The 103,840-nt window shown below is 45.6% G+C and overlaps 1 protein-coding gene across 3 annotated transcripts; it reads left to right on the top strand.

The window, feature by feature from the left end:
* The first annotated feature begins 14,571 nt into the window (after positions 1-14,571).
* BCAP31 (B cell receptor associated protein 31) lies at positions 14,572-101,273 on the top strand. 3 transcript variants are annotated; one of them, XM_073590925.1, is made up of 8 exons: positions 14,572-14,708; positions 21,845-21,956; positions 23,015-23,115; positions 36,967-37,111; positions 58,724-58,859; positions 65,962-66,082; positions 83,872-83,972; positions 100,196-101,273. In XM_073590925.1, exons 2-8 carry the CDS (start codon positions 21,865-21,867, stop codon positions 100,232-100,234), a joined length of 735 nt encoding a protein of 244 aa, XP_073447026.1. In that variant the 5' UTR covers positions 14,572-14,708; positions 21,845-21,864; the 3' UTR covers positions 100,235-101,273. The 3 variants fall into 3 exon arrangements, with proteins under 3 accessions (XP_073447026.1, XP_073447025.1, XP_073447023.1); XM_073590924.1 differs by lacking the exon at positions 14,572-14,708 and adding an exon at positions 15,414-15,556; XM_073590922.1 differs by lacking the exon at positions 14,572-14,708 and adding an exon at positions 15,504-15,628.
* Positions 101,274-103,840: the final 2,567 nt, after the last annotated feature.

The raw sequence follows: 103,840 nt of genomic DNA, 5'->3' as shown, positions 1-103,840 counted from the left end.
CCCCATCGGACCTCAGTGAGCTCACTGATACCAGCGAGGTCCTGTAATAGGAGCCGCTGGTGTAACAAGCCCGTTCATGACATTTCTTCCTCTATCCCCATGTGAGTGATGTTATTGAGAAGTGGAAGGAACCGCAGAAACTCAGCCACAAAGTGGAGACCCCGTATTGTTACAGAGTGGGGGGTCCGAGTGCTGAGGAGCAGAGGACAGAAAAGTCACCAATGCTCTGCTGACTCCATAACTGCAGAGTCCAGACCTCCTCTGGTATAACAGCAGCATAAAAACTGCACCCTCGCCAGGAGCTTCATGGCCGAGCAGCTGCATGCAGCCTTACATCACCAAGCACAATGCCGAGCATCGGATGGAGTGGTGTAAAGCCGCCACCACTGGACTCTGGAGGAGACGTGTTCTGTGCAATGTTGGATCACACTTCTATATCTGGCCTCAGGAGTTTAAAAAAAAAACCCTGATGGAGAAAAATAAAAGTGCATGTGACTATTTTGCAGTGGATCCTGATTGAACAGTGCCTAGTTTGCGGCATATTCCATCAAAAGGCTGGAAAAAAAAACTGAATAAACTCTTCCAAAGCATCTTCAGAAAAAGGAAAAACTCAGTCACATTTCCTGAAGCAGTTTTCCCATCAGTGGAAAAAAACAAAAAAAAACCCTCAAACTCAGTAACTTAGTGTTCTCCTTTAAGTATAATTTCCATAAAATGTGCCCTAGTGTCATCCCTTTAATTTCTGGTGCTTGTGTTTCCACGCCATACGACTTGTCTAGTTACATAAACCCATAACTCATCAGCCAGAACACAACATCATTTCTGAGGCTTTTTTAATCAATTTTACATTGCAAACATCTGCTCAGGGCTTGGACCGTAATCCCCCAGTGCCCACTGTCTGCTCCCAGCGTCCTTCTTAAGGATGGCAAGTTAAGTCATACAAATTGCCCATTACCTCTGTGAAATGATGCCAGCTTTACGGATACTGCCGCCTGGAAGGCATTCAACAGCAGGGATGCTGTACCGGTCTTATAAATTATACACAGCAGTTCTATGCCATGTGGTGACGCCAGATGCGATCGAAAGAGCCATCGTTATCATTAGTAAACGGCGTTCCTTTTCAGTGTGATCCAAAATTAAAAGCGCAGCTCCATGTCTATCTGCTCTCATTAAGTTGAGCAAAAGAACCAAAAACAGAGTAGCCATAAACCAACGATGAACAATAAAAAAACTAATTATTGAAACATTATGTATTAAAACATTTTTAAAATCATTACCATTTGATATAAACAATGAGTTTATTCAGGAGGAATGAAAAATGGAGGGCTTACATTAAAATCCTATATGTAATGCCGCACACAATGTGCAAAGTACCAAAATACCCAGTCTCTGTATACAAATACACTGTAAAATCAGCCAAATAGTCACATACATAAATAGAGGCAAGAGAAAGTTGGTTAGGTGAGGTATTGCTCACCCATAGTTTTGGAGGAATCAGTGAGGCCCACCAGCGCTGCCCCGACGCGCGTTTCGTGTGTTGCTTTCTCAAGGGCAGACCTCCATTTTTCATTCCTCCTAAAAATACTCATTGTTTGTATCAAATGGTAATGATTTAAAAAGTTTTTAATACATAATATTTCAAGAAATCTTTTTTTTTTAACTGTTCACCGATGTAGTTTATGGCTACTTTTTTGGGTTCTATTGCTTTGGTCTTGATAGTTTGGAGTACTCCACCACTCTATTGCTTCTATCATTGCTTATGATATACCAAAGTGGGACACTATACTCTAGTCCTATTCCTTAAGCTATGATTAAGAGCTGTTTGAATTTTGTTTTGTTGATCTCATTAAGTTGAGTATGAACAGCAATAACCGCATCTAAACCTTTCCGGTATTTCATTAGTGTGCCACATCGGAATTTTAGATGATTACTTCCTACAAAACAGTGTCACCTCTTATGTTGGTGGTTTTCTCCCATGAACTTCTCGTTTCAGATTCTTCCACAACAATTCTATAGGATTAGGGTCTTGGCCATTCCAAAACGTTATCTGTATTCCCTTTTTTTTAACTATACTTTTGTAGAACAACTTGTGTGTGTTTGGGACTTTGTCTTGCTGCATGAACCATGTTCTCTCAAGATTCAGCTCATGTACAGATGTTCTGACATTTTTCTTTAGAATTTGCTGATTAAAATTCAGCATACCATTGCCTTTCGTGGGCGTGGACTTATAAACATTACCATTAGCTAATGTTAGACAGGCCTTTAGTTGATTAGATGTTACCTTGGGTTCCTTTGTGACCTTGTGGACTATTATACATCTTGCTCTTCGAGGGATCTTTCGTGGTCGATCACTCTTGGGGAGGGTAATAACAGTCTTGAATTTCGTCTATTTTTTTTGCAACCAATATGACTGTGGATTGGTGGAATCCACATTCTTTACAAATTGCTTTGTAACCTTTTCCAGCCTGATGAGCTCAAATAAAACTCTTCTTCTGAGATCCTCAGAAACCTTCTTTGTTTGTGCCATGATACAGTTAGGCACTGTAGGTGCACATGGACTGTATGGGCACATGGGCCATGGGCTTCAGTTCATCAGGCAGTTGATGCACGCGGGAACCAGGTAATAGAGGTCCTGGAGACCACAGACAGGTCATGGTGCACATACACCTAAGAGTCTTAATACCAGAACACAGGTGTGTGGCCTTGGTGGGCCTTTTATAGGCCGGGGTGGATGATCACATGGGAGAATGCCAGGCTACTTGCAAAGTCTGATGTGGAGCACAAGAAAGTTAAGTGGACCAGGGTTAAGGGAGCAGAGCCAGGATCTTGGTGAGGTGTGTAACAGATACACGTCCACAGGATTGTGTTGTAAAGATCAGACTTTGATAGATCTCTGTTTTTGAAATAAAACCGGTTACCCACTCACACCTGATTGTGATCCCATTGACTGAAAGCAAGATTATAATTTCACCTTCAAATTATCTGCTAAACCTAAAGATTAACATATTTTGGCCTCTCACAAACATGATTTTAGATAAATTTCTTCTTTTTTTCTTTTAAAAGCTTACTATTTTTTATTAATTTGCTTGACTTATTTCTTTGTTTATTTTTAGGAATATGGACATTTTTAAAAGGTTCACAAACTTTCAAGCTTGGTATGGTCTTAAGTAAGCGACAGGACCTAAACCTGTCCCAGTGGTACTCTTGATGGTAGAGCGGTCTCCAACCTTATTATGTTAAACCCAAATCTGTCTCGCCCCTCACCATATGAGGCATGGGACAGAAATGTAAGGGAAACCAGATTCAAAGACAGACAGGAATACCAGAAAACCGCTATCATACAAAAACACTCACCAAAAATAGGGAGGAGGATAAGGACCGGGATAAATAAACAAACTAAATAGGCATAAGGACAAGGAGATAAACACTCACTAAACTGCTGCAACAAAACACTCCAGCAACTACTTCCAACTCCAAAGCTACACAGCTCAACACTTCCAGGAAGAAGATTCTTTCAATGGCAAGGAAGAAACTCCCAGAGCTAATATATGTAGGGAGAGGAAATTATATCAGCAGCTGCAGTCGATATCAATAACCTGTATGTTCCCAGCCAGCATGGAAAGAGTCCTTAACCCTTTCAGCACTGAGAGAAAGGAAATCCATTTAAAATAGGACACGAATCACACCATCTTTAAAGATGATCTGTAATTCATTTCCCATTTTGACATCTTGGCACAGTCTCTGCACACATAGCAGCCCATATTTGGGGATTGATAGTACCCAGGCTGAAAATTAAAGTATTGCACCCAACAAACCATACAATAGACACATTCTGCACCTGCAGATTCACTTTACAAATCCTTTTTTTTTTTTTTAAATGTCTTAGTTGGTGACGCACTGTGACCCGGCATAGGGGATGCAGAACATAAGGCCAATTCCCATTTTTTTCTATAGCCATCACGATCTCTACTCTGCTCACAGGTACTTGTACTTATTGCACCCCCTACTGGCCATTTGCAGCATAACATGCAGGAAAAAATTCTACATACAATAAAATACATCCGAGACGAAAGTTTATGGGAAAGCCATTAGATATGTTTTCTCACTAATTACATTGCTATAATATTCATTTCTGATCAGTCAGGCTCTAACCTGCTTTTACCTGACAGCACTGCTACTGAACATTTGCTCTTACAGATACATAAACCCTTTAACCCTTTTGCTTCCCTACACACCTTGCACCCCTGGACGCCAGGACAATTTATTCATGTGTATAAATGAAACCTAAATCTGAAAATAATAAAATATTAAAAATCAATATTAAACCTTCCATATATTTTTATTTTCTACATGGAGACATCTGGCACACTTGCAGCGCTTTATTCATCCAAGTTACTTTATACAATTTTGCATTAAAGTGATTTTTTATTTATTTAAAAAAAATGTATTTTTTGTTAAAAGTGTGACTGTAGTCACTTCTCACAGCCAAGCCATGAGTCAGAGTGGTCAAGAAGTCCAAGGTCAGAAGCCAGAAGCGTACGTCATAAACAGAAGGAAGAGACAAAAGCGTAGTCAGGTAACGTTCCGAGGTCAGAGTACCAGGAGGATAACGGATCAGAGCTGAAGGGGTTAAACAGGCGCATAGAACAAAGTCAAAGGTCGGGCAACAGACCAAGCATATAGAACCCAAGGTGCAGGGAGCACAAAGCGCAAACCTCACAAGATGAATGTACGTCTGGGAGAAGCTGCTCAGTTAAGTAAGCATGGCATTTACCCGGGATAGTGAACACCTGCGACATCCGACACCTCCCAGTCACCAATTGGCTAGTCGAGCCGTCAATAAACACACTGACAGCTCAGCACGCCCCTGAACCATATTGGATGGCCATGCTGTCAATCAAAGTACTGACAGCTTCAGCACGCCCCTGTATCGGCTTGGACGCCTGAGCTGTGCATCAAAGTACCGACAGCTTGAGCACGACCCTATACCAGATTGGACCACCGGGCTGTCAGTAACTGCATCCCAGACACCCTGAGGGGTGGAACCGTGACAGTACCCCCTCTTCTAGGGGGGCCACCGGACCCCCAGGCTTCCCAGGAAATTTTAGATGGATGGCCCTAACTAACCGATTGGCCTTCACATCTCAAGCAGGGATCCAGGATCTCTCCTCTGGTCCGTATCCCCTCCAGTGGATGAGGTACTGGAGGGAATTATGGACCCTCCGAGAAGCCACAACCCTCTGAAACTCATACTCCAGGCCACCGTCTACTGAAATCGGAGGAGGCGGTGATGAGGCAGACAATGCAGAAGGGTTATACTCCTTTAATAGGAATTTATGGAATACGATAGGGATGCAAAGGGATGGATGAAGCTTTAACCTAAATGCCACAGGATTGACCACCTCTAGGATCTCATATGGACCAATAAACTTTGGACCCAACTTCGCCGTCGGCACTTTAAGTTTAATGTTCCTAGACGACAACCAAACTTTACCCCTAATCTTAAAAGTCGGACCCATTGTCTTCTATCGGCCTTTTCGTTTTTGGTTAATCTGGGCAGTCCCAATATTCTTTTGAACCTCCCTCCAGACATCCCCAAGTCTCTGCACGATGACCTCCACCCCAGGGCATTCACAACTAAACCTAGTAAATTCGCCAAAATGGGCATGAAAACCATAATAATGGAAGAATGGTGAGGTTCCGATAGATTGATTTACTCGACTTTTAAAAGCAAACTCAGCAAGGGGTAAAAACGAAGAACAATCCTCCTGTTGCGCCACCTCAAAGCACCTTAAAATCTGTTCCAAAAATAGATTTGTCCTCGCAGTCTGACCATTGGTTTCAGGGTGATAAGCAGATGAAAATGACAAGTCAATCCCTAGTTTATTGCAAAAAGCTCTCCGAAGTGTAGAGACAAATTATACTCCCCTGTCAGACACAATGTTCAGAGGGATCCCATATAGCCTTACAATACACCATGTGCAGAATTATTAGGCAAGTTGTATTTGAGAGGATTCTTTTTATTGAACAACAACTATGTTCTCAATCAACCCAAAAGACTCATAGATATCAAAGCTTAATATTTTTGGAAGTTGGAGTGGGTTTTTTTTAGTTTTGGCTATCTTAGGAGGCTATCTGTTTGTGCAGGTAACTATTAATGTGCAGAATTATTAGGCAACTTAATAAAAACCAAATATATGCCCATCTCACTTGTTTATTTTCACCAGGTAAACCAACAGAGCAACACAAAATTTAGAAATAAAAATTTCTGACATTCAAAAACAAAACAAAAAAAATCTGTGAGAAATATAGCCTCCTTTCTTTACGATGACACTCAAAAGTCTTCCATCCATAGATTCTGTCAGTTGCTTGATCTGTTTACGGTCAACATTGCGTGCCGCAGCCACCACAGCCTCCCAGACACTGTTCCCAGAGGTGTAATGTTTTCACTCCCTGTAGATCTCACATTTTATGAGGGACCACAAGTTCTCTATGGGGTTCAGATCAGGTGAACAAGGGGGCCATGTCATTATTTTTTTTTTCTTTTAGACCTTTACTGGGCAGCCACGCTGTGGAGTATTTGGATGCATGTGATGGAGCATTGACCTGCATGAAAATCATGTTTTTCTTGAACGATATCGACTTCTTCCTGTACCACTGCTTGAAGAAGATGTCTTCCAGAAACTGCCAGTAGGTCTGGGAATTGAGCTTCACTCCATCCTCAACCCGAAAAGGTCCCACAAGTTCATCTTTGATGATACCAGCCCATACCAGTACCCCACATCCACCTTGCTGGCATCTGAGTCAGAGTGGAGCTCTCTGCCCTTTACTGATCCAGCCTTGGGCCCATCTATCTGGCCAATCAAGAGTCGCTCTCATTTCATCACTCCATAAAACCTTACAAAAATCAGTCTTAAGAAATTTCTTGGCCCAGTCTTGATGTTTTATCTTATGTTTCTTGTTGAAAGGTGGTCGTTTTTCAGCCTTCCTTAGCTTGGCCATGTCCCTGAGTATGGCACACCTTGAGCTTTTTGATACTCCAGTAACGTTGCAGCTCTGAAATATGGCAAAACTGGTGGCAAATGGAATCTTGGCTGCTTCACGCTTGATTTTCCTCATTTCATAGGCCGTTATTTTGCGCCTTTTTTATCAACACGCTTCTTGCGACCTTGATTGTTCGGTGATCACGCTTCAAAAGTTTGGCAATTTCAAGACTGCTGCATCCCTCTGCAAGACATCTCACAATTTTTGACTTTTCAGAGTCCGTCAAATCTCTCTTCTGACCCATTTTGCCAAAGGAAAGGAAGTTGCCTAATAATTAAGCACATCTTATATAGGGTGTTGATGTCATTAGACCACACCCCTCCTCATTACAGAGATGCAAATCACCTGATTTACATAAATGGCAGTTGGCTTTCAAGCCCATACAGCTTGGAGTAGGACAACATGTATAAAAAGGATGATGTGATCAAAATACTCATTTGCCTAATAATTCTGCACCCACTGTATGAGAAATAAACAACCTGGAGAGTGTCTCGGCATTAGCTAATCCTGACAAAGGAATAAAATGAGCTTGCTTGCTGAATTGATTAACTATCACCCAAATAGCAGTCTTCCCATCAGACAGAGGCAAATCAGTATTGAAATCCATGGACAAATGAGTCCATGGTCTTTCTAGAATAGGCAATGGAGCCAATTCCCCAGCCGGCTGGCTATGACTGACTTTGGTGGTGCGCAGACTTCACAAGCAGATACAAAATCCTTAATATCCTTATGCATGGATGGCCACCAAAAAGTCTAGCGATGGCCTTCCTTGTGGCAGTAACCCCAGGATGATCACTTAAAACAGAATCATGAAATTCCTGTAACACCTGCAATCTTAGGTACACAGGCACAAATAATTTGGACCCTGGTGAATTAGAAGGAGTCAATGACTGGGCTTTACGAATCTCCTCTTCCAGCTCCGAGGTTACCATAGACACCACAATACCCTGAGGAATAATGGAGGATGGAGATTCTGGAGGAGAAATGGAATCTAGACTACGAGATAAAGCATCAGCTTTCCTTAGAGAAGAAAGTGGATAGGCACATTCGGTCCCATGCAAAATAATCCTTTATTATGGCATCAAGTTACCATCAGCAGGCAGATAAAACCAAGGAGCATGTAAAGACGACGATCGTTTCACGCTTACATTGCGCTTCAACAGGTCAGATGACCTGTTGAAGCGCAATGTAAGCGCGAAACAAATCATCGTCTATACTTGCTCCATGGTTTTATCTGCCTGCTGTTGGTAACTTGATGCCATAATAAAGGATTATTTTGCATGGGACAGAATGTGCCTATCCACTTTTCTCTCTATGGATATACAGACTATTTTCCTTGGAAGTGGCACCCGTGTTCCCTGATGTGTGTGCAGCTTCATTCACCCGAGGTCATACAGCTGTGCCTTTGTCCTGCTTTTTCTCTTCTATGGTATGTGATTTGAAAGCATCAGCTTTCACATTTTTAGACCCTCGCCTGAATGTAACAGAAAAATTAAATCGAGAGAAAAACAAGGACCATCTGGCCTGTCTAGGTGTTAACCTTTTAGCCTATTCAATGCAAGCAAAATTCTTGTGATCCGTGATCACCGTAACTGGATGAACCGCCCCCCTCCAAAAAATGCCTCCATTCCTCAAAGTAACTCTCGATTACCCACATCATAATTTTTCTCCGCCGGTGAAAATTTTTTAGAAAGAAAAGCACATGGACGCAGGTTAGTCAGAGTTTTGGGCCCCTGCGATAAGACTACTCCCACTCCGATCTCCGAAGCATCCACCTCCACAATGAATGGTTCTTGGAGATCAGGTTGAATCATAATGAGTGCGGACATAAAACACTTTTAATCTTTCAAAAGCCTTGATAGCACCCGGCGACCAAACCTTGAGATTCGCCCCCTTACGTGTAAGGTCAGTAAGTGCTTTAGCAGTTTCTGAAAACCCCTTGATAAATTTTCTATAATAGTTGGTGAATCCCAGAAAACGCTGCAAAGCCTTAAGATCACGAGGTTGAACCCAAACAATTATGGCCTGCACCTTCCCAGGGTCCATCTTAAACCCTTCTGCTGACAAGATAAACCCCAAGAAAGAGATTTCTGACAGAAAAAAAACACATTTCTCTAATTTAACTAACCGAGTTCTCCCTCAGTCTCTGTAACACCACACGGACATGTTCCTGGTGAGTGTCCAAGTCTGGCGAGAAAATTAGAATGTCATCAAGGTATATGACAACAAATCTTCCAGTGCAATCAGAGAAAATATAATTCATAAAATTTTGAAACACAGCAGGTGCATTAGATAATCCAAAAGGAATGACAAGGTTTTCAAACAGACTCTCAGATGTTATAAACGCCGTTTTCCACTCATCACCCTTCCGGATGCATATCAAATTGTAAGCTCCTCTAAGATCAAGTTTAGAAAACACCCTGGCCCCCAGAATCTGATTATATAGGTCCGGGATGAGTGGAAGTGGTTAGGTATTTTTAACCATGATCTTGTTTAGTTCTCGGAAATCAAGGCAAGGATGGAGACCCCCATCTTTCTTTTTAACAAAGAAAATTCCCGCAGCTACAGGGGAGGAGGAAGTACGGATATGACCCTTCCGTAAGCTCTCGTTAACATATTCTTTCATGGCGGCCCGTCAGGCCCCAACAAATTGTAAAGGCGAGATTTTGGCAATTTGGCGCTAGGAATGAGGTCAATAAACACTCTGGCAGCTCAGCATGCCCCTGAACCAGAATGGATGGCCATTCTGTCAATCAAAGTACTGACAGCTTCAGCACGCCCCTCTACCAGATTGGACTGCCGAGCTGTCAGTAACTACATCCCAGACACTCTGAGGGGTGGAACCGTGACAGTGACCTAACAAAAAATTTGATACACCTCACCTCCTTAAAAAGACAGGTCAGATTTTGCACTTATTTTGTTCTTGATGTACCCCTGATTATTTATTTTTCCACTTTTTTAAAAAAAAATCCGTCATATGATCTTGCAGAGATCTTGCACCCAGAAGCAAGTTCACAGAACAGTTATACACACGGTGGGGATTCAGTTCCTGGCACCCCTTTTCTCATCCACAAAATCAGACAGAAACGAAGGTATGGTTTTAGTGGAAACACTAGAAACGATGGAACCGATTATATTTGGAGAAATCACTCCGTTTGACTATTTCTGTGTCTGACAGTCAATAACCGGATTATGCAGCTAGTCAGCAAAGGCCTAACGCAATAGGAGTAGAGAGACCTTCCAAGATACAACAAGAAAGGTGCTCCCTGTGAAAAGCCCCTATGTGCTAGTTCACATTATGCAATACTTGCCTAAAATTTCCCTGACTGAGAGGTGCAGAGTCAATCGCAAATATTGGGAAGGACTTTGCCAGCATACTACAGGAAAGACCAAAGTCCTGTCTGAACCAAGCATCCACCATATTGGCTCCTGCCCCACTATCCAAGAGGATAGATATTCTGTCAGTTTTCATACCAATAACCACTTTGGAGGATATGAAAAACTGAGATACCCATGCAGAGGAGATATATACACCCAGGTTGTTATCCTCCACACATCCTGGGGTTAGAAGTTTTTCTCCGGCTTTTTGTCCTTTGGTAAAGAAGTACAAACCCATTGAAATTACCCTTTTATTTATTTTATTTATTATGCTTTGCTTATATAGCGCTATCTTATTCCGCAGCGCATTACATACATTATCATCACTGTCCCCATTGGTGCTCATTTAAATTCCCTATCAGTATGTTTTTGGAGTGTGACAGGAACCAGAAGAAACACGGGGAGATCTTACAAACTGTTAATCCCTGATCTGTCCATTCCCCCACCCCATGAGGCCTGGGAGGGAAATACAATGGGTATGGAAAGTATTCAGACCCCTTTAAATTTTTCTCTCTCTGTTTCATTGCAACCATTTGCTAAATTAAAAAAAAGTCCATTTTTTTCTGATTAATGTACACTCTGCACCCCATCTTGACTGAAAAAAAAGAAATGTAGAAATTTTTGTAAATTTATTAAAAAAGAAAAACTGAAATATCACATGGTCATAAGTATTCAGACCCTTTGCACCCCTTTAAGCTAGTACAGTCATGAGTCATTCCCACGCCGTCTACCTGACTACTCACATTTCCCGGTGGGGATAATGTATTCAGTAATAAAATACATGTCCAGTAAACTACACAGCCACTGTGCTACCGTAATTATATATGTCACTGACATCTTTATATCTATTCTATGTGTATATGCTGTATCTATTCTATTTTGTTGGGTCACGCTGTGATTTTTCTGTGGGCAGATGAATTGCCGACTTTTCAAAGGACATGGGACTTCACTTGCATGGTCCGAGTGCCGTGCAATTTTTTTCTCTCACCCATTGACTTGCATTGGCAAGTCTCGTCGGAGATACGAGGGCAATCACATCATGCTATGATTTTTTTTTCTTAGTCCGATTTCAGCTGAGAAAAAAAAAAATCACAGATGAGCAGGGACTCATAGGTTAACATTGGTCAGACTGCAGTCCGATTTTTTTTTTTTTTTTATCGTATTTCACTCGTTCATTTTCCTCTCAGATGAATATGAGCCCTTTGTAGCTTCACTGTTTGATATCTGGCGTCTGTAAGGCCGTGTTCACACGCTGCTGAAATACTGTGTGTTTTATGTTTTCTGCAAGTGTCTGCACCAAAGTACACAATAATAATGTTCTCTAATTATTGTTGCATTTTTTTAGGCCTTTCCACCTTATTTGATGTGTTTCTGGTGCAGATGTGAAGCTGTTTTTTATATGCTTTTTATAGTACAGAAAAGCTTTGATTCTTAATGAAGTATCTGCAGTTTTTTTACATGTGTTATTTTTATGCTCCAAATAGAAGATGACAAAAAAAGCACCGAAACCGCACAGTTCAGCCACTTCTTTATACACACAGGGGGCGCAGTTTCCATGTAATCACATCAACTTTGCTTGGACACTTAAACACAGCAGACTTGCTGTGCAAAAAAAAAAAGCAGCAAGAAAAAATGCAAAATTTACGTTACACGTGAACACAGTCTAAATGTCCGAGCAATGTGGATGCGATCCCATGAAATCCCCGCTCTCTGTGGTCTGAAAACGCTGCTGAACTGTGCTGTTTTGGTGCATTTTTTCTCTATCAGGGTATGTGCACACGTTGTGGATTGCTGCGCGGATTTTTCAGCGCGGAATCTGCATATTTTTGCAGAATCCGCAGGTCAAAATCCGTGCGTTTTTCCTGCGGATTTATTGTGGATTTTACCTGCGTTTTTACACCTGCGGATTCCTATAATGGAATGGGTGTAAAAACTTTTACTATTGAGGCAGCCTATGCAGCATCAGTAGTAAAAAAATAAAATGTTAAAAATAATAAATAAAAAATCTTGTTATTCTCACCTTCCGGCGTCCCCCGCAGCGTCACCAGGCCTCAGTGATGCTCCCGGCAAGTCCCGTTCCCCAGCGATGCCTTGCGACAATGACCCCAGATGACGTAGCATCACGCGAGACCACTACGGCATCTCTGGTCATTGTCATCCTCTCCTCCAGACCCTGGGTACCATCCAAACATCCGTTTTTTGATGTCAGTTGCAATCCGTTAAAATGGTGGAAAACGGATCCGTTTCACACCAACGTGTGCCACCGGACCGTTGTTTTGACGGATCCGGTGACGGCACTCCGTCCCATCTGCCCCGGAGACCGAAAAATTTTGGCGGATCAGTCAAAAAACGGGTGTGACGGACGACCGTCAGTCAAGATGCGCCACTAATGTAAGTCTATGGGGGAAAAAACGGATCCGCCCCTTTTTAGGAAATTGGCGGATTTTGACTGACGCCAAAAAACGGATGTGTGAAACAGGCCATAGCCACATGCGGAAAGTAAGCGCAACAATGCATTCCTATGTGTGCGGAATCCCCGCGATTCTGCAAAAACAATGAGCATGCTGCGTATTTTTTCGCGATGCTATTCCGCCGCGGAAAAATACGCAGCATTAGCACAGCATGTGCGGAAAGCCATTGAACTCAATGGGTTGTTTATTTTATGTGTTTTCACAGCTAAAAAAAAAACGCGGCAAATACGCATAAAATCCGCGGGTGGGAGCATAGCCTAAATCACTACGAAATCTGCAGCGGATCCGCAGCAAATCCGCAACATGTGCACATACCCTAAACCTTCTGAGAAAATAGCATGTTACATTTTTAAGTGTTTTTTTTAGATTATTATTGTGTCGTGTGGTGCTGACACCTGCAGAAAAAAAGCAGGAGAAAAAACACACAGCATTTACACTACGTGTGAACACGGCCTCAGTATTATATTTTTATTACATTGTTTATGGGTTTAACAGAGAAATAGAGGGTTGTGGGTTTCAGACCTGGAGGAGGCTTTCACCTGCAAAAATATACTTTTATAATTGCTTAGAATAAGAATATTAGCTTTATAGGACAAAAATCTGACTTTTTTCAGCCCACAATACAGGTACAAAGGAATACACTGCTGTATCCAATGTACTTGTATTTTCTGCTTCTGGGTTCACTGTCTGCTATAGATTACAAAAATCTCCTACATGTATCATTATGAGCTGCAGCTCATTGGTAAAGCTGCTGCGTGTGAACAAAAAATCGAGAGTTTGCGTCCTGGGAGACTCAATGGGAGGTGGCACTGGTGGGGTACTCGGCCCTGGAAGCAGCTCTGATCCCAGCGAGTCAGTGGGAAGTTGAGACTCTTTATATTGTGCGCCATGTTGGGTATTTGCTGGGACTGTTCTATATGTTAGGCCAGTGTCTCCGGTACGTGTAGTGACAGTTTTCTCACGTACCGGAGACACTGACACACGTAGACACATTCTCATGAATGTGTCTATGCAGATGTCAGTGTGTTTTCACGGACCGGGTGTCCATGTGCAAAACACGCTGACATGTCCGTTTTTGTGCAACAGCACGGATCACACGGACCCATACAAGTCAATGGGTCTGTGTAAACACGTACCGCACACGGATGCTGTCCATGTGCAATCCATGTGCGTTTTTAAAAGTCAAAGGGTTAACATTGAAAATAATTTTTCAAAAACACGGATACGGACAGCACACGGATAGCACACGGATGGCATAAACATGCACACGGACACGGATAGCTCCGGTACCGGAATTATCTGGACGTGTGAAACTACCCTTATTGTGTGTTGATGGTTCAGTAAATTATTGCCACACTGTGTTACTCTCATCCTGTGTCGTGGGAGTGGTATTCTGGCCAAGGGGAGAGCGAGCGGGCGTTCGGTGGGATGAGACCTGGTCCATGAAGTCTTACTAAAGACAGCCGTGCCTGTGGAATAGAGCACTCACTGACCCTGTGTCTCCACAATTATCATAATGGTAAAGAGTGCGCTCAGCAGGGGCTGCATGTCCTAAACCTGCTTTTATGGCCTACAGAGACTCCGGACTTGTCTCCCATCAAGCACATCTGGGATATCATTGGTTGGTGATTACACAGGAGCTGCCAGCAGCGGATCTTGATGATTTACCAGAGTGCATTCAGCGGCAGAACCTTCCATAGACGTCCACTGAAAATCTTTCCACTTTTCCACCACTTACAGATCAGTAACATTTCTATCCATCCCGTGATCTCTACAACTCTAAGGCCGGGGTCACACTAACCAACGCAAAATACGGTCAGTATTTTACATGCGTAATACGGATGAATGTCCCCTAAACAGTGCTCCGTATGTCATCTGTATGGCGAGATTTTCTTGCAGGCTTGCAAACTGGACATATAATGGAGCTCTATGACAGGTTTTATAACACAAACCAAAGAATAGATATAGACACATAGAATGCATATATATATATGTATTCTATGTGTCTATATCTATTCTTTCTTTATTAAACCTGTCAGTGTGATTTTACTGTATCGCGCACTGAATTGCCGGCTTTGCTAAAAGACACCGGGTGCGTATTTCTCGCAAGTCACATGTGTGGTCCGTGTGTAATCCGTATTTTTTGCGCACCCATAGACTTGCATTGGCGTACTACGGGCGTAGTACGCTGACAATCGCAGCATGCTGCGAGTGGCACGGAGCGTAGGATACTGAGGAGAAATATACGGCTGGTGCGAGGGACCCCATAGAGAATCATTGGTCCGTGTCTAATGCGTGCTTTTAGCGCCTCTCACTCGCCCGTATTCCTCGCCAGTGTGACCCCGGCCTAAGACGTGTCCTAGCTTCTTTTGTGTGGGTGGAATATAAATAACTAAAACACTGTGGTTAACAATCCTGTAATCGGTCACAGGTCATAGTCTATAATCAGATAACCATGGGCCTGAGAGTGATAATACACTGCAGACTCTGCAGCCATCACTGCTGCTCTACTACTAACACTGAATGCAGTGCTACAAAGAGAACAATAAAGTTTGTTGTGATTAAAAAAAAACAAAAAACCGTCTATACATTCCAAGCCTCGTTGTGAGACTGCTGCGCTGGACTGCAAACCGGAAACAGGAAGTGCTGGTGTCACGCGTCAGGTGAGGAGATTACAAGTAGTTGCTTCTGTGACAGAGAGAAGCAGTGACTGCGGAGCGTGCAGCTTTGTCACGGTGAGCGTGGGGTGGCGTGTTATATTCCCGGGCGGGAGTGTTGGGGAACGAGTTAACCCTGTATTAACCAGTGTGATATAATATCATGTATGTATGCATGGCAGGGCAGCCATGGTGTAAAGGGGGAGGTTCTGCATTTATGTATTTGATAGTTTATCTTGCCTAATACCTCTTAAAGGGGAAGTCCTTCAGACTCCTTGATACAGTATTATAGTGAATGGCCACGACAACTGCAGCGCCTTTATGGGGCATAGGGGGTGTTTGAATGTGGATCCCCTCTATGGTGTCATGTTCCCTAACAGAACATTCTGAAAGGGGTATTTTCAACATAGGAGACTATATATTACACACACACAAACACCACACCCTCACCATATCTCCTGTGGATATACCTTAAATGTCTAGGGACCACTTACATGTAAGTTGGCCGATACTAGACATACCATTGGTGCACTGGAACTAGAGCGAGTACAGAGGAGGGCAACAAAATTAATAAAGGGGATGGGGGAACTACAATACCCAGAGAGATTAGCAAAATTAGGATTATTTAGTCTATAATAATAATACATTTTATTTTTATAGCGCCGACATATTCCGCAGCACTTTACATTTCAGAGGGGATTTGTACAGACAATAGACATTACATCATAACAATAATCACATACAGTAGATTATAACAAATACCAAGAGGAAAGAGGGCCCTGCTCGCAAGCTTACAATTTATGAGGAAAGAGGTAGACACGAAAGGTGGGTGGTAACAGTTGCCCTGATTGTATGGACCAGCCATAATGTTAAGTGTGTAACAGTACAGACACAGAGGGCTAATGGATGCATAAAGCATGTGGGAACATGATGCGGGAAATCAGGTTATGGTAAAACTTTTGGCTGTGCCACACAGGGATAGATTAGGTTAATGTGTTGAGGCGATAGGCCAGTCTGAATAAATGCGTTTTCAGGGCACGCTTAAAATTGTGGGGATTGGGGACTAATCGTATTGACCTGGGAAGTGCAATAGTCTAGAAAAAAGAAGACTGTGGGGCGATCTAATAACCATGTATAATAAAGGGGACAATACAAATATCTCTCCGAGGATCTGTTTATACCAAGGAAGGTGACAGTCACAAGGGGGCATTCTCTGCGTCTGGAGGAGAGAAGGTTTTTCCACCAACATAGAAGAGGATTCTTTACTGTTAGGGCAGTGAGAATGTGGAATTCCTTGCCTGAGGAGGTGGTGATGGCGAACTCAGTCGAGGGGTTCAAGAGAGGCCTGGATGTCTTCCTGGGCGTAACAATATTGTATATTGCAGTGATTAGGTTCTTTAGAAGGACATAGATCTGGGAATATAGGCTGAACTGGATGGACAAATGTCTTTTTTTTTTTTTTTTTTTTGGCCTTGCTAACTGTTACTATGTACAAGCAGTGCTGCAGTTCAAGGGGCTACTACCACCTTCAAAGCAGCAGGCTGCTTCTGTCACAGGCGCATTGTCATAAACTATTAGACTGCAATGGGCCCGTATACTGTGCTGCCTTCTTCTGCCTCGATAAACCGATAATGTCAATGGACAGTTTTGTTCTCTGGGAGATAAAACGCTGCAAGAGGTTTTTTTGGTGACAAGTATTCTATTCTATTCTTTCCTTGTTAAAAACAAATGATGGTATGTTGATGGGGAATCTGTGATAAGTGGGCATCTTCTCGATTAAAGAAGGTTTAATCATCACAGATGCACATTCTTTGCTGTAAGAGCAGTGAGGCTGTGCCCATGGCGTGGGGTGCCTTCCTCTGGATCACCATGTTAGGCTATAGATTGAACCTGATAGGACTTCAGTCTACCTTTAACCTGAATAGGACTCTATAAGCACAGGATGATTGTTCAAACTATGATCCAATACGGGGAAAAAGGGGATGGAGAGCCAGCTCACCACATCGTTGCATCATCAATCCTGCTGAGAAACACGCACGGAGAAGCCGGGGATCCGGCTGTGTGTGAAGAACCAGAAAGGAAATCCAGCTTGGTAGCAGGTTCACAAATATAAAATCCAGAATTTATTGTAGAAAATATAAAAACACAGTGAAAGGTGATTCCAACCAATGTGAATGAAAACCAATGCATTTCAGCTCATACGAGCCTTATTCATGGTTGTCGCAATATGTAAATGATTGGTCCCGCCATGAAGCAGTGAGCGCCTGTGGTTGGTTTGAACAGTCATTCTGTGCTGACAGTCCCTTTTAAAATATATGAAACTGGGAACAATAGCTGTCAGCTCGAATGTTTGGGCCCAACTGCTACTAGGTGTGTCTGGCAACAGATTGAAAGGGTTTTCTCCCAGGATAAGAAAGACATTGCTGCTCTCTTCTAGAAACAATGCCACCTCTGAATGGCCATGTGCAGTGTCCATTATTGCCACCCAGCCTCATTGAAGTGAATACAACACAGCTACAATACTGAACACAACTCGTGTGGCAGGGCTGGTGCGGTCTGTACAAAGGCAGCTTTGATTTTTAAATCCTAATCCTGGACAATCCTTTAAAAATGTGAATAAATCCTTTTAAAGGTTCATTGGGGGGGGGGAAAGATCATCATAAGGACTGGATGTTGAAACCCCAGACAGTCAGCTGATCTCATTGGAGGAAGTTTCGTTCCTTTACACTTTCGAATAGTATTACATGGAAGCTATTGAGATTGATGGATGACCACAATGTTCTGAGCCTGTCAGAATTGTTGCTGTATCTTATAGGGGGTGGAGTGTTTTAGTGAGGGAGCCCCCTCTCTGATGTCTGGGTGTCTTAATAGGACTTATAGACAACAGACATCCTTATAGGACGTGAGAATTAGTTATTGCTAATACTGGACCTTTACCTGATGTTTGTGAAAGTGATGGGCATTTTATATCAGTAATCACACAGAACATGGAGCCCATCAATCATCACTGAGAGGGGAGGAAGGGGCATTCTCCGTCAATGTATCAGACACAAACTTTTGGGATAATTCATTTTTTTTCTTAAGTTTTCTGGTTACAAAAAGTTGCAATGTATTGCACAAACCATTTACCGTATTTGCCAACCCCGCGTATCTTTTTTTTTTTTTTTTAATCTTTTTATGTCGGGGCTTGTCAGGGTGTCAGACTGATAGATTCGCGTAACTTGGTGTTAAGTATAGCAGAACTTTTCCTCCAGCCCATTGGTAAAATTAATTATTTGTGGTGGCTTGCAAACCCTTCTGCCCCCTCCTGTTATCAGAAGCCTGGTGACTAGATTCTTCCATGGGCGATATCCCCACAAGAGGGGGGCAGGGCGGCATCCTTACATCTGTTTAATAGTCCATGTCGCACAGTATTATCAGTACTGGGTCCTGTGATCTGTTCAAGCTTGTTATGCAACTTGCTTGGGCTGCACCCTTATTTATTTATTTATTTTTTTTTTTTTAACCACAACGGTTTCTGGTATGTCCGCCAGTCGTGGCAGATAACTAGTTTATGGGTTGCAGGTGCTGAGACCCCCATAACATGTTTCCATTTTACCTTGCTTTAAGGGAAGACCTGGGCACGGGGACCACCTGCCAAGCACCAGGGTCTGCTCTTTTGGATTTAAAAATAAAATCTATCACAGCCATAGCGTCATTTGGGCAGCGGTTGGGGCATGCTAGTGAGCCGCAGTTTGGAAATCGTTGCGGTGACAAATATTGATGTGAAATTCCTTCCCTGGGTTCTCAGTCTGATCTGTAACCCCTGTTAAGGTACTGTCACACTTGGCGATGTACCAGCGATCCCGACCAGCGACATGACGCGGTCAGGATCGCTGGTGCATCGCTAAGTGGTCGCTAGTGAGCTGCCACACAGGCAGATCTCACCAGCGACATCGCTGGGGACGGGGGTCGCTACTTACCTGTCACACTAGGCGATCCTGCGTCCTCCCGCCCGACTCCACGCTCGTCTCTCCACAGGAAGCGCCGCAGGAAGCTGACGATGAGAAACGGTCCTAAACGTTCTCGCGCGATCAGCGATAACCAGCGGGGGAGCGGGTCGTAGGTAAGTATCAGACATAGCGATGTCGCTAGCAATATCGCTATAACGTCACAAGTTATAGCGATATTGCTAGCGATATCGCTTAGTGTGACAGTACCTTTACACTGTGACTAGATTGCATGAGGTTTTTAGTCATTTTGACTGCTTCAATCTTCCTCTCATTAATGATTTGTTAGTGATTGGTGCTGCTATCTGTCAGACATCTGCGAGCCGCACTTCAGACTTTGTCAAAGCATGAGCTGATATTTTGCTTTCCAAGATCTGGCCACCTTTCTTGTGTGCAACTCTTCTAAACATCTATGTGAAGCTTATATATATATTAGTAAATTTCTGCATTGTGATGTTCCTCTGTTATTACTCCTGGAAATTTATTCTGTCAACTGGGAAGCTGCCATTGTCAATCACAGAAACATTGTCCCATCCGGGCTGACGTGTGACGAAGTACAATGGTAATACCTAAGGAACGACAACACAGAGAGAAAAGGCGCTGCAGTACTCTTATCATGGGGAATGCAAATATTTAGTAATAATTACATGCTATGAGAACGGCGCTGGCATTGTGCCAGCCTTGGATGGGATGTAGCACCTTTGCCAGCAGTGCTGCAATGCCTTGTGACAGCAATGCAATCCATCACACCATCAAGTCTGTATAAAGCTCAGATATTTCTACATCCTCTGTTTTTTCTCAGTGTTTTGTCATATCATTCAGACAGGCAGTGAACTTCTTCCTTTTTTTTTTTTTTTTTTTTTTCCCCTTCTTGTCAAACGGTGCCACCAATTGTGCACAGGTTGAGTTTGGTTATTTTATTTTTTAGCATTTGTTTTTCGTTCAGCAGCCTTGTAGTGTGATGCACACGATCCTGAAGTGGCAGCGCTTTGGATGCAACGAATATATGCTGCATCCAAAGCGCTGCCGTCTATTGAACGCAGGTTAATCTGCTTGTGATCACTGAACCGTGTGGATTCACTGCATCCAATACGTTTTATAGGTGACATCTCTCTTATGGAAACTAGCATCTCCACAAAAGAAATTGACATGTTGCAGTCTAAAGAGACGCACCGCATGTCCATCTCCGCAGGTAAGCCAGATGAGTCTGTGGAGGCATAGTGGGCATGGGATTTCTTAAAATCCCATCCACTATGCTATAACATTTGGACGCTCTAAAAATACGCAGTGTCTAACCCGCGGCTTTTACTGATTTTGTGCACATACCCTAAGAATTATAAGCCGGCAACATGATTTTAATTACAACAGGTTCCTACCTACACATAAATAGAGGCTTTACTGAGAGAGGTATACACTTTTAAACAGGAATTCAGATATCAGCCTAAGGGCTCATACTAACATGCGAGAAACTCAGACGAGTCTCTCACGTTAATACCCAGCACTGCCGCCGGCACTTGGATGGAAGCATTCAGCTGCATGTATTTCTTTGCAGCTGAATGTGCCGCTGCATGTATTGCTATGCGGCTGCACGCTCCGATCTGAGTGCCGGGTATTAACATGCGAGACTCATCAGAGTTTCTTGCATGTGTGATCCCAGCTTAAGAGAAGTATTCACATTGATAGGGACCCATCAGTTTTTGAGACCACCTTGACGTTGGTTGATGGGCAGGCATGACATGGCCAAATTATGTGCAAAGCGTCTTATTTATTTTTTTTCTAATCTTCAGAAGCCGTATAGCTATTCATATTTCATATATTTTCATATATTTCACCTTGACATGATTTAGCACGATAGAGTGCAACTTTTTTTTGTATTTTTTTGTATATTGTATATGGAGGTAGCTGCTCCTAAGTTTGCACCTATTCACACTAGCTTGGAAGTGCCAGTGAGTCTTTTGTTTATAATTATTTACACAAGAGGTTTGGCTACCTGTGATTTGTGAAGCTCTATATAAGAGGATAGCTTCAAATTCACCACTAGGTGGCTAGCAATGAAACAATACTAAAAATCTGAAGATGTCTATCAATATGCGTTGTGCTGCTTTTTCTCTCCCTCCCCATGTGGGGCGCTGCGCCCTCGGCCTTGTGCGGGGCACCCTATTCAGGCAGCATGTCAGTTGACCAGAGATCTCATTTGCAAAACAAATGCCGCTCATCTGTTTTTCCTGTTTTGTATGTGGCGGCAGTAAAGAGGGTAATATCCTCAGGTGTACTTTGAAGTGACTTTCTGAACTTTTCTTCTTAGGTGATTGCAGTGGGTGAGCCATGAGTCTCCAGTGGACGGCGGTGGCCGGCTTCCTATATGCCGAGGTGTTTTTGGTCTTGCTGCTTTGCATTCCTTTTATTTCACCCACAAGGTAACTATAACTTCTAACTAATCACCTTATTATTAAAATGTCTCTCTCCCTTTTTTTTTTTTTTTTTTTCCCCTTTCTTTCTTTGTCTTTCTCATACCTCCTTTTTTCAGCTTTGAGCAAATTGATTCCCCTGACTCAATTTAGCAGCCAGCTCGGTTTTGGATCAGAGTCCTCTGAATTGTCTCCTACCTTGCTCTTCTTTTGATTAACATTCCTGGCGTGATGTCATGTGCGTCATACTGCAATGATGACCTCACACCAGGGCGGGGATGCCATCAGGTGAAAGGTGGCTCTCAAAACTGCTGTACGATGGCCACAGGATACTGACCTAAACACTAGACCAGGTCCTGCAATTAAATTTGCACCATCTTTACTACTTTTTGTCTATATTCACATGTTGCATTTTTTATGCAAATTTTAGGCTGTGTTTTACAGTACCAGCAAAACTGTGAGACTTCAGAAATTTCATGCTTGCACTTTTTTTTTTTTTTTTTTTTTTTTTTTTTTTTTTCCTGATCGATTTGGAAAACTGCTGCAGTTTTTGGAAACTGCAACATGTCGCGTCTTTCAATGTTTTTGCAGCGTTTTTTTTCTCTCCCATAGAAAGTAATGGGTAAGTGCAAAAACGCAGCAAAAAACGGTGTCAGGTTTTGCTGCGTTTTTGGTGCAAAACCTTAAGGAAGGTGCGTCAGGATTTTTTGGGAGTAACTAAACTGTATCAGCATGCACAAGAGAACAAAAATGCTGCAAACCTGCAGCTAAAAACTGGCAAGAGAGCAGGTTTTGCATATGTTAAAAAAAAACAACAAACAAACAGAAAAAAAACCTGCAGCGTGTGAACGTAGCCTTAAAGATCATCAGACTCTTCTTCTGAAATATGCTGTGCTTCTTTCATTACCCTGTCCTATATTGTCCAATCTGTGATCTCTCCTTTCTCTGCTCACATCTTCTGTTTCTGATGCTGGCCCCAATCAGTCTAGTATACAGGTGATCATGGTGGGTCTAGAAGCTGGATATACCACTACAATATTACACATGGCAACTTTACTTTTTTATAGATGGCAGAAAATCTTCAAATCTCGCCTGGTGCAGCTGGCAGTAACTTATGGGAATACTTTCTTTGTGGTCCTGATAGTGATACTTTTGCTTCTACTGTTAGGTAAGTGTTATATTGCTGCTAAAATTATTACACTATTTTAAAGGGTTATTCCGGGCCGCGTTATCACCTATCCCACCAATCATTAGGACCCCGGTCCTCGTTCTTCTCTGGCTAAGTGACCTTGTTCAGACTAAGGGTACCGTTGCACCTAGCGATGCACCAGCGATCCCGACTAGCGATATGACGCGGTCAGGATCGCTGGTGCATCGCTAGGTGGTCGCTAGTGAGCTGCCACACAGGCAGATCTCACCAGCAACATCGCTGGGGACGGGGATCGCTACTTACCTGTCAGACGCAGCGATCCTGCGTCCTCCCGCCCGGCTCCATGCGTCGCTCGTCGTCTCAGCAGGAAGCGGCCGCCGAGGAATGATCCAGGAGCTTCTCGCGCGATCAGCGATAACCAGCGGGGGAGACGGTCGGAGGTAAGTATCAGACACAGCGATATCGCTAGCAATATCGCTATAACGTCACAAAATCGGTGACTTTACAGCGATATTGCTAGCGATATCGCAGTGTGTAACGGGGACTTAAGTTGAATGGAGCAGAAGGACTCAGGACCTTATGCAAAGTCTGTGATGCTGAAGATATGTAGAAAACCAAGAGCTGCACTCAATTATCTTCATCCTTACCAGAAACTTACACAGATCGTCTGAGCGCATGCATGATCTTCAGCTCCATACTACTTCTAGGGGGAACCAGAAGAAGATTGGGGGAGACCACAGGAGCTGACAGCAATCTGACAGTTTCCTGCAATCCAGTTGATGCTTGGACCAGAATAACCCCTCAGAGTTCATCTTTTAGAGGGGACACATGTCCATGTAAGTCGTCATAATTGGGCACGGGCAGCATAAGTTCTTTGTGACCCTTTTTGCTGCAGCCAATATTTTTCTTTCCTTACACCCTGACAGCACTGCTGAAAGGCACAGCGGCAATTAAGGTGTTAATCAGCAGCCATCAGGGTTAGCTTGGTTGCTGCTGCTAGAGGCAGATGCTCGCTGTATAAGGGTATGTTCCCATGGTCAGGAAATGGCTCAGTATTTGCTTAGAATTTGATGCAGGTGAAATCTGCATCTGAGGTCACTGACAGGTCATCTGTGTTTCTGATGCGTTTTTTCTGCATGCGTTTTTGATGCGTTGTTTTTTTCATTGCATGCGTTCTTTTTTGTCACTTGAAATAAAGCTAATTGAAAGTTGGCTTAAGTGGGAAGGAAAAAAAAGTGATTTCTTGTTTGCAGATATATTGGGGTATGTTTCCATGGTCAGTAAACGTGGCAGGTTGGGAGCTGCATACATCTGTAATGTCCAATCTGCAGCATCCAGCTGTTACAGCATAGTGGATGGGATTTCAAGAAATCCCATGCCCACTATGCGTGCACCGATGCCCGCGGCTCACCCGCAGAGATGGACATGCGGTGCGTCTTTCCAGACGCAGCATGTCAATATATGTAGCTGCATAAATTACCCATACACAATCATTAAATGCGGTAAAACCGCATTATCTTCCTAGTCACATGTGTATTAAGTGCGGGAATGCAGCTTACTACACATGTATACTAATTTAAATAATGTTGAATCTTGTGACTCAGTGGCAAGTACACGACACAAGGTGGAGGAAAGCAAAGAGAGGTCCCTTCCTTTTTAATTTAAAAAAAAAAAAAAAAAAAATGGCTTGGGGTCCCCATATATTTGTTAACCAGCCGGAGTAAAGCAGACTACTGGGACTGATACTTCAGACTGGTAAGGATGCAATATCCCTGAATCTTACCAGCCTGATGATACCAGGCCGCAGCATTCTGCTTTCCTTGGATCGTTAGCAAAAATATTGGAATCCCCTCCAAAAAGAAATAGCGTGGGGGCCCCCTAACTTTGTTAAAAAGCAGACAGCTGCGGCCTGGTATTCTTAGACTGGTGAGGCCCATGGATTTTGGCCCTCACCAGCCTCAAAATAGCAGCCCACAGCCACCCCACAATTGGCACATCGAAAGATGCGCCAATTGTGGCACTTTACCCGGCTCTTCCCACTTGCCCTGTAGCGGTGGCAAGTGGGGTTTATATTTGTGGGGTTGATGTCACCTTTGTATTGTCCGGTGACATCAAGCACACAGCTTAGTATTGGAGAGACGTCTATAATAAGACACCTATCCATTACTAATCTTATAGTTACATGGTAAATAAAGACAGTGCCAGAATAAAGTCTTTTAATTGAAATAATCACACAGACTCCTTTAATAGATCTTGATTAAACCATACTTACTGCATCGCCTATTCCACCGATGCCCTCGTTCTGCTGTAAGAGAAATTAAAAGAAGCAACATTATTCCATACCTGTCCACCGAGAAGATATACATACTGTCCCACACGAGTCCAGCTCTGCTACATCTGGATGCCTTTGGCTGAAAAGTGGCTTTATGCCACCACTCAGCCTGACATCCAGACACAGCAGAGCTCAAAGATGATGACTGGAGATGTCCCCGGTAGTCACATGCACTCCAGTTCTCCGTGAGAACTTGGCTAGTGACCGGAGATAACCCCATCCCCGGCGGTCACGTGCACTTCAGTTCTCGTGATCAGCTCGGCTCATTGCGAGAGCTGCAGTGTACACGAACTTCCGGCTGAAATGAGGTACAACATTATGTAAATTAGTAAGTGCTTGGTAAGCTCAGTTCCCGCACTTAATACGCATGTGAGTAAGAAGATAATGTGGTTTTACCGCATCTAATGATAGTGAATGAGTAATTTATGCAGCGGAGACGGAGTGTCTCCACCACATAAATTGACATGCTGTGGTCTGGAAAGACGCGCCGCATGTGCATCTCCGCAGGAAAGCCGGAGGCGTATCAGGACCCATAGTGGAGATGGGATTTCATGAAATCCCATCAACTATGCTGTAACATCTGGCCGCTGCGGGTTTGACGCTGTGGATGTACACAGCGTCCAACTCGCAGTGTTTACGGACCATGGGAACATAATCTAACGCTGCCGGCACCTGCCCGGTATGGTGTGGGTTTATCTCTTGAGCCCACTCCATACACTTGCAGCCTTTACATGACAAAATAGTACATCCTGTAGCACAGGTGTGGGCAGTTTTCCCGAGGGGATACATGAGTGATTGTTGTGGAGGCTAAAATAATAGGCTGAAGTTAATTCTGTTCAATATTAACATATTATAATTATCTATTTTAATATTGTATGACTTAGCATACTTAATTCTGCTCAATATTGACATCCCCTCCTCCACCACTGACTGTTCCTGCATCCACATGATGTGGTGACAGTGAGCAGCAGTGGGCACAGTGTGGCCCATGGACCACTGTTTCAGCCCTTTGGCTTTTTCAGGCTGCAATTTGCCCAGGTCTGATTTAGCGGGAAGAAATGAAAAGTAGGTTTGCCTTTAACGGCCTATAATATGCAAATTGCCTCTTCAGAGAGGAAGAGGACTTGAACTCTATAGCGCCACCTGTTGGTGGTAGCGATTCTAAAGTCACAATCAACCCTTTAACGAGTCTTGTAATATGACTTAGGATAAAAGCCAATTCAGGATCTCAATTTGCAGACACGGTGTTTCAGGCTACTGGCCCTCATCAGTGCAAAGTATGACAACTGATTTGGCTAGGTGAGAGGCTCGACTGAGGTCTAAGGGTTAAGGTTTCTCCTTGTGGAGCGTGACATACCAGCTCTGGCTTGTCAAGCTTATGGCTTATTCGCCGTGCTCCTCTGGGAAAACAATATGCAACGGCCGTCATTAGAGCTGTACATCAGCTCAGTTTATAGGATTGTCTCTATATAAGCTGCCCTGCTGAAATTGTTCCCACGTGCTACATGATATTATTTATGTGCTCTACCTATGAATAAAGTAGAAACAGGGTTTCAGGATGTAAAATTAAATATATGCCATACTGTATACGAAGAATTATGGTGAATGAGGATCCTGCTCTGAGGGTGGGGGGGGGGGGGGCTCTTAAAGTCTACAAGGGAAGGAAACCAAAGTGAGGATAGAAGTGGTTATTGTGGGTGGGTTTTAGGTTGTTTTGAAAGCTGCAAAAATATCGAAGTCAGACTTGTTGGGGTGGCGAGTTCCAGAATGTGTGGGAAGCACGGGAGAAGACTCGGCATTGGTTGTGCGATCAGCATATAAGGAGGTCCTGTACATTAGGTTTGGGATGGTATATGGAGATAATGGTAGAGGTGTATTGGGGGGGGGGAGGGGTTCAGGTTATAGGCAGACTTGTATGTTGTAATGAGAGAAGAGGTGTATGAGTGTCTATTACCCTATAATAACAGGACAAATATCCTCCCACATGCAGCGGTCATTTCTGACATGCTACTTACTGTCTATATAATAACCAGACATCAGTCAGGGATGGATGATGGGGGATGTTAGTCTCTCTAGCACTAGTAGTAATGAGAATAATCAGGGTGTGTTCAGATATGGTATTACTAATACTCATGTGTCTTGCTGCCACTTTTTATCTGTCCTCCATATTCTAATATAGTTTTGTATATTTCTATATCATTTGTGTCAATTGTTGTTTGTTGGAGTTCTTCCTTCCCCCTCTATATTATTTATTGTAACAATTGGCTCTGATTATATGTCCATCTCGGTACATCTGAACAATTTTTTGCTCATATTGAGTTAATAATAATAATGATACTGATTATTATTATATTGAGTTAGAATCCTAATTCATGTTATTTATGTCCTTCATATTTCAATACACTGTTATTTAGATGTCTGTCATATTTTGCTATGTGTTCAGATATGGCAGATTTGCAGTGCAGGCTTCACTCATCAGACCATACCATAGAGACGTGGTGCAGTGTTTTGATCGCATGGAACTTTGCCTAAGCACTCTTTCACATTTCCTGATGTTTCCAGTACCAGAAAAACCAGTCCAGGAGATACATGTACATGTGTGTAATACTTGTGGCAGCCATGTGTCGCATCAGTACCACAAGCACTGGTACTGTTAGCACTGTTCCCTGTTGCTGAAGACATCTCGCGTCATTCTCCCCTTCTTGCGCTCCGATCAGCACTAGCAGGAGACTATGTTGAGAGTTGTATTCAGCTGATAACGGCGAGAGCTATGGCCGGCTGATGGGACTACTACTCCAGTCTGCCTCAACCTGCTGCAGTTAGCAGGCGGCGGCTGATGTGAGTATTCGTCAGTCACTGCCTGCGCTATAAAATTAAAAAAAAAAACCCAGCTTGGGGTTCCCCTGTATTTTCGATAACCAGCCAGGCAATACTGACAACTGTGGGCTGCAACCCTCAGCTATCTGCTTCAGCAAGGCTGCTTATCAAGAATAGAGGGGTCCCCACAGTCTGTGTTGTGTGTTTTTTTTTTTTTTTTTTTTTGAATAAAAAAAAAAAAAAAGCTGGGTTCCCCACACTTTTTCACAACCAGCCAAGCTAAAGCTGACAGCTGGGGGCTTGTATTCTCAGGCTGATAAGGGACCGTGGGTATTGGGACCCCAACAGCCTAAAAATAGCAACCGCCCAGAAAAAGCACATTTAGAAGACGCCTATCCATTACTAATCCTATACTTACATGGTAAGTAAAGAAACATACTATTCAATGTTTATTTAAAAATAGTAAACACAGGTGAGTATAACTCCTAATTCCACTGAATCTCTTGTAAGAAAACAACAATATCCCTCACCTGTCCGATGTTCTGTCCCACATCATAATCCATGTTTGGGGATAAACAGTTTTCAACCTGGACGGTGACAAGATGCAACTGTCTAGGTTGAACATCACTGAGGAATGAGCTGCTGCGAGCGCAGCATCAGTGACCAGCGGTGACATCATCAAGGTTTCTGCCGATCACTGAGGCTGCGTTCCTCGCCAGGCTGAACTGTGGTGACCTCAGCACCATGATAAAAAGTCAGTGTTCACTGCAGATCACCATAATCTGCGGTGAACTCAATGAGCTGAACTTTAACTAAATATGGAAAAGTGTTTTGGTTTTTTTATTTCAAATGACTTTTATTCTGGCTGTGTCTTTATTTACAATATACAGCTATAGGATTAGTAATGGATAGAAATAATTCAGAAAAAAGTATGCAGCACTCACCATGGCAGCTTGAATGAAAAGTCCTTTATTTTATGACTTTCATCTTAGATGGTAAGGTGCGGGGAGAAAGGAGAGAAGACGATGGTTGTTTTGCGTTACCACGCTTCAATGGGTCCAGTTGTCTTAGGGTGGTTTCACATTTGCGTTTAAGGCCGCAGCGTCGGCCTGCGCACGCCACCAATAAAAGCCCCGCCCCCTGCCGTGCCTCCACCAGTAGCTCCGCCTACGGACGCATGACTCTGCATGCGTCCCCTATCTTTAGCACTGGGGACGTAGGCCGTGCGCAGATATGCGTTTGGCGGAGCATGCGTCCTTTTGACGCTGCGCCGAGCGCACCAAATTGCAACCTGTTGCGTTTGGCACTGGTCGGCGCAGCGTCAAAAGGACGCATGCGCCGCCAAACGCATACCTGCGCGTGGCCTGCGTCCCCAGTGCTAAAGATGGGGAACGCATGCAGCGTCATGCACTTGTAGGCGGTGCTACTGGCGGAGGCACGGCAGGGGACGAGGCTTAGCGGCGGCCGTGCGCAGGCCGACGCTGTGGCCTTAAACGCAAATGTGAAACCACCCTTATCGATGCTTCTCCATTACTAATCCGTGGTCTTGATGTTGCCCGAAAATACAAAGGTGACATCAACCCCCCCCAAATATGAACCTCAATTGCGACCGCTATGGGGCAAGTCGGAAAAGCCGAGCAAAGTTCCGGATTTGGTGCATCGAATAGATGCTCCTTTTCTGTGCGGCTGCAGGCTGCTATTTTTAGTCTACGAGGGTCAATATTTATGGACCCTTACTAGCCTGGGAATACCAGCTCCCAGCTGTCTGCCTTTGCAAGGCTGTTGTTTTTTTTTTTTTTTGTATTTAAATTAAAAAAAAAAAAAAAAAAAAGGGACCCCTCTATTCTTGATAATCAGCCCTTAGCTGTCATTTTTGCCTGGCGGGTTATCAAAAATTTAGGGGAACCCACACCAATTTTTTTATTTACAGCGCAGGTGGCTGATGAATACTGCCATCAGCTGGCACCTGCTCTCGCAGTTATCGGTTGAATATAACTCTCACCATTGTCCCCTTGTTGCGCTGATCGCCAGCAGAGCAGAGGAGAAAGATGAGAGCAGTCTTTGGCACCTGGGGCCGGTGAACAGCGCAAACAGTACTGCTGCTTCCCAGGCTCCAGTAAGTGACCCATGGGTGTAATCTGTGTGTGGGACGTTTCTCGTTCACCTTATTGGGGGACACAGAGACCATGGGTGTATGCTGCTGCCACTAGGAGGCTGACACTATGCACAAAAAAAGGTTAGCCCCTCCTCCGCCGTATACACCCCACCGACCGGCAGGAAGTTCCTCAGTTTAGCTTAGTGTCAGTAGGAGGTGGACACGGGTCTTTGATTAGACCGATATCTACCTCGATGTGCGTCGTTTCTTTTCAGGTTTTTCCGGAGGGATACAGTGTGAATAGTCACATCTGTAGTCCCACAAAGAGACTATGAGTACGGCGTGTACTGCCACCCCGTATCCTCATAAGTCTACAGCAGGACTAAGACCCCTAACATGGATGTGGCGTTCCAGATGGTCCTCGCTCCCCGTCTCCCACCCACTCGCCTACCAGAGCCGGTCGGTCGGTTGAGGCGCAGGATACTCTCCTTGAAACAGTACGCTGGATGAAACGGATCAGGAGGGTAAGTATGAGACCTGAGTCCCATTCTCCCCTGCGGGTTCCACGCCAGGCCACTCCATGGATTCTTCGGCAGCGGTCGCTGTGACAGTGCTGCGACGCCTCCGCGTCGCCTCCTGGCGGCCGCTGCAGCTATTTAGGCCCTGGCTGGTTATCGGACAGCTCTTCCCCCCCCCCTCTGCCGGGTCCTAGCTGTCCTCAGTAGCAGCCACCGCGGCGGTTCTGCGACGCCTCCGCGCCGCCCTGTGCTGACAGGCGGCCGCCTCTTCTAATCCAGGCCCCGGCTTCATCTGGGGCCTTGTCCGGCGTCGCGGCCACTCCCCCCTTCTCCATTCTCGGGCGGGCTTCCCTCCCGCCCGCTCTAAGCCCGCCCACGGCCTTCTCCCCTCAGGTTGAGCGTCCCGGAGGCGGCGCCGTCCCTCCCACCCTACCATCTTAGCGGGCGGCACCATTTTTATCATCGGCGCCTAGCCCCGCCTACCTCCCTCCTCTGCATCTGCAGGAAAGCGCGCGCTTCCTGCTCGGCTCCTCTCTGGCTGCCGCCATTTTCGCAGCCTGTCAGCCGGACGCTGTTCCCTCAGCCGTGCCCCTGCAAGCCGGACGAACCGTGCATCTCCATTTATTGGAAGCTGCGATAGGACACCGGACCGTGAGTAGCTCTGCATACTGCAGACTGACACCCTCCTCTGCCTCCTGTCCCCCAACCTTCCGGCAAGGCTTCAGTGACTGTCCGTCAGTATGTCTAATTCTAAGTCTGACCGCGCTCGTCCCCCTGCCTCCTCTGGCACCTTAGTCAAGTACTTTGCGTGCTCTTCTTGCAATCGCAAGCTTCCCTCAGGTCAGTCCACTCCCCTCTGCCTGGACTGTAGCAATCCAATCCAGCCCGGCGCCGCTCAGGAGCCATCCATAGCCCCAGTGGTGAGTGAGCCCCCCATGCCGGGCTGGGCCTCCTCTCTATCACAGTCAGTGGCAGACCTCACCAAGGTGTCTCAGTCCCTAGTAGCCGTTCTGGACAAGTTGCCCTTGGGAGCTTCGGCGGGACCCAGCACGTCTCAGGACGTCCCATCTGAGCCAGCCAGCGGCGGTCGCAAGAGGCCCAGGCAGGACCTCCAGGCGGAGTCCTCCCCTCGTCCTACCTCACCCCATAGTCCCCAGCAGTCTCCCTCTCGGGCCTCCTCTCCCGAGTCAGGCGAAGCGCTTTCGGAATCGGAAGGGGTCTTAGAGCTGGATTCGGACCAGGATGCGAACATGAAGGTTACGGTGCAAAACCTCATTGCTGCGATTCACCATACCTTTGACATCGCTGACGCCCCTGCGAAATCCTCAGATCAGGAGGTTTCGTTCAGACGGGCGGAAACACCATCCAGGGTGTTTCCCTTCCATTCTGAGTTTGGAAAGATTTTTACAAAGGAGAGAGAAGATCCGACCAGACGCTTTCAAAGAGGAAAGCGTCTCGGCGTACTGTACCCGTTTGCTAAAGAGCTCACGGACAACTGGGCCGCTTCTCCCTCGGTGGACCCTCCCGTGTCCAGACTTTCTAATAATACGGTCCTTCCGCTGTCAGGTGTGGCATCTCTAAAAGATTCTAATGATAGGATCATAGAATCTCTAGCAAAATCTGCCTTCGAAGCGGCATCAGCAGCGGTATGTCCAGTCTTTGCTTCTTCTTGGGCAGCAAAGGCCATATCCACTTGGGCAGACGACCTTCGGCAGGGCATTCTGGATAAGGCACGACCAGAGCATTTGGCCGATCTCGCCAATCAGATTTCCCATGCGGGGGATTATCTGCTTTCTGCCTCCCTGGATGCCGCATCTTGCGCAGTTCAGGCGTCAAGTAACATCGTGGCAATCCGACGTACAATTTGGCTCAAGGCCTGGCAGGCGGACTTGTCCTCTAAAAAGTCTCTGACCAATCTGCCTTTTTAGGGAGTGCGTCTCTTCGGATCACAATTGGATCAGATTATTAAGGACGCTACCGGAGGTACGAGTTCTCTTCTCCCCTCCAAGCCTCGCAGACCTCCTCCAAGGCGTCAGTTTCGTCCCTTTCGGACTTTCCGCCGTTTCAATACGGAGGAAAACCCTTCCAACCAGCAAAGGCCACAGGCACGTCAGGAAAGAAAGAAGGTTTCCTTCAGGCCCACTCCGTCCTGGCGGTCCCACTCTTCCCAGGGAAGACCGTCCAGATCTAGATCTGGACGGTCTACATCCGCATGACTACCATCGGTCTCCCGTGGGTCCCTTCCAATTGGGAGGTCGACTTCTTTTCTTCAGCGACGTCTGGCTCGCCTCAGTAGAGGACGCTTGGGTCAGAGAGGTTGTATCAACAGGATACAAAATAGAGTTCATTTCTCTTCCACGGGATCGCTTCTTCCAATCCCGTCCGCCGAGGGATCCGGCCTTGGTCCCGGGGTTCTGTTCGGCCATCGCCTCTCTTCTCAGTTCCGGGGTGATTGTGCCCGTTCCCGAATCGGAACGCTTCACAGGGTTTTATTCAAACCTGTTTGTGGTGCCGAAGAAGGACGGGGCAGTTCGGCCCATTTTGGATCTCAAGTTACTCAACAAGAGAGTTCGCCTTCGCCACTTCCGGATGGAGTCTGTACGCTCGGTAATTGCTTCCATGGAGGAGCAGGAATTCATGGGTTCCATAGACATCCAAGATGCCTATCTACAAGTGCCCATATTTCCCGGACATCAGAAGTTCCTGCGGTTTGCGATTCACCACGAACATTACCAGTTCGTCGCGCTTCCTTTCGGGCTCGCCACCGCTCCCAGAGTCTTCACGAAGATTATGGCGGCGTTGATGGCCTTGTTGAGGATCAGAGGTCTCGTTCTTTTTCCGTACCTCGACGATATCCTGATCAAGGCTCCCTCCTTTCAACAGGCCCGCCTAAGTGTGGCGATCGTTCTAGACACCCTGTCCAGTTTTGGGTGGATCGTCAACCGGAAAAAGTCCTGTCTGGTCCCTACTCAACGCCTTGTGTTTCTGGGCCTTCTGTTCGACACTCGTCGGTCAAGGGTATTTCTCCCACAAGACAAGATTCTTTCCCTGCAGCAGGGCGTGCGATCATTACAGATCACACGATTTCCATCCCTCAGGACAGCCATGAGGGTCCTGGGGAAGATGGTGGCGGCGATAGAGGCAGTTCCCTTTGCCCAATTTCACGCCAGGCCACTCCAGCAGGCCATTTTGTCCAGGTGGAACAGGTCGGCTCTGTCTCTGGATCGTCCGGTTCGCCTTTCATGCCGGATCAAGCGGTCTCTCAACTGGTGGTTGACGTCTCCCCTCATTCTCTTGGGGCGGTCTTTTCTTCCCGTTCACTGGCAGATTGTCACTACGGACGCCAGCCTCATCGGCTGGGGTGCAGTGTTCCGCAATCACACTGTTCAGGGTCGATGGTCGACTCAGGAATCAGCTCTGCAGATCAATGTCCTAGAGATACGAGCGATCCATCTAGCTCTCGTCCACTGGGAAAGGCGCCTCAAGGGCCTGCCTGTCAGGATTCAGACAGACAATGCCACAGCGGTGGCGTATATCAACCGCCAAGGGGGGACACGGAGTGTCTCAGCTCTGGCGGAAGTGTCCAGAATTCTTCAATGGGCAGAGACCTTTGTTCCAACGATTTCCGCGGTTCACATTCCCGGCGTGGACAACTGGGCCGCCGATTTCCTCAGCCGCGAGGGTCTCGCGGCAGGGGAATGGTCCCTACATCCGGAGGTGTTTCATCTGCTCTGCCGTCGGTGGGGAACTCCGGATGTAGACCTCATGGCATCTCGCCTCAACAGGAAAGTCCCACAATTCGTGTCCAGGTCTCTGGACCCTCTGGCAGTGGGCGCCGACGCTCTGGCCGTCACTTGGTCACAGTTCGAGCTCCCCTACCTGTTCCCTCCTCTGCCTCTTCTTCCCCAAGTTGTTGAAGAAAATCAAAGCAGAGGGGATTCCAGTCATCCTCATCGCCCCGAATTGGCCCAGAAGGTCTTGGTTCGCGGACATTGTCAACCTTCTCGCGGACGCCCCCTGGAAGCTTCCAGACAGGGCAGATCTGCTGTCTCAAGGCCCGATTTGCCACCCCAATTCTCGGTCGCTCAATTTAATTGCGTGGCTGTTGAGACCGAGGTTTTGAGACGGGCAGGATTCTCTGATCGGGTGATTCATACCATGATCCGCGCCAGAAAGCCTTCTTCGAAGATCTATTACCGTACTTGGAAAGCCTATTTCTCCTGCTGTGAGACCAATGACATCGCGCCCTTGGTTTTTTCGCTCCCTTCTATTCTGGCGTTTCTGCAGGCAGGGCTGGATGCGGGGCTTGCTCTCAGTTCCTTGAAGGGTCAAGTTTCGGCACTGTCCATTTTATTTCAGAAAACGCTGGCCTCCCGGCCCCAGGTCAAAACCTTCCTCCAGGGTGTGGCTCACACGGTTCCTCCGTACCGAGCGCCCGTGGATCCTTGGGATCTTAATTTGGTTCTTCAGGTTCTGCAGGGTCCTCCTTTTGAACCTCTCAGGGACGTTTCCCTTTCCCTCCTTTCTTGGAAAGTGGCCTTTCTGGTGGCCATTACCTCCATCCGGCGCGTGTCGGAATTAGCAGCACTTTCTTGCCGCTCTCCCTTTTTGGTCCTTCATCAGGACAAGGTAGTTCTGCGGCCTCCGCCCTCTTTTCTTCCGAAGGTGGTATCTTCGTTTCACCTCAATGAGGACATTGTTCTGCCATCCTTCTGCCCGAGCCCAGCTCACCCTCGGGAGCGGTCCTTGAACAAGCTGGACCTAGTCAGGGCATTGAGAGTCTATCTAGCCCGGACGACTTCCTTGCGGAAGTCAGACTCTGTTCATCATTCCTGATGGGGCGAGGAAAGGTCACCCAGCCTCAAAGGCCACTATTGCGCGCTGGATCAGATCTGCAATTTTGGAGGCATACTGGGTCAAGCATCGAGTGGCCCCTCCAGGGGTCAGAGCGCACTCTACCCGGGCGGTTGGTGCCTCCTGGGCGGTGCGCCACAGAGCTTCCGCGCTGCAGCTTTGCAAGGCTGCAACTTGGTCATCGGTTCACACCTTTGTGAAATTCTACAGGGTCCACACCTATGCTTCGGCGGACGCCAGCCTAGGTAGAAGGATTCTGCAGGCTGCGGTGGCGAGTCCACTGGCCTGATGGAAGTTTGTTTCCCACCCCAGGGACTGCTTTGGGACGTCCCATGGTCTCTGTGTCCCCCAATAAGGCGAACGAGAAAACAGGATTTTTTGGGTTGCTTACCGTAAAATCTGTTTCTCGGAGCCTTCATTGGGGGACACAGCACCCTCCCATGTTCTACAACTCCTGTTCTTATGTTTGTCGGTTTGTTACAGTTGAGTTGTTTGTTCTGTTCTCAATCTATTCTGTTACTTCTACTGCTTTCTGACTAACTGAGGAACTTCCTGCCGGTCAGTGGGGTGTATACGGCGGAGGAGGGGCTAACCTTTTTTTGTGCATAGTGTCAGCCTCCTAGTGGCAGCAGCATACACCCATGGTCTCTGTGTCCCCCAATGAAGGCTCCGAGAAACAGATTTTACGGTAAGCAACCCCAAAAATCCTGTTTTTGCTGCTCGTGCTGCAGTTAAACAGACACAAGGTCCGTGGAAACACCCTGACATGTGCACAGGCCCATTCACTTGAATGGGTCTACACGTGTGTCGGGGTCTCCGGTACACGTGAAAACACTGACGTGTGAAAGAGGTCTAAGTATTATTTGATCCCTCTTCAGCCTAAGCTGACAAGTCACAGATAGCAGCTCTCCTCTCCCTGCACTTCCTGCTGCCGGAGCCATGCACGTGCTGGATGTCAGTTTTTTTTCTTGTGGTGTACAATGTTAATTTTTTCAAATGCAAGCCGCTTGAAAAACACGTCATGTGCAGATCTCACACTTCACAACGCACGGTGTGATATCCACGGTGGAGCAGCAGTTTTTTTTTGTTTTTTTTTCCCCCCCACACAGAATCCTTAGTGCGAATTTCTCTGTGGCTGTATATAATGGTGCCTATTAGAGGGATGTGTGAGGGCCTGTATCATAATACTGGAAACACAATGATGTGTAATGTCCATTTATATTTACTGCAGAGTCTTTTTTTTCTCCTACCAGATGCTTTCCGGGAGATCCAGAAGTATGGAGTTGGGGAGCAGGTGGACCTAAAGAACAACCCAATCGCCGTGGAACATATTCACATGAAACTATTCAGAGCACAGCGTAACCTTTACATTGCTGGCTTCTCCCTCCTCCTGTCATTGTGAGTAAAAAAGTCGCCATTGTGCTTACTGCACTGCATCAGAGGGTTCGAGATCACTTCTATATCATCCAGAGGTTCTGATGTCTGATTATTACACTACAATGGCGGAGCTGTAAGGTTATGTCCTCCATCTCCTCATCGGTGCAGTAACAGAGCTCCTTTCCAGGGTACATTGCTTTATGCTTGGTATTTCTAATATGACCACAGGGTGGCAGCATCCACTTGCCTAGAATGTGTGAGCCCTAGTTCTCAGAAATTCTGGAACAAAGTGACAGACGCCATTGTGTTATAAGTATTATTTATATAGCACCATTGATTCCATGGTGCTATACATGAGAAGGGGTTACATACAAGTTACAGATATCACTTACAGTAAACAAACTAACAACGACAGACTGATATAGAGGGGAGAGAGGACCCTGCCCTTTTGGGCTTACATTATATAGGATGGTGGGGAAGGAGACAGTAGGTTGGGGGGTTGCAGCAGTTCCGGTGTTGGTTGAGGTGATATCTCCAGTAGTGGTGAGGAGGCAGCAGGGTCATTGCAGGCTGTAGGCTTTCTTGAAGAGATGGGTTTTCAGGTTCCATCTGAAGGATCCGAGTGAGGTTGATCGCAGGACGTGTTGGGGCAAAGAATTCCAGAGGATGGGAGATATTCGGGAGAAGTCTTGGAGGCGGTTGGGTATGGAGCGAATAAGTGTGGAGGAGAGGAGGTCTTGGGAGGATCGGCGATTATGTGAGGGAAGGTATCGGGAGATTAGTTCAGAGACATATGGGGGAGACAGGTTATAGATGGCCTTGTAGGTCAGTATTAGTAATTTGAACTGGATATACTGAGGGAATGGGAGCCAATAAAGAGATTTGTGGAGGGGTAGCGAGGAGAGAGCTGAATTAGTTGGGCAGCAGAGTTAAGGATGGACTGGAGAGGTGTTATACCATGTGCTGCGCTCGGCTTTCATGGGAGGGAAACTGTAATGTGGCTGTTATGGCAAACACTGGGTGAACATACAAACTCCTTGCAGATGCTGTCCTTGGTGGGATTTGAACCCAGGACTACTAGTGCTGCAAAGAAATAGTGCTAACCACTGAGACACTGTGCTGCCCTTAGTGAAATGATAGTGATATCATAAGGGGAAAGACGGAAATTATTTAAAATACAGAAATAAGCCATACTTACCCCTTGAGTCTTGCAGTGATGACATCTAGTATGTGAATCCTGTGATCGTCTTCAGCTGTGATGTTTGCATGTACCCCATGTTACCACCGGGGTCTGTGATTGGCTGTAGCTGGCAGATGAATAAAAGACGTTATCATGTCTGTTACCTACAGGGACCATCAGAAGAGCTGGGAATTTAAGGGTTAACCACCACGTCACAGCCCATTTTTGTTTTTGCTCTCCTTCTTCCCAGAGCCATAACTTTTTTTTTTTTTTCCTGGCAGTGTGGCATGTGAGCATTTGTTTTTTGCGGGACAAGTTGTACTTTTGAATGACAACATTGGTTTTACCATATAATGTACTGGAAGATGGGGGGGGGGGGGGGGGAAATTCCAAGTGCGGTGAAATTGCAAAAAAAAGTGCAATTCTACCTTTTTGTTTTTTACCATGTTCACTAAATGCTAAAACTGACCTACCATTATGATTCTCCAGGTCATTATGAGTTCATAAATACCACACATGTTAAGTTATTTTTTTTTTTTATTTAACCCCTCTCTGCCATATGACGTACTACACAGTCCATGTGACCCGGCACAATTTAACCATGGGCTGTATAGTACGTCATGGCTATCGGCCACGCATAAGGGTGGTGTGCAGCCGGGTGTCGGCTGATTCTCACAAACCGCTCCCGGCACTTTAACCCCCGAATTGCTGTGAACGAAAACAATCGCCGCATTCTGGGAGCATGCAGAGGGCTAACAGACCCTCTCCTTGTGGATTGGAGACCCTGCGGCGTGACGTGGGGTCCCGTTGGCTGCCATAGTAACCCGATGTCGTAATGACGACATCCAGGTTACCAGAGCTAAGAAACTTCCAGTCATGCGCAGTGCATGTCAGTAAGTCTCAGGTCAGTGTGCAGTAAGTGCAGCGCTGACAGCTTCTATAGCATGCAGATGCTGCTTCATCTACATGCCATAGAAGCGATCAGCCTGCAAAAAATGATTATCCCATAGTGGGACAAAGTTTAAAAGTTAGATTAAAGTAAGAAATTTTTTTTTTTTTATCAACAATTGTAAATATATTTTTTAAAAAAAAATCAATATTCTATCACTAAATATTTGAAAATAAATCTAAACAATAAAAGTACACATATTTGGTATTGCTGTGTCTGTAATGACCCGCCCTATAAACCTGTCCCACTAGTTAACCCCTTTAGTGAACACCATAAAAACAAACCAGGCAAAAAACAATGCTTTATCATACCGCCGAACAAAACGGATATAAATAAATGTTACCGCTGAAAACGTCATCTTGTCCTGCAAAAAACAAACCACCATATAGCTCCAACACCGGAAAAATAAAGTTATAGCTCTCAGAATAAAGTGGTGCAAAAATTAATTTTTATTATATAAACTAGCTTTTATTGTATAAAAGCACCAAAACACAAAAATTATATAAATGTGGTATCGAATGACCCGAAGAATAAAACTGCCTTATCAATTTTACCACACTCGGAATGGTATAACACCACACACACACACCTTGTTTTTGTTCATTCTGCCTCCCAAAAATCAGAATAAAAAGCGATCAAATAATGTCACGTGCCCAAAAATGGTTTCAATAAAAACATGAACTCGTCCCACAAAAAAGACCTCACATGATCCTGTGGGCCAAAATATGGAAAAATTATAGCTCTCAAAATGTGGTGATGCAAAAACGATTTTTTGCAATAAAAAAAACATCTTTTAGCGTGTGACAGCTGCCAAAGAGAAAAACCTGCTATAAGGCCTTTCACACGTCCTGATATTTCCGGTACCCGAGATGTCAATGTCCGTGTGTGTAATACTTTTGGCACGCGTGTGCCGCATCAGTACCACAAGGATGGGCGCCAGGAAAAAAGCATTGCAGTAAGCACTTTTCCCCAGCGCCGGGTCCTGAACACCGCTCTCATCATTCTCCTCTGCTCTGCCGGCGATCGGCACAAGCAGGGGAGAATGATGATCATCACCCGGTGCTGGGGAACAGCGCTTACTGTAACGCTTCTTCCCCAGCGCCGATGCGTATTACATCGATGACATACATGTGTTGTGCGTATGCACGTGTGCTGGATGTTTTGTGGCCCGTGCTGACATTAAAAAACGGACATGTCAGTGTGTTTTGCCCACGGACACATTGTCTGTGGAAACGCTGACGTGCACAGACCCATTCGCTTGAATATGCAAATAGCGCTCCGTTCCTCCCCAAGTCTCTCCGCATGGCTGCCCAATGGTATAAAATTTTGTGACACACCCATGGTGTCAATATGATCACTACACCCCTAGATGAATTCATTGAGGTGAAGGTCGTAAAATGGGGTCACTTATAAGGGGGTTCTACTGTTTTGGCACCTCATGGGCTCTCCCAGTGTCATGCCACATGCAAACCATAACAGTAAAATCTGGCACTCCTTACCTTCTGAGCTCTTATGTCACGTGGGGCTTAGGACAACTAAGGCAGAAATACCCGGGGCCCCTGTGGTGTCCCTTTCACTAGGGGAAACCCTGTCTGACCCTCAACCCAGGGTTTTTGCTGAAGGTGCAAATGCCTGAGCCTCCACCCTTTCCTTATCTCCTGCTCAGCCCTGCACTTAACCCTCCACCCTCCACCCAGTGAGGAGACACACCACTAAAGCTCCCACACAAATAAGACAGACAGGGAGAACTTAAACTGCACTGCGCCGCACACACAGGAATATACAGTAATGTGAACAGGGCACAACTAAACACAAATATGGGAAGGAGAAAGGATAACGACGGATCATACGACACCAGATACGAATCTCTCTCTCTGCAACACCTCCACTCCAGACCGGAACCACTTGGTATGAAAACACAAGCTATAATCGGCGACGCCCATATGCCAGTATGACTATTTAAAGACCGTGGGCGTGACTAACCTTCCAACCTGGTCTCCATCAGGATTAACCCCCGAGAGCCTGAAGATCAAGCCGGCGCCACTGAGGCTATAGTGGCTGGAGGTGGAACTACCTCTGCCTGCCGGACGCTGTGGTGTGAACAGCGTCCGACATGACAGTACCCCGTCTTCTACGAGGGACCCCAGGGCCCTCAAGACTCATAGGACCCGGCTTGTCCGGATGACGACGGTGAAAAGAACTGACCAGCCGATCCGCATGTATGTCTGAGGCTGGAACCCAAGACCTCTCCTCCGGACCATACCCCCGCCAGTGCACCAAATACTGAAGAGTACGGCGTACTACTCGAGAGTCCACTACCTTGGCGACCTCGAACTCTAAATCGCCATCCACCATGACTGGAGGTGGCATCGGCGTCGTGTCCACTAAGCCTACCACCTTTTTCAATAAAGCCCTGTCAAAAACGTTATGTATTTTGTACACCGCAGGAAGTTCCAACTGATAAGCCACTGGGTTAATGATGGCAGAAATCCTAAAAGGCCCAATAAACCTTGGACCCAGTTTTAAAGATGGAATTTTGAGTTTTATGTTCTTCGTAGCTAACCACACCCATTCACCCACACACAGGTCCGGACCTGGCACGCGTCTACTGTCAGCCACCCGTTTGTACCTGGCACTCATGCTCAACAAACGCTGTTTCACCCGCCTCCAGACTGATGACAATTGGGCTCCTAGCTGATCCTCCTCCGGGACACCCCCGGAGTCACCCTGACGTAAGGTACAAAACTGAGGATGTTGACCGTACACACAAAAGAATGGAGACTCTCCTGATGCCTCTTGGCGGTGATTATTTAACGCGAATTCGGCCAGAGGAAGGAAAGTAGACCACTCCTCCTGGTTGTCGGACACAAAACATCGTAAATACTGTTCTAGATTTTGGTTCATGCGCTCAGTTTGTCCATTAGACTGTGGATGAAACGCCGATGAATGTGACAACTTGATCCCCAACCTTGAGCAAAAAGCTTTCCAAAACCTCGCCACAAATTGCGTACCCCTATCAGATACTATGTCAGACGGTACTCCGTGGAGTCTGACCACCTCCTTCACAAATACCTGAGCCAACGTCTTAGCATTGGGCAAAGAAGACAACGCCACAAAATGCGCCACAAATTGCGCCAAAATGCGCCAAGTCAGTGATAAAATCCATGGAGATTTCTGTCCATGGCCTATTGGGTATCCCCAGAGGCTGTAGCGTGCCAGCAGGACGGGTTCGGGGTGACTTAGCCCTAGCGCACGTGATGCAAGCTGCCACGTACGAGACCACGTCCTGCCGGATTTTGGGCCACCAGAAACGACGTGATATCAGCTCTAAGGTGCCCTTCACCCCTGGATGACCAGCCAGTACCGAATCGTGGTGTTCCTTCAACACCTTAAGCCGAAGATGCAGGGGTACAAATGACTTGTTGGCGGGAAGTCCTGGTGGTACCTCCTCTTGGGCCTCGGCAATCTCCGCCTCTACCTCCGTCGTGAGAGCCGAGACCACTACCCCTTTCTGGAGGATGGGTACCGGCTCTTCCCGAGGTTCTCCCCCCGGAAAACACCTAGACAAAGCATCCGCCTTGGTGTTTTTAGCCCCGGGACAGTACGTCACAAGAAAATTGAAACGAGTAAAAAACAATGCCCAGCGAGCCTGCCTAGGAGACAGACGCTTGGCCGACTCCAGATAGAGCAGATTCTTATGGTCGGTGATAACTGTGACCTGGTGAGCCGCCCCCTCCAAGAAGTGTCGCCATTCCTCAAAAGCCAGTTTGATGGCCAACAACTCCCTGTTGCCGATATCATAATTCCGTTCGGCCGGCGACAGCTTCTTGGAGAAGTAGGCGCATGGATGCATCTCGCTCAAGGACGAGCCTTGAGACAGTACTGCCCCCACTCCCACCTCCGATGCATCAACCTCTACCACAAAAGGTTTAGACACGTCTGGTTACACCAGAATGGGGGCTGAAGCAAAACTATTCTTCAGACGCTCAAATGCACGTATAGCCGCCTCAGGCCAGTTCGCCAGATCGGCACCCTTTTTTGTCATGTCCGTGAGCGGTTTGGCGACAGTCGAAAAGTGTTTTATAAATTTCCTATAATAATTCGCAAACCCAAGGAACCGCTGGAGTGCTTTCAGACTCTCCGGCCTCTCCCATTGCAGCACCGCTTGCACATTAGCGGTGTCCATTTTAAAACCGGCTGCGGACACAATATATCCCAAAAAGGGCAACTCCTGGACAAAAAATAAACATTTTTCCAGCTTAGCATAGAGCTGGTTCTCCCGGAGCAACTGTAACACCTGCCTAACATGCTCCAAATGAGTGTCCCGATCGCTAGAATAAATGAGGATATCATCCAGGTATACAATCACAAATCTCCCCAGGACATGAGCAAATACATCATTAATAAAATGTTGGAAAACGGCAGGCGCGGTGGTCAACCCAAACGGCATAACCAGACTCTCAAAATGACCCTCAGGAGTGTTAAACGCCGTCTTCCACACATCCCCCTGACGGACCCTTATGAGGTTATACGCCCCCCCTGAGGTCCAGCTCTGAAAACCATTTCGCCCCCGCTACCTGGTTGAACAAATCCGGGATCAACGGCATTGGGTAGGGATCACGGATAGTAATCTGGTTTAACTCTCGGAAATCCAGACACGGGCGTAACCCCCCATCTTTCTTCTTAATGAAGAAAAACCCCGCGGCTACAGGCGAGGACGAAGGCCGGATGTGTCCTTTGCTCAGACTCTCCGCGATGTAGTCTTTCAGAGCTTGCCTCTCAGGACCAGAAATATTAAACATCCTGGCCTTAGGTAATTTGGCCCCGGGTTTTAACCTAATCGCACAGTCATAGGCTCTATGTGGAGGCAGTTCTGTGCAACCCTTCTCAGAGAAAACATCCGCGAAATCCTTCAAAGCCTCCGGCAGGCTGGGCGTCACGGCGGACACACATGTGGCCAAGCAATTGTCTTGGCAGAAACCACTCCATTGTACTATGTCCTGAGTTTTCCAATCAATTACTGGGTTGTGCCTGGACAGCCATGGAAAACCCAGGACCATTTGAGCTGGGAGATTACGGAGGACCCTACATGTAACCGACTCAATGTAGGACCCCAATGTGGAGTTTCACCTCTGCCACAAACTCAGTAATCTCCCCTTGAGGGAGGGGAACAGCATTAATGGTCACCACCTGTATGGGGTGAGGAAGTTTTTCGATCTTAAACCCGGCGGTGTGTGCAAACTCCTCATCTATGAGATTGGTAGCGGAACCGCTATCCACAAACACTGATATAGGTAGCTCTCTGCCGGCGATAATAACCTTGGCAGGGAGCATACATTGAGATACCATCATGGAGGATATGCATACGCTCAGTTGGGTCTCCTCCATACCCTCTGAGCTTAACAGTTTTCCGCCGATGTGACCCTCTTAGGTAGTACCGGGCAAACGTTAACATAATGACCTCTTTTACCACAGTAGAAACATGCTCCGGGCTTCCGGAATCCCGGAGCGCGAGGCTGAACCTGTGCCACGCCAGCAATCTGCATAGGTTCAGGGGACTCATCTACTTCAACCACACCTGCACCTCTGTTTTCCCACAGAGGTAGCGTCTCCTGTGCCCCCTGACGAAAACGGCGATCAATACGTATCACCAAACTCATGGCAGACTCCAATGATGCCGGAGTCTCATACATCAGGAGGGCTTGTTTCACCCTCCCTGATACCCCATGAATAAACTGGCTCCGCAGTGCTGGGTCATTCCACTGTGTGTCTACAGCCCAGCGGCGAAATTCCGAACAATAGTCCTCTGCCAAGCGCTCCCCCTGGCGGAGGGCGCGGATTTTAGATTCCGCTAGAGCCAGTCGGTCAGGGTCATCGTAAATGAGCCCGAGGGCAGAAAAAACATTATCGACCGAATGAAATGTAGCAGAGTCAGCTGGTAAGGAAAATGCCCATGCTTGGGGGTCACCACTTAGTAATGACAACACCAGCCCTACTCGCTGGGCCTCATTACCTGAGGAGATTGGCCGCATGTGGAAGTATAATTTGCAGGCCTCCCGAAATACGACAAATTTGCTGCGATCGCCTGAAAATCGTTCTGGCAGCGGAAACTTCGGCTCTCCACCGATACCTGCAGATGCCGTTTGCACCTTTGCTACTACCAGGCCCTGCTGCTGAACTGTCCCTTTCAACTCGGAGACCTGTAAGGACAGCGCCGCCAACTGGCGGGTTATGGAATCCTTGGGATCCATGGACTCCTGAAAAAATGTGGGCCGATTATAATGTCACGCGGGGCTTAGGACAACTAAGGCAGAAATACCCGGGGCCCCTGTGGTGTCCCTTTCACTAGGGGAAACCCTGTCTGACCCTCAACCCAGGGTTTTTGCTGAAGGTGCAAATGCCTGAGCCTCCACCCTTTCCTTATCTCCTGCTCAGCCCTGCACTTAACCCTCCACCCTCCACCCAGTGAGGAGACACACCACCAAAGCTCCCACACAAATAAGACAGACAGGGAGAACTTAAACTGCACTGCGCCGCACACACACAGGAATATACAGTAATGTGAACAGGGCACAACTAAACACAAATATGGGAAGGAGAAAGGATAACAACGGATCATACGACACCAGATACGAATCTCTCTCTCTGCAACACCTCCACTCCAGACCGGAACCACTTGGTATGAAAACACAAGCTATAATCGGCGACGCCCATATGCCAGTATGACTATTTAAAGACCGTGGGCGTGACTAACCTTCCAACCTGGTCTCCATCAGGATTAACCCCCGAGAGCCTGAAGATCAAGCCGGCGCCACTGAGGCTATAGTGGCTGGAGGTGGAACTACCTCTGCCTGCCGGACGCTGTGGTGTGAACAGCGTCCGACATGACATCTGCCATGTGCCCAAACAGTGGTTTTACCCCCACATATGGAATATTAGCGTACTCAGGACAAATTGCACAATAACTCTTGTGGTCCAAATTTTTTCCGTTACCCTTGGGGGAAAAAAAATTGGGGGCGAAAAGATCATTTTTGTGGCCAAAAATTATTTTTTATTTTTACGACTCTACGTTATAAACTTCTGTGAAGCACTTTGGGTTTCAAAGTGCTTACCAGACAGCCAGATAAGTTCCTTAGGGGGTCTAGTTTCCAAAATGGTGTCACTTGTGGGAGGTTTCCACTGTTGAGGTACATCATGGGCTCTCCAAATGCGACATGGCGTCTGATCTCAATTCCAGCCAATTTTGCATTAAAAAAATCAAACGACGCTCCTTCCCTTCCGAGCTCTGCCGTGTGCCCAAAGGCTATGTACACGTTGCGGATTCCGCTGCGGGTTTTTCCGTGCGGAAAGCAGGTAAAGTGACCTGCGGTTTTCCTGCGTTTTGGTCTGCGGTTTTGCCCTGCGGTCTCACACCTCTACTATGTTAAAGGTGTGAAACCGCTGCAGAAACCGCCCAAACAGTTGACATGCTGCGGTTTGTAAACCGCAGCAAAACCCGCAGCGTGAGCACAGGGTTTTTGAAAACCCATAGGCTTTCATTGTACAGTACCATGTCAGCAGAACTGCTGCGTTTCCGCAGGGCCAAAACCGCTGCGGAAACCCAGCAGAATCCGCAACGTGTGCACATAGCCTAACAGTGGTTTACGTCCACATATGGAGTATCAGTGTCCTCAGGACAAATTGTACAACAACTTTTGGTGTCCAATTTCTCCTGTTACCCTTGGTAAAATAAAAAAAAATGGATGTGAAGTAAATTTTTGGTGAAAAAAAGTTGTTTTTTTTTTTTTTTTTTTTTTTTTCTTCATTCCAAAAATTCCTGTGACGCACCTGAAGGGTTAATAAACTTCTTGAATGTGGTTTTGAGCACCTTCAGGGGTGCAGTTTTTAGAATGGTGTCACTTTTTGAGTATTTTCTATCATCTAGACCTCTCAAAGTGACTGCAAATGTAATGTGGTCCCCCAAAAAAAAAGTAGTATTGTAAAAATGAGAAATCGCTGTTTAAGTTTTAACCTTCATAACAAAAAAAAAAGTTTGGGTTCCAAAATTGTGTTGATGTAAAGTAAACATGTGGGAAATGTTGCTTATGTATTTTAGGTGACATATCTCTGTGGTTTAAGGGCATGAAAAGTCAAAGTTGGAAAATTTCCTTTTTTTTCTCAAATAAATGCAAAACCACTATCGTGAAGTACATTATGTTACGAGAAAACAATATCAGAATCACCGGGATCCATGGAAGCGTTCCAGAGTTATTGCGTCATAAAGGGACAGTGGTCAGAATTGTAAAAAATTGACCCGGTCATGAACGTGCAAACCACCCTTGGGGGTAAAGGGGTTAAGTGGTGAAGACAATCCGAAGTTTGTTTGTAATAAAAAAAAAAAAAAAAATTTGCATCATTTTCTGATACCCATAGCGTCTCCATTTTTCGTGATCTCTGGTTGGGTGATGGCTTATTTCTTATGTGTCAAGCTGACGTTTTTAAGGATGCCATTTTGTGGTAGATACGATGTTTTGATCACTCATTATTGCATTCTAATGCAATGTTGTACCGACTAAAAAAAAAAAAAACACGTAATTCTGGCGTTTTGACTTTTTTTTTTTTTTTTTTTTCTCCCACATCACGTTGTTTACCTATCGTATTAATTCTCTTTGTATATTGATTAAACAGGCGATTCTAAACGTGGCGATATGAAATATGTGCGTTTATTTTCTCCTGCAGACCCCGAGTTGTCATGCCAACCCATCAGCAACCTACAGTCTTGTGACATGTGTGGGTTTTGTGACGTGCTCCTTTTTTTTTTTTTTTTTTTTTTATTTATAAAAGCTAGTGCAAGCAACCCAGTAACTGATACATCAGTGGAATCTGGGTTTACTTTATGTTGCTCTCAGATTAGGTGGCAAAACCCCCTGGTGATGGATTCCCTGTTAAATATAGTGCCAATCTCATTCTTTTTTTTAGAAACCTAAAGTCTACACTGATTGAGAGGTGACCGCATGACGTCATGTCCAAGCGCTGGTGACATAATTATATCAGCACATTGTCCATGGCCTCTCGCAGTGGGCAGGGCTCCTCACTCTCTGCATGTGGCTCATAGCCATCCAGGAGAGTGGGTTGCTGCATTTGCACATGGCCCTAATGGGTGTCCAGCAAGGCAATCATTGGGTACATGAGTTCTACAAAAGGGGCCATACTACCTGAGCGTTGGTGCCTCCTTGTGTGGTGTTTTTTTTTTTTTTTTTTTAATTCGTTTATTAAACCATAAGCAGGGTACACAATATACATACATGTACATGGTATATAAAATGTGCAGAATATACACATTCCATTATGACCTAAAATGCAGAACATACTTATGCTTACCAATTATAGTACAGAATATAGCAATGTCAATTAAAGCACACTGGTCTTTGTTATTGCTCAAAACGTAATACCTATCTAACTTCTAAACTAAACCTATATCTACAAGAACTACTATTTCGCAGCCTAGTTCCACACGTTTAACCATCTGTTATGTGACACCTCCAATCTACAAGGTAAGGTGAGAGGAGTTCCATCTCTCCCAAATCTTCTCGAATTTACCCGGGCATCCTCTATTTTGTTTACAGCGTGCATTCAATTGGGACGATAGAGTTCACTAAATTGATCCAGAACCCAAGAGAGGGGGATAAACCTCCCATCCACCGCAGTGCCAGTACCTTTCCGTGCCATAAACGGCGTCTCCCGTAAGAAAATCCCAGTATATTGATCCCATGTCTCCTCATCCCATACTCCAAATACACACACCAGCGGCTCAAGGGGAACGGGGACTTGCACCAGGGATGTTAATAATGAAGTCACCTCCCTCCAATATTGTGTAATAATGGGACACTGCCAGATCATGTGAATGAAATCTGCTTCCAAAGAATGGCATCTCAAACATTCCGATGATTGGTATCGGCCCATCTTAGGCTATGTGCACACGCTGCGGATTCACCTGCAGGTTTTTCTGCGCGGATCCACAGGTAAAACCGCAGGTAAAGTGACCTGTGGTTTTCCTGCAGATTAGCCTGCGGTTTTGCCCTGCGGTTTCACACCTCTACTATGTTAAAGGGGGAGGGGAAGACTAGATTGCATTGTCTACACCTACTGATCTCATATGTGACTGAAAGGCTGACCTTATCTGTAAATAACGAAAGAACTGGGATCTCGGAACATTGCATTTAACCTGTAGTTGTTCAAAGGATATCAGAGATCCATGATCATGTAAATCACTTATCGTATACAGTCATATGTTAAAGTTTGGGCACCCCTATTAATGTTAACCTTTTTTCTTTATATCAATTTTGTTTTTTGCAACAGCTATTTCAGTTTCATATATCTAATAACTGATGGACTCAGTTATATTTCTGGATTCAAATGAGGTTTATTGTACTAACAGAAAATGTGCAATCTGCATTTAAACAAAATTTGACCGGTGCAAAAGTATGGGCACCCTTATCAATTTCTTGATTTGAACACTCCTAAACTACTTTTTGCTGACTTCCTGAAGCACTAAATTGGTTTTGTAACCTCATTGAGCTTTGAACTTCATAGCCAGGTGTATCAAATCATGAGAAAAGGTATTTAAGGTGGCCACTTGCAAGTAGTTCTCCTATTTGATTCTCCTATGAAGAGTGGCATCATGGGCTCCTCAAAACAACTCTCAAATGATCTGAAAACAAAGATTATTCAACATAGCTTTTCAGGGGAAGGATACAAAAAGTTCTCAGAGATTTAACCTGTCTGTTTCCACTGTGAGGAACATAGTAAGGAAATGGAAGAACACAGGTACAGTTCTTGTTAAGCCCAGAAGTGGCAGGCCAAGAAAAATATCAGAAAGGCAGAGAAGAAGAATGGTGAGAACAGTCAAGGACAATCCAGAGACCACCTCCAAAGACCTGCAGCATCTTGCTGCAGATGATGTCACTGTGCATCGGTCAACAATACAGCGCACTTTGCACAAGGAGAAGCTGTATGGGAGAGTGATGTGAAAGAAGCCGTTTCTGCAAGCACGCCACAAACAGTCGCCTGAGGTATGCAAAAGCACATTTGGACAAGCCAGTTACATTTTTGGAAGAAGGTCCTGTGGACTATTGAAACAAAGATTGAGTTGTTTGGTCATACAAAAAGGTGTTATGCATGGAGGCTAAAAAACACAGCATTCCAAGAAAAACACTTGCTTCCCACAGTAAAATTTGGTGGAGGTTCCATCATGCTTTGGGGCTGTGTGGCCAATGCCGGCACCGGGAATCTTGTTAAAGTTGAGGGTCGCATGGATTCAACTCAGTATCAGCAGATTCTTGACAATAATGTGCAAGAATCAGTGACGAAGTTGAAGTTACGCAGGGGATGGATATTTCAGCAAGGCAATGATCCAAAAACACCGCTCCAAATCTACTCAGGCATTCATGCAGAGGAACAATTACAATGTTCTGGAATGGCTATCCCAGTCCCCACACCTGAATATCATTGAACATCTGTGGGATGATTTGAAGCGGGCTGTCCATGCTCGGCGACCATCAAACTTAACTGAACTGGAATTGTTTTGTAAACAGGAATGGTCACAAATACCTTCATCCAGGATCCAGGAACTCATTAATAGCTACAGGAAGAGACTAGAGGCTGTTATTTTTGCAAAAGGAGGATCTACGAAATATTAATGTCACTTTTATGTTGAGGTGCCCATACTTTTGCACCGGTCAAATTTTGTTTAAATGCAGATTGCACATTTTCTGTTTAGTTATTTTTCTGAATTCAAATGAGGTTTATTGTACTGAGTCCATCAGTTATTAGATATAAGAAACTGAAATAGCTGTTGCAAAAACCAAAATTGTTATAAAGAAAAAAGGTTAACATTAATAGGGGTGCCCAAACTTTAACATATGACTGTAAATATTGTATTGACTCCAGAGTTCGGTAGATGGGTGTTCAAGCAATGCCGGAAAATAGCCATTATTCCACAGGGGCATCTCAGCTATAATATCTCTAATTTCAATCACCTTTTTAATCTGTTTCCATACTGTTCGTGCCAGGCGAAGTAGGGGCAGCAAACGAGGGACATTTAGGCCATGTGCACACGATGCAGAATTCCAGTGGATCCGCAGCGGATTTTACCGCGCATATCCGCATTGTGATGTACAGTAGCATGTTAATCAGTAGAAAAAAAACCTCTGTGCGGACGCTGCGGATTTTTTCGCGCGGTTTTCTTGTGGTTTAAAATATGCAGCATGTCACTTCTTTTGTGCGGTTTTCTCCAAATCCGCAGGGGAAAACCGCACGAAAAAATACAGGTCATTTCACCTGCGGATTTCTTCAATTCTGCGCGGAAAAATCAGCAGGGCAAAAAAGTACGTGTGCACTTAGCCTCATTTTCTCCAACTCCAAAAAACCCAGCGGACAATCAGCCCGTGCAGCATGAAGCAAGTGATGTTCAGAATTAGGAAGGTGACCCCCGGGCATCCATTCATTTATATCTCTGGCCTGCCCAGCCAGATAATACAGAAAAAAATCCGGGAACGCTGCCCCCCTGCTCTTAGGCCTCTGCAGAGTGGTCAGCCTGAGCATGGGTCTGGTCTTCCCCCATATAAAAGATGTAATTTGGGAATTTAGGTTTGCAAAAAAGGACCTGGGCACCACCACAGCACTATGTTGAAGAGAATAACTGAGCTTAGGGAGTAGTATCATTTTAATTAAGTTAATACGTCCGGCCACTGACAGCGGGAGTTTACTCCAAATTGTAAACTTGACTTTGACCATCTCCAGTAGTGGGTGTATGTTAAGTTGCAAATCAAGTGTACTGCCCTGAGAAATATGGACACCTAGATACTTAAAACTGGATACAATGGGCAGTGAGGAGAGAGACTCAAGTTGTGGCATGGGGCAAGGGAGAGGCATCAGAGCAGATTTCTCCCAGTTTATATACAAACCAGAATATTTACTGAATTTATTTATAGTGGTCATCACTCTTGCCAGTGTTTCTTCCGCTCTGTCCATAAGTATCACCATGTCATCAGCATATAGTCCTATGGTATCTATCCTATCTGCGATTTCTATGCCCACAATATTAGGGGAGGATCTTATGCGTATTGCCAGAGCCTCGATCGCAAGAGCAAAAAGGGCCGGGGACAGGGGACACCCCTGATGCGTTCCCCTGTGTAGTGAAAAGGGTTCAGATATGGAACTTTTTACAATGAACCAGCCTCTGGGCTTCATATATAGTATACTAATATATTTTAAAAATCTATCGCTGAAGCCATATTTCTGTAAGCAGGCGTGGAGGAAGGGCCATTCAAGAGAGTCAAAAGCCTTGGCTGCATCCAACGAAGCCAATGCCCATTTATTGTCTGGCACCAGGGAGCTATATTGGACCACCGACTGAACTCTTCTAATAATAGAAGTGCTCTTGCCTGGCATAAAGCCTGTTTGGTCAGGGTGTATAAGTTCTAATATAATTGAATTCAATCTGGTAGCCAAGATCTTTGTAAAGATCTTATAGTCCACGTTCACTAATGATATGGGCCGATAAGATCCGCAATCTAACGGGTCCTTCCCCTCCTTTCTAAGCACTATTATATTAGCTTCGTAAAAGGTGTGCGGCATATGTTTGGATTTGGTGTCAATGTGCTGGGTGTATAACTATTGGGCAGTCAACCATTCTACCCTATTACCACTAGTCTGATCAGATATGTAAGCAGCCTCCGCATCTTTCAAACGTTACTCCACCTCATCATCCTCTTTTGAGGTCACTCCCTTAATATAAGAAAATTGTAGGTGACAAACATCCCCTGAGATATGCCTTAAGGGTATCCCAAAATAAATTAATATTCCGGGGTTCAGGGTGGGATGAGATGAAGCAATGTAATTGACCGATCGTTCTTTTTGGGTGATTTCACCAGTTTCAACCAAAAAGGGTTCAATTTCCATATTATCCTGTTTAACGGTCTGTATTTAAGTATAAGAATAACCAGTCTATGATCTGAAATCCCCCTGCTGCCATGCTCAATACTATCCACCCACATTGCCAGACTGCTGGATCCAAAGATATAATCTATGCGAGACAAGGAACGCTTAGTGGATGAATGATAAGTATATTCTCTCCTCTCGGGGTGACGCATTCTCCATAGATCCAGCTACTCACTACCTTCTATAAATTGTGAGAATTGGGATGCAGCCGGCGGCAGGGCCCCACTCTGCATACCATCGCCCAGTCTTAATTTGTCCAGACGGTTATTCATGACCAAGTTAGTCACCCATGCAAATGACATCTGCATCTGGATAATTCAGGGCAAAACTCAATGCCTTTTGAAGAATTGACATATTGGCAGGAGGGGGGTTATATATACACAGAATAACATATTTCCTAGAGTTGATCAGTGCATATACAAACACAAAACGCCCCTCAGGATCTTTCTGGACCTCCCTGGCTTCCCACCTAACATCCCTATGTATTAGTAATGAAACCCCTCTTGAATAACTGGTATGAAATGTGTGAATAGACCATTGTACCCACGGCTTTTGAACACGCCAAACTGTATCTCTGGTCAGGTGCGTCTCAACCAAACCTACAATGTGTGGATGATGTTGCCTAATTTGTGAGAACACCTTAATTTTCTTCCGGGGGGGTCTTTATACCTGTCACATTCAAGGTCATACATATTAATTCAGACCCCATTCTCACCCATTTGGAACTAACGCATGTTAGTGTTCAAACACGATTTAGAGATATCACACAGATAATAAAACTGCAATCCTAACAGTATAGGAGCAGAGTCCCACACTCCCAGCAAAAACTAAACATGGGGATACCATCACTGAGCTCATTGTCCGGTATTGTTGGTAACTGGATACCTGCCAAGAAGGTTCCAATTAGATCTTAATAGAAGGATACGGGTTAACAGCAAGTACATTAGGAATCCTTTGCAGGGGATCCCTTATGGGACCGCAGCCACTCAGTCGCCTCCGCTGGATCCGTGAAAAACAGAGGAGCCCCTGTGGACAACCTGACGTCGGGCCGGATAGATCATCGAATACATGATGTTTCTCTCTCTGAGCCTCTTCTTGATTTTGATGAATTGTGCCTGCTGTTTCTGGAGTTCCATGGAGAAATCCGGAAAAATCGAGATCACAGCATTGTCGAACCTGATGGGACTTTTTAGCCGTGCGAAACGCAGGATGGTGTCTCTCTCCTACAATTAAGGATATGTGCCAGGAAGGGTCTGGGTGGGGCTCCCGGTGGAAGGGGTTTTGTAGGAACCCTGTGAGCTCTCTCGACGGCAAATACTGGAGAGAATTCATCTCCCAAAGAGGTTTTGAGCCAGCCCTCCAAAAATTGCTCAGGGTGCCGACCTTCCGAGCGTTCCGGTAGACCGATGATACGGATATTGTTCCGGCGCATTCTGTTCTCCAGATCATCCGCCTTCTGCCTCCAGGCGTTCAGACCCTGCCACCATGGTTAATTTGGCTTCCATAGGCGTAATGGTGTCTTCCACCTGGGACTTTCTTGTCTCCACTTCAGTAATGCGTCCTCTCATGGCTTGCAAATCTTGCCGAAGTCGCACCACCTCAGTGTAAACATCTATTTTTCCTGTCAGGAATGTTCTGGTCAGGAAATGGCCTGCATCAGTTGTTCAGATACCTGTTTAAGAGTCAGTTCTTCTTGCTCACTCTCTTCTTCACCCCCAGGGGAACGGTTTTTGCGCTAAGCTTGTGGAGGATTATTTCTAAGAGACCGTACACTTCCAGACTGGTCTGGTCTGACAAACTTTTAGCTCAGTGTTTCTCAACTCCAGTCCTCAAGACCCACCAACAGGTCATGTTTTCAGGATTTCCTTAGTATTGCACAGGTGATGGAATTAATGCTTGAGCAGGTGTTGAAATCACCTGTGCAATGCTAAGGATATCCTGAAAATTTGCCCTGCTGGTGGGTCTTGAGGACTGGAGTTGAGAAACACTGTTTTAGCTTTTCTGCCGCTGCTGATCCTTTAGACCGATTCATGGTCATTATCAATGTGACGCAGCAGGATTACCAGAGGTGTATATACTCCGAAGAATTTCCCCTCCAGTTATAAAGTACAGCAGGGCTGATGTTAAATAATTATGACCCAGGAGCAGCTCCCACGCAGGGGGGTGTCACACAGATTAATAGGCACAGTATCTGGTGCTGTATTGATGAAGCCTCCTGTGACCAGGGAAGGGGAGAAGCAGGCAGCCCCTGCAATGACAGCAGTGGTAAGGGAAGTAGAAGTCCCCACAGTAGTGGCGCCAACCAGCAAGTGGGTCTATTAGTGAGAAGGAACGAGGGGCCCAATTTTCCTGGGAACTCACCTCATATCCCCTAACTTTTCCGGATATAGGCCACTGCCGGGCAATGCTACAGCGGTGAAGGCTGGACGCCACAGCTCTCACTGATAGAGCGCGCGTCTAAGATGGCCGCTGCCCCATGCAGGTCCCTCCGGCCACCAGCACTCCGGAGTCACTCTGTCCTCCTGCGGGGGTCCCGGTGTCCAGGGGGGGGGGGGGTCCCAAATGTCGCCAAATATGCCACAGTAAGAAGATCTGGTGCAGGATATGCAGGAGCTCCCTCAGCGTGCGTCCTCTCTCCTCGGCTACATAGCCATGCCCCCTTGGTGCCTCCTTGTTGATGCTCAAAAGGTACAACTTCAGTTTTCAATCAGCAAATAAATATGGAGAACAGAAAAAAAAAACTCTATCGAAACTGTCAGTAAGCAGGCTAAGGCTAGTTTCACACTAGCGTTTTGAGGCATAGCGCACGCTTACCATGAAGCTCCGCCCCATGCCACGCCTCCTCCGGTCAGCTCCACCTGTGGGCGCATGACGCTGCATGCGACCTGCGTACCCTATCTTTAGCATTGGGTATGCAGGCCGTGCGCCAGTATGCTTTTGCCGGCGCATGTCCTTCTGACGGTGCGCCGACCTGCGCCAAACGCATTGTGTTGCATTTTGGTGCACCCGGCGTACAGTCAAGATGACGTCCGGGAGAAGTAGTGGAGGAACGACACAACACTTAGTTCTAGGAAAAGATGCTCTTATCATTCTGGATATTAAATAATACAGATGTGCCAGTACTGGTGACAGAGGTCTCTGAAGATGTATGGCCGTCCTGGAGGGGCATTTATTCATTCTCTTATGTTGCCGTTCTGTTACTTTTAGTGGTTGTAGTTGTAAGTCTGGTTTTGAACTTGTCAGTGGTTTAGTGTTGCGTAGTGGGGGCCATGTCTGGGGTCCCTGCTAGGGCACATACGCAGTGAAATGAGATGTTTTCCCCTCACACAGAGCACTTCTTGTTTTTTGGTAACAGATTTTGCTTTATCCGATCTGAGTACATCCAGTCACTCCCTTGGGGAATTTCTATATTTTTTCCTCCTGGCATGCGTAACACCGTTGTGTGTGTGCTGGCGCCATAACATGTTATGTTCTGTAGTTTACTAGTAATGTTCCTGTGCAGGACGGGGATGTTTTTCCCCCTACTACAACCTGGTAAATAAACAGAGGTACATGCCACTCACTCCTCGCCTGCAGGCGTCCTCTATGGGCTCCGTCCACTTTTTTTTTTTTTTTTTTTTTTTGACTTCTTCTCTGTTCTTGGCTGTGATTAGTGTTTTTCAGGAACTCCGTCCAAATCAGCGAAACAATTTTTTTTCTTTTTTTACAAAGTTGTGCGACATGTTTTCTCACTCGCACTGACGCTGAGCGTAGGGCAACACCAGTGCACGCTGGACTGAATGCCCCCTTTCCTTCGGGCGCGCCGGCGCCCCTCATCTATATGAAAAAGCAGCCACAATCCTTATTGGTGTCAGTGGGAACAGCATGCTAATTTTGAAATGGCTGCAGTATTTTTGAAAAACGCTTTGTGAAAACTGCAGCATGTAGCCATTGTGGATTAGAATCTTTTAAATAGGACTATTCTGTGTGGAGACCCATACCAGAAGTCCAACATTCGGTCTCGCATTTCTGCCATGGGTTCCACTGCAAAGTTTTGGTTTTTTTTCCTCCATCATGTGATCATCGCATTAGAATGGGACGTGCTTGCTGTCAGGATGTCCCCTCTGCAAACCCACTGCCCAACATGGAGTGTCTTCTCTCCAATGTCACCCTGGGCAGAATGGCATGCCTGCACTACTCCTTTTTTTTTGTTTGCTGATTTACACAAGTGATTTAGAGCCACCATGTATAGTATGTTGGGTATTGAGGGGTCTTAAGCTATCAGACTGTATGTGAAGAAAAGAGAAATCTATTCCAGTGATGATCCATTACATCCCGCAGCGTTGGAGATGAGAGAACGGAGGACGCCCCCGTCTTGTCGTGTATAGATATTGTATTCGGTCTGTCCTGCATTGTGGAGACCAGATTTTGCTTTACTAGTGCTGGTGCTTGCGCCTGTTTTTTAGTGGTAGGTACAATATAAATAAGAAAATAGCCAGCAGAAGGGACAATTAAGCTCTTTGTCTTGGTTACTTGCTCACCATTATATTGCAAACCCAAAAAAAAAAAAAAAAAAAAATCAGAGCGAAGTGCTCAGTCTTTTCAAGGACTAATAGCCCCGTTAAACATATCGATGTCCCAGCGATCCCACCAACGATCCGACATGGATGAGATCGCTGGGACATCATTAGGCTGATTGCTGGTGAGCTGTCACATAGACAGCCCCTCCAGCGATCAGGACCAGCGATGTGTGCTGGCCAGCGGGAGACCCACGATCAAAAAACTGCCCAGGACGATGGAGCGCAATCGGCGATAGCCCGCAGGGGGGCCGGTCGCTGATGCCTGTAACACACAGCGATCTCTCTGGCGAGATCGCTGTGTGTGACTGGACCCTTATGTAAGTTCAAGTCCTGAGGAGGTGGCAATCCTCAATTAAAGGGTTATTCTGTTATCCTCATAAATGGGTATTGTCGGATAGGGCTTATAAATATGAGCACTTTTTGCAATTTACTTATTAAAACTTTCAACCTTTCTTTTTATTTTGCTTACAGCTTTGATGCCATGGAGACCGACCACCGCTGCTAGTTCTGTAGAACATGTGCCTCCCAGCTCTTTTTCTATTGATCTTGTCAGCACTGTGTTAAAGCTGTAGAGCTCTGTTGCCTTCTAATTCTCGGCCAGCTTTAGTGAAGCACATGTAAGCTATTCATCAGCGGTGGTCGGTCTCATAGGCAACAACTTCTAAACAAGTGTTAATATCTCAAGAACAGCTGCAAATTTTAATAAGCCATGAATTGCAAAAAGTGCATGCATAAACAAACACTATGAACACGTTACCTGTGCATCATTCTCAGTCAACCCTGGACCCCCCCCATTGTCCTCCTGATGGGCTTCCTTGCTATCACAAACTGTGCTGGGCATAAGTGTTTAAACTTCTTAATGTTGGGGCTCCAGTAAGATGTCATTCTGAGCTCGCATCTTTTTTGTAAATGAAAAGATCACAGGTGCATAAGTGCAGTGCTTACTGTAATTTTGCTCCCCACAGTCTGCTGAGGCGTCTGGTCACGCTGATATCCAAACAAGCTACACTCCTTGCATCTAACGAGGCGTTCAAAAAACAAGCCGAGAGTGCAAGTGACGCTGCTAAGAAGTACATGGAGGAGAACGACAAGCTCAAGAAGGTATTACATTGTCCTGTACATGGGGTAGAGGAAAGGATGTTATAGGGGTGCAGCGTCCTGCTTACACCTAGTCCAGCGCTGCTTCACGTCCAATCTGTATCTAAGGCTGACGTTCCTAACGTTGCTTTTTCTTTATAGCACTCTGAGTGTGCCATTGATAGGACCCCCTGTGCAGTTTGCTTTAAGTAAACACAAACTTCCTCAATCACCCTCCCCAGGTCCCGTAGTGAATCTCTGCCGTTGCTCGTGGTGTCTGTTGTCTTCAGCGCTGACGTCACTTTGTTTACAGCACTGTCAATCGGCAAGATGCTTAGTTCACTGTCTGCTGTGCTGTCAAGCTGTAGAGAACAAGAGCTACCCGGAGCAGTAGCAGAGACTCTACGCTTTATTCACCTTCCACATGTTCAGCACCGTTTTGTTTTTAAAACAATTGTAGCCAGGATACGAGTGGTTTCTGAAACTTTTGTAAAACCCCTTTAAAACAGCAAGCTACATTTATATGGTAACATACTTTAGCTTCTTCATGGACGTCCTGGGCATTGGACAATTACCGATAATACATTGATCAGTTATCCTAAACTCTCCCCATACACATTAGAGTAATATTGGCCCAAATTGCAATTTCGGTAAAAACTGCAATTATCAAATATTTTTAGAGGCCTCCCAGCTCTCCCCTCTTAAGGCCATGTGCCCGGTGTGGCAAATTTCTTTATCTCTTCATTGGGGGCCACAGATTACCATGGGTGTATGCTGCTGCTAGGAGGCTGACACTATGCAAAACAAAAAACTTAGCTCCTCCCTGGCAGTATACACCCACCGACGGGCACCAAGTACCTCAGTTTGTGCTTAGTGTCTGTAGGAGGCGGACCGGGATCTCCCAGATCCGCTTTTAACTATTTCTTTTTTGGGCTTTAGTTATGTGTGTATTAATCTTTTCCGTTTATTTTTCAGATTCAGCATCGGGAAACAGGGTGTAAGTTCACCCTGCTTTCCCATGTGAGGCAGCTGAGCGAGCAATGTGGTAGTGCCCACATCGCAACTCTCAGGACCGCAGGCAGGACCTTTTCCCTGTCGCCCTTGGGTGCTATGGGCTGATGACGGTGGCCGGTCCTAGTCGATTCCCCTCCTCACCCCTCTCCCGGGACAGGGTTGAGAGGAAGACGGCGGTCACCAGCGGTGACGTTTCTCCTTCCAGCAAGAAATTGGCGCCGTCTTCTACACTATGGGGACATGGTGCGAGTACAGAGGATTTTTCTCTCCCAGCGGCATGCCCTTTATTCGTGGGTCCCTGCAGTCATCCTCTTCAGGGACATCAGGTAAGCTGTCTGAATGTCCCCTCCAGCCCCACAGTCAAATGGACCTATGCTGACCCATGCAGCGTTCCACAGGCATCTGTAGCAGTTCAGCCCCCGATTTGAATCTCCCATGGCATTTATCAGGACTGGCTCCTATAATAACCAGTTTGAATTTCCCGCCCCTTTTTTCCTTGGGCGCGCGTCTCGCCTTCCATCGCTCATCTCCGGGAGGGGGGGTTCAGCAGTGTTTTTTTTTTTTTTTTTCTGTGGGCAGCAGTTACCTTGTTCTTTCACATGTCTGCGGCCTCGCGGGTGCTGGGTGCGTCGTCCGACACTAGTCTCAGGGGGAGACGCACTTTCACTTTCATTTTGTAAGCTCCTTCCTCCCTCTCTGTGCGCGCTTTATTCGTGCCTTTTTTTTTTTTTTTAAGCCCATCACAGGGCTGGTTTCTCTTCGGCGCCGTCAGTCTCTCCCTTTAGCCGCGCCCCCCCCTCGGTCTTCATCCACTCACGCGGTGCGGCTGTTAAGCTCCGCCCACTGCTAGCGTTTTTCCTGTCATTTCTGGGAGATCACTCTCTCCCTTCACCGGATCTCTTCTTGGGGGACACAAGGTGTTTGCTCCGCATCTGAACCTCGGTAGGCTCGGCACTGCTATAGTTTGACGCTACACTTAGCTCCCCACGGCAGTTCCCTATCAGGTTAGAGCTACTGCCGCATAGACATATGCCCAACCCTGCAAGAGCCCTCTGTTCCAGACCCACCGCTATTCACTACGCCTGTGCGCGCTGTAAAAAGAAGTGGGTATCGGGTCAGTCGTCTCCTTTCTGCCCGTCCTGCAGCCCTTTCACCATGTCTGCCCCCCAGGAGCACTCCGAGTCCTGAAATGAGAGCACGCCACCCCCTGAGTGGGCCGTTGCAATGTCTCAGTCGGTCTCTGATTTGACTAAAGTTTCTCAGTCTCTGGTCCAGGTCTTAGAACGGTTACCTCAGCTATCTACGGCCACCTGTGCGCCGACCGCCCCTCGCGGTGAGTCGCCTGCACCTGACCGCGACCTTCAGACGGACAGGCCGGGTAGAGGTTCTAGGAAGCGGGCGCTGTCTGGCTCTTCTTCCAGCTCGCAAGGTCCTTCCGCTTAACCCAGGCTACGCTCCTCGTCTCCCTCATCAGCATACGACCATAGGTCAGACGACGACTCCCAGTCTGGATTTGACTGAGGCGGACAACATGGCTAGAACACGGGACATGGTGGATAGTCTCATATCGGCTATCTTCCAAACCCTCAAAATAAAGGAGGATAAGGCACCCCCTCAGGAATGCTCTGTTTCTTTTAAGTGAGTGAGGCCTCCCTCTCGTACCTTTCCTAATCACAAGCAGTTCGACACTTCATTAGCCAATCACTGGGAACACCCTGAGAAACGTTTTTTTCAGGCCGCAAGTACTTAGATGTCCTATATCCCTTTGATGCAGATCTAGTCACAAAATGGACCAAAGCGCCTGAGGTAGATCCTCCAGTTTCCCGTCTTTCCTCTAAGACGGTTCTATCCCTCCCGGACGGAGCTTCGCTTAAAGATCCGACAGACAGGCAAATAGAATCTCTGGCTAAGTCAATTTTTGAGGCATCCGGCGCCTCCCTCTGTCCTATTTTCGCTTCCGCTTGGGTGGCGAAGGTCATTTCAGCTTGGCCAAAAATTCTCCGCAAAGGCATCTTAGCGGCAGCACCTCAGGACGAGCTGGCAGATTTGGCAGACCAAATTAATCATGCGGGTAAATACCTTTTGGACGCGGCCGGGTGCGTAGCAAGAGCTAACAGCAACATAGTAGCCATACGCCGCATCCTTTGGCTGAAGTCGTGGAGTGCGGACACCACCTCTAAAAAGTCGCTCACCAACCTGGCTTTTCACGGCTCTAGGCTCTTTGGCGCCAAGCTGGATCAGATAATTTCGGATGCCACTGGCGGTAAAAGTACCTCCCTTCCTCAGTCCCGGCCTACAAGGTTTTTCAACAGAAAGGCCGCTCGGCCGTTTTAAGTCCTTTCGCCCCTTCGCTTCTACAGAAGGTTCATCCCAGCAGGACTGGCCCTCCGCTGCCAGAGACCGGAGGAAGCCATCATATAAACCCGCTCCCCACTGGAGGTCAAGAGGTCAGCCCTCCAGGCCTTCAGGCTCCCGGTCCAGCAGATTTTCCTCTAAGTGACGGGTCACCCCCACCTGGAAATTATTCCAGGGTGGGAGGCAGACTTTCCTCTTTCAAGCACGCGTGGCTGTCTGTTGACGACGCTTGGGTCAGTGAAATCATCACTTCCGGATACAAGATCGAATTTTCTCCCCCCAAACAGTCGCTTCTTTATGTCTCGACACCCCCACCCCCCAAGACAGCGGTCCCAGATTCCAGGGTTCCTTCAGGCCGTCTCCTCCCTTCTTTCCGCCGGGGTTATCGTTCCTGTTCCTTCAAACGAACGGTTTTCAGGGTTCTACTCAAATCTCTTCGTAGTCCCGAAAAAAGACAGCTCTCTTCATCCAATCTTGGACCTCAAGTTGCTCAACCGCCACGTGAGGGTCCTCCACTTCAAGATGGAGTCCCTGCGCTCGATAATGGCCTCAATGGAACCCAGAGAGTTCCTCTGCTCTGTGGACATACAGGATGCCTACCTCCACATCCCTATTTGTCTGCAACATCAGAGATATCTCCGCTTTGCGATTCAGGGAAATCCCTATCAGTTCACGGCCCTTCCCTTCGGCCTGGCCTCCTCTAACCGTGTCTTTACGAAGGTGATGGCAACAGTCATGGCCATCCTTCGATCCAGGGGGATTCTCATCATCCCTTATCTGGACGATCTCCTGATCAAGGGCTCGTCCTGCCAAGACTGTCTTCAAAGTCTTCAGATAACCCTGGATGCTCTCGGCTGCTTCGGATGGATAGTCGACAAAGAGAAGTCCATCCTGCACCCTTCCCAGTGTCTGACCTTTTTGGGCATGGAATTCGACACTGATCTAGCCCGGGTGTTTCTACCGAAAGACAAATTTTCAGCCCTTTGCAGGGGATCCGATCCCTAAAACACTCGAGGACAATTCCCCTTCGGTCCTGCATGAGGGTCCTGGGGAAGATGATAGATTCCATGGAAGCAGTGCCTTTCGCACAATTTCATACTCGCTCTCTCCAGCTATTCCTCCTTTCAGTCTGGGACAAGACTTCGTTTTCTCTGGACCGTCCCATTCTTCTTCCGCTCAGAGTAAGACAATTGCTGACTTGGTGGACACTGCCGGCGTCAGTTCTCCAGGGAAGGTCCTTTCTTCTGCCTCAGTGGCATGTCATCACCACGACTGTTGCCAGTCTCCTAGGATGGGGGGTGGTTTTCCATCGGAAAACGGCCCAAGGGCGCTGGAGTGTCCAGGAGACTCTGCTTCCCATCAACCTTCTGGAAATCGAAGCAATCTTCCTTGCTCTACTTCGTTGGCAGTCTCTCCTTGTAGGCAAACCAGTCCGCATTCAATCAGACAACGCCACGGCTGTGGCGTACATAAACCATCAGGGCGGTACTCACAGCAGGCAGGTAATGTCAGGTGGCAAAGCTACTGCGTTGGGCAGAGTATCACGTTCCGGCGATCTCCGCCGTTCACATTCCAGGGGTGGAAAATTGGGCCGCCGATTTCCTGAGTCGCCAGGGTCTAGCGTCAGGCGAATGGTCACTTCACCACACAGTCTTCAATCAGATATGCCAGCGTTGGGGCATCCCGGACGTCGATCTCATGGCATCTCGGATGAACAACAAGGTCCCTCTCTTTGTAGCCAGGTCCAGGGATCCTCTAGCCGTCAGTTGCAACGCCCTGGTAATTCCGTGGTCCCACTTCCAACTGCCTTACCTGTTTCCTCCCCTTGCCCTGATCCCAAGGGTGGTCAAGAAGATAGAAGGCATCCCAGTAATTCTGGTGGCTCCAGACTGGCCAAGATTACCTTCGTACGCGGAGTTGGTGAACATGCTCGCGGACGTCCCCTGGAGGCTCCCAGACCGCCCAGATCTTCTCTCGCAAAGCCCCCTTTACCACCAGAATTCTCAGTCTGAGTTTAACGGCATGGCCGTTGAGGCCGCGGTTCTGAGAGAATCGGGGTTTTCCAGCCGGGTCATTCAGACCATGATCAGAGCTAGGAAGCCAGCCTCCTCCCGCATTTACCATAGGTACTGGAAGGCTTTTTTTCCGTTGGTGCAATGATAACAATGTTTTTCCATTGTCGTTCTCCATTCCATCCATACTTGGCTTCTTCCAGTCCGGTTTGGATGCGGGCCTGTCCCTCAGTACCCTCAAAGGCCAGGTATCTGCTCTGGTGATCCTCTTCCAGAAGGATCTGGCATCCTTACCGCAGGTGAAGACGTTTCTCCAAGGAGTCGCCCATGTGGCTCCTCATCATTCTCCGATAGATCCGTGGGATCTCAACCTCGTTCTTGGCGCTCTCCAGGAGGCGCCGTTCGAACCTATCCAGGACATTCCTCTGTCCCTTCTCTCATGGAAGGTGGCTTTCCTAATTGCCATTACATCCATCAGGAGAGTTTCTGAGCTGGCGGCTTTATCCTGTCGTTCCCCGTACCTAATCCACCACCAGGATAAGGTCATGCTCAGGCCAGTTCCCGCCTTCCTTCCAAAAGTGGTATCCCCGTTTCACACTAACGAGGATATCGTCCTTCCCTCGTTTTGTCCTGCGCCTGCTCATCCTCTGGAATGGTCGCTCCACAAACTGGATGTAGTGAGAGCCTTGCGTGTCTACCTTGCCAGGACCGCTTTTCGCCAATCTGATTCCCTGCTTGTCATCTCTGAAGGTCGCCGGAAAGGGCTTCCGGGATCCAAATCCACTGTCGCTCGCTGGATTCGTTCTACCATTCTGGAAGCCTACCGACTTCAGGAAAAACGGCCCCCTCCGGGAGTGAGAGCCCACTCCACCCGGGCTTTAGGGGCTTCTTGGGCTGTGCGACACCAGGCTTCGGCCTTACAACTTTGCAGGGCCGCGACCTGGTCATCTTTGCACACCTTTGCGAGGTTCTACAGGGTTCATACCCAGCCCTCGTCTGATGCAACGTTTTTGGTAGGAAGGTTCTGCAGGAGGCGGTAGCACATCGACCGACCTAAGCCCTTCCTTCCTTCCTTCGTTCCTTTATTGCTGTTCCCACCCTCGGGACTGGCTTTGGAACATCCCATGGTAATCTGTGTCCCCCAATGAAGCGATAAAGAAAGAGGGATTTTGGGTTCTTACCGTAAAATCTTTCTTGGAGCCTTCATTGGGGGACACAGCACCCTCCCTGTTGTACCGTGTTGGGTTTTTGAGTTCCTTGTTGGGTTGGTACATATGTTCAGAGTTTTTTGGTTGCTTCTCCTACTGCTTTCTCACCAACTGAGGTACTTGGTGCCTGTTGGTGGGTGTATACTGCCAGGGAGGAGCTAAGTTTTTTGTTTTGCATAGTGTCAGCCTCCTAGTAGGAGCAGCAGCATACACCCATGGTAATCTGTGTCCCCCAATGAAGGCTCCAAGAAAGATTTTACGGTAAGAACCCAAAATCACTTTTTTTCATGAGACACAGTATAAAAGATAGCTCTACCATACAGTCTCACCAGGTTTTGTCCTGATGAAGAGGTCCTGCGTGACCTCGAAAAGCGTTTGACTTTTAAACCTGTCTAAATAAATGTTTTAATTTTACCGATATTTGGATATCAGCAGCGCATGAGTGATATCTCCGTCTTCTCTCAATTTTCATCTGAGCACTTGGGGCCAGTTCTCTGGTGTTCCCAATAATATTTTCACCTCTGAATCTTTCTCCAGCAACTGAAAGCCTCTGGGGTTGAGGTGGCCGATGTCCCCGAAAGTAACGCCGAGGAGGAGAACAAGAAGCTGAAGACTGAAGTGAAGAAATTCAAAGAGGAGCTGGAGTCAACCAAGAAGTGTAAGTAGTGTCCCAGCCCTGCTGAGCAGCAATGTATCATCTATTAATTCCTAGTTAGTGATGATCCAATAGTGAACTACCGTATTTTTCCGACCATAAGACGCCCTTTTTCCCAAAAAATTTTTTGGGGAAAGTTGGGGGTGCGTCTTATGGTCATAATATACTAACCTCCCTGGTGCGGGTGATGCGGTGCTGTGGTGGCTGTGCTCCTGTGCAGGGGTAGCGGCTCTCTGTGCTCCGTGGTGGGCTCCGCTGGCATTTCCTCGAAGCCCGGAGGCCCCTGCACATCCATTGCTGGCTGCCGCCTTGTTGTGGTGGCCTCCGGGAACATGGCCGCCGGTCCAGGGACGGCGCATGCGCAAGTTCAGATATTGTCCCGAGATCTCGTTGCCGAGATTTGAATCTCGTCTCCTGAGATCTGAACCTGCGCATGCGCCGTCCCTGAACTGGCGTCCATGTTCCCGGAGGCCACCGCAACATGGCGGCAGCCAGCAACGGATGTGCGGGGGCCTCCGGGCTTTGAGGAAATGCCGGCGGAGCCGCCACCCTCACCCCACAGAGCCCAGCTGCCCCGGCCTGGCTGCCCCGAATGACCCCTGTGACCACTCCTGCGTCTGAATTGCCCCCAAAAAACGCATGCGCACGCAATGCATTTTTTTTTTTTTTTTTTTTTTTTTTTTTTTTTTTTTTTACAGCAAAACACCCATTAAAGTCTATGGGTGCGCATTGTAATGTGCACGTATGCGCAAAAAACGCATGCGTTTTTTTGTTTTTTAAAACAAAAACCTGCAAAAAAAAGCACACAAACGCATGATGCGTTTTTTTTCATGCGTTTGTGTGCGCAAAAAACGCACAGCAAAAAAAACGCAAGTGTGAAAGTAGCCTAATGTCCTTGTATTCGTAACGAATCCAAAGCAAGTCAATGGGAAAGTAGAATATTTTTCTGCTGAACCCAACAAACAGGTCTGGGGACATGGGGGGAAAAAAGCGGAAATGGATGGGAAAGTGCTGAAACTAAACAGTAACAGCATAGAGAAATGCCTGCATGTCTTTCTGGCTCTCATATGGAATCTAGGTATAATGTTGTGAGACTATTGCGCCGGTTTTACGGATTTTTAAAGACCTACCAAATCATTTGCATTTTTCATTTAAAAAAAAAAAAAGAAAAGAAACATTTTTCCTTCTTAATTACATGTATATAACACAAAATAAAAAAACAAAACTGTGCTTCTCCTTTAGCGCCCTTTTTTTTTTTTTTTTTTTTTTTTTTTTCTTTTTAGCAGGGAGCGTTTTTGCTTTATTTTCTCCTTTAACATTTGTAAGGGCTCTCAGTCCTACATTTTGGAGGTCCCTCCCTCATACCAAATGGTTAGCAAGATAGTGGAATACATATTCCCCATCGCTTTACAGTGCCATTTCAAACATGCCAATTTAAATTTAGGGCTTTGACCGCCACCACCATCACCTTGTCCTCCGCCATGTCATTATGTGGCCCTTGCTGACACTTTGCAGAGTGCCAGCAGGTGCCGTGAAACCGGAGTTTCGTAATGGCCCTCCGGTGGTCCTGTATTATACACTTGGGAGAGCTCTCACTCCTACATCTGGGAGGTCCCTGCCCATTTGAATTTTGGGCTTTGCCCGCCGCCACCACCATGTCCACCGCCATGTCATTATGCAACCCTCGCTTCACAATTTCAGAGGGCCAGCATGTGCCGTGAAACCTGAGTTTTGTGAGCGCCATAGTTCCTTTTTGCCACCCGATCCCAATGGAGCCACTGTCATAGCGAGTGAAGCTGCTGTAAAGTGAATATAATACAGGACAGAGACTGGCCAATACCCCACCACCAATTATTATTATTTTTTTTTTTTGTAAGGACCCAAGTTTAAAAAATCCAAGGGAAGCTTGTTTAATAAAGAGACAAGTCTTATTTAGGAGCCTGGAAAAGTCAGCAATGGTCTTTGTCCTGCATCGGACAATGTAAATTGCTAACGAATGTATTCCCGATATAGCAAACAATTCGTGAACAGACATATGCTGACAAGGGACAACTGAACGCTGAACTGGGACAACGAACTGGACATGGTTGCTGACTGTTGTCTGTGCAACAGCAGGTTGTGGGCAGGAGGCCTCAGAGCCTCCTTTGTCGACAGCAGAGTGGGAATGACGTAACACAGGGGAAGGGCGAGTGGTTTCAACGACTGACACAGATTTTGTACCCAGGTGTTCTGCCCACCTACTGGGGTGCTGCGTATATGAGCAATAAATGATGTATGCTAACAGAGGTTTTAAGTCAAAATTCTCTTTATAAAGGGTTGTGTGGGTAAGATTTTTGAACTAGCAACATGTATATAGAGCCTGTTTGATTACTCATTATTATTTTTTGTAAGGCTGAAACCTGAAGAATTGTGTGGAACATGTTATTGCATTCATGTACCAAAATGTCTAAGTGCAGACCCAAAAATCAACATCAGTTTTCTAGATACACGCTTAAAGAGACGGTGAGAAGGGCCAAACAATACAAACAAAAATGAGTAGAAATTTGACCTTTGCACGATCTCTATATATTCTCAATGTACAAAGGTTTCCAAAAATTAACCCAAGAGGGTCTGTATCATACATGCTGAAAGATACTGTGATGGGGTCATCACAATGCACTTTGCAGTAATTACAAGAGGTATATAAAGTCATAATTTTCTATTGGGTTAATAGCGTATCTTTATCAGTTGCGCGACTGGCGCAGAGCCTGCGGAGATACGCAAACGTGACTATTTACCTCTAAATTTTCGTGAGTATGATGTTGCGATGTATAAGAAAAAATATTAAAAAAAGGCTGTGCTGCAAATAAGGTAACTGGATCTTGTTCTAGCTTCCTGTCAACATGTGGTCAGCATGGTACACTACCGACAAAGCCAGACAAGTTGGAGGATGTTGTGGGTTGGATGACAAGCAGCACCATGAAATCGTCCACATGGCCCAGTCTCAGTACTCAAGAGGCTGGGACTCTGAATCCTCAACCTGGTCCTCCATCCTCCGACCATCAAGAGTACCAGGAGACATATAACCCCAACGCTGGCCACTCTGAGGAACTGTTTACGTTCCATTGTAATTTGTCAGGCCTCTCAATTTGCACCATTAAAGAGGGTCATGACGAGGTGGAGTGCAGTGATGCCCAAACATTTGAGCACCCATTGCCAGGAGAAAGCTACGTTGGGAAAAGTCAAGTCATTAGAGTTGAGCGACTTTTGGTTTTTTAGGGTCGAGTTTCGTTTCGTGAAACCCAACTTTTCCAAAAGTCGGGTAGAGCAAGATCGGCCGATTACACTGGTCAACAGCATTTTTGGTGCCAAAGATATTTCATCGAATTTAGGGTATTTTTGGGGTGCTGATTCTGAATATGTCATCAGTTTTGCCAGATTGGCTCAAGTTTTTGAGATTTTTGGTATCTTATTTATAGCACTTGTTGGTAAATGCGACGCATCATCTCATTAATTTCTTTGGATTAGTACTTGAACTGAGCAGTTCTCAATATAGTTTTGTGTTAATTAGTGTTCTAAAAGTTTGTTCATAGCTTGATTTTTGCACTAACTTTATGTTGTTGTCTGTTTTCCAGTGAAAAGCATGAACTCATCATGAAGAAGTTGTCTTAACGATCCAGACTCATTCTGTTACATTTGTGGTGAATATACACTGCCAAAACATAGAAGAAACATAACACACTTCGTAAAAAAAGTGTATTTTGCCTATTTTGGGGTTATGCTTGGGGACCAAGACAAGTTTTGGGCACCACACATAGTGTGCAAAGCATGTATCGAATTATTACGAAAATGGAGCAAAGGACAAAGAAAAAGCTTCAAATTTGGTGTTCCAATGGTGTGGAGAGAGCCAAAAAATCATCATGATGACTGTTATTTCTGTGCAGTGCAAGTGCAAGGATTCAATAAGCATAAGAAACGAAAATGGGAGTAACATGGAATCTGCAAGAAGGCCTGTCCCTCATTGTGAAGATGTGCCTGTACCTGTGTTTACCATAAATAACAGTCATCATGATGATTTTTTGGCTCTCTCCACACCATTGGAACACCAAATTTGAAGCTTTTTCTTTGTCCTTTGCTCCATTTTCGTAATAATTCGATACATGCTTTGCACACTATGTGTGGTGCCCAAAACTTGTCTTGGTCCCCAAGCATAACCCCAAAATAGGCAAAATACACTTTTTTTACGAAGTGTGTTATGTTTCTTCTATGTTTTGGCAGTGTATATTCACCACAAATGTAACAGAATGAGTCTGGATCGTTAAGACAACTTCTTCATGATGAGTTCATGCTTTTCACTGGAAAACAGACAACAACATAAAGTTAGTGCAAAAATCAAGCTATGAACAAACTTTTAGAACACTAATTAACACAAAACTATATTGAGAACTGCTCAGTTCAAGTACTAATCCAAAGAAATTAATGAGATGATGCGTCGCATTTACCAACAAGTGCTATAAATAAGATACCAAAAATCTCAAAAACTTGAGCCAATCTGGCAAAACTGATGACATATTCAGAATCAGCACCCCAAAAATACCCCAAATTCATTAAAATATTTTGGACACCAGAAAAAAAATTTTTTTTCGTTGACCTGTGTTATAGGGAAAAGTCGTGGTCGTCACGAAACCCAATGTAAGTCAATGGGGAATAAAAGTCGGCAGTGAGAGGAGGACAGGAAACACACCTACAGTGCCCATTTGAATGCCAAAAGCATCAATTCTTCTTACTTAAGCTTGTCAACCTTAATTAACTTCATAATACAAGTTACGCACTGAAAAATGGGGGTTATTTGGCTACAAACTGTGGGGGGGTAGGGCTGGCTTCAGGTTTTCATGTGCTCTGGGCGAAAGAGCGCCCCTTTTAACACATACCACAACTCATCATGCTCCGAGACGGCAGAGAAATAGCGGTATAGTACAATGAAAAATACATCACTTTTTACATCTATTTCTCCATTCTTCCTCTTTGTCACCGTGTAAGATGGAACTGTATATGGGAAGGGTAACCTGCGTTTCATCAGGGTCAGATTCAGGCCGTGTAGCGTGCGAGGGGAATGTAGTGGTCTGGGTCAATGTACCAGCAGATTCATCGAGCAGTGGCTGGGCATCAGTGCACTTGTGTCGCCCCCAGGAGTACGGTCGCCACAGTGGCATTACCTTCCTCCTAGGGAGTGTGATGTCATACTTGGGAGCAACGAAGGATCTCTAGCAGGTTAACTGATTGGGCGGCGTTATTCCCACGAGTCATGACCCTCCAAACAGCGTTCATGAAGGCAAAGTGTTTGTTTTACGTGGGCAGTATGGTTGCAAAGCTGAACCTTAAAGGAATGTCCAGAAGGGCACCACCAGGAGTGGAGCCTACGGTTAAATTCGACTCCACCTGGGAAACCTCAACCATGCCAGCTACAGAACAGATGCACACATTGCAAGCTTAATTCCGTTAACGAACGAGACTCCGTCATGCCCCGCAGTCCGAGTCCGGCTTACTAGAGGGACACGTGAGGCTCTGGCACATGAGATTGGCCAATAACTGGTGTGTCATGCCCTTACATGTCCGTGGCTGCATGTGTGCTACACTGAAAAGGCCAGCGTTTGTTGCTTACAGGTGCAGATAACCCGCTGAACAACATTAGTGATGGGGATCACTGATTACAATTATTACCCGCGAACGATGATTTCCCAGTAAGTGCAGGTCAACCGCAGTTCTGGAATTAGGCCTAACCGTCATTCCTGAAAAAATGAAAAACTTACGTGTGCAAACCACAGGTGCTGTAGCTTGCTTAACAGCTCGCCAGCCGTTCTCACGCCCAGTATGGATTACACGTGATTGCACAAAGGTGAGAAAGGGTACCGTATCCCCGGATAACATGTATGGATAGCGTACACATTCAAAATATATGTCTATACATCAGGAGGCAAGCTCAGACGGTGTTAGGCCCAGTATGGCTTGCACGTGATTGCACAAAGGTGAGAAAGGGTACCGTATCCCCGGATAACATGTATGGATAGCGTACACATTCAAAATGTGTCTATACATCAGGAGGCAGGCTCAGACGGTGTCAGGCACAGTATGGATTTGACGGCCCAGACTACACAGCGGAGGAGCAGGGAGAGGTAAAGATTGCAAATGCTGGGGCCCCGCCCAAGCAAGGGGGGCCCACTCGTGGGCGTCGGTGCTGGCACTGGGCCCCTCATAGTACGGCGGTGTGCCTGACGGCGGGTGTGCACCACCACCGTCAGGGACACTTGATTGCACTATGAGGGACCCTGTGCCAGTGCCCGCACCCAAGAGTCGGCCTACCCACCTGTCCAGGGCAATGGCACTCGCACGGTGTCGTGCGCTAGATGGTGACCCCGGCCATGGGGGGGGGGGGGGGGGGCAGCACAGTTAGGGAGTTTTAGAAAGTGGCATATGTTGATGTTGGACATTCAGCTGATGCAAAAGGCGAAATAGGTCAAGTCCCAGGAAGAGGTGGACCAAAGCAAGCCATTTTTCTGTCACCCTATGTGTCATCAGGGGAAGGTGGGATAAAATCCTTGGAAACCCATGCATGGTTCATTTTAATGAAGGTTAGATCATCCACATTTTGGGTTGACGGACGGGTCCTTTTTTCTGTCAGGATTGATCCAGCTGCACTGAAGACTCTTTCCGATAGCACACTTGCAGCTGGGCAAGCGAGCTCCTGTAAGGCATATTGTGCCAATTCAGGCCAGGTGTCCAGTTTAGCGGCCCAATAGTCAAAGGGGAATGACCTGTGTGGGAGAACATCGATATGGGAGGAAAAGTAGTTTGTAACCATAGTTGACAACTGCTGTCTCTTGTCACTTTCCATCGATGCAGTATTACCAGTTGCGTGAGCGGTACTTGAAAAAATCAGTCCACAACATTGTCATGAAACCCCTGTCTCCAACGCCACTTCTGCTGTGTACACCATGAACACCTCTGCCAAGCTGCCCCCGGCCCGTACGGCTCGTGTGAGAACCATCACCGCTGCTGTGTGCTGGGAATGCCTCAAGCAACCGATTTACCAGAGTTGCTTGTTTATTAGCCAATATTAGGTCAAGGTTCTCCTGTGGCATGATGTTTTGTAATTTGCCTTTATAGCGTGGATCCAGGATGCTGGCCAACCAGTAGTCATCGTTCATCATTTTGGCAATGCGGGGGTCCCTTTTTAGGATCTGCAAGGCATAATCTGACATGTGGGCCAATGTTCCCGGTGTCAATGATGCACTGCGAGTGCTGGTTGGAGGAGCACTTTCTGGCAAATCCACATCCCTCCAGTCACGCACAAACCCTGTACCAGACCTTGCCACGCCAACATTTTCACTTGCCCCACGAGATGCATCATCCCCATCATCCTCCTCCTCCTCCTCCTCTTCTTCCTCCACCTCGTCCAGGAGAGGTCCCTGAGCAGACAATGGCTGAATGTCATCAAGGATTCCCTCCTCCTCTTCCTCCTCATCAACATTGGCTGCAGACGCCTGCTCCTTAAGGTGCGTCAAAGTTTGCATGAGCAGACGCATAAGTGGGATGCTCATGCTTAGGATGGCGTCGTCTGCGCTTACCAGCCGTGTGCATTCCTCAAAACACTGAAGGACTTTACAGAGGTCTTTCAGCTTCGACCACTGCACACCTGTCAACTCCATGTCTGCTCTCAAAGTGCCTGGCCGTGTATTCTCCCACAAATGCATTATGGCCTGCCTCTGCTCGCACAGCCGCTCCATCATGTGCAGGGTGGAGTTCCACCTTGTTGCAATGTCGATAATGAGGCGGTGGTTGGGAAGGTGGAGCAATCGCTGCAGCTTCTGCCTACGAACGGAGTGTACAGGCGACCGGCGGATGTGCGCGCACAGTCTTCGCACCTTCTGGAGCAGGGCTGTTAACTCCGGATAATTTTTGAGGAAGCACTGCACCACCACGTTCAAGGTGTGAGCCAAGCAAGGTATGTGGCTGAGTTTTGAAAGGGCTATGGCTGCCACAAAATTACGGCCGTTATCACTAACTACCTTGCCTGCCTCAAGATGTACACTGCCCAGCCATGACTCAGTTTGTCACTTCAAGTACTCGGCCAGCACCTCGGCGGTGTGTCTGTCGCCCAAACACATCATCTGCAACACAGCCTGCTGACTCTTTCCACTAGCTGCTCGATAGGGGGACACCTCGTGTGCAACAGCGGCAGCTGCAGATGGAGTGCTCGTACGACTGCGCTCTGTGGACGAGCTTTCGCTTCTGGAGGAGGAGGGTCGAACGCCTACAGCCAACTGTTTCCTATACCGTGGGCTAGGCAGCACTGTCCCACCACCGCTGTCCCCTGTGGACCCTGCATCCACCACATTAACCCAGTGCGCAGTGATGGACGCGTAACGGCCCTGGCCATGCCGACTGGACCATGCATCAGTTGTGAGGTGCACCTTTCCACTCACTGACTGCTTGAGTGCATGGACAATGCGGTCTTTTACATGATGGTGGAGGGCTGGGATGGCTTTGCGAGAGAAGTGGCGACTGGGTAGGTCATAGCAGGGTACTGCATAGGCCATGAGTTCGCGGAAAGCTGCGCTTTCCACCAACCGATAGGGCATCATCTCAAACGAGATTAGTTTGGCAATGTGGGCGTTCAAACCCAGTGTACACGGATGAGAGACTGAGTACTTTCTTGACCTACTCATAGTGTCTGGGAGGGTGAGCTGGACTTGAGCTGCATATGGTGGAAGTAGCGGTGGACAGGGCGGACTGAGAGAGGGTTGATGATGGTGATGGAGTTGGTGTTCTTTCTGATGGCCTATATTCAGTATTTCGTTGATATAACAGTGGGATTCCCTGACTGCTGTGGCCTTGCAACGACACCTCAACATTTGCTGCTGTGCTAACCGGTGGGCTTACAGTGGGGGAAACAATGTAGCGTTGCTGACTACCTTCTTTGTGATCAGTTGCACATGTGGCATTTGAGGTTTGGTGTTGTGTCCACGCTTGCAAGTGCATGGTGGTTAAATGTCTAAGCATGCAACTGGTATTCAAATTTTTCAGATTTTTCTCTCGGCTAAAGGTCTTTGCGCACTTCTTACAGATAACCTTGGCCTGATCATGAGGATTTTGTTCAAAAAAGTGCCACACTGCACTCTTCCTACTTTGGCAGACATTTTGCGGCCTAGCACGCTGTGATCTTTTGACCCTCTGGACAAGCTGTCCAGCAACTCTTTTGATTTTTGGAACCTGTCTTTGGAGTGCTCCGGGCCTGCCAGATAATAGCTGTTGCGATGTCGATGTCTGCTGTGGATGCTCCTCATCTGAGCTATTGGAAGCAGAACCCTCTTCCCCCAATGGATGCCAATCTGGGTCAACAATTGGGTCATCCATCACCTCCTCTTCAATGTCATGTGCACCTTCCTCTGTGTCACCGTGTATGGTGGTATAGTGTGCGGGAAGGGGCACCGGAGTCTCATCAGGGTCAGAATCTGCCTCTGTACACTGCGAGGACAATGTAGTTCTCTGAGTGAATGTACCAGCAGAATCATCTATCAGCGGCTGTGCATCAGTGCACTCCATGTCAGATTCATCTTGGCCTGGGTAATTCACCATTTCACTTGATAATCCAGGCATGGTATGTGAAAACGGCTCCATGGAGTAATCAGTAGTATGGCCTGCGTCATCCTTCAATCTTGGTTGGGGTGAAGGACACAAGGAAAGGTGTGGTTCATGAACATGAGCCTCCAATGACGACTCAGTGCTTTTACTTTTTACAACTGAAGAAGAGGAGGCGATAGAGCTGGAGGCTGAGTCAGCAATGTAAGACAAAACTTTTTCCTGATGCTCTGGCTTTAAAAGCTGTTTGCCAACTCCTATAAAACTAAGCCTTCGAAGCCTTATGGAGCCAGACGATGACGCAGGCTCAACACCTGCATTCGGTCCTATTTTGCTCTTGCCACTACCATCAGATCCACCACCAACACCATCATTACCAGCTGCCAACCCCCGCCCAATTCCACGGCCTCTTCCACCAGCCTTCCTCATTTTTTGTAGAAATGTAGACAAAATCCAACAAACTATATAGTAATGTAAAACAAGGTACAAGGTGTCTATAGGACAGGGGAGATTTTGAATTTCTGCACACACTTGTGGACACTGGACACTTATGCATTGTGTGAGGCCCACTGAATATCAGAGCGCTATGTCACAGGCAGAAATTGGCTAGTGTATCACAAACTACAAGGTGTATGTAGAATTGGGCAGAATAGGAATCTCCCTAGAGTGTAGGTCTGTAAGAACGGAACAAGTCCTCCACTTATCCTTCCACAGTGACACACAGCTTCACTGTGGCCGTGATAACAGCCGTTACACGGTACTGAGAGGAGCGTGCACGTACACGGCTGTCCGGTGTACGTGAAATTGTCAAGCTCCGTGTTTTTTAAGTATACGGACTGACACGCTGTCTCTCTATAGTTTTGAATGTGAGCAAACAGCAAATATATTTAACTGTTTGAAAGCTAGACAAAACTAGTAGGTGCAGGTCTGTAAGAACGGAACATGTCCTCGACTTATTCTCAGAGTGACACACAGATGGCTTCACTGTGGCTGTGATAACAGCCGTTACACGGTACTGTGTGAGGAGCGTACACCGCTGTATGGTGTGAAAAAATGCACGCTCAGTACCTCAGCAGGACAAAAAAAAAAAATTGGGATTGCTTTTAAAAAAGCAATTTGCAGAGCAGTGGGTAAACAGCAATGCAGCTGTCAGGAAGCCTTAGAAGGCAGCCTAACAACCAACACCACTGATCCACCACAATATAGCCTCCCCTTGCACAAATCGCAACTCAGCAGGAGGATCAAATTGATGAATTGGAAGACGGCATGGTTGATGATGAGGCCACTGATCCAACGTGGCATGCCTAGCGAGCACAGCAGTGCAGAGAGGGATAGATCCGTAGCAAGAAAATAGTCAAGAAGAAATAATGGTTGGACCAAAGAGAACTGTCAACTGTCCCACAAAGCCCACCGCTCAACTAGATAACAGGCCAAGGGGTACGTTGTTCCGATGTATGGCAGTTTTTTCTTTAAGTCCTTCAGACAAAACTGTAATTTTCAGCATCTTCCAAACCAAGCTAAGAGGCAAGAACACTGCCAACCTGAGCACCACCAGCATGCAAAAGCACATGGCAGCCAAACACTTCAGTAGGTGGGTGGAACACCTGGGTAGGAATTCTTTATCTGATGGTGAAACCACTGCCACTTCCCCTGTGTTACGACCTTCCCAATCTGCTGTCTATGAAGCAGGCGCTGATGCCTCCTGCCCACAACCTGCAGTTGCACAGACACAACAGTCAGCAACCACGTCCAGTTCGTTGTCCCAGCGCAACGTTCACTTGTCCCTGGCCCAGAGGTTTAACAGAAAGCAGGTATATCCACCCACAGGCCCAAATGCTAAACGCCCACATTGCCAGATTGGTAGCCCTGGAAATGTTGCCGTTTCGACTTGTGGGAACTGTCTTTCCGTGACACCTTGGCTGTGGCAGCCCCACGGTACTCGATTCCCATCCGACCCCTTTTTTTTTTTTTTTTTTTTTTTTTTTTTTTTTTTTTTTTTTTTCCTGGTGTGCCGTCAAAGAGTTACATAAACATGTGTTGCACAATATCAGATGTGCTCTGACCAACGCAGTCACAGGGAAGGTCTACTTTACCACAGACTTGTGGAAAGGAACGCTACACTTCCTTTATGACACACTGGCTGAACCTGGTGTAGTCTGGGACATCATACATCTTACCCACACCAAGAATAGCGGTCCCAACTTCCATCAGGGTTTGTCTCCTCGTATTGCAACAAACGGGGCCATCTTCATGAGACACATCAGCAAGGGCAATCTGTGAGAAGTTGACCAAGATGAAGGACAACTTAAGTGACCATACCAGCATCCTTCCTGATTCTTCAGTGCCCTTTAACTGTTGCTTGCCTAAGGCCTGTTTCACATTTCCGTTTGTTTCCATCAGTCAAAATCCGCCGTTTTGCAAAAAAAAAAAAACGGATCCACCATTTTTCTTGGTGGATCTGTTTTTTTGTTTTTTTTTTAAGGGAAGTTGTCTTAACATCCATCCTTAACTATCCAAACCCATTTGTGGTCATGAAATCACCTCCTGCTTCTGCAACAAGTACTTAGTGGTCATGTTGGTATAGCCCACGTGGCTAATGTTTTGTACTTTGTGCAAACTTGGCACATTGTGCCGTGGTGAAACTTGTTCTCTATTTATTGCCTTGCTGACACACTCCAACATTGGAGTAATGAATTATTACCCCTTCTAAATTGTCACGTTAGATTATCTCTACCCGGAATTGCGCCAGTCGCACAACTGCTAAAGATATGTTATTTATTAAACCAATAGACGGGATTGTTTTTGAGGCTATGTGCCCACGTAGCGTTTTAAAACGCTCACTAAAAACCGGACTCCTTTCCAGAAATCGCGCGGTTTTTTCACCGCATTTTCGCGTGCGATATTCAAGCACTTTCCAAGCGATTTGAAGCATCGCTTGGAAAGTGATTGACAGGTTGGTCACACTCGTCAAACATAGTGTTTGACAAGTGTGACCAGGTTTTTACTATTGAGGCCGCCTATGCGGCCTCAATAGTAAAAGATAAAATGTTAAAATGCAAAAAAAAATAAAAAAAATCTGGGTATATTTACCTTCCGGCGTCCCGCGCTGCCATCCCGGGCATCAGCGTTCCCAGTAATACCTGTGATGACGTAGTCTCGTGTTGCTATAGCGATCTCGCGAGACCACGTCATTACAGGGCCTTGCCGCAAGGCATTACTGGGAACACTTAGGCTGGGAATGCAGCGCGGGACGCCGGAAGGTAAATATACCCCGATTTTTATTCTTTTTACAGGGGTATGGTACCCAGGGCCTGGAGGACAGTCTCCTCTCCTCCACACCGTGGGTACCAACCGCACATGAGACGCTTAACTTCCCGCATGGTGGGCATAGCCACATGCGGGAAGTAAGCGATTCTCATGAATTCCTATGGGTGCGGAATCGCTGCAATTCTTTGCGATTCCGCACAAAAGAATGAGCAGGCTGCGATTTTCTTTTTTTTTTCCCGCAATGCGATTCCGCCGCGGAAAAAAGCGCAGCATTAGCACAGCATGTGCGGAATGCCATAGAAATGCATGGGGGGGCGTTCTGTACACGATTTTTAAACGTTTTCGCGCCGAAAATCGCGGCAAAAACGCTTAAAAATCGTTACGTGGACACACAGCCTTAGACTGCCTTGCTGACCCACTCCAAATGCGGAGTAATGAAGATTATTGCCCCTGCTAAATTGTCTCATACGATTATCTGTACCTGGATTGCGCCAGTCACACAACTGCTAGACAAATATTTGGTGTGTTAAGCAATACGCGAGTAATGTTATTTAGCAGTTAGATTTTAAAATGCATGTTACTATAGGCTGGTACTAAGGAGTACTATTTTGCGGTAAAAAAGAAAATTTAATGGGCTGCTACACAGGAATATTGTGTAGCTCCCAAAAAAATGGTTTTGTATATACTGTTACTACCTAATATTTCCCTTTACAAGTGGCTGATTTTTATATTTTGGTAGTGGATGAAGCCCTCCCTCTTTCTCTCTAATCCCACAGTCTGTTCCTAATAACTACTGTACAACACAGTAGGAAATGGCAGAGATCTGCAGCATGTACTAATAACACCCAGGTGCCTGCCTTTCACTCTTCCTCCTATTAAATCTCTCCCTACTAAATCCCCACCTAACAAACAAGTAATCTTGACAAACTTCAGCTCTTAAAAGAGCTTATTGGAATAAATAACACTCACTGAAGCTTCCTATCACTCTCACTACGCTCCTTTCACTCTCCCTATGCTGAACCTACATTCTCCCTATGCTGTTTCCGGCTGCAATGTGCACAAGATGGTGCCTGCAGAATTTAAATAGTCCCTATGATGCTGGAAGGCCAGCCAATCGCAGTAATGCCACACCAATGATGGCGCCAGCATTATTGTGATTGGCAAGCCAGCCCAGCATGTTCATTGGCTGCAAATAAAGTGCCTAGCATGCTGGGCAGGTCACTCGAATATACCAAGGCGAATACCTAATTACTCGCCGAGTAACGAACAGCCTGAATACCGTATTATTCATGTGAGTAACGAATAGTGCCAAATGTATTTGCTTTTCACTACTCATAATGATCCCTGTCCACGTCCTTCCAATCAAAGGTGAGTGTGCGATGAACAATTGCAGCAATTCAGGAACTTCTGCACCAGCTGAGGATGGCCTCTGTCCTCACCGGTTGTAATTTCAAGAAATGCTGAAGTAGGAGCCAAGTGGTTCCTGTTTTGGAAAATTTGTTACGATCGCAGAACTGTTAAACTGTAAACTGAATATTTAACCGTGACTGCCATAGGATTGTTCAGAACATGCCTATGTAAAGGAGAGATTAACCGCTGGTAATAATGTTAGCGGAAGCCCCTGTGCTTAAATGGGGTTGCTGTTGCCTCGAACACCCCCCCCAACCACAGGTTAAAGCAACAGAGCCGTCTGAACCAAAGCTTAGGGATGCTTCGCTTCCCCTGCTTTTTGTGTGTGTGTGTGTGTATCTCTCTAATAAAATATAGATCTCTCTAATAAAATATAGATCTCTCTAATAAAATATAGATCTCTCTAATAAAAAATATATATCTCTAATAAAATATATATATCTCTAATATATATAAAGCTCAAAGTGTGTGTTTGTGTCCGGGATTGGCACCCGCACCCGTCGCAGCTACAGCCACAAAATTTGGCACAGTCACACGTCTGGACCCCGACAGCGTCCTAAGCTATGTTGTGAGGCGAAATTTTAACCCCGCGCGTTCCAATTCACCAAACAATTTTGCTCCAATCTACATACTGGGGAAATAGTGTGCGTATCAAGCCCCGCCCCTCATTATGATGTCACAATGGTTGCCATGGTGACAGATGTCATAGGTTGCAAGCCCCGCCGCTCATTGATGTCATAATGGTTGACTATGAGATGGAGGATGTGTGATGGGTATATGGGCACTGGACTATGGGATGGAGGATGTGTATGATGGGTATATGGGCACTGGACTATGGGATGGAGGATATGTATGATGGGTATATGGGCACGGGACTATGGGATGGAGGATGTGTGATGGGTATATGGGCATTGGACTAAGGGATGGAGGATGTGTGATGGGTATATGGGCACTCGACTATGGGATGGAGGATATGTATGATATGTATGATGGGTATATGGGCATGGGACTATGGGATGGAGAATATGTATGATTGGTATATGGGCATGGGACTATGGTATGGAGGATGTGTGATGGGTATATGGGCACTCGAATATGGGATGGAGGATATGTATGATGGGTATATGGGCACAGGCCTATGGGATCGTGGATATGTATGATGGGTATATGGGCACGGGATTAAGGGATGGAGGATGTGTGATGGGTATATGGGCACTCGACTATGGGATGGAGGATATGTATGATGGGTATATGGGCACTGGACTATGGGATGGAGGATATGTATGATGGGTATATGGGCACTGGACTATGGGATGGAGGATATGTATGATGGGTATATGGGCATGGGACTATGGGATGGAGGATGTGTGATGGGTATATGGGCATTGGACTATGAGATGAAGGATATGTATGATGGGTATATAGGCATGGGACTATGGGATGGAGAATATATGATTGGTATATGGGCATGGGACTATGGGATGGAGGATGTGTGATGGGTATATGGGCACTCGACTATGGGATGGAGGATATGTATGATGGGTATATGGGCACTGGACTATGGGATGGAGGATATGTATGATGGGTATATGGGCATGGGACTATGGGATGGAGGATGTGTGATGGGTATATGGGCATTGGACTATGAGATGAAGGATGTGTGATGGGTATATGGGCATTGGACTATGAGATGAAGGATGTGTGATGGGTATATGGGCACTCGACTATGGGATGGCGAATATGTATGATGGGTATATAGGCATGGGACTATGGGATGGAGAATATATGATTGGTATATGGGCACGGGACTATGGGATGGAGGATGTGTGATGGGTATATGGGCACTCGACTATGGGATGGAGGCTATGTATGATGGGTATATGGGCACGGGCCTATGGGATCGTGGATATGTATGATGGGTATATGGGCACGGGACTATGGGATGGAGGATAATTATAATTTGTTATAACTAAACACACACACACACACACACACACATATTTTGGTAGTGTTTCACTCTGCAGCTTTACTCCCATAAGTGTTGTCAGAGCGGGTTTACAGGATGCCCATTTAGATAACCTATCCTTGGATCCTCCATACTTTTCAGGGTTCCACTCTTCCACTCCGATCAGCCAGGACAACGTGGCATTCATTCCAGAGAGTGTTAGCTCTTCCAATAGTAGCAGACGCCATGCAGGTATCTGGAGCAGTGATGAGGCTGCAGTTCTTGTATGATCGCTGGGACCCCATTATGGAACTGCCTGTTAGGGTGGATCACAATAGTGATGATAGTGTGCTCAGATAAGGTGTTACCCGAGCATGCTCAGGTGTGAAGAGTGTCTTCGGTGTGCTCGAAAAATGTTTCGAGTCCCCACTGCTGTTCAACAGCCACAACATATGAATGGATTGCCTATCAGCCGTGAGACATGCAGCCATGGGGACTCAAACACATTTTTCACGCACTCCGAAGACACTGTTAGTGCACGAGCATGCTCGGATAACTCCTTAACTGACCCGGCTCGCTCATCACTAATATGCAGTCCCTTTATTCACTGTTCCTAATTTCAGGAGCCCTGCATAACCTCCTGACACCAGACGTCTTGGCTCCCAGGTTTGAGGTCAGAAATCTGGGATGTAATGTGTTGGTCTAGCAGTTCTTTTCAATGCTAAATCCATGTGACCTTCCAAACGTTACAACATGGCAGATCTCCCACTTCACCTTCAGCTTGTCCCTTCTACATCTCTGCCCGCATCAACTTCCAAAAATGGATAATGTTCTTGAGCACAAATAGACGCCTTGACCTGTCTGTAATTTCATGTGACAGCTGAATTATGAGTTCTGCTCCATTCCTGGAAAGTTTATTACCTGCATGGCTGGCACATCAAATTGATATATGCTGTGCTTCCCAGGACGTCGTCTGTAGGCGCTCATACTGATAGCAACATGTTATTGATTTTGTTTTTGTGTTCTTCCATTAAGAGCCTTGGGGAAACCTATAAGGAACACGCTATTTTGTGTAGAATAAAAGGGTCTGGTGTTAAAGAAACGTGTATGGAATAGATAGGAAATAAAGCAATAACTTCCTCTCAGTCATCCCATTAAAGTAAAAGTAAACTTTTATAGGTTGTTGTGTGTGTTGTGTTTTTTTTGTTTTTTTTTGTTTTTTTTTTAATATAGAGCCTCTTAAACCACCAGTAGATTGGTGGCCTTCGGGTTTTGAGACCTCCAATTGCTCGGTTCCTGCATGATTGCACACTGCGTTGTATAGACCTTCATATTTAACACGTGCAGCAGCTGAACTTGGGGGGTCTCTCTTGGGACCCACACACAACAGGGTGTTTAAGGGGCTGCATCACAATATGTAGAGGGGAGTAAGCAGATGCCTCCGGCAGCAACTCTTCTTCCTCAAGAACGCGAGGATCAAGTGTTGAATTTCAACAAGGCCACTCTGTCCTGAGATTTGAGACTCCTCTTATATTTTGTTTTCTACTTATAGCCCTGCAGAAATCTGAGAACGAGGTGATCGCCATCAAAAAGCAGAGCGAGGGCTTGACGAAGGAGTACGACCGACTGCTGAGCGAACATGCCAAGCTGCAGGTGAGACTGTGGACCTTACTAGGATATCCTCGCACACCATGGTGGAAGCAGAACTCTGACTCCACATGCGGATCTCGCACATCCTATACATATGCCCCTCATATACAGAATTCATCTTGCTATTTCACCACTTGTGTAAATGTTATCGTACAAGAATTGCACGACTTCTCCCTAGTTTCTCAGAGGTGGCAGATGGCAGCTTTTCTATTTGTACATGCCTTAGATAACATACCCGGTATTTGTTACATTCACTGTCCACTCGGCCTTCTGTGTAAAACAAATGAATGTATTAATCTTGTTTTGTTCACCGGAACGGATTACTAAGTCAGAGCCTTACAGCGGTAGAGCAAATATGACTGCACAGAGGTTTATGCAGTAGGTTTGAAATGAACGCCAGAAGTCATAGCTGGTGTCCTCACTCTGGACTGATAGCCAGAATCCTGAAGAACTAGTCTGACGTAACCAGTGATGTCCATGGTGCCTCCTATATATCCTAAGTGAGGAATACAGTGGCAATGCCAGTGTAAATGAATAGGGTGTATTACCGCCACTCACAAATGAAGGTGTCATTGTTCAGGAGCGCACCGATTCCCTTCCTTCAGCAGTCCGGTCAGCTTTAGCGCCGCTTCAATGCTGCGTTTGCTAGTTGCATTGGACAGCGCACAATTCAGGCAGCGGCTCAGGCACGCACCTGATCCGTAGTGTCCATCAGGAGTGTATTATCCCTCGGTAAGCAAGAAGGCAAGGGAGCAGCGTGCTTCTGATGGTAAACCCTTGGTCTGAACTGAGCGTTCTTCATTTCTGCTCCATCTTTGCCTCCGCAGCATCGCAGGGGTACAGATCCAGATCAGCTTCAGAGCAGCACTTGCAAGCTGTAAAGAGAGAGCTTGTAAGAGCTGCTCTCCTTACCTAGGAGATCAGACCTTTTGATAAACTGCAGAGGTGGCCGATAATCTAATTTTCACAAGAAAATTAAAATTTTACCTATTTACGATGATGAGAAAACCCAGAGGTAAGCAATGCATGTCATTTGGCATATTCATATTATGCTCTACGCCTTTACTATAATGGCAGATCATGAGAATGTGCTGACATGGTGGCCCTGATGTCGTACAAATGCAGCGTGCACTGAGCAGGGTTTCATTCTGGGTACCATTCTCATGGACAGCAGCACCCACTATCATGGTTTTTTACCCCCAACCTTTTATTGGTTGCCAAATGGTTTCAGATATGATCAAAGGGAATATAAATAGGGAAGGAAGTCCTATTAGTTATGACCAGGTGATACGTTTTCCCCTAGTGTTAACTGCCAGTCATACGGTCTCGTCCCCAGCCTCAAGTTTCTGTGAATCCATGACTTCCCTGGGTGCCCTTCATCCGTCAGTTAGCTGCCAGCAGCAAGGGGACCTCAGAGGCAGGTGATGCCCCCCATCTGCTGGAAGGTGAAGATCTTTCATAATAACTAGATGCCTGGGTTGGAGCTTCTCAAAACCGTCTGGTTGCATTCATTCTTCATGGTATGTAGCTTGGTGCTTTCCAAAAGCAGCCCAAGAATGACAGTGTGAATTGGCCACAGAGTCTTTGGCATCCAAGACTCATTGATGCATGTAGGTAGGGAGTGAAGGCTGTACATGTGGCCTACACAGACGTAGACCAGTCTGATGGCCCGTTGTGACACTGGTCCACTGTGGAAATTGCTCAACGTGGGAATGTGTGCACCAGAACTGGACCATGGAGCAATGAAGGGGGTCCTAGTCTGTCTCGTTGGAGGCTGGGTGCGTGAGCGCCACCTTCCTGCAGAAGAGACTGCAGCACGATGCACTGTGTTTTCCTGGGTCTGCTATCATGTGGATGTGATATGTGCCACCTACGCAACCTCTGTACAGGAGGTGTTTGAGGAATATGACAGAGACCAAAATTCCCGGATGTTTGTGGATGTGTTGGGGGGGACAAGTCTGAGCCACTGAGGTCGCACCTAACAACTTGCAGGATCTGCCGCTGGCATCCTGGTGCTACATACCATAGGACACCTTCAGGGGCCTTGTAAGAAATATCACAGTGAATGTAGACTTTTAGGACAGAGCCGAGGATGAAGATATGGACTTTCCTGCAATGTTGGTGGAAGATCTGGCCTCTCCGCCTAACCAGTGGTGCATAAGGAGTTAAATAGCACCACTCTTAAATAGGGCCTCTGCTCTATATCACATTTCAATCCTAAGGGAATAGAGCTCAGCTGCAATACCAGGCACAGCCTGTGGTTAGAAGTGGCGCTATTTCAGAAAATATAAGTCCATTGTTAAAACTCCTGAAATAAATAAAATATTAATTTACATTTATTTTTTCTAAACCTCTGATTGGAGGGTGCTAGCCACACACAGGCATTCACCTGCAGCGTATGTGCTGCCCTGCCTGTCATGTAGGCATTTTTTTCTGAAGTTGCAAGATAAAGCCATGGCTTAATCATGTCTAAAGTCAAGCTAGGTGCTAGTAATAAAGATAAGTCACAAACTGACTGAAGGAGGGGACACTCCTGTTACACCCAGCCTGATAGGGAGCAGCTATTTACAACCCGCCAGTCTCCGCCAGCGTGGAGGGAGAGGAATGTGTGACTCCTGTGGAGGACAGAAGAGGATCCCACCTACACTCAAATATGCCCTCACAAAAGTCCTCAAGTCCTTGACTCGTCCTCTTCTGGTGACTTTTTTTTTTTTTTTTTCCTGGAAATGATTTCTCCAGTGTATGCTGTATTGGTTGTATCTGAACTCTTCCAAAATTCCACCAGTCCTTTTGTCCTTTGACTACTAGCTTTTGCTTTTTCCCCCCTCCAGAAACAGCTTGACTCATCTATAGGCTTGGGCACTGACCATATTTTTCTTTTAGCCCTTAAAAAAATGTTTTATTTAATCATTTTTGCTGCCTTGCAGAGGCCCAAGCATTCCTCTGTTATGAAGTTGGACTGATCTGACTCTGGTAGGGGCTTATTTCTTTAAGAACAAAAGGATTGGGCATACTGTATTTGGACTGCTTAATCCTTCCCTTTTCCACCATCTGCCAGCACTGCCGAAAAGCGTCTGACTGTGCCATCATTAATCGTACGGCGTGGCTTTACTGCTTGCTTTACGCCTCTTATGGTGTACTAGCGACCCAGATCAAAAGACTGATCTATAGCTCTGAACCTTCCTGTGCCTTTGCAAAGGATTATGGGAAATATATCAAGTCCGTATATAATTATTTCTCCAAGCTGCAGAGATGTAGCAACATTTCTTCTATACTTTCAGTCTGGTAACCAACGGAAGGTTATTCATTATAGAGTATGAAGCATCACCTAATGTTTTTTTTTTTATTGGCGTTTCCATTCAAGTGTGGATGGCCCCGCCACATAAATATAAATTGCAATTTTACATGCGATTATATATGCAATTTTACATGCGATTATAAAAAAAAAAAGATACTGGGAAGAGTTTTGACACTTATTTGCATAGTATGGTGCCACCTAGTGTTTAAAGTGTCTAGTATTGCACACGTCCATATAATAGGCTAAGTGCTGGTGAACACATGCTCAGGCGCTCTATAAACTGAGCCATCTATTGGCTAATCAGGGCACTAGCTATTTCTATTGGCTGGTGCCGAGCTCATTAGATGGATCTACACATTGCTATACACAGTTTGAACTCCAGGTGTCACTAAATTGTAAGAAAATGTCATAACTCCTCCTGGAATCATGGAAGATATGTGTAACCAGAGGGGGAAGCGGCCCCTTTAACTGTTAACTAGTTAGGATTATCCAAAGAGTTTGTCTTTGAGGGGAAACAGATTTGAAAAACAAATAACTACTTGATTTTATAACTACTTGTTACAAAATTTCTGAATCCTTGTTGAGCTCTAAGAACTGCTGTATGAGACTTTCCCCAGCTGGACAATATGAGGGGATAGATTGAGTGTGCCACATGTAAACACAGGAGAGATCTGTGCTGCTTAATTTATGCTGGACGCAATGTAAGATGGGTTGCTATATATTAATGAGCAGCAGGAAATAGAGGGTAGAAGCAGCAGCTGTAGTAAAATCTACAGCTTTCTCTGCGCTGTCTGACTGCTGCTGGCTCTGTACAGCATGTAGTAAGACTCTCGGGTTCACCCTTTACTAGCCACCATGTGCCCTTCTCGCCATTAGCCCCCCCTTTTCCAATACAAAAAAAATATCCATTTGGTATTGCTGCATCTGTAAAATTACTCAACCTGGGGTGGGGTGAGTGATAAATATTCAATAGCCAAAAATTGATTTTTAGAATTGCACCAACCTCCAAAAATGCATTGTATGCACCCCAAAATCATACCAAAATCGTATCTGCTCTCTGCAAAAAATCAAGCACTGATACAGCACCACTGGCTGAAAATTAAATAAATCAGTCAGTAGGTTGTGGTTTTTTTTTTTTTTTTGTCTGAGTGCAGCATGATAGTGGCTGAAATCCTGATTCCAGCGATGTCACTTACTTGGCTGCTTGTTGTAGTTTCAATAAAATCATTGTTTTATTGGCAGGAGATTATCACTACAGGACTAGTTGTCTCATGTCATCCTGCTCTGTGTAACTCCGCCCCCACCACTAGCATCTTTCTGCCTGTGCACAGTATCACGCAAACCTGCAAGTCAGATGAGTGGGCTGGGTTATACAGAGCTAGATACCTATATGAAAAAGAAATACCAATATTGATCCAAAGTTTCACTCAGGACTATGAATATCCAAATAAGACTACAAACCCAAAAGAAGATATTCAAACAACATCGACTATTTTTTATACACCACCAAAAGTATTCTATAAAATTTTTTTTTAATGATGACAAAGACGATGCATGAAAAAATGTTCTATTTTCACAAATGCAATAAAATTAGATATTAAAAAACATAACTATAAATGTGTGCAGGGGGGTACACAAAGAAACCAATCGGTCAGGAGGAAGACCCCGGCTAAAACAAAAATATTGAAAAATTGATAGTGTGTGTGAAATCATATAAAAAAAAAAAAAATTCCTCAATACATAATATAGTGCATTTTAATAAAATAATGCTTATATATGAAATGAATTTATAATTCCCATATAAATTAGTGCAAGTAAACATATATAAAGTGCTCAGTGCAATATTAGGTCCACTAATCCTTCCAATTAATATAAGGCTGTCATATCAAATGAAATGCTCACTATGAGCCTGTACAAAATACATAAAGTGCTTAGTACCTTCAAAATCTGGCATGTTATAAGTGACTCATAATCATTCTGTGAAAGCAGCAATCAAATTAGGATCATACTAACCCTGGTTCCTTATGGTCCCCCTGCACACATCCCTCCAACGCACGTTTCGCTATTGCTTCATCATCCCTGTTTTTTAATGTCTAATTTTATTGCATTTGTGAAAATAGAAAATAAAAAATAAATTTATTTTTCACACATCTTTGTCAACATTAAAAAAAAATTTAATTTATAGAATATTTTTGGTGTATAAAAAATAGTCGATATTGTTTGAATATCTTCTTTTGGGTTTGTTGGGTTAAGCCCCCGTTACACACTGCAATATCGCTAGCAATATGGCTGTAAAGTCACCGATTTTGTGACGTTGCAGCGATATTGCTAGCGATATCGCTGCATGTGATACTTGCCTCCGACCGGCTCCCCCGCTGGTTATCGCTGATCGCGCGAGAAGCTCCTGGACCATTTCTTGTCGGCCACTTTCTGCTGCGCTTCCTGCTGTGACGACGAGCAGCTCGTGGAGCCGGGCGACAGGACACAGAATCGCCGCGTCTGACAGGTAAGTAGCGATCCCCGTCCCCAGCGATGTCGCTGGTGAGATCTGCCTGTGTGGCAGCTCACTAGCGACCACTTAGCGATGCACCAGCAATCCTGACCGCGTCATATCGCTGGTCGGGATCGCTGGTGCATCGCTAGGTGTAATGGTACCCTTATACAGAGCTCAGCAGTCAGAACTAATAGACCTGCAGCAGAGAAAACGATACATTGCTGGAATCGCGGGTCTCTGCCTAAATCATGCTGGGGTAGCAAAAACCTAGTGACAGATTCCCTTTTAAGGCATGTTACCTTGCAAAAAAAAAAAAACCCAACATGTCTGTTGGAAGAAGAAAAAAAAAAAGTCATGGTTCTTGGTGAAAACAATACTTACTGTACACTGTCAGAAATTACATTATTTACTGGAGTGGAGACCAGTTTAGGGACTCCCTTTTGAGCCGCCACATTGATTTTTTTTTTTTTTTTTTTTTATTATTCGCTTTAGATCACTCCTCATCGGGAGTTACAGATCAGAGAGACACCATGTTATTCCAGTAGAGATTAATACATTTTTATTAACGATTTGGATGTGGGTTCGAATTTCCGATATATGTCTGCTCTACACCTCCTTCTAAAATAGTGCACAGATACAGAATTCCTCCTGGATCACATGTATTGCATTACCAGCTGATATAAATAGTTTGTCATGGTGTCTCTGTAATCTCCCAAGCCCCCATATGTGGTAGCGGTAGCCGCCTCAGAGAGGGGCCATTAACCCATTAAGTACTGAGGTGGCTTGTAATACATTACTACCAGCTCTGGGCATCGTAGCAGGGCTGTGGAGTCGGTAAGCCAAACCTGCGACTCCGACTCCTCAATTTCCCTTACACCGACTCCAACTCCGATTCCACGACTCCGACTCCCACACATATTGCTTATATTTAAGTGAAAAATTTATTGTAGTACAATGTGAACCTCAGACATTTAATCATTTTTATGATCCCATAATCAAGATGTTTAGATAGAACAGAATATATATTGGTGTACTACCCGGTTTTCATTCTTTTTGTTACAGATACGATATGGATAGACAGATATGGATAAATGGATAGATAGAGCAGATTTCTAATCTGCTTTTGCTATTGAAAACATTATCTATGAGCTCAAAAACCTTTCAGGTGATGCAGTTTTTTAAAAAGATGATCAGCTTTTGCAGCTGAAAAACGTATCCTCAAAAAACACAGGAAAAACGTTGTGTGTGAATGTAGCCTTAGATCAGGAATATAACAGCCATTTATAGGACATTTCATAACTTTCCCAAACTCCTATGAAAAAATATTCAGCACATCCTGCATTGAATTACTGTACCCAATTTATTATATATTTTAGGAGTCTGAGTCGGTCCATTTTATACCGACTCCAACTCCGACTCCGCGACTCCACCAAAATGAGCTCCGACTCCGACTCCACAGCCCTGCATTGTAGGACACAAAATTAGAGGTTTGCAAAGTGTAAACCTTCCTATCATGGCAGCCCAAGCTTTTGGCATGTATCAATCTCGGAAGAACTTTTCTGGCTGGATTTTGCCTCTTCTTCTTTTTTTGGAACCATTTTTATTGCTCAAAAACATTTAACAATAAGCAAATTAAGCAACCGACCTTGATTACAAATGAACTCCGGTCCAGAAGTGTGTGCATAATTAGATTTTCATCTTTATCCACTAATCACATCTTTATGGCTTTGCTCCACATTCATTGTACTGGTGTACAAAGTGTAGTCTTCCAGCTTTGGTTCAAAGGGTTTTATAGAAGTATTAGATGTCAGGTATAGATGCCGACTGCTCCGGTCACTTTATTACCGCTCGCTGGGGGCTGATCAGGCCCGCTAGTAGTGCAGAGACCTACTGAAGCAATCCAGCACAGGATCTGTTTCATCTTGTGTCCAGACTAAAGAAAACACAGGTCTTCCGGTCCGTTGCAAACAGGACAAAGTTTGTAATTTGCCTCTATTAGAAATTCCTTGTAATTCCTTTCCTGTGAAATGCCCATTGTACAGTGCTCTGCTATCTCCATCAGTTTTATCAACGATGTAAGTCTCAGCGGTCCCTAGCAATTGGCAAATTATCACGTAAGCCGTGGATCAGTGAGCTGCTTTGGGGTATGTATTGGTCAATGTCTATCTGTTCTGTTGGTTTTGCAGGATGTGACAAATCAGAGTTGATTAGCTATATAGATGTATCCACTTTAGGCTATGTGCACACGTAGTTTTTTGATGCGGATCTGCAGCGTTTTTGGACACGTGGAATTGCATCAAATTTGCAGTGTAGTGCACAGCCAATGTTGGTCAATGTGAAATTCAGAATTGCTGCCGAAAAACGCGCTGATTTGCAGCATTTTATTTTCCACAGCATGTCAATTCTTTTTGCGGATCTGTAGTGTTTCTGCACCCATTGAGTCAGTCAAATCCACAGCAAAACCACAGGGTGTAAAAATATCTGCGGTTTTGCTGCAGAGTTGCTTGCGAATAACGCTGCAGATCGGGAGGAGTATGTGTGTGAGCTGAGACTGTGTGTGGTGAGTGTGTGCGGGTCGGTCTGCGGTTGTGTATGTACAGTGCCTACAAGTAGTATTCAACCCCCTGCAGATTTATCAGGTTTACACATTCGGAATTAACTTGGCATTGTGACATTTGGACTGTAGATCAGCCTGGAAGTGTGAAATGCACTGCAGCAAAAAAGAATGTTATTTCTTTGTTTAATTTTTTTTTAAATTGTGAAAAGTTTATTCAGAGGGTCATTTATTATTCAACCCCTCAAACCACCAGAATTCTGTTTGGTTCCCCTAAAGTATTAAGAAGTATTTCAGGCACAAAGAACAATGAGCTTCACATGTTTGGATTAATTATCTCTTTTTCCAGCCTTTTCTGACTATTTAAGACCCTCCCCAAACTTGTGAACAGCACTCATACATGGTCAACATGGGAAAGACAAAGGAGCATTCCAATTTCCAAGGCCATCAGAGACAAGATCGTGGAGGGTCACAAGGCTGGCAAGGGGTACAAAACCCTTTCCAAGGATTTGGGCCTACCTGTCTCCACTGTTGGGAGCATCATCCGGAAGTGGAAGACTGTTAGCCTTCCACGGCCTGAACAGCCTTTGAAAGTTTCCTCCCGTGCCGAGGCCAGGCTTGTCCGAAGAGTCAAGGCTAACCCAAGGACAACAAGGAAGGAGCTCCGGGAAGATCTCATGGCAGTGGGGACATTGGTTTCAGTCAATACCATAAGTAACGTACTCCACCGTAATGGTCTCCGTTCCAGACGAGCCAGTAAGGTACCTTTACTTTCAAAGCGTCATGTCAAGGCTCGTCTACAGTTTGCTCATGATCACTTGGAGGACTCTGAGACAGACTGGTTCAAGGTTCTCAGGTTCTCTGGTCTGATGAGACCAAGATCGAGATCTTTGGTGCCAACCACACACGTGACGTTTGGAGACTGGATGGCACTGCATACGACCCCAAGAATACCATCCCTACAGTCAAGCATGGTGGTGGCAGCATCATGCTGTGGGGCTGTTTCTCAGCCAAGGGGCCTGGCCATCTGGTCCGCATCCATGGGAAGATGGATAGCACGGCCTAGCTGGAGATTTTGGCCAAGAACCTCTGCTCCTCCATCAAGGATCTTAAGATGGGTCGTCATTTCATCTTTCAACAAGACAACGACCCAAAGCACACAGCCAAGAAAACCAAGGCCTGGTTCAAGAGGCAAAAAATCAAGGTGTTGGAGTGGCCTAGTCAGTCTCCTGACCTTAACCCAATTGAAAACTTGTGGAAGGAGCTCAAGATTAAAGTCCACATGAGACACCCAAAGAACCTAGATAACTTGGAGAAGATCTGCATGGAGGAGTGGGCCAAGATAACTCCAGAGACCTGTGCCAGCCTGATCAGGTCTTATAAAAGACGATTATTAGCTGTAATTGCAAACAAGGGTTATTCCACAAAATATTAAACCTAGGGGTTGAATAATAATTGACCCACACTTGTATGTTTAAAATTTATTAAAATTTAACTGAGCAACATAACTTTTTGGTTTGTAAGATTTATGCATCTGTTAATAAACCCTGCTCTTGTGTGAAGTTTGAAGGCTCTAACTTATTTGCATCTTATCAAACCTGCTAAATCTGCAGGGGGTTGAATACTACTTGTAGGCACTGTATGTGTGTGCAGTTCTGTGTGTAGGTAGGCATCGTCCAATGCGACTACTAGTCCCATCCGGCTATGTCTGCTACAGTGACAGCATTAGCTGATGATGGCACAGTAGTAGTCCCAACATCCAGCTACTGTTTTTTGAATAGTGGAGAAAAAACACACACACACACACACACACACACACACACACACACACACACACACACACACACACACACACGCGTACACAGTACACATACTCACCATACAGCTAATCTCCGATACCCTCGATCAGCTGCAAAAAAAAAAAAACCCTAATAAACCAACACACATACTCCCAACGTAATCCATTTAAGAACGATTGTCCCACGACAATCTCCTATGTAGAGCTGTCACATCAGGAGATGTGACTGGAGATGATCCTCCCACAGTGGATCACTCCGCCTCCTAGAGGTCACTGGAGTTTCGCATGAAAAAATGCATCAAAAACGTGTGGATATTTAACTGCGTTTTCTGCCAAGAGGGGAAGAAAATGCATAAAATTCCACAGGCAAATCCGCAACGTGTGCATATATCCATCCTGGTACTTCTATCCACCATCACATCAGTAAACGGCAAATACCTAATTCGATTGGCAGGCATACATGCCCAAGGCGTAGCGCTGTCTCCACCATGGGTAACATTTTGATAGATGTACCCTTTTTCTGCTTTTCAGTCTTTTTTTTTTTTTTTTTTTTTTTCTCCTCTTCCCCCCCCCCCCTGATGTGCATGTTTTTTAGCCTTCCTCTTGATATGTGCATTTCTTTCTTTTATATGACCCTTGATATGCACCCTTCTACTTTTTGATATGGGCTCTTCTTAATTTGTCCTCTTCCTATCCTTCTTAATATATATGGGCTCTCCTTCTTGGTATGCGCTTTTCCTCCTAGATATGCACCCTTTTTATCCTTCTTTATTTGGCCACTTTGTATCCTTTTTAATATGGGCCCCCCTTGATTTACTTATTCATATTTATTTTACTCCCTTATATAGCGCCACTAATTCCACAGCGCTTTACAGACATTATTGGCACCATCCCCGATGGGGTTCAAAATCTAGATTCCCTATCAGTATGTCTTTGGAATGTGTGAGGAAACGAGAGAACCCAGAGGAAACCCACACAAAGACGGGGAGGACATACAAACTCCATGCAGTGGTTGTCCTTGGTGGGATTTAAACCCAGGGGACCCCAGCGCAGCAAGGCTGCAGTGCTATCCACTGTGCCGCCTTATGTGCTTTTCTCCTTTATAATAATAATATAATAATAATCTTTATATAGCGCCAACATATTCCGCAGCGCTTTACAGTTTAACAGTTCCAAACGTAAGTCTTAAGAAACAACGTTAACAATACAATAATTAAAGCAAAATCTGACTAGCTTCTCTGTTTCCTTTTTGATACGCGTCCTTCTCCTCGATTTATGCACACACCTCTTATGTGCCCTTCAGGATGTGCACTTTATCTTCTTGATATGCACCCCCCTCCTCATTCTTTCTTGATATGCACCATTCTTCTCCTATCTTATTGATTTGCACCGTTTTTTTTTTTGTTTTTTTTTTTTCTTGATATGCACCTCTATGCTTCTTGACGTGCTCTCTTTCTTCTCATCCTTGACTTGTACCCTTCTCCTCCTTGATATGTACCTTTCTTATGCGTACTCCTTTTCATGCACAAGGCTTTTTTTCTTTCATGTTCTCGCCCCCAACCTTCTGGTACAAGTTAATCTTGGTTTAATCTCTCTTGTTCTTGTCTGTTTTTAGATGTTCTCTGTAGTCTAATCCTTCCTTTCTGATTGTTGCTGGCTGTTTACATCTACAGATAAATTCTTTGCATTTCCATTCATAAAAATGTCTCTTGTAGACTTTAAGAACTATCAGCCTGCTTCTTCAAGACATTCTAAAATTGTGACATATTTAAGTGTCCAGAGAAGCAGACCACCTCTATAAAGAGTGAAAAGATGAATATAACCCCACGTTGGCTTGCATTTTCTTTAGGTAGACCAGATGACTATGCAGGATCCTCATCCTGGAAACTCTTGGGTATAGAGTATTGAAGAGCCTTGGTGAAACCATTGTAGTTTCCAGACTGTGATCTTCCAAAATTGAAAACCACACGTGATCAAAAGTCCGTCCCACCATTCACTTGACATGTAGTACAGTCCTATCCTCTAAGATGAACGCCACAATCTCCTGTATTAACCTCAAACTAGGCAAACTCCTAAGCTATGCTGCCGTTGCAGCATTGTGACACTTTGCCATAAGCAGTGTAGTTTTGCCACTTTAAGCTGAACTTACAGAATGGTGCGCTCTCCCCATAGACCCATGAGTCAAATCATTTCATACGCCTCAGATCTCCTTAATTAAAATTTCATGGAGTATTTAATTCTGCACTCCTCAAAATTGTCAGCATCCTCCTCTCTTGTGTCCCAGTTAACCAAGTGTGCAGATATTATACATATCATACGATGGCCTCGGCGATTTTCCTGTTATGGAGAAGCAGCCGTCCATGGAAAAGTCCACCGATGTTCTTATTCATCTGTGTCAGATATAAAAACTCGGCGTCATTACATCTTTATAAAAGTAACCTGGTAATGGTGGAGGGCAGAACACGTGGCAAGTGCTTTAGTCATTGCTAGATATAAATGATCAACCTCCATCTGGTTCTCTGGGTAATGGTTAGCAGAGATGACCATATTCTACTAGTGCATACTGTTACTATGGGACCACTGTATATCAATGCATAGGACCCGATCCAGCCACTAAGTCAGTAACCTGTGGTCGACGGATGGAGCCATGAAAACCACCGCTGACCTTGAAGGCCTCCTCTTGTGATAAGTCGACCTGGCGACACATCATCGCTATTGCTTGACGTCGCATGAGGTCGGTTTATGAAAAGAGCCGACTGTAAACTACGTCCAATGGGTCTGATTTGAGAAGAGGTAAGTTGTCTATGAACATGAGAAATGAGTAAGCGTGGGGCTGGTCTAATTTCTTGCCCTCTAATGTTGGATAAACCCAACTTGATCCTTACGGGAAGAATGCAGAAAATCTTTGCCAATATTGTAGTGTCGAACTTGACGTCCATGTTAATTTGAAGAGGGGTGAGCTGAATACTTCTTGTTTGTGCATGTTAATTTGAGGTACGGGTACAGGGCACAAGTTTGGACGTAAAGTGACATCTTTATCTGGGGCTTTGGGTAAATCATGATTGTGCAGATGGCTTCTTGGTAGAGATGGCATTGTATACCGTAATCACAAAGTAAAGAAGCTGTGGGACAAAAGTCTTATAAAATTTGGCAGTGAATCTCCTTGGTGATGACCATGTAGCTGGGGCTTTTGAGACTCCTTGGTCGGTGTTGCAAGAAAGGGTCAATCGGGATAGAAATTGGTGGCAAATCCAGTGCATTATTGGTGATGTTTCCAAGGAAAGCTTTTCCAGAGGTCCTTCAGCCGACAACCTTTTACTCACGATCGTGCTGCCCAATAATCAAGGCTGTATCTTTCTTTTCCTCTGGACCAAGTTGCAACATTAAATTTTTTTTTTTTTTTTTTTTTTTTTTTTTTTTTATCAGATTATTTCTTATTAAACAGTTTTAACTTACAAAATTGAGACAAGGTACACACCGTTTTAACATTCAGATTTGAGACATACCTCTTATACACAACCCAACCCCCCATTATCAAATTATAACTAATATAACCATGGGTCCCTTAGAATGTGACCTATAAATGTATAGTAGAAAAAAGGGAGAAACACACAAAAAAACTATTTTTAAGGGGGACAATATGAAACAAGATAAGACTTGTACAGCATAGAACTATGAACAGTCAGGCACATACTACAAAATGAGCAATAGACATATTCATGAAACCTATTCATAAAGCAAGAGATCATATGGAACCAAGAGGGAATAAGGGTTACCATAATTAACGAAGCATAGGGAACCGATTCTCCAGCAGCAAAATATGGGATGGCAAACCTGGGGTGTTAAGCCAGGGGCTCCAGATTTTATCAAATTTTCCAATAGCTTTTCTGTTAATATGCACTCCTTTTTCCAGCCTTATAGAACTATTGACTCTATTAATAAACTCCTCCACTGTTGAGGTGCAACATCAACTTTTACCCCACATTATCTTCTTGATCACATCCATGACCTCCTATTTTGGGAAGGCCTTATGCAAGCTTGAAAAGTCAGAGGAAGATTTTCAGAAATGGAAGAAGCCACTGTTTTTGGCAATCTCGTTGTCATGTCTATCGGACCTCTAAGGTGTAAAGAGATTGAGTGTTGAGGTACTGTTGAGATGTTGGTGGGGTAGTCTCTGCTTACACCAGGGACTGATTTTATTCTCAAGAACCCAAGCAGAGCTTGCCCAGATCAGCTCTTAGTTTACATCTAAAAACTGAGGGTGCTGAGGCCTTTTATGTGCAACTTCGAGGTCTTGAATTTGCATTAATGGTTTATTCATCTTAAAACCACAGTTATAGGTGTCCTGTTAAGAGAAAGACACGAGAATTGTTGGAACCTCATGGGTTAGAGGTAAAAACTTGGAGGGCCTCCCTGAATGCAGCCTGACACAAAATTGAAACAGGATCTATTTACTGATTTGTAGATTGGTTTACATGGTAGACGCAGTGTCATTTTTGGGGGAGTTTGTCGGCGATACCGAGATTCAGAAACCGAAATGGTCTATTTCCATCAATAACAGAGGTTGATAACTGCTTGCAAATTTCCACACTAACCCCATTAGATTTTACTTTAGGATTTGTGAATAATATAATTGTCTCATGGCGGGTGTAGGTACTGTAGGTTTTGTAATTAGCTGTTTGTTTTTTTTTGTTTGTGGTTTTGAGCCTTTTTACCAAATCTTCAGTCGTATTGACACTCTCATGGAGTTGACGGGGCTATTGGTACCATATGCCTTCTTCTGGCCACTACTGAATGATTAGGAAGATGGTTAAAAATTTAATAGACTCCCAGCCCCCCCACCACTACCACCACCCCAAAACCTCAAATGCTGTAACTCTGTGAGGATGAGTCTTGCTGTATCTCTACTATTAATCAGGAGATATGACTAGCAGATTCCTTTATCTGGAGGTCATTTCGGAAGCTTAAGTGATCAAAAAGTAGACAAGGCATTGTGCTAAGAAATGTAGCCCCACTTGACTAAAATAGCCCAAAGGGAAATGGATAGCATTCTTTTTGGACCCTGAGGAGGGTCAGCTGTTAAAACTATTGATAAATGCATAATCTTTGGCCATTTTAGGGCCTATATGCTAACAGACCGTCATATCATCCCTGGTGTCCTTTGACCCAGGTTCATCCATTTTCTGCCTCCATGGGCAATGAAGAGATGTGGAGGTAGTCATCAAATCACTCCCTTCACCAAAGAAAAGGACCCTCAATACAACATGGGTAATATATGATTTCACCCTAGCAATAGGAAATCTAAAAGTTTGTAACCTCCCGATAGTTTCCAAGACAGCTTAACTCTAATTTGAGGTACAGGGCAGGAGTTGGCATGCAAAGTGACATCTTTATCTGGGACTTTGGGTAAATTGTGATTGTGCAGATGGGTTCTCAGAGATGGCATTGTATACTGTTGTCACAAAGTAAAGGAGAGGTGGGACAAGTCTTATAAAACTTGGCAGTGAATTTCCTTGGTGATGACAAGGCAGCTGGGGCCTTTTAAGACGCCTTGGTTGGTGCTGCAAGAAAGGTCAGTCGGGATAGAAATTGGTGGCAAATCCAGTGCATGAAGGCTTTTCCGGAGGTCCTCCAGCCATCCTTTTACTCACGATTGCACTGCCCAAAAATCAATGCTGTACCTTTTTCCATTGGTCCAAGTTACAACCTCTAAGTCGCACTCTGAATCAAAATACCCTCTCTGAATTACTCAAGGGGCTCTGCTGAAGGCAGCCCAGAGAATGAATGACTTCTGGGGGCCTTATAGACTTGATCTGTGGTGCTGCTGCAGAGAGGCTAAAGACTTGCTGACAAATCCACCTCCCAAATTTCAGCTGAAGTATCTTATGGGGAAAAAAAGGAGGTTATACAATTTGTTCCTTCTCATTGCAATCGTGTCATAAAGCCTTGTCCCTCTCCCAAATATTCACTTTGTTGAACCTTACCTCATGTCATGGTGGGGAGACTAAATATCAGTGCATATACCTGTCCCCAAATCATAGATCCTCCTTGCTTACTTTTTTTTTGCTTCTTGTCTTCCCAGGCACTTCGAGATGGACCTAAAGACAAAAAGGAGGAGTGAAGATTGTCACAAGCTCTCAACAAGCTGTCCCTCTATTTCCATGTGTTGGCTGAGCGGAAATAATACCCATCATCACTACTTGCCGACACCTTGCTTGTGTTGTCCTTTTTCAAAGGGTTTTCCCCCTAAAAAAAAAAAAAAAAAAAATTGCTGCTGGCACATGGCAGCTATCACTTTCCAGGGAAAACCCCTATAAAAGAATACCCCAGGCAAAACTAACAATGCATTATACAAATAATGTTGGAACTGAGGGGGTGGAGCATGACATAGGGAGGGATTTGCTGCCATGCTCCTGAGGGGGTGGAGCATGCCAAAGGGAGGGATTCGCTTTCACGCTGCTGCTCCTGAGGAGGTGGATCATTACAAAGGGAGGGATTTGTTGCCATGCTCCTCCTCCTGAGGGGGTGGAACATGACAAAGGGAGGTATTTGCTGCCATACTTCTCCTCCTGAGGAGATGGAGCATGACAAGGGAGGGATTTGCTGTGTCTTGCTCCTCCCACCTAATCCCTGCACCAGTGTACAAGTTTTGTCTGGAGTGTGCCTTTTTTTAAATTCTGGGCGTTTGTGTATTTTCTACAAATGCTTCCTAATGTTTGTAGCTCTTGCAGCTTTAGGGTTTGGCAGCCCACACGTGGCACTGTTGCCTGGCGTATCATTTACAGTCCTGTATGTATTAGCCAGTCCATCTAGGCCTCAGCTGGTGTTCCCATATTAACATACCAGTCGTGTCCTGGACAACCCAAAGCAATGGCTACGCCACGGTGTCCAGTGTGTTGTCCTGTCCTTGCAGATTGCGTGCTACAGGAGCAGAAAGAGTTAATCGGTGGCTGACTTTTTTTTTTTTTTTTCTTTCTAGCCTCCTTAATGCCTCACTCTCTGCTTCATATGTTTACATTGGAATCTATAGGTTTATTATACGCCTGTTTGGTTTTTTTCTTTCTTGGACTCTTTATGGCCCCTGCTTTTCTTTTATGATTTGCGTTATCACAGTACCTTTCTTGAACGGTTATAATATGTAATAAAGTGATTTAATTTCATCTCCGAGTTATACCTATGTTACAAGGTTATGCATGCCGCTTATCACTTCTTCACACACATCTGTACAGGTTGCTTCCATAACCTGTAATTTTCCACTCCATTCTATTCTCATTGGAAGGCGTCCTGGTATTTTGTTGTGGGTTTTCTCGCTGTTTTTTGTAACTTTCTGGAAAGTGTGCCAACTTGCATCCAAAGCCATCTTAGTGCTATGGTGGTGATTTGAAGGGGCTAATTTAATTGATGAGGGGGTCTTACTGCTGGAATCCATGCAGTCCTGGGCATTTTTAAGAAGCAGTAATGCACTTCTTCGATCGCCGATCTATTCCTTCATGTGGCTGCCAAGCGATGCACTTCACTTTTTTTTGGCAACCCCTTAGAAGATGAATGAAGCTGTGGACAGGCTGACCTGCCTCTCCATTTTGTAATTGGGATTTATCCCCCCCCCCCCTCGATTTTTGCCTATCAGCGTGGGAAATAACTTATGAACTCGTGAAAAAAAAGTTTAACATTTTATGGTATTGATCCTTTATCACATTTACCAAAAGGACAGATATCGTACTTTGCTGCACAGAGGCTGAATTATAAGTGCTCTGTCGCTCTATTAAATCATACGTAAAGGTCTGTTATCTGGCCAGCCATGCTTGAGGTTGTACAGGCTTGCTCATGTACAGGAGGGGTCTGACCGTTTAATATGGCAGCTAGTAAGGAACTTACAAGTTGCTTTTAGGCAGATACTCTCCAACGACATCACAAGTGTGCTTTATTCAGATGTGCTACCGTTACTTTTAACCAAGTCTCGATACAAAGCTTCAAGTTTCTACAATGGAAGAGATCATTTACCCACCCTACTCCAAATCGAACTGTTTATTGAGAAATGTGTTTTTTTTTGTTTTTTTTTTTTTCTGCTCAACCAAATCTCCAGATATTGTCATACAGTGCCAAAACAGTTTTATGCCTACGATGGACATAGTGCAGCCAAACCTTTTATTCCATATACTCGACCCTGCGTTCAGCCTCACTATGGGCTTCTTCCAGGGGTTACTGTTACATTACAAGTGGTGATGCTGTAATAAAACAGTGGGTTTTAGGCAGGTGAATTCTTGTAACATCACAACTGGTTTCTAGCTACGTTTTAACAGACTTTGCCTTAATAACATTAACAAATGTGTACTGTTAGAAGCAACTTTCTCATATTATATTTCCACCTATGAGCTGCTGCTTTAAGTTAGCCTCGGTTCATATTGCGTTCGGGGGCTGCATTTAACGCATCTGTCACATAGCGTTAATGCCGCTATGTAACGGATGTGTTAAAACACCCACAGACTGCTATAGACAAGCGCATCGCTAACGCATGTCATAATCGGCATGCGTTAGCGATGTGCCGTCAATCTGTGATGGACCCTCGGATGCGGTCTGCAGGGTCCGTCACTGCTAGCGGGATCGCATAATGCGATCTGAAAACAGAGGAGCGTTAGCGCAGTTCGTTTAAAGCATGCGTTGAACGGACTGCTCTAACGCAATATGAACCTGGCCTTAACCATCTTGCAGAACTCGCCATCAGTTCACTGAGGCATCAGATTACAGCGGCTTAAAGATGGCTATGAAAATTGGAGAGGAATCAAACAGCACAGTGCTAGAAAGAGGCACAGGTGCACACAAACCTGTGCTGCTGCTTTTATAATGTTGTATTGTAAGTGACAGCTGGATCTACAGCTACTCTGCTCAGAACTGTGGTGTAATATCCAACATGCTTCTGCTCTTGTCTGTGTAGCAGCTCATATCCACCCACTAGGTCAGTGAGAACAGGACCTTGTTCCCTGGCACATGACCGGCTATTCACAATGAGCTTTAGGAAGTTAAACTCATGGGAGAACATACTGTGTCTAATAGTATATGAAAAGTTAGAAATCAACTTGGCCCATGTACAGTTCTGGTGCAAGATTCCTTTCTTCTAGGTGTTTTTCACAACCAGTTTTTTGACCTTGAAGTTAATGAATTTGATATCTTTACAGCATATATTAAAACGTTCTTAATGATGAAACTTTGAAATTAAGCCTTTAGATAAAGTTTAATAAGGATTCCCATTTGCCTATGAGGAACCTGCAGGTGTGAAATTGTGGCCATTACTGGGAAGGTTGGAGATCTCTCTAAGGCCGTGGTCACACTTTCGAGAAACTCGCACGAGTCTCGCGTCTCAATACCCGACATTGCCGCCGGCACTCTGGACCGGGGTGTGCGGCTGCATGAATTTCTGTGCAGCCACACACTCCGGTCCGACTGCCGGATGCAAGGCCGGGTATTGAGACGTGACACTCGTGCGAGTTTCCCCGGCCTAAGATTGAGTGTTTTATCTAGGGAAGCTACTTTTTTTTTTTTTTTTTTGGCAGGTGTCTTTAGCTTTATCTTGTACCGTAAGCCACATGTCTAGTAAACCACTAGTCCAGGCTAGTTTTAGTACTGGATAGATACTAGGGAGAGGACTATTGAGTCAAGGTCGTCCTACTGTTATGCATATGGCTCATTTGGTCATAGTCCAGCTTGTTATCATAGAGCCACTCCCGAAGCT

Source organism: Dendrobates tinctorius, unplaced genomic scaffold, assembly GCF_039654945.1.
Source record: "Dendrobates tinctorius isolate UK_male_01 unplaced genomic scaffold, ASM3965494v1 ptg000120l, whole genome shotgun sequence".
NCBI lineage: Eukaryota > Metazoa > Chordata > Amphibia > Anura > Dendrobatidae > Dendrobates > Dendrobates tinctorius.
This window is presented reverse-complemented; position numbering and strand designations above follow the sequence as displayed.

Coding starts and splice junctions, on each gene's coding strand:
- BCAP31 (XM_073590925.1), top strand. CDS start 21,865: ATGAGTCTCCAGTGGACGGCGGTGGCCGGCTTCCTATATGCCGAGGTG. Junction 37,112..58,723: donor TTCTCCCTCCTCCTGTCATT/GTGAGTAAAAAA, acceptor TGCTCCCCACAG/TCTGCTGAGGCGTCTGGTCA. Junction 83,973..100,195: donor GCGAACATGCCAAGCTGCAG/GTGAGACTGTGG, acceptor TTGTCTTCCCAG/GCACTTCGAGATGGACCTAA.